General features: G+C 39.2%; 2 protein-coding genes across 2 annotated transcripts; one reads left to right on the top strand and one right to left on the bottom strand.

Moving 5' to 3' along the window:
- Window positions 1-19997: 19997 nt before the first annotated feature.
- Window positions 19998-51012, bottom strand: gabra6b (gamma-aminobutyric acid type A receptor subunit alpha6b). The gene is made up of 10 exons (XM_080483940.1): window positions 50783-51012; window positions 50466-50590; window positions 49989-50056; window positions 48820-49040; window positions 47091-47173; window positions 45710-45853; window positions 45221-45373; window positions 41692-41969; window positions 30534-30790; window positions 19998-21518 (listed from the first exon to the last, which is right to left on the bottom strand). The coding sequence occupies exons 1-10, from the start codon at window positions 50869-50871 to the stop codon at window positions 21506-21508; spliced, it is 1431 nt and encodes a 476-aa protein (XP_080340066.1). The 5' UTR covers window positions 50872-51012; the 3' UTR covers window positions 19998-21505.
- A 14273-nt stretch (window positions 51013-65285) lies between these two features.
- Window positions 65286-128574, top strand: gabrb2b (gamma-aminobutyric acid type A receptor subunit beta2b). The gene is made up of 10 exons (XM_080483718.1): window positions 65286-65760; window positions 65905-66002; window positions 66622-66689; window positions 95281-95501; window positions 106943-107025; window positions 120191-120328; window positions 123492-123644; window positions 125193-125437; window positions 126086-126226; window positions 127606-128574. Exons 1-10 carry the CDS (start codon window positions 65678-65680, stop codon window positions 127951-127953), a joined length of 1578 nt encoding a protein of 525 aa, XP_080339844.1. The 5' UTR covers window positions 65286-65677; the 3' UTR covers window positions 127954-128574.
- Window positions 128575-144179: the final 15605 nt, after the last annotated feature.

The raw sequence follows: 144179 nt of genomic DNA, 5'->3' as shown, positions 1-144179 counted from the left end.
TCTCTGGAGGTCCATGGATGTCAACTTCAACATACTGACATAACATAGATAGTCACTGCTCAACACAAAAGGGTAAAATTGTGCTTCAGTGCCAGGGTGCATGTATCACACATGGCTCATCAACTCCGGTGTGTGGCTTAGTGTGGGACTTGAACCTCACACACAAATGATAAAAGTTAACAGCCAGTGTAAATGGCAGTTTATACGGTAACATTTCCATGAATAATCGTAGAACTGACTTCATCCGTCTCAACACCACTTGAAAGAGTAACCAACATTAACCTTAAAAGACATTTATCAAGTGGCAATATATGCCACCACAGCCTTAAGAAAATAAATAAACAAGGCTGACAAAGAATGAATCTATTGTTCCTTTAACATGTATGTGCAGAGATAAAGCTGCACAATTAATAGAATGTCATTAGAATGTGGATATTGTGACATTTTACTTCGTCGCTTTGAACATCAATTTATTCTCTGCTGCTTTTCTATTAATTATTGCAGCTGGAGCTCGCCTCACTTTCTGACACTGGACCACAGATTTTGGAGATATCATCGCTATTGCTTATCTTTTGTCTGAGATAGCCAATATATCACAGTGTGTAGCCGACTTCAAGCTAAACAAAATGAATGAATAGGCCTGTGACTTTGTGGGGGCAATAGGGAGCCTCTACACTTCCCCTGGTTGGTGCATCCCCCTTTTTGCTAAATTGTTTTCCTAGGATGGTTAAAATATTGTAATTTAAGCTAGTGCATGAACAAATAATTGGGGTGGGGATAAAACTAATATATCAAGAGGGATGTAAGCCCCCATTTACACAATGTTTCAAGTGAAAATACATAATTTTTGCATTTTCATTTCAGAAAAGTTTCACATGTGCACAGCAATATTTTCAAAGTCATGTCAGAATTGCTGAAAACAATGTAGTTTTCATGTTGGGCCACTGGTGGGCGCTGTCAATTTTCTGACACACATGTATGCAGAGAACAGATGCTAGAAACATTGACAATGGTGACAACAGTTACATTCGTATGATCAAACAACAAATTTGGATCGCTATTACGGGTGTTTCTTAACTGTAAAAGACCCAAGACAGGACTGGATATGGACTGGGAGTCATGTGACTCTGGAGGCTGCCATTGTTGTTATTGTCCATCTCCTTGCACATGTGCAGAATAACTATTTACTACAGCTGTGTTGAGCATGGACAGTAGCAGCATTTCAGAGGAGTTGTGTTGCCCCCCAAAAACATGGAGACAGAGCCACAGAATTTTCAAAAAGTTCCATCTTGGGAGCCATTTTCAAAAAGCTCTATTTCTGGTCACTGTCACCCAAAATACAACAAAAGGTTTGCGTTTCCACTCGAAAATGTTGTCATTTAAACTGGGCCTAACTCTACTAACTGGACAATCATACAGTGGGATAGATGATGGGGGACTTTTTTAAGAATACATCTGTCAAAAACTGTTGTCAACAGCTGTGCGGAATCGATAACATTTGTGGAGCCTACAGTTTAGAGGCTTTTACTTCAAAAGAGGCAGTCAGGTGGGTAAGTGCTTGCATATAGCATTGCAACTATCGCACCTGTGAAGTTTATTTTGTCATTTCAATTTGTCTTTATCACTTTTACTCAGTATTTACTATTAGATTTAAAAAAAATCCATATTAGTTTTAAATTCTAATATTTTTTGTCATGATTTCTTCTAGAAAATGTATCAGAAAATGTGCAAAACGCTGCCTCTCACACCTCGCTCACCCTCCTGTCACCATTCTGGTTACCGCAAAATCTCAGCACTAATATGAAGTAATAATAGTCATGGATCATTTACTTTCACTGGCAAGTGAATTTTCAGCACTAAAAAGTAACCCCACTGTGTTTAAAAGAATAACTACATTTATTCACTTTAAAAAAAAAAAAAAAAAAAGATCTGTCCTAATAATACTATCTACACATCAGCTGTGGTAAAGATGATTATAATTAGATATTGAGGCTGAATCTTTGACTAAAGAAAGAAAACATGCCAAATTTCAGAATTTGTCAATTTGATGAGTGGCTGTTGTTAGATTAATTTAAAAAAGTATCACCTCTGAGCCGAATGTATTCACTTAAATTGTCATGTACTTGTCTTGTGATAGGAAAAAAATAGCAAAGCAAACACAGGAGCCTTTTGGGTAGAGTGCCTCTGTCAAATTACTTGGGAGAAATGATTTTATAGGTACCTATTGTTGCCTGAGGTTTTTTTGGGATGACAGCCAGGCTTCGGATGGCTACGGAAAGTGTGCTGTTTGCTTTCGTTTGGCCTGAAAGTCAAGCCTAAAACGACATATGCTGATGTGAAATATGTCAACCTAACAATGGCTTGAAGGTCCCCCTTGGAGAAGGTTTATTTACTCGAGCACCGTCAGCATATTGGACGAGGCTGTAAATTGGTTGATGTGGAATACAGCTGCACAAATCCTAATGTGCTTTTCTGTGGGAACCAATCTCTGACAAGCAGACTGTGAGACCAGAGAAAAGTGGAGGTTGGACCTCGTGAGGCTTTATGCCATTGCCATCATCATCATCATCATCATTATCATTGATGTTAGCCATAGTCTTTTTTGTAATGCATAACAACTTTGACTCATTTCTGTGATTTTATTTCCTTTCTCATATTTCTGCTGATCAGCTGTGTTCAGATGTAACTGGTCTAATTCATTTTTTTTGTTTGTTTTTCATGGCACTTCTTTTCATTTACAGTCTTCTTCTGTTCATGTACCCTTCAGACATCACTCATCCATCCTGTTATTCAGCCATAAACATATATCTACCCATCCCGTTATACCTCCAACCCTGATTCTTTCTCCCACAGTGTCCATTACATTAGGCTCCCATCCCTTATCCTGAGTTCACCTGTCCGGTTGCATGTCTCTCATCCCTTTTGCTTCCTCCTTCAACCCCTGGGCTAATTCATCTTCTTCCAATTCACTCTCAGCTCACCCCTCTCCCACACTAAATTACTCTGGGTCTGTTATTTGTTTCCTATCCATTCCTCGTGTCTTCTTCACACATTTTTCAGTCTTTTCCTGCTCTTTTTTTTTTTTTTTCATTTCACAGAAAATGAATTTCTCTTTGTTTCATCTCCCGACAAAAAGATAGATTTCCTTTCTCTGGCTCCGTTTTGGTCTTTTGTGCTTTTCTGGTTCCCCGTCCCTCATCCGCAATTCCATATCCACTTTTACTGCAGGCTTACCACTCCTGTTTGGATCTTCCCATTTCATTGCCCCACTGCAAGTTTGAATTTGCATTTTTCTTCCATTTTCCCATCTGCTACCTGTGCATCCTTCTATTTGATCTTATATTTAATGCACATGTTACCCCTATTGTCCACTCGTCTTAGCTGTTCTTCCATCTTTAACATTTTCCCAAATAATATTATCAACAGTCAGCATCACTGAGGACATGTCCGCCTATCTTTTTTTTTTTCCAAGACTTTGCTAGCCTCTCCTTTTTCTTTAAATGGACCTTGTACCTCTTCCTCATGCCTGATTTTCTTCTCATTTATTCCAACACGCCCGCTAGCGTGCATTATATTGTGTCATTCAGATTTAATTTCTTTAGAGATTGCATTACCTTGTAGTAAAAATGGCATGGTCATCATAAAATAACTCTACTTTGAGACTGATTCATTAGAAAGCTTAAGAGAAACGGGTGTAGAAGATTTCATAAACATTGTGACAAAAAAATTCTCTGGTTGTGCCTGCATAAAGCCAGGTTGCACTCAGGCCTGTATCACAGTCGAAAAAGAATATGACGCGGGCAATAAATTGCCAGGAAAAAGCTGTTTAATTAATGTGGGGGGCAGAAAAAAAATCAATCGTACTCATACTGTAAGCTCAACAGGGATTATTTAGGTTTTGCTTTCGGCTTGGTCATGCAAAACTGCCCACCAGTGGGGGACGCACAGCTGCTCAGCCTGCAACACATTATTAGAAATCCCTGTTCCTTGAACCACATTTCAACAGTCTTTATTTACTGATGGTAAATGATCTATATGTGGTACTTAAAGGAGGAACACGTTTTCTTTTGCTAATAAATTGTGGGTAACAGTGTTACAGTAGCTTTATAATGTGATTTTTCAATATAAAGCTGAATGGTAAATCATTAAAATTGCTATATGTATTTTTAAACCGTTTTTGAAGAATAAATACTTAAGTGGGGTTCATACAGTGCGACGTTAGGGTTTTGCAAATATTAATACCAATGACAGAAGTTCAGGGTTTTCACTCCATAAATAAATTAATGTGAACTTTTTTTCCCCTCTTTCTCTTTTCCCTTTGTTTTTACTTTTCTTTCCTTAACTTCAGTTCTTTCTTTTTCTTATATCTCCTATTTCTGTCGTGTTATGTTAACTTCAGTTACATTTGTTCAGGATAAACTGCTCTGTTCAGTCTGTTTATGTTGAAAAAAAATTGAAAAATCAATAAAAACTAAAGTGGGAAAAAAGAAAATATATAAACAATCTCACATGAAAGTAAAGAAGAAAGAAATAATTTAGACTGACATTTTTGTCTTAAAACTAACAAGAGACTTTTAAGGAAATCAACCAAACTTTGTAGTTCAAATGGCACAACAACAACACACCTGGAGCTAATCTAAACTTGAAAACAATATTTGTCATTACTCATATGTACAACACCTAACTGGCTGATGTTTTAAAGAAAAAATCATTTGGGTTTTCATACTCATCTGTCCAAACAGATAGCATCCGTTGAACTTTGTACATAATTAATTCTGACTTCTAAGGCTTAGGGGTGTTTTTTTCATTAACATGCACTGTCAGCACACTGAGTTTTCCTTCCAATGCTTTACATATAATTTTCACTGCACTGCTTGATTATTCTTGAGGCAAAGGTCATATACAGTATATACATATATACGTTCCTGAGATAAGTGCAGTTCAGTTTCTATCATCGTCACTGTGCTATTGCTGAATTACCAGATAAGTGTCTCATTTTTTCTTCTTCTTATAATTTTTTTACTTTTTTTGTACCCTAAAGAAAGACTTATGGGGGCTAAACCAAAATGGGGCATTACTAGTTTGGATTCGGATTATATGCCAAATTACAGTGTGGTAGTGGTTAGGTTTCCAGCCTTACAATGAGAACGTCCTTGTCTCAATTCTGAACCTTTGGTCCTGCATATTATCCTTGTTCATGCATGGATTTTCTCTCGGGAGTAATGTTTTATTAACCACGTCGTAAACGCATTCACTTGGGGTTAATTGGTGTCTCCATTACCCATAGGTGTAAATGTGCGTGTGCGTGTGCATGTAAATGTGCGTGTATAGCTGGACATCACCAGTCCATCACGTATACTGTATTTGTCCATTGTCCGCTCGGATTGATCCAGGTCACACGACTCTAAAAAAGAAGATTAAGGAAAACTGAAAAAAGATTTTGCAACCTCTAAATTCTGATTGTATCTACCAACAAGTGTCTTGCTTCACATTTCTCCCACCATTTTTATTGCAATGCGTTCATTAACTGTTGCAGGACTCTGTTTTTTAGCTTTTCTTAAATTCTCATTTAGATTTATGCCTGCTGGTCAACCAATCCACTTGCACCTACATGGTTTATCTAGAGCCGTGTATAAAGAAAATCTCACCATTGTAAGAGACAAACAACCACGTCTGGGCAATTTGTAGATTCATTCGTCAATCTGCAAGGAATTCATATGAAAAAAATGCAACTTTAGTATGATTGTGATAGCACAAACAGGCTCCCCTCAACCTGTCCTGGCATTTTGATTGTCAAAACTACAAACATCTGTAAAGTTCAACTGCTCATCCTCCAATATATCCAAGCAGCTGCATCAAAGCTTGCTATTTCTTTTAGGGTTTCTTTTTTTTCTGTTCCTCCCTGTTCTCTCTTTCTCTCGCTGTCTCTCTTGCTAGCTCTTTTCTAAAGACCCTCCATGTTATGAATGCCCTGCACCACTGAGCTGTGAGGTTTTTCCCCAGACATCCTGACAAGGAGAGTCAACCTTGGCAGAAGACTTTATGTAAGCAATTCATTAGCTTCTTGGTTCTGGACCCCTGACACTCATATGATAATCAGAGCAGCTTCCATGGTGAGAAATTGCCCAGAAAATAACAATTTCACATACAGACTGGAATCACTCTAGCTGGACATGTCACATGGCTGTGACCGGATCCCTCAGCATTGCGGGACTGAAAACATTGCAGGGGACAAAAAGTCAGCCTATTTCTTTCAAAGAAAAAGTTAAAACAACTTTATATATTTTGCTGTTTTGAATTGTCTTAGAGGAACTCCACAAGTCACTCTGCATTTGATGTTGAAAATGTCATATTGATGCCACTCTTTAGAAGTCTAACACATCATCTGTGCTGGGCAACACCATAATAGATCCACAGCAGGGGTGCCAAACATAAGGCTGGTGGGCCAAAACCAGCCAGCAGGAAGCTGGAATCCGGTCCACCACAGGACTAAGCAAATTGTAAAAATAAAAAAAACATTGATTTTTAAGACATTCCACAAGAGTAGCAGACACAACACAACACAAAGAACTGAGCTGAGAAATCGGTGATGTTGCTATGAATGCTAGCTATCTCACAGCGAACTAGCATTAGCCTCAATGACCTACTGTCTGAGGGAGTTTGTAGAAAGATGCCTAACGCGACAGCTATAGGAGACGTATTTTGGACATCTAGCTGTATATTGCACCAGATATATCATTAAAATGGGCTTTAAGTCAAAAATATAGACATTTTCATCATGTATGCTCAACATGTCTTAGTTTTATTTTTTTCTTTTATAAGTCTTGTTTGGGGTACTTCAAAATCTGGGGCATTTGCTACTCAGGTGCTATGTTGAACGCGTTGTACTAAAATCCAATGCAAAGTTCCTGTAGTCTACAAGTTTTTTGAGGTTCTTTCACTTTCCCATGCGGGTTAAAGGATGGTCTGTCGAGATTATTGATGCTCCAAGTCATGGTACATCCAGAGACATCATGGGGGAAAGTCTACTTACGTGTTTTGGGAAGTTCTTAAAGGAGTCACACCTCTCATCTGAGAGGTTTCTTCACTTCTGACTCTTAACTGAGTAGAACTGACTTGTAGAAAAGAAAAGTCAAAGGTAAAACTTCTTCCAGAACTCCAAGCAAGTCCAGCTTTCTTTGTCATCAGAAAAAATAAATATTACATTCATTCAAACAAGCCAACATCAGTTTCATGTCGAAAACAAATAGTCTCTTCCCAGCTGATTGTATTGTCTTCGAGATGTTCAGTTTACCCTGGCCTCCTACTGAGATTTTGTCTCTTTTTTTTAGCAATGCCAACTTCTCATAATCTGTGTCATTGTTGTAAGGTAGAATTGTAAATACAGGTTATTTCACAAGCTTCAGTAATCGCCTTTTGTTTTTCATTTTTGGCATCAAATCTGGCATCAAAAAATATGAAGTCAAGTCAAAATTTCATTGCAACGTCAGTGCCTACTTCCACTTTGTGTTGCAATGTCCTTGAGTAAAACAAAGACCTCCAAGTTCCTCCAGTTTAGATACCACCCCAATGAAACCATATTATGAAAGTGCACTTTTATTAACTGAACAAAAAACAAACCGATATTTTATTTTTGCTCCCATGTCGCGCCTTGATCCCTGTAACATGTCAGACAACCTTCTTTTCTGTAAAACTAAAAAAAAACAGTTGTTGATCTGTTTCAAGTGTTGCTCTTTTCGTATCTTCCGAAATACATTACTCACAGCTTAATCCAGTGAAACTGCGCAGGGTTTTGCTGCTTGAGCAAACACGCGGATCCTCCACGACTATAACAACAGCAGCTGCTATGAGGTGTGGGAGAAGCGACTCAAAGTTAGCAGAGGAACAGATGGACCAGCTGGTCTCTTCTGGTGGGTTACCATGGTAATGTAGATTTGACCTTATTTGCGACGAATATTTCTGCTGCCCCCACCACAACCACACCAAATCCATTTTTAAGATAGGAGTAGATCTACGTTTATATATACCAGTACCCACATGGATATCCTCATGCAGCAACCGCTCACCTACCAAGAAAAGAGGCGCACGTTTGAAAACCGTTTGCCCACACATTTCAGCAGATTGAGGTGGTACCCGCTGTGCTTAGAGTCACCGTTGCCTATTCTCGGTCAACTTGTTTTCTAAACCCAAGGGACGTCTTCTATGTTCCTCATTAGCATAGGTTCTGTCCACAGAATGGAGCTTGTCATCAATCTTCCACCTAAAGTATGCGCTGGAAAAAGAGAGAGAGAGAGAGACAGAGAGCAAGAGAGAGAGAAAGAGAGGATTTGTAAAAAGAAATTTTTTTAATGTTTATATATTGTTGTCAGAGTAGACCTGTGTTCTTTGTTCATTCTCATACATTTTAAATATCTATTTTATATTTGATAACCATACAGAAAAGAGCCAATGGAAAATTGATTGCGGTGTTGCTTCCGTCCAGGTAGCCAGAATATTTATTACCAAAATGCATGCTAATGGGTCATAAAGTTCTAAAGGTTACATGAAATCCTTTTTTTTATGATTTTCTACTCTCCTCCCCACGACCAAGGATTTAATGTGACATTGTGAAAGTATTTACATAACAAGCAGTCTGCCACTTCATATTTAACTTCCCACCGCCAACTTAACCATCGCTTTCTTTCAGTTAGATTTTTTTCTCTTTTTAACTTGCCTTTTTGATGGTTTACACTAACCCCCCCCTCCGAAAATTAGACACTTAGATGCACTGACAGCAGTGATGATTTGTGCTTTATAAGGCAGGCTTTCCTGCCAAGACAACTTAGGTGCATGGAGCCAGGAAGCCCATTTGATGTATAGAGATGCTTCAATGCAAAAATTATGGCACCTAATATGCTCTCACATCCTAAAAATTGCTTATATAAATGTTTCCACAACGAAAGTGCTGCAATATGTGTGTGAATTAGCATATTATACTTATTTCACATTTAACTCTTTATTTAATTTTTCAATAACAATAACAAAACAACACAACACAACACAACACATGCATACATAAATAATAAAGAACAAATTAACCCCTCAGGATCCTAGTATTGATGAGACATAGCAAGAAAAAATAAGTAACAGGACGATATTGAGAGGAAAAACATAAATTTATAGAAACGAGGTAAGGAGCTCAGTCCACAAATATAAGGCCAGGGAGGATGACACTTTTTCTTATTGTTGAGAGTCGAGCAGAGTCCAAACGTTATCCCACGAGGTGGTGCCCTCTTCTGTATTTCCTTCTAGTCTGTTAAGCAAAGATTCATAGGATGCCGTCTCAATCATTATATTTGTCCATTCTTAGCATATTATACTCCTGTAGTTATGTATGTTAGTTTGCTCTCACCATCATGAGTTTTACAATAGCTGTTATTTGAAAAATGTGTAAATATATTGCATTTAATCCATCATTTTTGTTTCATGTTAAATAGATTGATGCCAACTGCATACCCTGCACTTTGCATCTGGAGTATAATCTAGATGTTGAGCTCACACCAAGCTGCTTAATAGCAATGGTTCTCCTGTAAGTACAGATCGGATTTTCCCATCACCCAGTTGTAGCTCTCGCTCGCTTGCTCTCTCTCTCTCTCTCTCTCTCTCTCTCTCTCTCTCTCTCTCTTTCGCTCTCTTTCTCTCTCTTTCTCTCTCTCTCTCTTCCTCTCTCTTCCTATCTCTCTCTCGCTCTGTCTCTCTCTCTCTCTCCCCTGCTCTCTCCCCTGCTCTCTCCCTTTCTCTCGCACACACACACAGGGACATACACAGGGACATGCACATGCACATGCACACACACACACACACACACACACACACACACACACACACACACACACACACACACACACACACACACACACACACACACACACACACACACACACACACTCTCTCTCAACTGCTGTAATCCTCACAATGACTGTCCTTTCCTTAAATTGCAGTGCCAGGAGTAACACTATGCTTCACACTCTCGATGAATGTGGGATTTAGGTACACGTTTGTGGGTGGGAGCAGGGTTAAACCGTACATTACTGGACAGATGAGCAACCAGCAGAGCTGTTAAGTGCATTTGTCAATAATGTTTAACTACAAGCCAGCCGTTCAGAGCGATCAGTGAATAAGTGGTTGCCAATCATGAGCACCTAAACACAGTCCTGTGTAGTAGATGTGCAACACTCTCCTCATTAAGACCACACTCTGAAATTCTTTTTGATCTTGTGGTTTATAAAAAAAAAAAAACGAAAGCACCTGCTGCACTAACTATAGCCTGATGTTATTGAGCTAGCAATGTTAAATAAAGCATCTCAAGATTATTTGGTCTTCAGAACAGCTTTCCTCGCTTTGATATCCTGAAAGGGATCAGATGAATAAGTGAAATTTATATTTGAATAGTCATTTTGATGAAGGGACTGCCTGGTGGTGAATTCGCACTTTCGTCCCACTGTGAGAATAAGGACTCGTTTACGTTTAAGTTTTGATCACGTTTTGTTCTCGACTGTGATCGGTGTCACTGAAAAGGCAACTTTTTGAAAAGTTCCACGGTAGATGGAGGAAACACTGCTACTGTGCATGTGCACCACAATTGTAGTTGACAGTTCTTCTGCACATACGCAAATAGATGAACAGTCCCAACAGTGGCAACCTCCAGAGTGTCATGACTCCCAGTCCATATTATCTTGGGTCTTGGTAGTTTTAGAGTTGAGAGTCCCATTGTTAATGTTTATAGCATATTGTTATGAGTCCGCATGTGTGTGTCGTTACACTACAAAAGCAACAGCGTCCGCTAATGGTCCATATAACATTTATCTGACATAAAGACGACATTGTTACATATAAACGAACATCATTTTCAAAACGTTGCCAAGTAAATACAACGCGTTTCTGAAACAAAAATGCAGTTTCACAAGTTTTCACTGGAAAGTTTGTCACATTTTTTAGCCTGTCAGTCTCACAAAATGCATTTCAGAGCTATTACAAAGGGAGACAAATTTTTTCACACTTTTAAGAGGATCCTTTTATTTTGAAATTTCATTAGCACTATCTGCAGATACAATTCATATGAAAATTTAATCCACGAGAATTTTGAATGCTTTGTTTACTGAAGAAGAGCTAAGATTGTGTGTAGATGTATTAATTTGACTTAAAGAGCAGAATTATTGGTGATGCCCTGTTTGAATGAAATGGTTTGGATTACAAGCGGGGAGTTGCCCAGACCACTCAATTACAACCATGACCCCCACCCCCCCCCTCTAAAAGAAAACACTCTGTGTAGACTGCACAGGCTTTGTCATTAAATCGCTGCCATCAACTCAGATTTATTCACTGCAGTGTGTGACCAAATGGTATTTCGTTACACTGTATGCATGAGCTATTTATAAGAATTCATGTTTAATTAACTGTCATCGGAACTTGATAAACTGATATTTGCAACTAATAAAATTCATATCACTGTGAGTAAAAGAAAAAAAGAATGATGATCATTTTCTTTCGAGTAGTACCATAAGAATGGGAGCCAGCAAAAAAAAAAAGTAGTCTCATAACTAATAAAGACACAGTTGTATACACATGACTACTTTGTTGGAGGAAAGTAGGAATTACAAGAGTTGCAATGTAACCTTTCACCTGTCAGCGTGGGAGACTCAGCCGTTGGTTCCTTGCAGTGTTTCCTACAAGCTCCTTGTGATCTCTTTCAATATATAAATAAAAACTTGGTTGCTATGGTATCAGGATGATTTTTTAAGATATGCTTGGTGTTGCTATGTTGTGGCTTTACAGGAAGCGGTTTAATGCTGCCGGTGAAGGCACTGTCTCATGTCAACAGCGCCAGCAGGTTATTTGACCCGCCAAAGGTGATCAGAGCAGCACTTTGTTTTAAATGGAGCCCACGTGATGGTGCATGTTGCTTTTCTATTCTCCACGGAAATCACTCAATATGCCATGCACGTAAAACACAATGGCTATCAACACAACCAGGGTTTATAATTGAATGCATCTAAAATAAATAAAATCATTCTGATTCTATGTATATGTGCGTCGTCTGAATACCTCATCAACATTTGTGACGAACGTGCAGGTTTTATCTTTGTTTTCAGTGTGTCTGTGGTGTGCAAATGAGCAAACTGAGAACATTTCTGTAACTCAGCAACCATTACGGGGACTTTCAAATAGCCACGGAGGAACTATTCATTCAAAGTATACATTCACAACAATTAATTACCAATCATTTGTTTCATACTGGTAATATGTTTGATTGGGGATGATCTGACAGTGCAGTGGTTTGCTCAGCTGCCGAACAGAAACATTACCTGTTTTAATTCCTCACTGAAGCAAACGTTTGCTTGCACGACTCTTAGAACCTGGTTCGTCTCACAAACCATGCCTGATGTATTAATTAGTGATTCTGAATTGGCAGTAGATCTGCGTATGTCTTATCTATGTGCTTGACATATAACCTGTTGTATTGTGCCTTTTTCCAAAATGTTGATGTTCTTTTTGTTTTTTGTGAAGGCCAAAAGGCTTTAATTTTCCTTTTGTGAATGACGGTTTTTAATGAAAACACCATTTATGGAGTTGTATGCTACTTCTGTTTTTTCTTTGTTGTTGTGGACTTATGCTAGACCAGTGAATCTACACACTCATCCACAGCAAATACACTTGTTCAGAATTTGTGAACAAAAGTGCATTGGTGTTGCAGTACTGTCTGAAGGCAACAACAGATTAGTCATTATTTGACTATTTGCAGGAGTTGAAGTTGTGCTTATTGCTTGCAGTAATTTGTGCAATTTCAGGGTTTTTTTAATAGTTGTTGCAGATTATCTGTGCACATCAGACAAAACTTTTATATTTTGTTTATAGAGAGGTCTATTGTCATCAATGTTATTTTTAATTCATATTTGATCTTTTCATCAGATAAATTCCCAGTCAACTGTAATTTTTTTCCAATCCTTTTCCAGGAGAAAAAAGATGTACAAACAAGACACCATGTTTTTGATTTTATATTAAAATCCTCATTGAAGCTCCTCTAATGCCTGGCGGGACGTCTCCACTCTGAGAAGGTGTGGAGCACCGAAGTGTATCGAAGGAGGTCGTTTGTCACTGATTCTGTGGTTATTTTTAACCGTCCCCCATGTGCAGGTCTAATCAGAACAGGATGTTCCTCATCAAATTAACCAGGAAATATATTTTCATGAAATGAGACTGGGTCGGAACATATACCCCTCGATGATGTACATGGCAGCAGACAGAGGCCAATTACACGGGAGGATTACACGGCTCAGATCAGGGCTGACTATGCACTTCACTGATTATAAACTGACAGCATCATATTTGAAATCATTAAATACCTATCTCTATACTGTTCTCTTTTCCTCTCATGTTTTTTTTTTTTTATTATATGTTCCTATTGTTTGTATTAGTACTGCTGCTACTATGATTAAAATAACAAATCATACTGTGGCAATTGCAATATTCAGATATCAGATCGAAAACACAAATTGAATGTATTACTTTAGGGCATTTTAAATATCCATAAAGGATTTCTTTTCATAACCAAAATTGAATTGTAAAGCACAAACTTTGCCATTTAACAAATGTTCATATGTCGAGTGTAGCTTGAGATAATATTGATTTTAAGACACGTTTCTGCGTTTATATAAATAGCTGACTGCATGTATGACCAAGGGAACTTCACTTACCTACATTTCGGAGTCACGGACTCAACTGTGTGGAGAAAAGCAGCCTTTAATTAAGAATAAATAAATGAATTACAAATAGCGATAATTGTTAGTTCAGTATTATCTTCTGCATCAGGGGTGTCAAACACATTTTAGTTCACTGGTCACATATGGCCCAATTTCATCTTGAGTGGGCCAAAAAGGTAAAATAGTGTCATATTAACATTTAAATTTAAACTATAAAGATTTTCTTTGTTCCGTGATGAAAATGGAAAATTGTTTTGCAAGACCAAACAATTACTCTTGGAAAACACTACAATCTCAACATAAAGTAAATTTTAATGATACCATCTGGTGCAAAATATGGTGAAATGCCAAAAAGAAGCGTTCAAGCTGATATCTCAGCGGCTCTCAGTGTTGCGTTCCCTGTTACTCTTCAGAAATTTGTTAAAATAAAATCAATGTTTTCTTTGAAATTTTCACAATTCACTTGGTAGTTTAGTGGGCCAGATTGGAGCCTCCCATGGCTTCACCCACGGGCCTTATGTTTGACACCTACGATCTACGTTTTAGGAATAAGAGATAGATGGCAACAGTATGATGCAAACTTATTTTACCATTTTGCTTTGTCTTCCACATAACTTCATCCAATCAATCAATCAATCTTTAGTCACACACTCATATGAGGGGCACCAATTACCTCCGGCTTGTGTTTTCTGGACTGTGGGGGAAGCTGCGCTGCCAGCAGAGGGAGAACATGAACAGAAACGCCCCATCTCAAACTCAAACCGGGGAGATTCTCACTGTGGGCGAAGGTGCCTCCCCTGCAGTCTCTCTTATGGCTGTAGTGTAAGACAATTAATTAATTTTCCCATCTTCAAGAAAAGAACAGGTAAACGTCTCATCATCACCCTAACAAGCTATCGCTCCTTGTTAGAAATGATTTCGCTACAAGTGACAGTTAGAAAGTCGTTCCAGCTGTGATGTGCCTCTCCAGATCTCATTTACATTTTTCACAGTGACACACTGCATAATATCACTAAACAGTGAGAATTTTCTCCTTCAGTTGATAAGAGATACAGTGAATGAGGGCCACGGGAGCCTTACTGGATCACTGCTCTTAGAAACACTTCAGGCCCATATATTTCCATATTTTTAACGACAAGTGTGATATGCCCGATGATTCAAGGTCCATTCAACATCAACTGCACAGAGTGAAACCTCCTCAGCATTGTTTCATGTACTCCACTGCCACCGAGCAGCAAATAGTATTGGGGATCTTTGTGCATGACGCTACGTTACATCCTGAAGAGGAAAAGGAGACAGAATGAAATGAAACGAGATTAAGTCAGCACCTCCGCATAAAACACCGCTGCCGATGTGACCATGGCTCTGTCACAGAAGGAAGGATGGAAAGAAAGAGCCGGGGTCTATTTCCCACTGTGACACCTTGAGTTCCCTGATTATCGGCCGGTTTGTGCCACCATCCTCTAGACTACCCCCGTCAAGCACTTTGATTCTGCTTCTTTTTTTTATCTATTCATTTATCTTTTTATAAATTTTTTTTTATCTTATTAGCTGTCACTCCAACTGGTTCTCTCCATTATCAGTCTCACTTCAACCCCGACTTTCCTCTCTCCTCACCATCCCTGCATGTTACTATTCACTATCCGCAATGCCTCTCTTCTGCTTTCTCCTCCGGTCTATCTTCTTCCTTCTTGGGTTGACAGTGTGGAAAGTTGATGAATCAGAATGCATGTGACAGCCCGGCATTTGAGTGAATCTGATGTGGTTAATATGGTGCCTGCTGACAGCGCTGTGGAAGCAGTTCACACTGGAGGAGCACTATGACACAATTTTGGCCCAACTTTTACTCACACACTGTGCCGAGTTTCCCTGCGTAGGGGGGAGCATGTGTTTAGATGCATTCTTGTCTACTTAAACATCTCTCCCCGATGGTCAGAGGTCAGCAGAATGAGCCGCCTTCCCCGATTTACCGCCTACACGTATCATCCTTCTGTTCGTTTGAGAGTTCACATCGACATGAAACTTCAAAGTCCTACAGCTTTCCTGGATATTTAGTGATACTCACATGCATAAGGTGATGTTACGTTATCCAGCCTGAGGTAAATAAAACGAGCAGGTTTAAACTTTATCCATATCTGTCTGAAGCTGTGCACAGTGTATTTGTGTCTGTATAAGCATCTGTGGGCACGCTCACATGATAATAGAAACCCACTAATATATTCCTACTTGTCAATATTTGTGTGATTGCAGCGTGTGCTCACACTGTGATTTTTCTCTGTGCGCGTGTAAAAACATATGGTGAGACAGTGTGTAGGAGTTGTGCGCCACTGTGTCTGCGGGAGGAGGGCGAGCGGGTAGGTGGTGATGGAGCGGAGGAGAGAGAGGATGCAGGTTGCGCACCAATAGATGGCACTCTACCCTTTAGTGATTGGCTATGGTGACCCAGACTGAAACAGTTCTGGCCACACACTTGTTTGAGTCCAACATAAAAAATAAATAAAGAAAGAAAAAAAGGGAGTGGGATTATATAAAGTATTTTACTTTCTTCCTGCTTACCGGTGGCTGTTACAGACAAAGAAAGCCAAATGAAAGGAGACTGTGATGAGAGCGGAGCTTCCTTTGGCTGCAAGGAGAGAAACAATTGTTAGCAGCTATTAAATAACGCTGTTCCCTGAGGATTAAATACATGCCTTCGCAGTGTTTTCAAATAAAAGGAAAGGAAAAGAAAAAAGGGTTGAGAGCTGTCATGAATTCATTTCCTAAGTCGCTATTGAACCATGCATGAGATATATTTTCATATATATTACATGCACATCCTTGTTTTGGACTGAATTTGCTGTGCACTGCAAGCACATCCAATACTAAATGCAACACACTCTGGTTTATTGTAATGTGTTTCAGTCACAGAGAAAAGCAGAGGGAGACTGCATTACATAAATGTGTGAGTCACTGACCAAACCATAGCTCCACTGTTGTCTCATGACATCTCATATCACTTCATTACTTTGATCACTGGGAGCAGTAAAGGAGACACATTTGGTTTACAGCTGCATCCATGTGTGAAATGGAAATCATCAGCTTCATACAGCATGATTAAAAGATACAAATGAAACCTGGAAAGTTAAACCAGGGCTGCATGTTGTCGTTAGGCCCTGACTGGCCAGAATATCACCCATGTGACTCCAGCTTCTTTCTGTGTGCAGCTTGCATGTTCTTCACATACATGTGTGTTTTTTTTCCCCTTTCAGATTTCCCTCCACAGTCCCAAAATATATGATTTAATTGATAAAAAAGAACCCATGATCATCAGTTTCTCTATTTGCACTATGATGGACCCCCCCAAACAGTTCTTTCAGTGCAATGGTGACATTTATAACCACTCTACGCACTGTTGCTTAACAATATTATAAAGAAAAATATAATTTCGCAAAAATGTAATGCTCACATCAGAACACATAAAATGCGCTCTGATATGAGCGCATGGGTCCATTAGGGAAGGAATTCCCCCACAGGGAATTGATACTCTCGATGAAAATTCTCTCATGACGTAAGTTATCTCAAATTATTTCTGCCTCAATGTTGATCAAGTTTGGAAACAACGGACAATCCTTTTCTGGTAGCTGCTTCGGGTGGGAGGGGACAAGTAGGAACTCAGGGTTTACTCTACAAAACCAGCCAGGGAGCAGGTTATGTTCACAGAGTCTGTTACCATGGTGACTGACCCAGAGTGTAATTTAGCCCTCATTCCATGGTTAAAATACTCAGAGTTTTCACATAACCCCCTCTCTGGAATACCCCCCTGAGTAGAGATATCCGGGATGTTGACTTGAAAGTTACCTTATTGCTACCAAACTAGCCTCAAAGCCACGCTGTCAGGGTGAATTAGTAAAAACATGCATAACGCAACAGATATTGGAGACGTTTTTAGTATATTTCACTGTATTTTACACCAGAATCATTAAAATTGGCTTTATGTTGAGAATGTAGTATTTTTTTTAAGAAAATATACACATTTCCATCGCATATACTCTGCGCCACAACAAAGGATAACTTTAAGCTTAAATTCTAAGGGTATTATGGCACTATTTTACTAAGTCGGCCTAATCGAGATGAGAGTGGGCTGCATGTGCCCCCTGAGCTAAAATGTGTTTGACACCCTTGATGTAAACAATGATTTTTACAATGTGAAACGCTGAACGTTACTTAACACAACTCCATTTTCTCATTCACTGAATGGTAATAGTAATACACAGTTTGACGGTGGGCATGAGTAAAGAATGATTTATTAACAAGGGACAAAAGAACTAATTAGGCAAATATTATTTTCTGTCACTCTGTTTCTATAAAAAAAAAAAAAATGTTCAACATAAATAGAAAATAAAAAATAAAAAACAATGATCGTAAGGAGCATTTGGAGGAACTTCTCTCCGAGAAAGTGACAGATGTTAACCATCATTCTAACCTGTTAATGCAGCTGATCATCAAGCAGAGTGATACAGGAAGGATACAAATAGCAACATAGAGAAGTACTTACTCATATTCACAAAATATACACATGATACCATTGTAGAGCATTCATTGTCTTCTATGTAAATTGTGGCCACAATTTCTAGGCAAATGACAGTGTTGAAAAAAACAAAAACAAATAACACTGACTAAAATAAAATGTAAAAAAAAATTTAAATATTTGTAATAATAATAATAACATGCCTGTGAAAGAGATCAAAATGACTAGGGGGCAGTTTTTGGCCACTGTCACCATAGCAATAGAGATTTGTATTTTATGGAGTTCACAACCTTCTACATTCAACAACCCTAACAAACACATAAATGGTCAGAGGTCATGCAAGTGTAGTTCTTTTGGTGGTGTGATGGAGCTGAGCAGCTCGGCTGCGGTCACAGGGCAGCTCAGTCGGGGCGTGGATGAAAGCAAGAAACAAAAAAAAAAAAAGAAGGAAAACTCACTCACTCACTGATTCATTCACTCACACAAACAAACACAAACCTACACTCATTGTTTATTTGACGATTCAATCTAAGTTTACTCTGAAGAAAAGCACTCCGTCACTGCAGGAGGTCAAAGGTCGTCTGTGCTCCGAGGCTTCGTTGGTGTTGAGCCAGCAGTTCTGTGGCGGTCCCGAGTTCATTGGCAGTTCCCACAATATATCCTGACAGGGCAATAAAGGTTGAAATGCCCCATCTTTTCTGCCTCTGCCTCAAGGACAGAGGGGAAGATGGGAATAAATGAAGTACAGGAAATTGAAAGATACAAAGACAGTTCATACAGGCTGACGCCACAACGGTTGTAGTCCTTTTGTGTGCATGTGAGATTAAAAACCCCAAAACAAAACAAAACAAAAAAACGATATACTTCCTCACATTTATAACATAACGCACAATACTTGGCCAGAATATTATTCTAGCTCAGTGTCAGCTAAACTTCACTTTGGTTACACTGCAAATGTTATGCAGATATTTTGTAGTAAGCAACCATCCTTGGCAGTGGACATAATTCATGAGTCCAAATTTAATCTTCTTCAGTTACATCTAGTTCATAATAGCTTTGCAACATCAAGATATGTCAGATATGTCATATTTTCCGAACACACGGATCTCAACCTTTCGGCGAACCCAGAGTCTATACATGTTGCATTTCATAGTTGCATTGCATATATTCACTTTGTTGCACTTTTGCATTACAGATTTATTGTTATTGAACTGAGCTCTACCGTGCTGGTGTAATCACATATAAAGCAAAACTCTCATACAAAACAAATAATCACAGACAGCATGTGACTTTCTTCCCTCAAAATATATCACAGAGCAGGAAAATCAGGTAACAATTTTTTTAGAAAGCTCTATAAATATACTCCTTGCTATCTTTGAAACTGAACAATTTCCATTTAATGAGAAGTTTGTGTTTGTGTTTTTTAAATCTTAAGTAGCAAACAAATAGATTTTTAAGACAACAATAATCTTTTCGGGGAGTGTTCTACTTTTTAACTTCAAAAGGAGCCAGAGTTAACAAGAGAAAGATAGTTCATGAGAACATCTTCCTGCATGATTGATGTCATGAGGAAATAAACACACAAGCGTATACTTAGACACCGCATGGCTTTAACATGTTCCCCTCACTACTTAATTGGAAATGGCGCATAATCGTATGCAAATCCTGTCAAGTGGATTATTAATGAATATGTTGTGGCATTTTGTATAATTGATGACGATAGGTTTCACTTTCTATTTTTTGCTGTTTTTAATGAAAAACCAGGAGCAACGGCTGTCATCTCCAGAAGCAGTTGGCAACCGCTGCGGGAATCTTTGAACTTCAATTGAAATGAGTACAATACACCAGAACAACGAGGGAGGAAATGTAAACAATGTTAGCATATAAAGACCTAAATCTTCTCAGTGGAGGAGCCATGTTTCTGAGCTTTGCTGTACGGCAGGGTATCAAGTGATGTTAATATGAAGAAATGGAATTAGTCTATTACTGTATAAAAATATTCCTTATTCTCAGAAATAAAGATGAGACTCATGCCACGTCACACATTTGGGACAATACTCTTGAGGTGTGTTGCATCTCATATAGTATTTTGCAGATCTAAGCTATTATTCTGCTGACCTTTGATAATCCGAGAAGCCCGACAGTTGTTCTTCCCCTTGTAGCTTTTGGACATACAGGAAGAATTTGTTCTCAAGATAGTTGATACAAAGTTACAAAGTGTAACCAAGTAGCATGTGTGCATGTTTATTCAAATGTGGAAGCGTGATGGTAATAGGTAACTCTCGCTTGATGGACTGATGACCTCTCTCTGTGGTGTCCCTGACTTTTTGCTCACTGGAATAAACTCCTGCCAGTTGGTTGGGTGGATGGATGCATGTTTTCTCTCACATGTGCATTGAACAAGAAATCCACAACCCAGTCGATATATCAGTGAAACACGCCATATAAACCCTTTGAAGATGTTGCGTTACATCCTCTATATCCCATCAGCAGAGGGAAATTAGGTCAATGAACCAAAAACAAATAAAAAATCTTGTGAGGAGAGTACAGTGTGGAAATAAGCTGAAAGTAAGAAAGTGTCTGCAAGTCAGTCCCAACAGATTCAGACAGGATGATACATACATTTCCTTGTGTTTTCTAAATATCAAGGATCTGAATGTGTCACTTCAGACACACATGCAAAGTCACTTTATTGTCTGGGAATGCATGCATGTTGCACTTACATAGAAAAATAAATACATACAACAAGATAGCTGTATTTCTGTCTCTGCAGCCCAGCTGGCTTTAGGTCTTCTTCTCATCCACTTTCGCAAGGGACACAAGCCTTGACATGTAACTTAAAAAACAAACAACAAAAAAAAAGAAAGAAAAAAAAAAACACCAGGGAAGCAAAATAAATAAATGAGAGTGGTAGAGAGATGCAGTACCTACTTGAAATTGTTCCAGCGCCTGGGGCCCACATGGCTTTGAGCTCCCTGGTCAAGTTGGCAATAGGAGTCGGTGTTTCTGCTCTCAAAAGACTCACTCTCCTTGTGACTACTTGAAAAGAAATACAATGCACTACGGTGGCATAAAAGAGTGCTTGGCAAATGTCTGTCATCCCTCACGTCATGAAATTATCATCTGAGAAAAAAAACAAAAAACGTTGCATGTGTGTTTATATACATGTGTGTGCGTGTGTGGGTGCGTGTGCGTGTGCGTGTGTGTGTGTGTGTGTGTGTGTGTGTGTGTACAGTTTCCAGGAAGACAAACTCTGGGCCTAGACAGTGTCCCTGTAAGACAAAAAAAAAAAAAAGACAATGAAAGAGACAATTTGTAAAAGACTCGGATTTAGAACACATTCTGTCATATTCAAATATACTAATATATGCATGCAGACACCTACACATGCACACCCACTCAGTTCCACATCCGTCCACATCTGCCTGCACACAAGAACAGATGCACGCTGGTATGATGTAACTGCTCGCCCCGGTTCGGTCTTGCTGTGAAGGCTGGCAACCATTCCAGGATGGATTTCAAATCTGAATCCATTCAGTCCCTCGCTGCCAATATTGTCTGCAAAGACCTCCGGAAACTCATCTGGGAACCTCAGCCAGGTAGTTCACACCTCCACCTCCTCTGCTTGATGTGTTAAAGCAGGAGACACTTTTGACAGCACTGAGAGGTTTTTTTTTCTTTCTTTTTTTTTCTAGCCAGAGAACTTTTATACCTGGTGGCAAAAGAATATTAGTTTTCTGTGAGATTTGTTATGTTGGCTGAAAGATGTGGAGATATACTGTGGTCATGTATACACGTGCATTAAATGCATTCAATTTCAATTACATTTTGGAAATCAAGAACTTTTATTTAGAAGATGCATGTATGTGTTGTGCAGATTGTGTAGCATGAACAATAATATGACTTCATATGTGTAGAAACATATACCCCCTTAAGCTGCACTTCAGTGAGAACTAATAACAGTTTTATCAAATAGCTGTTTGGCATGTAATAACAACTATTTCACTCCTATCCTGTCACAGCTGACAAGATATCAATATGCATAATTCTCTTAACGATATCTCCTACCAGTTATGATATCTAGAGGATCCAGAAGTACCACTAAAGAAAGGACTAGGATTCCGTGTTCATATTAAAGTAATTACAGCGGACCTACACATTGTGACCAATCACAGGAAAAAGGGCACACGTTTCTCAGTACCATCAAAAACACAGTAATATTGAATGATTTGCAAATGTTGAAAGTTTAAGTTATCCTGGGAGAAGGGGGAGAAGGCCATTGTACATGTTGTCACAAGACTATAGTCATAAAATGGAGATAAATGCTATAGCGTAGTAAAAGGGTTGAAGTGCAGGCAAAAGATCATCAAAAAATGACAATCAACATTGTATAGCCTCTGGTCACGCTGTGGTGTTGGCACTGCCCCGTCGGCTCAGGCCGGGGAATCTTTCTGTGTGGAGTTTACCTGATGAGCCTGTGCATGCTCGATTTTCTGTGGGAAAACTGATTCTCACCTACAGACCCCAAAACATGCGTTTCAGGTTAAATGGTGACTCTTCACTGTTCCAAGGTGTGAATGTGAGTAAGTATTTTCCCTACGTGCTCACAGGATGCCATTTCTTCATCAATTATTTGCTATAAATTAGATGAAGCGGTATCGACCATATCTGGATTTTTATAGATTATATCTATCTATTCCTGTATTTTGAGAGATAAACATCCCTGTGCTGTTGGAAAAGCATGATTTCGACACGAATAAGCAATAAATACATAAATAATAAATATTATTGTTTTTATGAATAATTTTATTTCAAAACACATGAAGAAACAAGTGTTGTCAATGTATTATACTGAATTATTTGACTGTGTCACATAATGGGTCCCATGTACTAAATCAGGGGTGTCAAACATATTTTAGTTCAGCGGCCACAAACAGCCACAGACCTTTTATCTTGAGTTAAATTTTAACTTTTAAGTTATGAATTTCGTGATGAAATTTTTTTATTTTTTTTTTCTTCACAAAACTAAATAATTATGACCGAAAATAATGGCAATCTCACCATTTCTTTTTTTTTTTTTGCTTGTGGGGGCTCAATGCTCCCCCTGATCAGTCCATGGTGAATGCAAGCAAAGGAACATCAAAGCGATCCCCTTCCCAGCAGATCGTTGGGATAGTGCACATGAAAACCTCATCTGAATACTCTTTGCAGGTGGTGTCACGCAAGGTGTTCATGAGCATACAGTTCAACATGTTCTGACCAATCGAAAATGTATGTTTTTAAGAAGAAGAAAAAAGAAATAACCCATAATTGTATTCAATGTGAATTAAAATGAGCCATTTGTCCTGCTCTGGGCGCCACTAACAGGTCACATAACCCACATATTGGCCTGTATTGACTCATATAGAGGGCAAACAAGTGTTACCCTCTTGGTAATAGTACTATTTTACTTTAAACAAGGTTGCACTGCTGCATTGAGTTTATTCCTTGGAATAATCAGACAATTAATATGCAACCATAGAGTTGCTAATGATAAGACACTAGTGCAGTGTTACTGCTTATTCTTCTTGTGGCTGGGTGACTGATGCTGAGCAGAGGAGGAAGAGGAAGAGGGATACCCCTTGTTTTAACCACCTTAGTCTCCAAGAGGAGGCAGAGTGCATGCGGTGTGTCATGGTGAAGAGAAGTGGAGGGCAGGGGGATATTGAGACAAACAGTTGCTCGCTGAGAGAGGGAGAGAGTGTTTTTGAAAGAGTGGCACTGATAAAAACCAAGAAGTCAAAAAAGCACTTCCGTTCAAGGGATGTTAGGCGAGGGAGACAGAGCTAGAATCTTAGAGGAGCAAATCAGGGACAGGGAGCAATTTACAGAATTTTTGGTCATATTTCTCCCCATGGTGGCACATACAGACTTCCATCTACACTCACACAGATGTGTGTGACATACATTCATGTAGGCACTCACAAACTAGGGGACAAAGGCTGATTTAACAATTCCCACAAGGCCCAGGAGAGAAATATGATAGATAGTGGATCATTGTTTATATCTGTCTTCTTCGCTCCCTGTCTGAGTGGCCAGTAATTGAATGATCATTACACAAAAGTTATGGCTACGGCCCCGCAGTCAAAAATAGGAATTGAGTTGGAAACAGCATTTAGTGGTTTTGATTTATGAGCAACAATAGGGAAGTTGTTTTTCAAGCCTGGCACTCTGATGGCCAATAAAGAGGAGCAAGGCTTATCGCCTGCTGTACCCGCTCTGACACACATACACCAGTCAGCCAGCCAGCCAGCTAGCCAGCAACCAGTCAGCCAACCAGCTGAGGCCCTTCATGGAAGGAAGTGTTTTCAGCAAATTTGTTTCCTTCATGTCTCACCCTGAATAGAGCTATTCATTAAAATAGCCTGCAGTTGGTAGGCACTGCTGCCATGGCACATTTATACACTTGTACGGCTGTATCCTCTCAGAAGTACACACACACACACACACACGCGCACACACACACCTGCACGTACGTTCTCACAAACAGAAAATCTTTTTCTTCTGGTCTAGCTCATCTTTGCAGGAGGGCCCTCTATTATAAAAGGGAAAATACAAAGAGAAAAAAGACGAGTATTTTCCACGCACTGCTATCGGCTTTCAGTTTGGGCCACTGGAGCTGTATATTTATTTCTCGGGAGTGAAATGAACCAACAACTTTCATTTTAATGGATGCTAAATTTGGATAAAGGTAAAAGTAATCAGAATCAAAGGGCCACTTTATATATATGAAGGTTATTATGCCACTATTCTAACCACTCAAGGTGAAATTGTTCTGTATGTGGCCCCTGAAATTAAATGTGTTTGACACTCTTGGCTGTATTTGTTGCAATATATTTCTCCAAAGCTTACCAGTTTCATATCAAGTTACTTAACTTTAGAAACCATATCAATAACATGAATCGGTCCACTTTAATATTAATACATTTATATAGTGCTTTTCTTGACACTCAAAGATGCTTTACATTGCATTATTCATTCACACCACAGTGGATGGTGGTAAACTACGCATGTAGCCACTGCTGCCCTGGGGCAGACTGACGGAGGGACGCGAGGCTCACAATCTGTGCCATCGGCCCCTTCCAACCACAGCAGGTTGGGGTTCAGTGTCTTGCCCAAGAACACTGTATGCAGGCAGGCAGAGATGGTAATTGAACCTGCAACCTTCCAATTGGGAGACGACCACTCTACCAACCCAGCCATGCCGCCCTTTCACACCTGCACCATCTACAGCTGATACCCACCTTTAGATCTCCACCATTCTGGCTTAAAGTCTTGTCCCCTCCCAGCTTGTTTACCGCAACTACTTTCAGATCTTCCCGAGAAAATCCTCCATATCACCACCAGGACCTCATTCACCTGACATATTCCTCCCATCGTACGAAGCTCCCCATCACCTACTGTGTCCAACACGAGACTTCTTCTCAACTGAAAGGCCCTCCGTACTTCTCTGACTTCCTTTCCATCGACATACCTGCCCACACCCTCAAATCTTCCTTTTCTATTCACCTTGCCTTCTCGTCTGTTCGTTTTCACACAATAAACTCTGGAGGTCACTACCCCTGATGTCCACAACATAGATTCACCCCCTCACTTCAAAACAAAACTAAAATATCATGTGTTGTTCTGTCCGCTCCTTCTTCTCCCTTTTTTGTTCTTTTATTGCATGGTGGTCTGAAAGGTGCCCATAAACACAACAACAACAACAATAATAATAATAATAATAATAATAATAATAATAATAATAATAATAATAATAATAATAATAATAAAAATAACCATAATCGTCATCATCATGATAATAATGATGATGATGATGATGATGATGATGATGATGATGATGATGATGATGATAGTAAGATGCTATTTGTTCTAATTGCCTGCCACTGTAGAGAAATGGCATGACTCATTGGCGAAATGAAAGGAAAAAAATCCTACTTCTGCATATAGTTTCTGTCATGTTGTGCTATCCAAGCTGCACTCATGGAATACGAACCACGTAATATCTACTCTTCGAAAGGCAACTAGACTTGTTTGAAGTTTTAAAGGTTTTCATCTGTTCAGAAGTGAAAAAGCCGCTTAGATGAGATGGATGATACCATCAGGTAATGAAAATGCACACAACATCAGCAACATTCATTGTCAGCCTTATCAATTTCCTGTTTCCTGTTTCTATTGTTATCCTTTCTGTCTGACATACTGTGAAGATGTGGCCAGGCAGAGAACTTTTCTTAATTTTTTTCTAGTTACCAGGACAACGAGTCCCCCTCTCCATCTGATGTCTGATTGGCTGTCTCAAAAAGAGTGTTAGTGATGGCAGCTATGCCTTCATGAAAACTTCAGAGATTTCCAACCAGAAACACTATGAAAGCCCACACACAAAATTCATAGAGCGTTCATAAAAAAGGATACCCGATGCACTAACCATGGACACAGGCACGCACGCACGCACACACGCACACACGCACACACGCACACACGAAAGCTCTTTCCTGATTCCCAACAATTGCAAAATGATTCAGATGTTCAGAGTGAAACTCATGAAATAAATAACTTAATGTGATTTGGTTACAAGTGCTGAATGTGCTGAACTTGGATGTTGAAACAGGACACACTCAGTACTGAGAAAGACCGTGAACCTTTTTGGGAACAAGTGATATACTGAGGTAAAATGAACCCAACTGTAAATTCTGCAACACCGCCTGCAGCTCTTGTGTTTGATGACAGTTGTAGTCGATATTAAGACATCTTGACTCATACATTTAGCATGATGTAACCACAATCGATGGGAGTGACAACCTCTGGTTAGGCTTGTTCTTTACACTACCTGCCTCTAATACTACTGGGATTTGCACTTATCGGCCCTGTAACACTAGGTGTTGTTTCACCTGCTTTTTTTCCTTTTATCAGCCCCCCACTCACTTCACATCCTCAGTCACACTTGTAAGTGCTGTATGTAAAAAAAAGAAAAGAAAGAAGAAACATGTGTTTGGTATAAACAATCACATCACCTATAGACATAAACGTGCATACCTACATAATTTCAAATCACTGTGTTTTCTATAGCTAAAACACCACCAGTCTGCTTCCTCACTAGCAGTTTGTCAAGATCTGCCTTCAAGCTTAAAGTCCCTATCAATTATTAGAAACAGTTAAGAGAGTGTCACTAAGAGGGTTAGTCACACAGAGCTATTCTGATGCCTGCCAACACTGTCATGTCATCTGAGTTGTCTCGGCTCATGCCTTGAGGGCTTTTCCCTTTTTAGAGAAAGAGCAAGGCTTGGAATGAAAGGAGCTGAATCCTCACAGTTAAAAAGCCCGGGAGTCAGGAGTGGTGATGCACATCGATAGTGTGCACATAAATGTACGAGCGGGCCGGGCATACACATCTGTTTATGCATATGGCTGGGACAAGTCAAACACACAAACGTGCAAGTACACAGTGTAGGTTTAGCTGTAAATCCCCCAGGGCTCTGTTAGAATGTCATACCCATGATCTATTGAGGTGATGTAGAGGAGAAACTCCATCAAAACCCTGTAAAATTATTCAATCTGTTCTACAACGCTTTTTATCAAACCTGAATCCAGATTAGAACTTCTAATCTGTATTTAGAATTTTTTTTTTCTCTTTTTTATTACTAAAATTGCTGAATTAGCATGGAACAAAGAATTTGATGATTTTGTAGAGCAGGGATGTCAAACACATTTTAGTACAGGCGCTACATACATCGGCTGGACTAATAAAATAGTAACAAAACCTTTTTTTTTTCTCCTCAAAAACCAAATAATCACTACATAAAATCACTATAATCTCAACATAAAGCCATTGACTGACTGATGCTTTCTGGTATACGATACAGTGTAATGTCAAAAAGCCATCTCCTATATTTAATACTGCATGGATCATCGACTACCTCAGCAACAGACCGCAGTATGTGAGGCTTCACGGCTGCGGCGCAGTTGTGGTAGTTTGCAGTACAGGCGTTCCTCAGGGCACTGTGCTTTCTCCGTTCCTCTTCTCCCTCTACACTTTTGACTTCCGCCACAAAATGGACAGCTGCCACCTCCAGAAGTTCTTTGATGATTCAGCCATTGTTGGCCGTGTATCAAGGGGGAACGATCGGGAGTATAAGGCGGTCATCGCCAACTTCGTGGACTGGTGTGGTCAGAACCATTTCCAGATCATGGCTAGTAAGACAAAGGAAATGGTGACAGACTTCCATAGTAAGGTGCCGATACACACTCCAGTGAACATCCACAGTTTGGACGTAGAGACAGTGGACTCCTACAAATACATGGGTGTTCACCTCAACAATAATCTCACCTGGGCTACCATCATAGACACCCTGTACTAGAAGGTCCAAAGCCGACTCTCCCTGCTGAGGAGGCTGAGGTCCTTCAGAGTCTGCAGGACCTTGTTAAAGACATTTTATGACACTGTGGGAGCATCAGCTATTCTTGATGCAGTAGTCTGCTGGTACTTCTCTGCTACAGTCAAGGACAGGAGCAGACTGAACAGACTGGTTAGGAGGGCTGGTTCTGTCCTAGAGACCCTGCTACAGACCACTGATGAGGTGGGTGAGCAGAAGATTCTGGCAAAGCCGGATTCCATCATGGACAACACCTCTCATTCCCTCCATGACACAGTGGTAGCTCCTTCAGTAGCAGACTGCTGCAGCAACCATCCAGGTCATTCATGCCTGCTGCTGCGAGTCAGTTTATTACTCAGGAACTGAGTAATAAACTGTTTAAATGGTACTTACACTGCAAATATTGTATTTTTCCCTATACCCCACCCCCGTATTTCCATGTGTATAGATGTATATATATTTATATAATTATCTATTTATATATACATAGTCTATTCTCCTGTGTGCAACTATCTTGTCTGTCTCTAAGTATTTGTGTAACGTTGAGCTGCTGTGATGACTGAATTTCGCCGTGTGGCATTAATAAAGTCAATGTTTTCTGTTTTTGATGATATCATGTCATGGGCCGGATTGGATCCTTATGGGTGCCAGTTTTGGCCCCAAGCCTTATGTTTGTCAACATACGGCACGCACGCACGCATGCACACACACATGCCCAGCCGTGCTTGCATTGCTCCAAAGGACTTTAAACTCACTTCAATTTAGTCATAATTAAAATTACCACCATATCCATAACTATAAGTCATACTTATCAAACCCTAATATAATCCTGAAATGATTTATATGACTAGGATTTAATTGTTGTCTCCATTTTGCGGGTTATTCCAATATTATTAAGTGTTTTGACTAATTAACTTACTCACAGTTAGGTAAAACACTCCTAAAGACAAGGCCATACACGTTCAATTTCACATAAAAGTCCATATCCTCCTTTTCAGTGTTGGGGGAAAAGAAAAAAAATCTAGATGGAAATGCTGCAGGAGTCCCAACAAATAATGAGATATCAGGCGTGCTGTATTCTGCTCTTTCAATATGTGTTCTGAAAAAGCTCCTATTGTCTCTTTCAGGTGGATTTTGTTGCACTTAGAGTTACTCTTAGGAGTAATAAAGAAAACACTAACTTAAAAGACAACACAAGACTATTTCAGCAGTAAGGTCTTTGTTATGTAGTCACATTATGTTACTGTGTGTGTGTGTGTGTGTGTGTGTGTGTGTGTGTGTGTGTGTGTGTGTGTGTGTGTGTGTGTGTGTGTGTGTGTGTGTGTGTGTGTGTGTGTGTGTGTGTGTGTGTGTGTGTGTGTGTGTGTACATAAGTAGGAGAGCCCTACCCACATGCACACACTCTGATACAGAAAGCAGAGGAGAGGAGACAAAAGCGAGGCAAAAATCACCACTCAGGACCAAGTTTGGAGTGCTATCCCTCTTGCATGATCTTGAATATGCTGATGACGGCTTTTAGTTGAAACTTTTGCATTTCTGCCCACAAAGAACAGAAGACTATTCATCACTGAGAGTCAGTATTGTGTTTGTTATGAATATTGCCAGACGACTCAATCTTCAACATTGAAAGCTGCGCATGCTCTGCATCACTTGATGTAATCATCAGCTCAAGATTCATTCAGCAATAAACATAACACAATGTTCCTCCTGATTGGCCGCTAATTTAATCCATCCTATATATTGTTCATCTTTCATGCTAACTAACCTGCAATTATCATATTGTCTTTAGTGAAGACAACAAACAGTCCCACCGTCACTGATCAGTGTGCTACAAAACAAATGCTGGAGTTATCTGTGAGAGCCATGCCATCTGCTCACCTGGACATCTCCATGGTGTCCTTCGTGAGATAGACAATCCAGTAGACCAGATTGAAGGCGCCAAATGAAAGGGGGAAGAGGATGCGTGAGTACTTGTCGATGATGCTGGTGCCAGTAAGGACATTGTTGGCTGGTACAGCTGAACCCTGCTGCAGGAACGCTTGGGCATTGACTGGTGGGTTGGGGAATGTTTTGGCAGGCCGATCAAACAGCGGGGCAGAGTTCATCCTCTTCTTCAGCACGCTGCTGGCATCCATCTATGAGAGGCAATGAGGAAAAACATGAAGGCTGTAAGAGGAAATCTGCATTACAGCAAAGTTTGGACAGTGTCGTATGGAGTTATTAATAATAAAGGTGTTGCTGTTCCATTGTTCCCAGACAGTCATAAAATCTTGTGTTCTGAGGCTTATAATGCTGCAGAAGAAACTGAGTTTGCTTATATAAGGGAAACATACAATAGCACTTCTTAATAATACCCGTGCCTTTCACAAAATCAAGTAAAACATAGGGCAGGAGATCAACCACACTCAGGTTAATGCCACGTCTACTTGTGTGTGTGTGCGTGCGTGCATGCGATCGCGCCTGAAGGATTACATCTAGAATACCAATGAGCACCACAGTAATTACGCTCAACAAAGGAAATCAATGCTGTTTTGTTTTTGATTGAATGTGATTTCAATCAACCCATTCCATCAAGATTGATGTAGTTGTGGGAAGCAAACAAAACATATTAAACAAAAGCGCCCCAGCATATTGACACATGGTTATCGTATGCCTCATCAGCTTTCAGCAAACTAGTGTGATCTCAACACATGCTCCCTGCTCCAATGCTTGTAAATCAGATACAGTACACGTACAGAGAGGAAAGGAGAGTACGTCTGGGAAATGGGTCAAGGAACACCGTGCTGCCTGAATGTAAATCCAATGGGACAGTAAAACCCAGAGAGATTGCAATTCTCAATTCAGCGGCAAAAAGTAAACACAGTTGATCAGAATATTAATAGTGTCTGTATTTTGAAGTTACTGAAGAAGCGCAAAGCAACACAATCATAACGCAATGGTCATGTTAACCTAAAATAACATGAATGTAATTTAATGTTCCTTTTCAACATTGTTGCGTAACAGACCGGTGGCTAATGTTGTCACTTCACTGTAAAAAGGGTTCTTGTTTGCCAACTGTGTGTTTGTGTTCTCCCCATGCCCCTATGAGTGGGTTTTCTCTGCACAGTCACGCTTCCTCCTACAATCCAAACATGCTTGTTACAATAACTGGTTACTCTAAAATTGATGTAGTCGGCACATGTTGATTATTTTGGGACGCAGTATGTTAGCGCTGCCATGAACTGATGGCTATTTTACTTAAGGTAAACTGCATAGATTGTCATGCAAATATGAAAATTTAGCATGGAATATTCTGACACATGGTGGAAACCAGCAAAATAAACGTATCACCCTCAGCATACCCACAAAGACAAAAAAGAATTATGTCCACTTGACAGGTTCTTATCAAAAATGACTATTTTCAAGCACTTCATCGAAAATGTCACTGACCCATTTGTATTGAAAAAAATTCCAAGTTTACAAGCTTCAATTTAAGCTCAAGATGAGCTTCCTATCTGGAAAATTACCCTTGCTGTGGCCAACCTTCTTCACTGTACCTCAAATCAGAGAAAACTGAATTCTCAATCACTACCCTTCCACGCTAGGGTTGTATAGACTGTAGGTGTTTGCCACTTTAAGACTTTATCTACTAAAGCTTTGCACATATGCCAATGAAGCTGATCTACTGATACACTGAAGATCAAGTCTAATAGACACGCAATGTAACTTACACTACAAATTTGATTCGCGATGTCATTTGATTCGGTCCGACAAATTTGGTGCGAATGCACTCAGTCTTTAGCAGAGATGCTACTTTTAATGTAAGCTGGCAAACTGACTTTGTGACTGATCATCTCCCGATTTTTGTATTGTAATGATCTGATGTTTTTGAACTTATTTTAAACTGTGGTCATGGTGTTGTTGCTGAGAAAATGAAAGGGAAATCTGTTTGTGTTAGCATATAATTTAGAATGCTCCAGACAGCATTTTTGTAAATCAGGTTCTTAATCTGGATAAATTGGCTAAACGTGTTTAAAAGGATGCCTTGTTTCTTATGAGGCTCTGTCTTTGCTCGTGTTGTCATATCAGTTTTTTTTTTATTGTATTATAAATACAAACTGAAGAATCAGAAGTCATGCTGATCACAAAACAAAAACATATATATCTGAAGCCTGCTACCATTTTAAATGAGAATATCCATCATAGTGCTGTGCCAATGTTCCCCACCACAGAGCCCGGCCTCTGACTGTCAGGATTATTCCATTCAATGTGCGGATACTTTTTTTTTTTTCTTTTTGCCAGACAGTCTTGGAACAAAACCTGAACTTGTGAGATTTAGGACGGATTTGTAAGGCTACAGGATTACACATTCCTCTACAGGTTGATCATTTACGACACTGTTACAACCGTCTGGCTTAGGGGAACCCTTCCAAACATCCATGGTAGCTTACCTCAAAATATTACTAGATTAGACCTTGAGCTCTAAAGTTTCACAAAGCCTTATGCATAATGCACATAATAAAGTGTAGAATATGTCGTTGCTTGATGTGCATTAACATTGACGTTTTGTCTACTAAACTGAAGCGTATGGAAAGTTTAAAGTTTGGACCTCTTCGTGTATATATTATTTTGGCTTTTCAAATATTGTGTGTTGTGTCTCCGCGTACTATAACAGTATAAAGGACACTAACATTATAAATGAGAACAATAAGGAAAGAGAAAGAAAGAAAGGAGGGTGATGCAATATATACTTCTATTCTTTTCAGGCATCATTATTGTGTGGCATTTATTGGATGGCCAAATTGCTTTTGTCAGCCTTTCACTGTTTATACGGATTATGTTAAACATATAATCGATGTTGGGAAAGGAGAATAAAAGGAGAGAGGTGCAAAAAGAAATAAAACAAACAAACAAACAAAAAAAAGATTTGTGAAACCTTATAGAAACAAGACACCAGTGAAAGGTTTGGGAAGTGATCTACAGTAACAAGTCATCTCAGCAGTGCGTTCACTCATCATTGTATAACAATGAATACACCGGTCGGTGAGTGAGGTATCGCATGCTTCACAGCACCAGGCATAGCTTGAAATGTCAGCCACCTATCACTATAATGATCCATTTTGCATAAGGTCCTGCAGTGAGAACATGCTGCATCTTTATGTCTGTATTTGTGTCTACGTATCTGCAGCTGATCTGAACGACATGCTACTTTTGATGATGAGAGCAGGCTTGTTTTGCTTCTTCCTAGTGAAGTCCCGGAGGGATCAGCCCCTCTTCCCTTTATCCAGTGTTCCAGATTTCAACAGACCCACTTTGATGCAGGGAGGATGGGCACTGACTAATGATGGATGATTTGGTCATGTTTGGGGTGTGGGCATCCATGCAAAGGGGTGGGTGGGACACACGGTCATGACTGCATTTCATATCGCATGTGTAGGTGTGTGTATAAAATAAGGTTATGCTAACTGTGTGCTACCAATATGGTACAGCATTAAGTACTTAGAGGTTCATTTCTGTGGGTGGTGAGTAGGTGTGTGCTTATGGATGGATATTACAAGGTGCAAGAGATGGATAGGTGTATGTAAATGAACCTTCTCAATGAGCATATTTACAGCTATGCAAAATGTATCCTGACTATATCAACTATGACACTGACAACAAGTCAGCCAAAGCGATGCAGTCATATCAAAAAATAATAAAGCTGACGAGTAAAGATAGATCATCCACCGCAAATACAAGGTAATTTTACAGACCATTATATTATTGTACTGCTTTTAGTTCTTCAGACTGGGAACATTATCATGTTTAGGTTTCAGGTTTGCAAGTGTAAAAAGGGAGGAATTTGTAAATTACATGCAAGCACATGTGGAAGCTGATCTAATGGGCCGCAGTGATGATTCTGTCTGACAGACAAGCAAAGAAACATGCAGTTGATTTACTGGGATCCTAAATAAGGCATGCAAAATTGCATTCCCACGCACATAGATTGCTTGCGGTTTGCATGCATTTTGTGGGTGATCAACCAAAAATAATACCAGGAGTGACATCACATGCAAACAAAAAGTATTGAACTGGAGGTTTTGCATGCATTATCACTTGTTTGCCATGGGATGATTGGATGTAGCGCTGAGCCCCCACCCGCACAAAATGAAATGTGATACCTTGGATTTTGATGTATGGGTTGGCAAAAGAAGCTGCCAAAAAATGCAAAAGCATGCTGCAAATATATCTACAATGTGACCTGTCACAAAGTCAAAGATTTAGGAAATACAAAAGTAACTGCAGAGATTCAGAAAATATCAGATGACTTAAGCATGGGTACAAACACAAAAAAAAACAATCTACATATGAAAGTCATGGGCAGCCAGCGGGGGAAATGCCTTTCGTAACAATATCAGCAGCAATCTTTTCAAACGCATTAAACAACACAATAGCAAAAACAATCATGGACAACCCACATGCTTTCAAACGTTGTAAATCACATTGCCTGTTGTAAATGAATCTAGTTGTACATATTTCTCCCTGTATTTAGTGCAATCTGATATACACATGAGATATCCTGTATGCACGAACACAAATGCACTTAGTTGATTGTGCCTATCATTTATCAGTGCGTCCCCATAGTACATCAATTTCCACATGTTTGTGCCCATTTTCCAAGCACGGACTCATGAGCAGAGTCATCGGGCATCAATGTGATCCCAGCTGACTATGATTGAAAGGCACACACATTTTATTCACACTTAAGGGGCAATTTAGAGTCACAATTAACCTGACATGCATGTTTTTGGACTGCGGGAGGAAAACGGGCTATGCAGAGTAAGCAAACACACATTGGGCGAATGTGCAAACTCCACACAGACAAACCTGGCTGGTATAAATGCAGAAAACTCACAGATGCACATGTAGACACTAAAATTCTGCACATAAAGGTCTACAAGCTTACTGATAGGTGTGAATGTGATGTGGACTCTTCTGTAATTCAATATATGCCAAAGCATTTCAGTGAAGGCAAACATTGCTGGACACACTTATTCTCAAGGTAAAAGAAACAAGTATATTTCAAGGTCTGCTCCACTTTCTTGAAAGTGTGTTATTATGGTTTACGGTTTGCATGTGCTTTGATTAAGTCACACCATGGAAATAATCTGAATATGGCATGAAAAACAGAAAATATTCATTCTTTTCAGAGTCCACAACTAAAAGTCATGGGAAGCCTTCAGGCTCACACTTGGCCATAATGATGGAACTAAATCCAATGACTTATTGATGTCCCCACAGAGTGAATAATGCAAGATACAAAACAAAATGTTAATTTTGTTTGCTGGACTTAGAATACAATGACCTTATTTCAAGTTTTTTCCTTACAATCTTAAAATGATAATTTTCCTGAAATCTCCCCTGAATTGATATGGTTTCATTTCGAACAAGCATGACTGATTCTGTGCCTGCATGCACCTACAGATCCCATCCTCTTTTTGCCCTTTGATCTTTTCCTTCTTTTATTCAGAATTCAAATCAGATTTTTTTTCTCTAACTCTACCTCGTACTGCACCACCTACTCAAACACACATACACACTTTATAGTGTATTCCCTCTTTATTAACTCACAAACAGACCTAGTGTCCTGTTATGTTTACAGTTGTGTATTAGATGTATCAAATGAAACATTTACTAATGCTGTTATGTGGTTTTCATTGCTGTTTGGTATTATTGTTACAGTCATAACAGGCCGTAGTCTTTTAAATCGTGACTGGTGGATGGTTATTTCTATTCCCAGTGATACACCATTGTTTTTTTCAGCTTTTTTTCCTGTTCTCTGTGTAATGAAGAGTCCTCCCTCCTACATATTTGGTGAAAGCAGTCATTTTCCATGATGCATCCCTCCCACTACCTCTTTTTGTCAGTGTAACTCTCTCTCTCAGACATGCACGCGTACTCGCACTCGCACACGCATGCGCGTGCGCACACACACACACACACACACACACACACACACACACACACACACACACACACACACACACACACACACACACACACACACACACACACACACACACAAACACAAACACAAAAACAAACTACACTTGCCCCTCACAACCACCTCTCCATCTTGTGCCTTCAAAATGGACCAGCCAACTGTCTCACCCCCCACCACTCTGCTTCATTGTGGTGGCTGCCCTCCTTCTTGTGAGCCTGCAGTGATCTGCTGGATATTCCCTTAATCTATGGCTCTTACATAATCTGCTGCAACATCGTTCACAGAGCCACTGGCTGTCTCCTCGTGTCACTCTCAGTGGTTATCACATAGTTACAAGGACAAATCGAGTACTGGGAAAGAGGGATGGATGGATGATCTACTGTAGATAGATGGACGTATAAGACATTGTGTGATATGTGAATTGTGGAATTGTGTGGCTATAAGGGGCAAGGTTTGCCGCAGATTACGTGTCTGCATATATATATATATATATATATATATATATATATATACACACACACAAACACAGGCCTGTATATGCATTAGAGGCTACATTGCAGATTATTTGTGGATGTGTATTTTCTAGGGACAAGCATGGATGAAGGGGAGACTGGGATGTCAGTGTGTAAATGTGGACATGATGCTCAAGCAAAGTGAAAGGGCAAAAGAGAGGTGGTCAAGAGACGTGCATGTGTAAGTGAGACTACAAGGTACATAATAAGTGCACAGCTGGGAAAAAGAGGATAATCTTATGTCTAGGACATAGCGTGTGTGTGTGTGTGTGTGTGTGTGTGTGTGTGTGTGTGTGTGTGTGTGTGTGTGTGTGTGTGTGTGTGTGTGTGTGTGTGTGTGTGTGTGTGTGTGTGTGTGTGCCTGTGTGCGTGCCTGTATGCGTGCCTGTGTGCGTGTGTGTGTACTTAACTTAAAAGGAGGAGTGGATAAAGATGTCAATGAGTTGTGAGAAAGACAATTTCCTTTTTGGAGAAAAGACGGACAATGAAAGAGAGATTGTGTATGCGGTACATTGTTTCCATTGTACTTCCTCCAACAAATGGATGTACAGGGAGAATAAATTCTGCAGAAAGCACATCGGAACAATTCAGGAAGTGAAAAAAAGAACATTTACCCTCTTTGGGCAGATTATCGGGAGCTTTTCTAAAACAACCTCAAAACTTTGTGGAAAGTTTGTTGAAAACATTTCTTTAAAACGTGGCTGTTGTTGAATTGTTTGCATCGTCTATTTTCTGCATGTTTGTCAGCTATGCTTTCATATTGTCAATCTTCCGTTCCATCACCTCCTAAACATGAAAAGCGTTGTGTTTTGTGAAAATCTGTCAAACAGGAAGGCGACTGCTCTAAACAGAAGTCATCGTCATGTTGAGTCATTTTAATATGACTTCAAGGAATGCCAAATAGTAAATGGACTTCACTTAAATGGCACATTTCACAGCTTCAGCAGTCTCCAACTGCTTGATATCATCAGTCATATGCATTCATTCCCAGAGACAATACACACCAAATGCCCGCACACTGGGGAGCGGCTCTGGGTTCAATGTCTTGCCCCAGGACAGATGGACACACGAACAGATCAAGAAGGGGAATTGAACCTTTGGAACACAAACTGCTCTACAAACTAAGCCACAGCCACTCGATGCAATATAATGTGGTGCTGTTTCCATAGAAACTACCAGTTAAGTTATGATTGTTAAACCAACACTAAGTACTATTTACATGCTTGAAATGTGTTGAGAAAAAAATCCATCACCATTAAACCAACACTGGAACTATTCTGGGATTTTCCCACAAAGCAAGTTGAGTCGATAGGTTTCATTATGTCAATGTTTGCAGGGAGAGCTCCGCACGTCTTCTATGAACATGATCATATAAAAAGCATTGCACCTATGACATTTGTGAATATACCTGCACCTTCACACTGTTAATGCCAAATTCTGACCTTATCATCTTCAGCATGCCTCAGTTAAGATTAAGCTTAATTACCGAAGGCTCTATCTATCCTGTCTTTAAGTACACACTCTCAGTGAACCCGAGCCCACTACAGCTTTAAATATCTGTTTGTGTCAACCGGATTTGAGCATCTGCTCTTTTGGAGCACGTTAAAATTATTTTTAAATTTGGTTTATATCTGGCTTTTCAGGTCATCGCATTCACAAGGTTTATTTATTAGTGTTACTGTAGCCATTTGGTCAGTACAGACCAGCAGGAGTATTCTTTTATTGTTGTCTTATCTTCATTTCAGGTGATCTCCACTTTCAAGCATAATTTAACCATCCCGTCTGGTTCCAAAAACCTTTCCATAGATTTATTTCACAGCATTGGTTCATGTAAGCATTCAGAAATTACAGTCCTATAACATTATCTGCAAGATTTTATGCACTATTCTGTGTCCATAGTTGACTGAGACACCGATAGCATGGAAAATTAGAAGTAAAATATTCAGTCAATAAAGGATTAAATACAAAAGTAAATATATGAACTAACTTAACTAAACTACCGCAACCATCCAAATACAGACAAGATTCACCAGCACATTATAAATTTGTAACATGAGGAGCTCATTAATATGGCCAAAAACACATAGTACTATTTAATACTGAATATTAAACTTATTTCGAAAAAGGGGGGGACAAACATTTACTTATTGCACATTTCAGACCATGCTCAAGTACTAAAATCAAAGCAAATACAATTGATCTAGTGGTAAAAGCATTAATAATTAAACCAAGTCGTGTAGCTGCTACAAGAAAAAAAACCCTGATAAACAAGAAATAACCCAACCTGTCAACCATCCATCTGTCTTCAACATTATATAAATTACATCGTGGAAGAAAAAAGGGAGAACATATGTACTCTTTGACACTTCCGTATTTGTGCAGTTGATCACATGCACATACGTGTGCTGTTTTCTGATGATTATTGCTCTCTTAGCACCAGCTTTTAATATAATTACACCCCCCCCCCTCCCCCCTCAGAAAACTATTTTTCTCTATAAGCTTTTGTAACACAGCTGTGCCTACATGTAATATGAATAAAGCAAACGGAAGCTAAAATGAAAAATAAAACCCCCAAAAAACAAAGGACTTTCTATATAAAGGCAATGAGCTAAGGATGGATTTAGACAGACAAACAGAACAAGACAGACTTGGAGAAATAAGAGATAAGCTTTGAAAAATCTAAACTAAGAGGATATAAAAAGCACAATGTTTATGAAAGACAACTAGAAGCACAGTGGTGAGGGGTGAGTTATAGGTCACGCATGTAGATCTGGAAGAATACTTTTGCTATAATATACTGTATATACAATATTTTATATATATATATATATAGAGAGAGAGAGAGAGAGAGAGAGAGAGAGAGAGAGAGAGAGAGAGAGAGAGAGAGAGAGAGAGAGATATACATCTTCTCAGCTGGACCCACATGACTTTTATCTGCTGAGTTTATCCTAAAAAATGTCTGTGTTTTACCCTCTCTCTTGTAACCCTCTTTCGGGATCCTTTTTGTTGCTCCCTGAGATATGCTTAACAACTTCCCCCACAACAACTTCCAACTCCATGGCTCCACATTTCTTGCAAATTGCTATCCTGTAAATCCTTAATTTGCATATTGCGGCGTTCACATGATGTCACTAATGGTGTTATTTCTATTACTCAAAATAGCAAAACAAAAAGCATAATCTGTTGAGCATGCTTTATACAGGATCTTGGTAAATCAGGCTCACTGTATTTTACTAATGTTTCAACGAAACCACATACCATGTACAATGCAGAATGAAATTGATTTACTTTTCAAATGTCAACTTAATGAATCAGTACATATTTGTCAAACAATACATACAAACTATCTGTCTTTGACCTGTGATGGACTGACAACCTGTCCAGAGCTCATGGTGAGCTGGGATTAGCTTATCTCCCCACAAGCCTGGACAGGATAAAAAGAATATGGATGGATATATAAACGGACAAAACACACAGTACAAGAATAGCAGTTTGACTTTAAAAAAAAATAGAAAAAGAAAAGAAAGAATGGCTGAAATGTCAGCTACCGTCAGCTTTAGCCAGTATGCAGAGTTTAGCAACTAATGTTTTGTGAAAGAAGAGGCACACATCAGTGGAGTTTGATAAAGACGTGTAATGAGGCTAGGAGTAGTCTTTTTTGTGTAGCATCAGCTCATCATTCTTTATAACAGCAACTCAGCAGTTTAGAGGCTCTATGTGTGTACATTTCACCAGTAAACCAAACAACCTGGCTTTGATTTTTTATTATTATTATCTTTTATTTTTTTTAATAAAGCAGGAGTGGACTTCAATTAGACTTCAAACCTTCAACTGAAGTCAATTCTGCTCAATGTTAATACATCTCTTGCTAAGAACTGGTATGCTGCATGGTTTTCTTAAGGCGTAGTTTTTTTTTTTACTCTTAGATTTTGTCCCATAGGAGCAAGTTAAGCTGTAATCCTCAAGCACAGCAATCTCATCTCCACAATCTCAGCATATTGTTGGACTTTTGATTCCTGTCAATAACTACTTACATGACAATTCTTTGTTGCACATTTGGATATATGATTAAATCATTGTGTTTTTACAAGGATCCAAAAGGTAAACGATTATTGGGCCAACGGACGGGTGAAAGTACACCGACAAGCACAACTACATCCAGATTGATAGATAGATAGATAGATAGATAGATAGATAGATAGATAGATAGATAGATAGATAGATAGATAGATAGATAGATAGATAGATAGATAGATAGATAGATAGATAGATAGATAGATAGATAGATAGATAGATAGATAGATAGATAGATTGATCCAAAGCAGTTGTATTCCACATATAAACAAGAGTGACTTTCTTTTGATTCAGTACTTCTCATTAACATCATATAACAGGGAACAACCGAAGCCACAGACATTATAATCCCCAAGTTTCAATGATAGAGCAAATACTGAACTCCCAGATGCCACACTCAATATCTGAAAGTATGAACTTCACCCAGATGGATTCCACCATTCATCATCACCTGGTTCATATTAGGTATAAATGAATTCAGACTTACTGAGGAAACCTCTCCGTCGTTCCCTGTGGCCGCAGCCGGAGCTGCTGCTGCAGCTGCAGCCTCTTGAGCCGCCACCTTCATGGCCGCTGCTTTCCGCAGCTCCCTATTGGCCTGCAGCGTGGAGAAGTAGTTGACGGCCGCAAACTCTATCAGGGCGGAGAAAACGAAGGCAAAGCAAACGGCGATGAACCAGTCCATGGCTGTGGCGTAGGAGACTTTGGGGAGGGAGTGGCGGGCGCTGATACTGAGCGTGGTCATTGTCAAAACAGTGGTGATACCTGCATAGAGCAAGACAAAAGAGTTCAGAACATGTTTGCGATTCAATATACTTTGCTTTCACTTTTGTTTGACGATATTTGGTTTTAGAGGAGTTTTTATTCTTTTATTACTGACAAGAGGTAGAATTTTCTTTTGCTGTTGGAGAGATTCGAATGTGGAAACATTTCGATTGGAAAATAAATGGCAGGCTAACCAATAACTGAACCAGTAAGAAGCGATTTATTTTTTCATATTGTCACCAAACAGAGGTATGCACTATCTGCGTGCCTTATTGTTTAAACCTGTGTACAGCCCTTGCAGTATTAATACTACTGGAAAGAAAAGTGTGCTTGGCTCAGTTTTCATGCTGAGTGCAGGAAATTAAACGCAACTGTTCCTTTTGTCTCATTTTCTTAAAAAAGTAGGTGTTTCTTCTAAATGTCAAACTATTACTTCAAATGTATACATTCCTTTCTGTGACCTCAAAAGAAAGCGTACAGGAAATAAATGTACAATGAATTTGTGAATCATGTTTTTTTTTTTTTTTTTATTGATAGATAAATTAATCAGTCTTTTTCAAACATGAAACAAGATCTTCATATTAGGAAATCCCTGGTTCAATTCCTCATACATGGTTATTAGGATTTTTTTTCCCACCCACACACATATATTGAAATCAATAATACATTGCTGCGGGTACCAGATATACTGGACACATGGTTGAAGGTCTGCGTCATGGCAAACAACAGGAACGTCAGTCCATTTGGCATTTCGGCACATTGAGCTCTGCCAAAACGTCACTTGAGGGAGTGCTGATTTGATGATCTGACCATATGCAGACAAACCCCCGCATTGGCAAGATAGTCAAAAAGAATCCACATTCTGGATCTGTAAACATTTGAGAGAAAGCTTTTGGGTTCGAAGTCTACGTAGAAGAAAAGACATTAGGTGATAATAGTAGACAGAGAACCAACATCCAATGATGGATCCACCCCCCCCCAAGTTCCTAAAAACATTTTCTTTACAGAATTTCTGAAGCAAGAAAAGCTATTTTTTCAATTTAAAAAGATCACTCTATACATTGGAGGCTTTTCACATGCTTTCTTGGATGTTTTGGGGACCAAGTTGGACACTAAAGTCCTTGAAGGATGAATCCAATCCCACTTTTGAAGCTCAGCGTTCAAGATTAAATAAACAAATTTAAAAAACATTTTTGTATATTAAAAGAATGCTTTCTAAACATTAGAAAAATACTTTTTCTCTGTCTTGATTCCACCCTTATTAAGTCAGATAAAGATGCTGACAATGAACATCTCCTTTAATGGCCCATTAACAAAGTACACATCTAATTCACTTTCATCAAGCTAAAGCAAGCAGGGAAAAGGGGCCATTGAACACCGCTGTCCGTGCTTTTACCAAATGTGCGCTGTAGTTGTGCACATTTCATTAGCAGTGTAGGATCTTATGGGGGATTTAATGCACCTGATATTGCCTCAAAAAAAAAAAAAAAAAAACATTTTCTGCTCAGCACTACCGTGGTGAAAGCTACCAACTCTCAAAGATAACCTCATCCAACAGTCAACCGACGCCGACTGTCTCAATCTCAAGCACAATTTAAACGATCTCAAACGGGAGGAACATGGAACGAAAGCCTGTCAGGGTAGGAGGAAGACGCAGGAGAAAGAAAAAGAAAAGAAGAAGTGTAGGAGGGAGGGGGTGAAGTATAAAGACAGGATAGAAATGAAATGCTTGGGGCATTTATGTGCTTTTATAGGAAAGAAGCAAGGTACAAATTAGGCCACACTCAATTAAGTCTGTAAGACTTGTGCTCAAGGGACTTTCAGCTCTTAGAGAGGTTGTTGACAATCCACAACACAGCATATGTCTTAATGTACTGTCAGGGTGGAGCTCGTCCATACAGAAATATATCGTCTTCCTCTCTTCTCTTCTCTTCTCTTCTCTTCTCTTCTCTTCTCTTCTCCTCTCTCCTTCTCTTCTCTTCTTGCAGCATCCACAATATTAATGAAACTTATGTTTACAACCATTACTTATGTAGTTTCCTTTGCTGAGTAAACCCAAGAGTTATAGGAACTTATTAGCAAGCCACAAAATAAAGTGACGCATAGCATTTTTTTTTCTTTTTCTAATTATATCCCCAATATTAGATGAAATGAGAACAGCAGGCTGAGAGGGGTTAATGAGCTGCCACGGATGCACTTTCTGCACCAGGCTTCAACTTCCATGCAAACACTGGTGATTGGGATCTATTCTCTGAAGTTGAGTGCAGGCTTGTTGGAGTGCTGGCTCACTTCCAGCAGGAACGCAGACCACAGAGCCACAATCTACAGTGGCCAGCAGTTTTACTCCGCTCAGCTGCAGCTTGTTGAATTTTAACACAAGGAGGAATTAAACAGAACGTGATAGTGATTTCTGTGTACTTTCACACACTTTGCCGATTTTCGTTTCCTTCCCTGCTTTGTCTCTGCCGTTCCTATCTCTGCCTTTGTTCAGCGGCTCTCACCCTCTCTGCTCCTGAGGCTAGAGCTTGGTGGCAACTGTAGCGTAATGTAATGTGAGCAAGCGGAACCTGTGAGTGCTCGGAAAAGGGCCAAGTAAACATCCTCTCCCTCTCGGCCCTTTGCATGACCAATTTCAAAAAGGACATTTATTCCCAATTAATTCAACCCCACCATGGTGGAAAAGAAATAGACATAATGAAGAAAGGTTAACACAGATGATGAAGACTCTGTTTGTCTTTCTTGTCTGTGATGTTAAAGAACAGCCCGTAGAGTATTTATCAACCAGAGAGCAATAGATGTTAAAAAGTATGGTGGCTTAAAGTTTGAAGACTTCCAGATTCACATCGAGGTCAGTCTGTGGGTGGCGAGTCAATAAGTTGAGACGATTTCTGTTGGGTTTCGGATACTTGAGAAAACTAGAAGTTTACTTTTGAGAGATTGAACTATCGCAAGAACAAAAAGTTCTCGCAAAAGCTTTTGCAACATCCATTTAATGATGATGCAATGAGAGAAAAACACTTATTTGTTCAGTTTCAATGATTTCACATTTCCTGCATAACGTTCGTCAAATTATGCAAAACTGTGAGAAAATTACAACATCCTGCAAGATCATTTTGCTGCCGTTATTAGCAGCTAGAATGAGGCTGCGATTGATGGTGTTTCAAAATGACTTAATCGTCATAGCAATTGAAAATATATTTGAAAACTTCCGAGAATAATTCATTAAATGTATAGATTTGAAGAAGCCTTACCAAACACAGTTCGAGCTGGAACCGATTCCTTATTAATCCAGAAAGACACTTGGGCCAGGATCACGGTCATGATACAAGGAATGTAGGTTTGAATCAAGAAGAAGCCCATTTTTCTTTGGAGGTGGAAGTGGACGGTCATGATGACGTATTCACCTGGCAGCAGACACGTGAAAGAGGAAAACAAAAAATCAAATAAGCATGCTACTGTCTTTAAATCCTTCCAAGATGTTAAATGGGTACTTCGAACACACACAATTTGGGTGATAATTACTGTTTTGTTAGTCTTCTCTTTGCTATTTCTAAATTGGATCGTGTCTTTTTAAAGATTACCTCTCATTTACCGTACTGAGAAACCCTAATTAAAATATGTGACACATAATCTCAGAGCTGTGAAATTGCTGAAAACACACAAAGAAGACAGTGAACAGGAAGAAGTCAGATCTCAAAACAACACAGTTCTGAACATAGTGTTTGAACATATTTTCCCACCTGTATTGGACTTTAGCCGTTCGCTTGACACAGTCTGACCAATCAGGTCGTACTGCAGTAAACTGGATGATTCTTGTGGCACCTCGACAGAAGACAAAGGACCTTTCTTCCATGTATACACAATCTCACTAATGGGGTAAGCATCTGGATAGGATTAATGAAAAAAATAAAAAGAAAAAAGAAGCTTTGTTAGTAACTTTGCTCCTCCAAAATACACATTTTTTATGGATGCAAATGTATTCAATGCTTTATTTGATTACATGGAAAACATATCAGATGTTGAAAATATTTTGAAATTATATCGCTTGAGGGATGTTGTCACCTTAAAGTGCAAGTTCTTCTACGACAGACTTTCCATTTTATAAAGAGTCAAATGTTCTCTCCTGGTTAAAGGTCTAGACTGGGACTCTTCTGCTGCAGAGCCATGCAGCTGGGATGACTTCAATATGTGGGAAAGTGGTGTCTCACATGCAAGAATTCCTTTGAGAGGGAGGTTATCTGGATGGAACCATATGCTGTTGTAAAACCTCTCCATACTTTTGAGCACTAATAATGTCTTTCCAGATGTGTAAGCTGCCCATGCCATAAGCACTAATGCAGCCTTATACCATCAGACCTGCTGGCTTTTAAACTGTGCGCTGATAACAAACCTCTCTAGTCTGCAGGATGAAGCATCTGTGATCTACAAGAATAACTTTATATTTTCATTTGACCAAAGAACATTTCTTTTTTTCTTTCTTTCTTTTTTTTTTTTTTTCTATTTTGCCTCAGTTCATTTTAAATGAGCTTTGGCCCGGAGAAGATTAATTAGATCGGTTTCACATATGTCTTCTTTTCTGCATGATGGTTTGTGTTCACGCACTGCGCTGTGAACTGTGTCCTCAGATTATGAATTCTGGAAATTTTTTCCTGAAGTAATGCAATGTTTTATAGTACATAATCGTGTCTTTTCTTAATGTTCACCCAGACTCTTCAAATTATTTTGACATTCTTGTTTTTCTGGAGGTGAACCTCTGCCCATCTGATGTTTTCTTACTGACCTGGTAACAAAAGTGCCCTCTTAGCTAGGGTTTGATATGTTTCGCAATTACACTTGCTTAGCTGTGTCTTCCCCCGTTCAAACTTTCTTCTAATGCCATCAACATTCTAAAGAGCTAAAATATCTCACTTTCAGCATCTGATTAATTGCCTGTATTCTATTGTGAATAAGATAAATGTTTATGCGATTTGCAAATCTTATTTTTTACTCATGTTACATAAGAGACATTTCTAATTGAAATCTTTGAAGCCATCTTGTCACTCAGTTACTCAGAGACAGAGTGATCATTTGAGAGTGACGCCATCTGTCACACCAGTGGGGCTTAACAAAAGACAAACTCACAACTGCCAAACTTGAGTGGGCAAGCGTGGCCATCCATCGGGAAGTTCATCAGACGCATGGGACACTCGGCATTTATAGTTAATCTGTCAGTGAATAAAAGAGATGACAATACTGTGTGATTTGTGCCCTGATACCAGCAAGGCAATAGTTGTTGTTTTCATCTCGTCAGCATGTTGCCATGCTGTGCAGGCAAATCTGTAAGCCATCATTCCAACAAACGCACAACAACTTTTATAAACCATGGACATACTGAATTCGTATGTTCCATAACCAACACTCATATCAATATTCCTAAGTAGAATGAGCCAGCAAAAATGACAATCATGGTTTATGATTGATTATTATCAATATTGTGAAATGGTCATATGAACCAAAATATTTGGTTAAGTTCAAGAAAAAAATGCTGGATTTTGGGTGGTGCTTTCACCAGGATACGTATAAACAATGGTCTCCTGTGTAAAGGTCTGCTGGATTTTCATTCAGCTACCTCCCAATGATACAATAACAGTACTGTATTACTCTTTGTACTTCATTAACACATTTCTCTCATTGTTCACACTGTTACCATTATTATAGCCTTCTGGCCAACTAATGGGCTCAATAGGAACAAATAGTGATAATGGCATTGGAACATTCACAATAAACACATTCATGGTTTTGAAAAAGGAATAATGCCAACATGGTGGACACTAGCCTTACATCAAACATGTCCTCTAAAGATAATGTATTTTATTAATTTGTTAATGAAATTATTTAAAATCATTACTTGCTTTTTCTTTTGAAACTACATAATATATGCTTGTTCACTGAATGTGTTCATAATGGTCTGAACACATTCTCTCAACATTAAGAAGTTTCAACATAACAATTCAAATCTCAATGCAAATATATTAATCAGTTTCCCAGTGTGAAACAGTATACTGTACTTGGACGTTTTCTCCTGATAAATCAAATGTGAACACATATTGGTTGAAAAACTATACAGAATGAAAGCCTTCATTCCTACAAAGAGATCTTTTAAGCAGAGAGATGAAAGAACATTAATATATCCGATGTGAACTACCCTGACGTGAGCTACATATATAAAGAAAAAAAAACCCTAATGTACAAAATAATGGCTCCGTTGTGGCTCGTTGTCATGGGGCATCAGTGTGTACTCTCATTACAATCATTACAGTACTATTTGACTGGCTGAAGAGAGACAGATAGCTATTTTTAGAAATCAAATAATCCATATTATTTCACCTATTACAAGCTATAGATAGATAGATAGATAGATAGATAGATAGATAGATAGATAGATAGATAGATAGATAGATAGATAGATAGATAGATAGATAGATAGATAGATAGATAGATAGATAGATATTCTTCTTTTTTTAAGTTGGGTGAAGTTGAGTTCACTTAGATGATATAATTACTTAAACAACAAGTTGTTTCCACGCCATCATTGACTCTAGGGGCATTTATTATCATGATGATTTTTTTTTTTTCTTTCCCATGCCACATTTTCTGTTTTGAACAAAGCTGGAGTCATGTTTGTTTAAATCGCTTTCCAGGCTTGTTTTCACTATCAGATGGCACATATCTTGCTTTTGGAATGGCAGTCTTCGTTTCTTTTCATGTCTGTGTATATTCTTGGATGCCTGCTTATTAGATTTGCTTTCCAGGTCTGTGCTCTATTCCGGTTTTGGCTGAGCTTGGAATCTCACTGTCCAGCAAATGTTACCTCATGGTGTAGAGGATAGTTCCGTTCTGCATGATGCGAAACAGCTTGTTGGGGGTGGTCATGTTGTGAGAGATCGACCTCTTGCCATTCCGGAAAAAAGTGTCCGGTGTCCAGATCTTGCTGACCATCAGGTTGTTGAGCCGCAGGATCTCGATGGGGCCCTCGAATTTTAGTCTTTCATCAATCCAAGTCTGACGAAAGAACACATCCATGGTGTATTCCTGGATGAGGGTTAAAAGTGTGGGTTAGATATTTATTCACTACAACCAGCAAACCCACTGTTGGTGCAGCTTCTGCTTCAGCATCTACTATCGCCTGCCGTCATTGTATACTACCCCCGGAGAGAATGGCAGATGGGTTTGTTAGCCGTGGTTTTGAAGGAACCTGCTGGCTAGAGTATTGGCAGTGCAATGAGTTGTTTTCTCTCAGCATTTTTTTCTCTTTTTGGACTATTCTACGATTGCTCCCAGTACTAATAAAAAATTTAAAGTTACCATCCATAAATAGCTCCAGAAAATAAAGTATTTTTGCTCTACGATGATGATTTTGATTGTATATATTTATTGAACTATGATGTCTGAAAATGATGTGAACACAGCAATAAATGAAAACACTTTATTTTATCCGTGAGATCAGCATGAAGTCTGAAGCACAAGTTTATCCTGTTTATGGATCAAATGGAAGACCTTGCTGCTTTTCTGAAGAGCTGTTTACATGCCTCTCAGCAGCACTACCATCAGCATAAGACATGGCAGTTCAAGTAGGCTTTAGAGACAGTGAACCAGTCTCTAAAGCCTAAAGCCTAAACAGTGTTGAGTACAACAGACATACATCACTCGACCTATCCCATGATAGGAGTAACCAGCCCATCCTATCCCAACATCAGCCACATCACTATCTGCCTCTCTGGCAGGGGGATTGTCAACCAGATTAAAGTCCTAAGCTGCACTAATGACATCCAGCCCAAATGCTACAATAATGAAGGATAGGAGAGCCATGGGTTGAGGTTATATGTGCAGAGTTCATATGGAAAGATATACATCTGTGTTTTTAAATATATTTGCATAGACTCATTTATGTAGTTAACTACTGATTAAACATCACAGATGAAGGACAGTTTGCAAGTGCATACAATGGCAGCATGTTAGTGGTCAGTATGGTGTACATACCATCTCAACATCTGAAACAGGTCCAAAGCTGGTGACAAAGATGTCTGTTTTGACCTCTGTAACTGGACCTAGAGCAGAGGTTAAAGTAGTTGCTTCGATGCAGACAAAACCTTTAAAACAGACATTTGGATATTCTCCTAAATGAATGCTAAACATAATTTAGAAATTCAGCTTTGCGTAATACGCAAAGCATCACATAGGAAAATATCTGCTGAAGATAGAAGTCACTCAAAAAATGATGTGCTATTAGTAACTAACTCTTAAACTCGGTTTCCAGTAGTTATCTAGTCAGTTTATCAGATTAGAAATAAAAAGTAAGAGTAAAACATGAGTGTTGCAACGCAGAAACTAAAATAAGGCACCTATGACTATGCAAGTAAAACTTTGGGATCTAAAAAAAATAGAATTGTCGCTATAACTGTGCGGCTGTATTGCATCAAAAAAAAAAAAAGCAAAATGATAAGGTTATTAGCATACCTCCAAATCCAGGTCGCAGCCTGTTGTCATAGCCATCCAGTAATCTATCCAATATACGCGTGATGTTGTCCAAATAGATACTGGTCTCACTGTGCTGATTTCCCCAAACACTGCTCGCACTGTAACTAAAGTACACACACACACACACACACACATACACACACACACACACACACACACACACACACAAAATGAAAGCTTACCTCAGTACATAAGAGAACAGCTGAATATAAGGAGTTTTTCATATGCTCATTCATCCACAGTGTCCGTGCGTAAAAGTCCGGGGAACACGCAGGGGAAAGAGTTGCCATACTCACCAAGACAGAAATAAGCAAGTTAAAAGGAAAGCCATGCCTCGCAAACACCCGACAACTAGAAATCCCAGGTCAACTTTTAAAATCAACATATTCCATCATTTAAACAGCACGATCACATGCGGGTCAGGTTCTCCTTTTCCTTTTTGTAAACCGTGCGCGGATATCGCGCCAGTCCAGCACGACTTGACTTCCCTCTAGTGCGGTTGCGCCCGCCTCAGCCTGAATCGCTCAGCTGGAAAAACCTAAAGAGTTTTTGAAGAGAGTGAAGAGGAGGGACGAGGGGGACTTTATCACACACCGAACAAAGCATAATTTTTTTTAATTCTTTTTTTTTTGAAACACCGAATTCATTGGTTTCGAATGCAACGAAAGGCTTCAGTTTGATGGAAATAATGACGGCGACTGTGCGTTTTGGTAAAGAAGGCTGAAGGGACAAAAAGAGCGATGGAGAGACAGGCAGAGGAGGGAGAAGTGGAGGAAGAGCTTGCACAAATCCAGTACCATTGTATCAATAAAGCACATATACCCAGGGAGCATTTAAATGCAGCATTTCTTTTATTTTTCATTAAAAAAAAATATTTTACTTTTTTGGGCTGACGCCTCTCAGTGTTACCTGGAAGTGTGTGTGTGTGCGCGCCTGTAACACCACAGGGCTTGGTCATGTAAAAACATAAAATTGCTACTAGAGATAAAGCATGATTCATATACTGCTTGGGTGGTTGAGTGGAGTGGGTGGTAGGTACATTTAGTGCACCTTCAAACTCTGTAAACCAAGAACAAGGGGGGAGATACCACACTGTAAAAACTCAGTTATTCTTACCGAGCTGACATAAGTTTATTTCTGTTACAAAAGACACATTCAGTAAATTGCATCATATTCAATGGTGAATTCTGCAGTAGGTCCAGTTGTGTCTTTAGTTTAAGAATAAATTAAAACCAACAATAAACTGAATTCAACCTTGCAAGCCACAAGCAGAACGGATTTGCTTAGTTTATTTATTGATCTATAGATTTGCTGAACAGAGAGGTGAAGCAAACACTGTGTGGGAGGAATAGTTACTGCACTGCCACTATTCTGGCAAAATGCTAATTATAACTCATGCACCAAGCACCAAGTTGAAACTAAAAGTGGAAAAAGAAAAAGAAAAAGGACAGGATACAATATCTGAATCCGATTTTTTAAAAAAGTCCAATGTTTTTTGACCAACATTAGCAAGTTGTCTACACGGTTATGTCTTCATTGATCAGTGAGTGGAAATATTTTCTGTCAGCACCGCATTACTTTTTCATTATAAGTGGTATCATAGTCATTCTATCAATAATTGATGTAAGAGAAAAAAAATATAGGATATTCTTCTGACAGAATTAAAATATGAAGACTGATTATGCAACATAATCCTTCAACTCTGGTCCCTTTGTACTCAGAACACAAGTTATATAATAATATCAAAATATGATTCAAATCATATGCAAACAACAGATTACCAGATCACTTTCCAGATGAAGGGAATCCGGAGCTGGTACTTTTAAAGTAGATTATAAATTATTATATTTGACGAATGGACATATTCCCTTTGGTTTCTGATGAAAACTTCGAGTTAGCTGTGGTGGATTTAGTCATCGTGAAAGTTGTGCATTATAGAAGGATTTCAGGTTTGCATGAGGTTAGTGTCACAACAGATTTTCACAACATGTTTTTTTTTTTTTATTAAAAAATTCCCAGGGAAGCAGCCTCTTGTGCTGAAACACTCTACTTGAATCTTGTGGTGCAATGTTCAGGACATAAAACATGCTTTGCTGCAGCCACTGGGGATCAAAACTACTATATTTGATATTTTCTTCTTCATCCTTGCCAGTCAATTTTCTTGGAGTTGCAGTTGAAGACAGCAGGAGTCTCAATAGAAGTATGAATGACGTTTGCTTAGTGTTACACAGTCAGCATTAGAAATAACAGAAATGCATCAGGTGTATCAATGATATACATCGGGGTTGTAACGCATTAGCAGTGTTCTTGGAGGAATTTTGGTTTCACTGTCGGCTTGCTGGTCGGCAATGTGAACTGACCTTAATGCCATGATCAAGTTGATCTCATCAACCGTGAGGTCAACTTATCTGATAAACCACAGCCTTTCAACCATGAAGTACTTCTGACCTGCTTTAGCTTGCTGGCGTGGTCTGAAGTTGTGGATGAGCCAAGACAAAAGGTTATTTCTTCTTTTCCTCAATGGAAGAGAAGAAATTAAACTATAAATTGAGGTGTTCTATATGCTGGAGACTAGCCTGCAATGTTATACAAGAAGCATAAATGCACAGACACACACACACACACACACACACACACACACACACACACACACACACACACACACACACAGACACACACACACACACACACGCAATTTCTCTATCATGTGACACAGACAAGCATCATTTTTCTTTAATTTACCTTCATAGCAAGTAGCTGAGTATCACGAGACACACCCACACAGATTATTCCCTGCTTTTTTAGGAATGTCACCCATCATAAAATCTAGTTTGCACTCACACAAAGTTAGCAGTGCATAATGCTGAATGAAGATGGATATGTAGCTTGACAGTCTTACTCAAATTGGAGAAATTCGAGATGATTGCCATCGCCCGGGTACAGTACAATGTGTGAACTCGCATGTGTGTACTTACATATATCTATGACATATCCAGTTAGTTGGCTTGCATGATTCCCCTATCATGAAATCAAATATATATAAATCAAATCAAATATAATCAAATATATATACAATATAGTATATATACACGTATATATATATATATATATATATATATATATATATATATATATATATATATATATATATATATATATATATATATATATATATATATATATATATAGTATATATACACGTAGTATATATACACGTATATATATATATATATATATATATATATATATATATATATATATATATATATATATATATACTGTATATAAATAAAATAAAATAGAAATTAATGTTTGGCTGAAAATTTGATTGATACACTGCCTAAATAGCTGAATGACTAACCGAGAGACTTATAGAGAGCTATTACAATGCCTGTCTTCCTGATTGGATCACTGCCTGCCTGGATATTACATCTAGCTGCATGCTCTGTCAGTCACCCAGTCAAACAGCCACAATCAGTGGTGCAGGCAGTACAGAAGCAGATGGTGAGACTGGCTAAATTGGGAGCTATGTTAAATGCAAAACGCCAGAAGAAGCAGATTTAAATCCTACAACCCAAACGTTAATACGGATAACAGGCAGCTCTGTTAAACGCTTCACCTGGCTTATTGATGATCCTGCCACAACCACCGTGTTCTGACATTTCACTCTTAGCTTCATGTGGCCTATTTCACACCTTCTTTGTAATTGGTCATTAAGTTTTAAAGCCCATGTCAAGTGAACAATTTCGTATAATGGAAGGTCATTATATCTAATAGACAATATTTCCACCAAATATAATCACTGTACCATTCATTAGACTTAAGTCTTGAATTGAGATGAAAAAGACATAGTGATTATGATGGATTGCAATTAGGTATGCCTCGTTCCATGAGAACAATACACCTCGTATGCCAGGGTGGTAGCAATTCAATTATGTCAATTTAGAAAGTACAATTACTTTGGGAAGATAAGGGGACATACTTCGAAATCCAACGTGTTTTGATGAAGGAGGGGAAAAAGCTTCAGTAGGAGTTTGTTAATGAGTTCATTATTCAACAAAATAGGATTTAATTAAACATGTCAAGATATACACTCTGCGCTTGATTCCTCATAACACATATAGCACCCTCTCAAGGAGCTGGGTGCAGAGCTTGCAGAATGTTGCCTGAAACTTTCCAAAGCGTTGTGACCTCTCCTCGGGAAGAAGCAGAATGCATATCTCTAGATTTCTTTTTGTTAAACTGCACGCACATTGATATTAATTTCATGCACAAAAACGCACAGTAAGCAAAAGTAAAGGCAAAAAACAGTTGTAAGAATTAAAGACAGAAGAAAGAGCCTTATCTCTTACACAGAATTTAATATTTTTAATGCTTAAATGAAACATGGAGAGTTCCTCTTCTACTACAAACACATGTGGTAGACAGCTGATAGTCAAAGGCACCGTGAACATTAGCGGCACAGGACCCAGTCTCTCCTGCATACTGCACCACTTCAGTGCTTGTTAATAGTCAAAAAGTGCATTGTCTAAACTCATTCCTGGCCACACCACAGTGCTTCTATAAATACATGATTTCTCCCACGTGAGATGGACCCACTGTACTTCATGAGCTTCACCATGTGGTATCTATGGCAACCACTTACAGTAGAAGAAACAGGGCATGTGTGTTGAAATGTGAGTGTGTGTTTTGAGACTAAATATGTTCACGGCAGTAGAGAGGTGAGGAAAATCGGATCGCAGATTCTAAAAGTAGCTCGAACACAGACAACGCTTCGTTTCCTTTGTTTGGTCTGGGGACATTCAGGTTTAGTTCAAGATAAGTCAGGTTTAGAATGGTGTTGAGAGGACGAGATGACTAGTAATGCTTATCTTTACAGGTTAACATTCAATACGAACGCTGTTGAGAACATTACATTACCATTCTTATTAGACAAACACATTTTTATTTTATCAATACCAATGTTGCAATGACTGACTTTTCCATGAGGGTCTTACTCATTCAGTAAAACGGCTTTCTTTTTCTGTCCTGTGCATTATGTTGGCTGTTAGTTAGGGTTACTATTTTGGTAAACTGCTGTGTAGTGGTTTTAAGTGCACCACATTATTCCTGAATTAAAAACTGTTCTTCTGGCAGCAACATGAATATTGTCTGACTGAAGGTTTCAGGTGCCACCATTTATTCACAGTTCATTTAATGTATTTGTGGACATGAATATCAGTTTCATAAAAGCTGTTCACTGTTTATCTCTGCTGTTTCCCATGCCTTTCACAAACTTTTAATATCCAGGTTATCTAAATTTATTCTCCCCAGAACTGATGTATTTCAGGTTAACTTATTGGGCCAACAAAAAAACGGTAGATGTACATTTATGAAACAGGTCAAACTCTTTTTTTCTTTTTTTTTTCTTTCAGTAACTCAGAAAAAGACCCGACCAGTAATGCAGTAATCAATAATCAAGAACTGCATTTGTGTTTCGGTAGTGAAAAACCCGCATTTCACACCCATCAGTTAAAGGTCAAAGCATTCTTTTTTTTCATTGTGAGAGCATCAATTTTCCCGGCTTGGAGACCATTCAAGTACGGAAACTGAATGGTCTCTCTACGCATGTATGTGTTTTCACCCACAGCCCCAAAACATGCATTTGAGTTTAATCTGTGATTTAAATTTCCCCTCAAATGTCTGTCTCTTTATGTTTGCCGTGCGATGCACGTTGACCTGTCCAGGAAGTACCCTGCCTTCAGCCATAGTCAGCTGGGATCGCCTCTAACACTTCTAACTGTTTCAGTTAGTGGGTAGGTGTGTGTGTGTAGGTAGTGCTGCTTCATCAGTAATCCTAATAAACCTACACTGTAACTTTCTTCTCTGAAAGTCTTTCAAGTCTGCATTTCCCCCCCACGTCTCTCTCATCCCTCATAGTCACACATCCACAAAAGCTTTGAGAGAGAGAAGTTCTTTTCAAACCTCTTCTCCCATCTCTTCTCCTCAGACATGATGTGCTGCACCACCACCTCCACTGGAATCAACGTTGGGAAAGAAAAAAAAAACAAAAAAAATCCCCTGCAGTTTCCATGGAGACCGAGCCATATCATAGTAAGATAAGATGTTGATATTGAGAAAACAGTTGTCCTCGCTGCCTCGACTGACCTCTTGCCAGGCTGCAGCCAAAATCTTCACAGTAAATATTGCTGGACGACAGCCAACTGCTTGCAGGAGAAATATAATCTATTATTATATATTCTCAAGAATATGTATTCCTATTTATTGTGGCAAGTAATATATCATATAATTCATTAAGTGGTACATTGAAAAATATACATATAGTAAGATGATTATATGAATAGCTTTGAAACCCTCAGAGTACAAAACAAATGCAATTTAATTGGCACGGTTGTACATACCAGAATAACAGGTCAACTTTTAACTGATCTATTGGGATTTTTCTACATGACTATGACCATGATTTACAGAGGTTAGTCAGAAAAAGAGAGAACATGCAATGGGTAATTGTTTCCTGGATTAAGATTTCTTGTTGTTGCTAGACATCATTGGTGAGTTATGAAATTGGGAATAAAAAACAAAATAATTAATAAAACTGATAAAACTTACTACAGTTCCAGGTCAGAGTTTCCACAGCGTCACAGCAATTAGACGGTTGTGGATTGACAGAATGTTGCCTGATCTGCTCAGTATCCATTTGTTCTATTTCATTATTTGAATGATGATATCAGATGAGACTGAGAGCATTTCTCAACAATCCAGGTTGGTGGCGTAATGGTGTTTGTGGCTTCAATGAAATAATTGGACATCAAATAAAAGAAATGGCCACAAGTGTAAAGTTATTTGTAATTTGTTCATTTTATTAAATTTTTATTTATTTTTTTTATTTTTTTTAAGAAAAACATCAAGAAATGTATCTGGATCATGAGAAACTTTGTCAAATTTCACATTCAGTTTTATTTTTTATTTTTTCCCCCCACATCTCCTCCAAGGCTGTATACTAACAGAGCATGTTGTTTACAAGCTACAGCCTCCCTGAGTAAACAAAAGGAGCTATACAGAAAAACAATGACTTTTTTTAAGAGACACGTACATGTCTGTATTTGCCTGTCATATTGAATTACCTTGTCATGAAACTTTAAGGCATTCAACCAGAAGCATTTGCATGAATGTTTTCTATTCCACTGTCACGTCTCAAAAAAATCTGAATTATGTGCATTGCTCTCATCTGTCAGAATGTTTCATTGCGATAGACACTATAAATTATGAAGATAAATTTTCACAAACAATAAGATCTGCACATGATTTGATCAATATAGTTTTGTTGTTTGATCAATTTAATTATAAATTATGAGGAAAGAGTATTATTTATATTGACATCACTGATGTCAGTACCACAGGTCCACACTGAATTACACCTATGTAAATAATATATACAGTCATATGTCAATAATTCTTCACAGACCACCATATGTTTTATTGATGCTTGTTTCTGATAAAATAAGAATCTGTTCGCTGATGCTAAAATTATCCTGATATTTTTAAACCGTGCTGCTGAAGTGATTTTCTTCCCTTCGCAGATGTTAGAATAGAAAGTTAGTATTCAGTCTCTATGGTTACCGCGTTCAGAAAGAAAGAAAAAAAAGCCAATGTCAAACTAAAGTCAGGGAGGCTATAAGAGGTGGAACTTGGCTTACTTTGCAGAGCTGCGTCTTCACACTGAGAGTTGATACGATTAAACTTGACCTGGTCAACGTTGCTGGTTGTTTGCCAAGGGTATTCAAAGCAAAGTTTTTGTTCTATGTTTTAAATAACTTTAAAATGCATCTGAGAGAACATGCAGAGACGCTTGATCTTTATAGTCTCCAGGTGGCAAGGTGGAAAATGAAGGAACCAACCACTGCGCAATCATTCCATGTGTCACAGTCTAAGTCATCATTTCTACCGCCAAGACACCGAAAGAGGAGCTTTTGGCCAAAGCTCTCAAATAATCCTCCCAACCACCCCTCCCCTTCCACCACTCCCTCCATCTTTCCACCCACTCGACTGTGGCTAAAGCTGACACTGACCCTGGACTCCTGTCAGCAGTTTTGGCAGCGATGGCTAGCGTATGTCAGGGTTAGAGAGTAGGATCAAAAAAAAGCGGAAGAGAGAGAGAGAGAACGATAGAGAGTAGAGGAAGGCACGGATTTGGCCAACTATCCACTGTTTTGGTGCTGGTTGGCAATGCAGGGAAGGACACCATAACCTTCAAGTAGTAGCAGGTGGCGCCTCCTCTGGTGGAGGGGAAGTCATGAGGCGTGCAGGCTGGCTGATGGGCTCAGCGCATTTGACTTATTAACACTTCAGACGTTGAAACCACCATTTTGGCATTTTGTTTGGGATAGGTGGAGTTCCTGGCCAGGTGCAGCTCAAGACATATCCACCGACATCTCTAAATAATGCTGGTGTCCATCTGCTTAAGCCATAAAATGATTGTGTTCTGTGCAATTATTCCAAAGTTTAGACCTTCCAACATGTATTACATTCATGAGCTGCTCCATCTGTGGTTATAAATAGATGGAGCAAGGCTAGAAAAATATGGTTATTTGAAGCTTTTTAAAGATGTTGCCAGCACCATGAATCAAATCTGATCATTAGCAGAACAGCACTCATGATAATAACCCAAAACATTTTACCATACAACAAAAACATGAGGATTTGGAACCTTGCTTTCAGTGGCTTCAGTTTGAAATTCATCCAATCATCTTTGTATTATGACTAACAGCTTCATGTAAGTTTAAATAACTAACAAAGGTCTAAACCAGGTGTGTTAAACACAAGACCCGTTTGCTCGAACCGGCCAGCAAGAGACTTTGATTCGACCTGCCACATCACAAAGACAGTTATTAACATTTCAAAGAAAACATTGTTGTTGTTTGTTTTAACAGATTGCTTAAGTGCTGTGGACACAACACAACACTGAGACCCAAGCTGAGATGAAAATACATATATTTTTAAACCAAATTATTAAAAGTAGCAGGCACAACACAACACTTGAGACCTGAGTTACTCGTAAACTAGCTTCAAAGTCATGCTGTCAGGGTGTGTTTGTAAAAACATGCATAATGCAACAGCTATAAAAGAGGTTTTTTGGACATGTCACTGTATTTTGCACCAGAAGTTTTCATTAAAATTAGCTCTGTGCTGAGATTGTGGTCATCATCGGTTGGAATCGTTTGGCTTTGCGAATAGACAGACATTTTTATTACGTATACTCTGCGCCACAACAAAGAAAACCTTTGAAAGTCTCACAGTTTAAATGTAAAGGTTATTATGGCACTATTTTACCAGTCTGCACCGCTCAAGCTGAAATTGAGCCCTATATGGCCCCTGAGCTAAAATGTGTTTTACACCGCTGCTATATATCGACTCAAAACCCAGAAATATACAATGTAATTAAATTTTTTGCTCAAATCTGACAGATCCATCAGTGCGACATACCGTCTCTTCCACTAAATACTTTTTTCTTTCAAGGTACAGCCGGGGGAACATTTTATATTGCAACCAGACACAACTTAAGAATTCCTTACAAATTAATGAAAATATATCAAGACAAAATAGCATAGTTGTTGCTTAATAATAGAGAAGCTTGACAGTCAAACAGTGAGAGGTGTATATGCTAATGCTTTCTATGTCCAAAAATCCTATTTTTCACAGTTGTATGACCTGAATACTTGTCAATAATTAGATAGTTGTGATTTAAATGTGCCTTCTCAGGCCCTCTAATGAAGCTCTCCTGTCGTGTTAAGGAGCTCTAATCAGTAGTGTCAATGCTGTAATTTCAATACACATAAGAGAGAAATACAGAGAGGTGTTTTAATTACAGGGGAAGGCAGAGTGCAATTTTCATCTCTGGGTGACAAATTGTGTTTGATTATAGCATAAATGTGATGTATATAACTGGTGAGTTGTATGTTGTTTAGTCATTTCTGATCCAACAGCCACCGCACCTTTGTGACATAAATGGTTGAAAAGCCAGCAAGTGGATGAAAGTATGCCACTTCATTTTCCCCCATGTGCTTTGACAAACTGGCATATGGCTGCTCCATCTCAGGAGCATTGGATGGATATCAGATAGTCAACTCATGGGAGGCGTTACCTGCTGAGAGCAGACCAGGTGCAAACTCCACAGCAAGACCACAAGCTGTAGAGGTACATTATGCACGGCAGAGTAATCCACCTTCTTTTCTTGCCACCTTCCTTCTGCACCTGCTGGGAAATTGTGAATACATAACAGATGACTACACTGGCTTAATTAGTTTGCTAATATTAGGTGAGGTTTTCACAATAGCATTAGAGAGATTTAATTCTTGAAACACTCGTGAATAAGATAAAAATTTAGAGAATTCAGATCACAATAAATACGAAATTGTATTTGTAAACTATTACTTGTAAAAATCCCAAACATTATCCAAACAAAAGGAGGACAAAAAGCTTCACGCCTCGTAAAAACCATTAGAGAAACAATAAATTTAATTTATGTTTAATTTTATAGCTCTGTTTTGGGTATCTATTTTCACTTATTATGAGGACAAAATGTGTACACGTGAAAAGATCAGTACAATTCTAATAGCAAAGATTGTGATCATGTAAACAGATTTTCACGTGACTATTTTACTCCCTTTTTTTTAAATTGTTGCAAAGGTAAAAGTCAATGTCATGGCAAGTTGCTTAACTGAGATCTGATATATGTGTGTGTACTCAAGCAAACTGTCTCGGTCAAACACGCATGCACCAAACAAGATCACAAGCTTTTTCAAACATATTCATATTTTCCATCATCTTGCCAAGATGCCAGCAAACAAACTCTTGTTTACTGACATGAAACAACACAAATAGCTTTTTTCCAGACGTCGGGGACATTCTTTCTTTCATCACCACATGACAACCTCAATATTGCTCTGGCGGAAATGCATGATGTTTTATTGAGGGACAAAGAAAACCAGTTATTGTATTCCCCTCAGCGCAAAGATGGAGAAAGACAGAGAAGGAGAGAGAAAAGAGGGAAAAAAAAGCAAAAGCCCTTTTGGGAATGTTAAACAATCAAGCAAATCAGGCATTAAGAACAGCACAGCAGGTCAAAGTAGTTAGTTTTGTGTGTGTGGGTGTGTGTGTGTGTGTGTGTGTGTGCGTGTTTGTTTATTTTGTTTTGTGTTGTTTTCTTGCCTTAGTCCCAGTTTAAAGTGATGTCAACATCGACACAGTTTTGGATTATGATACAACTTGGTTCTCTTTCATTTGAACAGTTCCAAAAAGGAACTCTCCATACTCGTATATAAAACAAACTTTTTGTTTTTTTTTAACAAGCAAACAAACTGAGATATGAAATTCACTGATATATTTGATATGGTCATTTGCGTGAAATAAAAACTATCGATTATTTGAATGTACTTCCTGTCCTGTCCTCCCAAAAATGTCCAACGATGAACAGACTTGAGGTTCAGCATAAACTTCTCCAGATTCTACTCTGAGACAAAAGGTGAAAGGATGAATGTGGGTAGCATTCTGGTGAAGTGGTGAGCACTCTCTTCTCACAGAATCAAAATTTGTTTTTGAGCTTGAGCCTTTCTGTGTGGAGTTTCCATGTTCTACCTCTGCTTGGGTGGATCTTCCGTGGTTATTTGGCTTTCTTCCATAATTCCGAATAATTTTTGCCAAGTTAATTAATTAGTCTGAATTGATTGTCCGTGTGACTGTGACGGATGAACTTCCTTGCTGGATGGATGGACGGATGGATGGAGGGATGGACAAAGACACGGACAGATGGATGGACGAGCAGATAATAGGGGTGCAATCTACTGTATTCTGCTCATTTGATTGCATACCTCTAAACAAAAGCAAGAACTTGCTGAGAAACACACCAGGTTTTTGATGTTTCCACAAGCAGGTGACCAAATATAAGAGCAAACGGTTGGCAGACCTGCTCTTTTTAACCACCCTCATTTCTGCTAAGATTATCCCATCTGTACCATCCACTCTTTGTTTTTTTTTGTCATTCTTTCGGGATGCTGCCATGCTTTTGGAAGCAGGAAGCAGCTGAAAGAATGACTTTATTGTGTTGTGAGTTATTGTATTCCTGTCTTATCAAATCTGTCTGATGATTCAGGCTTCAAGACATTCTGACTCTGAGTCTTTGTGAATGCTTTCTCCTTGTCTGTCATTGAAGCTGTCCTTTTATAAGAGGTCTGCAGAAGCTACATAATGGAGAAAATGCATCCACTGTATTTTGCTATTGGCAAAATAATCACTTATAATTTTGTTGCTCGAGTCGTGAAAACAAAACAAAATGAGTTTAGCTGAAGAAATGAATTCCCAATAGTTAGAAACAGTCGTAAAAGAGATCTTATAAAGTGATGAGGCCCAAATCCTTCAACAACAGCAGACCTTGTCTGTCTTTTTTAGATCATCTTCATTTCATGCGTGGGAATAAAATGCTAAAATATTCAAAAATGAATAAATAAAAACACAATCTATTAAATAAACTGAACTCAAACACTTTTGAAAATATATTTTCCAAACAATATAGCCAATTATTAAAACATGTGCCTGAAATGGAATGAGAAAAAACTAGATAAATGTTGTGCTTGGACATTATCACTATGTTTAAGTCACGAGATCAAGAAAGAAAAAAAAAGCAGAAGAAAAAGAAAACACCAACAGGTACAAGGCAATCTCTTTCAGTGAAAATGACACAACTGCTAATACATGCCATAATTATTGAGAATAAAGTTTTCACACACCCTTTCAAACGGTCAGATATGTTTACTTAGTTTGATGTGTTCTTCTATCTTGTTCTACAAAATCACCTCACGATGTGGCAAAGATAATCTTTTAAGATTGTTGCAGATTGTTCTTGCAAAATGATAGTAATCTATAAACACAGCCACGTCTCTAAAGAGTGTCCATGGTGATTGTAGGTTGGGGGTATTGACAAATCTTTCTACAATTATTAAGATAAGGAAATACATGTGTGCAATATAGTGCATACAGTGTTTTAATGGCCAAAATGCATCTGGTTCTTCCTCGCTTCCTGAGTTTTGTGCTACTTTTGCACTCACATATTGCATATGTGGTTTCCTGCAAACCTTATGGTCTAATATTACACCCAGAAATGTTTTTTTACATTAACAACAATTTTCATTCTATTAACTTGTTTGCTAATTGGATGGTATCCTCACTTATTTGAATCCCACCATGTTCTAAATGTGCTCATTTTGGTTATGTATACCTAGTGTAAACCATGGGTGTCAAACAAAAGGCGCGTGGGCCAAAACCTGTCCACAAGAGACTCCAACTGGGCCTGCCAAACCACCAAGGAAATTATGAAAATCATGATGATGCTATGCTTTGACTATTCAGAGTCACAGTCACATCCATGGGCAAAATGAGAGACATTAGTCAATTGCATCTTTGAGGACTGTGGGAAGAACATACTCAGATGATTCAGAAAAATGCACGGGGAGAAGATGCAAACTCCACAAAGAGGGCGCTTAAGCAAAATTGGACTCCAATAAGGGACTTTTTCTCTGAGGAGGTAACAGTGATACACTTATTAATTATAGCAATGTGGGGACTTATTTAGGAATACGTATAAATAAACACTCAAACAGCTGCTGTTGACTAGATGTTTCTTTTTCTTTTAACTCTCAATACATGAGCTATTCATTAACTCATTCTTTAGTCATCCGTTCATTCATTTATTCAAATGTTTATTTGTTGAGTTTACATTCCGATTCCAGTTATATCGCCCCCATCAGGTCACAATAGGCAAAAGTTGTGGTTGATATGACTACAATTGGTTTTATCTTTACGCGATCCTAATGATAGGAAAACATTGGAGACATTCTGATGGGGAGTTGGGTATCTTTCTGGTTCCCCTTCTTTTCTCTAGGACTCCTACACGCCGCGCACTGCTCCAGCATCCGCCTCTGAATCCCACCATATCCATGACGCGGCGTGTCAGAGTTTACACAGCGGCGCACATCCTGCTTACCAGTGCGTGGAGGCACAGGCGTGCAGGACTGTGCGAGAGCTGTGCTGAGTGTAGGCTTCAGTGCATACTGCTCTCTGCTCCATGCAACCCGCTTCCAACCCTGAGGCGCTGCATTGGCACCGCGCCTCTCCGGGTAGAAAGACACGCTTCTCGTTTTCGTCAGAGGCCCGAATGCGTTGGGATCAATGCATGAGCAAGTGATCGAGCATGGGTGCATGAATAACAGCACGAACCCCTCCACCTCCAACCCCCCCACCCCCGGAGAGGAAAAGACTTTCATGGATTGTGTCAGCAAGACATGCTCATTGAAGTAACTGTTTTCAGAACCATGGACAGAGACACATTTTGTTTTTTGAATAAACTACAAACAGAGCAATTTTGTCTACCTTGTGTAGTATTTATAGCTTATATGTGTGGTTTAAAATCACAAAAAGTTCAAAAAATATGTTTCCCTATTAGTTTTTCTACTTCAGTATAATTGTGAGATCAATGCACGACTGAATGCAACAAGAGTACCTCACAAATCTTTTTTTGTTAAAATACGAGTTTCCACATTTTCATTTCACTTCTTCTGGGGAAAGTTTTGCATGCCTATCAAACTAAAGTGTATTAATTTGCTCCAGTACTTTTCTGCTTCGTGCGTAAAAAAAAAAAAAAAAAAAAAAGTTATATTTGAGGTTTTAAATAGGACCTATGGCGCGCAGAGCTCAGCTGGGAGCCCCCGAGTAGTTGTGCCGGAGCAGCGAGGTTAAGTGCCTTGCTCAGGGACAACAAGACGAGCTGTCTGACGAGCGTCTCTGGAGCGAGTGGAAAGACACAACCCCACCCACATCTCCGCTTCTCCCGGGTGGTTTCGAACTACCGACTGCACCCCCGTCACAGTTGCCCAACCTCTCCCCTCTCCAACGGCCACACTGCGCGTAAAATCAAACCAGGGGAGACCCTGGTGTGCACATGAGTAAGTTGAAGTCTCGATTCTCCTTTAAATTTCCTCCGTGTCTGGACTGCCACTACCATCAGCAGCAGCGGCGCCGCTTCGTTGTTGTGGTCGGGAATACGCATGCGCCCGGCATTGGAATTACTGCACTGGCAAGAATAAGTTGGACCTCGTCAGTCTTCACTCAAAGAAAAATATACATACTTCACATTTTTAAGTATGGTAGTGTTCAGAATAAGAAAAATGAGGTGTCTCTGCGTGTGGCTGCTGCCCTTCACAGTGGCTGTGGTGTGCGCCCAAAGGTAAGTGAGAGGGTCGGGGGATGCTCCATACATTTTCACTAAGTGTGACTGTGCTACAGACGGAGTGGAATATACTCCTGTGATCCAATATATCGTTTTCATAGCTGCTTCTCTGTCTTTTTTTCTGTCTCCTTTCCTCCATAGTGTCGGTGTCAATGACCCTAGCAATATGTCTTTGGTCAAGGAAACGGTGGATAGACTGTTAAAAGGTTATGATATACGATTGAGGCCAGACTTCGGAGGTAAATGAAATAACTCTGTGTGAGTTTTGTGCTCGTTTGCTTTTTGTGCAATTGCTGGAGTAATCGCCCGATATCTAAACTCGATCTGAGCCTCCTGGAAAAGTATAATAAATGATTCTTCTCGGCTTCTACATGAGACACATTTTTTTTTTAGGATACAGCGCAGGTGGAATCGTTCAAAACACACCGTGATAATGGTGATAACACCGGGTGATGTGGTTCGAGCATGATTTCGGCGATAGATTACACCAGCTTTCTCAATGAAACATTCCTTTCAACCGCCCCAAAAAGTGCTCCTCTGTCTCAAATTCAGACAATTACGAACGCATTATTCTGCTGGTTCGGATGTTGAATGCGGAATGACGACTGTATCGGCTGTATGATTTCATGTCAACAACTTTTCGGGGGAATACCAGCACTTTCATCACACCACCCAGCCTCTCGAAATGAACACTGTAAACTATCATTCAGGCACAAAACAAGTGCTAATCAATGCTCCCGTCACGTACTTATCGTTGGATGCCTTGTGAAAAAAAAAAAAAAGAAGAATAAGAATGTGACAATGAATCACTCGGGTGGCATTTTGATGTACAGTGTCTCTTTTGCTTGTCTGTCTCAGGTGCCCCGGTTGGAGTTGGGATGAATATAGACATAGCCAGCATAGACATGGTATCAGAAGTCAATATGGTAAGTGGACTTTTATTGCATTTACTTTAGACTTTGTGTGACCATTTTGATTTAGTGATCAATATTAAACCATCCGAGGGAACCACCCTCAGCCCCCACCATCCTTCTGCAGACAAAAAAAAAAGAAAGCACGGGGAAACCCCTCTCGATTTAGGACTCTGTAAATGTGGTTTTCCTCCGATCACTCTTATCGACTTGTGGGTTTGAGACTTCCAAGACAATAATCGTTACGTGTCAGGCTCGATGGTGGCATTTAATCCTCACAAGGTGTCGGACTTAGAGGTTTCTAAGAAATGACTGACATTTGATCTTGTGATTTCCTCTCAAAATCAATGTTGTAGTTTGTATAGATAGATAGGTAAATAAACAAATAAACAAATTTAAAATTTCAAAAAAAATAAAGTAACTTGATCATGTTCTAAGCTCTCTATTAAGAAATTCATAGTGTACTTTGTGGTGTCAATCCCGACACGATTTCCCATTTATCGAGGTTGTTCAAGCAACTTCATTAAACATTTTTGTTTGGTCATATCTGCTTTTAGAACGCTTTGCTGAAAATATAGTGACAGAATGTCAGAGCAGTGAATCTAGGGAGAAGTGGAGATTAAGTTTCATACAAGTGCACCTCTTAGTGATGAGATGGCAGAACTGCACCTCACTTTCCGGAGGAAACACAAAGGCTGCTCTCACTCTATCAATGTAGGAAAGCCACTGTTGATAATTATGAGTCAGTGCACAAGGTGGGAAAAGCATATATCTATGTTAAAATACACAACAAGTTCTTCGTGGTGTGTATTTGATTTGTTTGGAACACTGTGTCTTTCTGACCTCCACTGTGGAAGCTGGCACATTTTCAGCTTTAACTTCTCCATAATCTGTACCAATGTGTCCTGCTTCTATAGCTGTTTTGCTGTTACTTGCTGAGATATGAGTCATGTTTGAATATACACAAGGATATCTTTGGCAGCTGTACCCAAATGCTATTGCTGATGTTGGTATATTTGTGGTCCTGGTAGAATATGCTGTTGATATGCAGAAAGGAGATGAGAAAACAAATGATGCTATGTCTATTCGCATGGTTTTACCCCACTATCACACCAGCTCATGCATACACAATGCCCATCTACAGAGTCCTTCACGCTGATCTTGATGACTTAATTAAAGGCACATTGTCCTGGAGAATGGGAACCACTTTGTATGCATTCATGTTAGTAGAATGTGTATACTGTCCACGTGGAAATGGTTCTCATTTCTAAATATAATGTTTATGTATGATGTTCTTTAGCCTCTCTGTCCCAATTGACTCAAATGTAACAACAGTTATATTGAATCCAAACAGCTTTCCTGGAACAAAATATCAGGAAGTTGGTTATTCATTATGGTAAATATAACTCCCAAAAGTGTTGCAGGCAGAAAATGTTGAATGTTAAATAGTGTAGAGCACAGTGGAAACCAAAAGGGAATATGAAACTGAAAAGAGAGCCCCATACATGATGCATACAGAATTGTGTCATTTAGATTGGGACAATGGTACAGTTGAGCACATGTAAAACTGTTGGCTGACAGTCCTTCAGAAAGAACTTTTATTATATACAAAAACAAACAAAAAAACCTGAGTACATGGGAGCATCATTACCCTTTCCCAAAAGTACGCCATCACTGAGCTTTATATTCACACAGGCCCACACAGTCCAAAAAAAAGAAAAGAAAATCCCACTTTTCATCCAAACAGAGAGCCACTGCCACACCATCTCTTTGATCATCTGATTCTTTTGTTGGGTCCGGCCTACTAAATACCCTCTAATGTGAAAGGGGAGTCATTACCACCTGACCCACTGTAGTTTCATGAAAAGAAGAGGCCACATGTGTGTGTAATGGTCTCAGCATCTTTGATCTGCTCTCTTTCCTATAAATGTAACCACTTTTCAGGATAGCAGCTGGTGTAGAAGCGCTTTCCTTTCTTCCATTTCCTCTCCCCCATCTGGTTCTCTGTCTGCCACTTATTTTGGTGCTGGGATACAACCATCCTCTGTACTTTCTTTGGTGAAAAGAGAAGTCACAGGGTTGTTGGATAATGGATACATGTCACACAGGGATGTATGCAACAGTGTCCTATTAAGCATTATGGCCAGGCAGGACATCCATGCTTTGGTAGAATGATCCATTACTCAACATTTCTTTTGGTTGTTGGCTTATGCGTGCACACACGTACATTTTAAAGAAGGGCCATTAGAATATTGAACTGCAAGAGGTTTGTCTTAAACCATCTGTTTTAGCACCGTGTTACCAATGTCAGAGCAGAAGCCCATTTAGAAACAACATAGGCCTCTGGCTCACTTTAGATGAGTCACAAAGCTAAGTATGCAAGCCTTCAAGCATGAGTGGCCCAGAGGACATGTCCTCACTCGTGTTTGTCACACAAGCATTTCGACTGTCCAAATGCAATGTCTTGACTCAAGCAAGATACAAGGCTATACCCACCAAACACTACCCCAGCTTTTCCTAAGTTGACAGTTATGGCACGATAAGAAAAATTATCATAAAGAAAAAGAAAAAAAACAACAACTTGAAAAGACAGGGATGTGCAGATATTTTGATAATAAAACAGAGCACCTGTGATATAACTGACATAACATGCATGCAGACAACTACATTACATAGGATTTTGGCCTGGAGCATGATATGAAGTGAAGAGATTGTAGCTGGTATTTATTACATCGCCATGAAAGGTCACTTGTTCCCCGGGTGTCAGAGCTAGACTTGAAGACCCAGAAGGGTGAAAAGGGATAGGATATTATGGTGCGAGACCTACGGGTCAAATTTTTCACCCATGAATATGTGGCACAAAGAGACAGAGAGGCAGAGATGGACAGATAGATGGACGAGAGAGCTCTGGTATTAACAAGTTACTTGTGGAGAGCCAGCAGCAGTGCTGGTGTTGAAGGGAAGGTCATGTACCTTGTGCGGCTGGGGGTTCATTCTGCATGACTCAGAGGTGGACATACAGAGAGGGACACACACGCTGAATACCAATGTCATGATAGACATTTGACCTAAGGCAAGTGGTTTCGCAAACCTTAATTCATGTAATGGAAGAATGGGGATTATGTAGCCACTGAGAAGCGTTGGTAGATGTTATTGTTTTTGTTTCATTTCTTTCAGCAATTCAGTTTTTGCACATTCTCAACTGCCATTAAGTTTTTATTATTTGCTTTTGGTTGAGCTCCGGACTACTTGAGTCCTAAGCCAGCAGTTTTCACAGGGAAATACTCTCGTCTGAGGAGGAACTGAAGTTCTTATCTTGCTCCAAAAGGCAGAAATACCATTATTGATGCACATAAAGGTCAAGAGGATCTTATTGATTGTTGGAGGACTTTGAATTTCCGAGCCCCCATTTTAGTACCCTGATATTTCCACCTTTCGGTATGTCTGCTGTAAATGCATAAAGATTGCACCGAATACTAGGCCTATACTATAAATATCTATATGTTATACAGATGTAATTTATCATAATGGATGTGGCTGAAAAAAAAAAAAAAAAACAGGAGATTACTGCTTACCATATGATAATAAAAAGGAAGAAAGATTGTAGATGCACTTATGCAGTATTGCATAATATCTCATCCAGCCCTAAGAGCGTTAAAATGATATTAAGTCTGCATCTATGGTTTGGTCTAAATCCATTTCACATCCAACTTCAACATTATATTGCTGATGTGCACAGAGAAAGTTGATGAGCTGTTGACTTTGGCCAATGAGTTCACGGAAGTTAAAGTTGATTTAATTAGTTCCAATTCTAGGGAATACATTATCGCCAGTAAATGGTGTCAAAGATTAGGAAAACATCGTCTTATTCTGGCTGGAAGAGTGAATGATGCATCTGTTTTGTTTCGTGAATAATATTTCAAGATTATAATTGTAGCCCAGTTTATTCTTATATGTTGTCCAGATTAATACGATTTTTGATTTCTTGTCACATCAAATATTTTTCAGTCTTGGTGGGGTTTAGCAAAAGTGTTCAAAAAATAAATCGCGATCACAACATTCTTTGCTCACAATAGTTGAATTCTACTTTTGTCAAAACAGGAAGAAGATACAAAATAGCCCATCATCCAAGTGTGGAGGGACACAAATGCAAATACAATACATGCACACCAGCTAGCTTGTCCGGCTGTAAAATTAAGTATTAAAACAATCTCCAGTCTACAGTATGTTTAAAACTCACAGCAAGCTAATGAGCAAATGGGAATTGACCTCAGTTCCCAGATGTAATCTCGGGTGATAAAGTATATATTAGCCAAGTGTACGATATTAATATAACATTTGTTTAGTTTGGCTATTGTTCAGCACATGGAAAAGCACCAATTAAATAATAGTGAAGAAATGGTGCATATTTTAAAGATATCATATAGTTGTAATTGACGTGATCAAATTCTTGAGGAGGCTATAAATGTTTACAATTCCACAACAATTGCATTAAAAGTTTTACTTCCTCAAAGTGCTTTGGTGCACCTCATTTAATGGAAGTGTCTCTTTTTTATTCTCAGTCTATATTAAACCAGAAAGCATATAGGGCAGACATGGACATACTTGCACACTTAGGGTGTCTCCAGTGAGAACATGTCTCTGCAACTCTTTCATGAACATACACACATTAACCAATTCTAATCCCCTGCTAGTCTGCAGTCATGTTGTTCCGCAAACTAGTATGTTATGGAAGCCTCCAGGAAAGTAGTGATTTGAATTATGTAACAGCCAGAAGACAAAAAAAAGAAAAAGAAAAAGAGGTAGCTTAAAGTGTCTTTTAAGAGTCTGTTTTGCCAGAACAAGAAGGAGAAGTGAACAAAAAATAACAAAGCTGCTGGCCCAAAGCCCAAACAATAAACTGAAAGACACTTAAAAGCTTTATAAAGCTGGAAGTAAGTGAAAACGTCATTGTTCATTGTAAGAAATAACCCCTTTCACAGATCTATTGCGTTTATAGAGATGCATCCCATATAGATTGTATACTGTGTGTTGTGTTACCCGAAGGCATCATTAGATCATAGTCAGGTGTATAACGGGAGCTTAGCATTTTAGATGAAAGCCGACTGCAGCGTCTTGCCAAACGACAAACTGTACACGAGGCAAAGTCTCAATATTTAAGGATTAATTAGCGATATTACACAGCCCAGTAAATTCACCGGGAATAATTAATTTAGCAGGGCAAACAAGTGCTATGTTGTCATTAATAAACTATCACCAATGGTGCAGTGGTTAGTGCTCTTACCTCATGACGATAATGACTGTGGGTCCAAACCCCGGCCGGGTCTTTCTGTGTGGAGCTTTCATGTTCTCCCCATGCATGGTTTTTGTTCCAGACATGCATGTGAGGTTAATGGATGACACTAATTTGCCCATTGATGCGAATGCCAGTGTGACGATCCTGAACCTGACAAAGGGGTAAGGAATATGGACAGATATAAACTATATCCATCAATCCACAATACCATCTTCATCCAACTTAAAGTAATAGAGCTAAACAATGTGCATTATATCTAATAGTGTATAATTATATGTACCCAATTGTAAGTGACGCATTTTCCTGTATTACATCCAATAAAAAAATAAGCTCTATGAGAACTATTTGATCATTGTACTGTAATTGTCCTCTATGATGTTAAGGTTCTGTGAAATTCATATATATATGAACTATAAAAGTTGTTGAGCTGACCTGGACGTCCTTCAAGCAAATATAGACTTGAAGGACCTCAAGGCCACTCAGTGACGAGTGTTGTTTCATAGCGAGAAAACACTGGTTCGATACTTGGGTCGGGACTTTCATTGTGGAGTTTGCATGTTCTCCCTGTGCATGCTTTTTTTTCAATTGTCTACCACAAGCCAAAAAACATCCATTTAGGATTCATCTTCGACTTAAAACTTGTCCATGAGTAAATGTGTGTTGCTGGTGTAAAGTATGAGGAGATCAAACATTCAGATAACTATATTTTGTAGTATCTTTTATAGGGTTTGTTTGTTCTTATTTCTGTTCTTTCCTTTTTAATCTATGACGTATGTTGCCCTAGAGGAGTACAAATTTACTTAACCTAACCTTTCGCAGCCCCTTTTAACTCCTGGCGTTTACTTTTTGTGAGCAAATACATAGGGATAGGGACAACACTCAACACAACCTACTTTGCAACTTGCATTGTACTTCCACTTGAATGTACTGATAGAGCACATATTACATGTGTTTTTTTTATATTATATTATATATATTTTTATATATATTATTTATATTGACGCATGGATTTTTACATAAATGATATCAACACATAACATATGAATGTTTGCACTTTGGGAGAACCAGTTAGTGCAGTGTATGATGAAGAGGAAGATAGCATGCCTCGCATGAACTTCACCAAGAGATAATACGGTACAACGGTACATTTCTGAGCGGGTCAATTAATTATAGTAAAGGCATTCAGTGTGCATGAAGTCATAAGGCTTTGTTTTGGGGGTATTTTACCAGTTTTGTCTATTTGAATTTTAACGTGAGTTCAGTATTTTAAAATGTCAGTGAACAAGGATGATGCAAAGCATGACGCAGGAAATGCTTCAGCCTCTGAGTCAGACAGTTTTGTGTTTTGTGTTATTATCAAAGCAACACATGGAGTCAACACTGCCTGGCTTAGATATTCCCACATACTTCACATCCTGTAGCCATGACACAGAAGGATTCTTTCAGTTAAAGCCCATCAAATGTTCATAGGTTTTACTTCAGGTGAGTTCATTACAGTCATTACAATAAACCTGGTCTGGTGCAGTTGGAAGTCTGAAGTGAGTTGCATGGTGGAAGGTCAAATGTGCTTTTGCTTTTCTGACTGCAAAAACAATACAGACAGCAGACACATGGCAACTATAATAATGATCAGCTAAGCATTCACACAGTTTCTATTGCAAATTTGCTCTACAAAAGGTCTGAGCAAAATAGACATTCTGGCGCAAACACAATGCAGCATTATAAAGAAATAATGGAAGAATTTCAACATTGGGAAATTGACAACCTAAACTCTCTCATGAACAAAGTATTTGCTTCGTCAATAGGCGGGCTGTGGGGTTAGAAACAAAGTCAATCAGATAGGGTAAACAAATGCAAATGACAGAGGGTAACAGGCAGTTAATCAAAAGGCAGGCAGATGGTTTTAGAAACAGGAACAGAAAGAGAAGAGAATGGAGCCTGTAATTATTAGGGGGGAAACAACATGGCAGAGCTGCTATAAGCTGGTTGTGTCCTATCTTTATATTTAATGGAGTTAATTGCAGATGGAGAACTGCGTAAACAGGTAATTTGGATACACGTCAACCAAGAGCTTTGACGAACAATGATTGGTAGGCTAGTAAAAAATGGCAAAAGTGTAATGGAGATGATAGTATTCACAGCAAAGCAAGGAGTGAGGAAGTCGAGGCAGAGGAGGGAGGAGAGGTAGATGGAGCAGCTGCCACCATGACAAGATTACCACAGGGCTTTTTTTTTGTTGTTTTTTTGTGCAGTCAAAATCTCATAAGGTCTGTGTACAAAGGTGTCTGGGTAAATGGTGACTGGAGTATCACACTGGACTTATTTCCAGGCTCACTGCACATATCTCTTTAAATCTAATCTGTGGTCTTTACATCAGTTTCCCTCAGTCCACTACTTAGAGCTTTCTTTTCTTGAATCTCTTTTTTTCTTCAATGTTTTTCTTTTTTTTCTTTTTTTTTTACCTGCCTACTGGCAATCCGATTGCCTCTGTTTCACCTTTTGGTGCTACCACAGATTATAGCAAATGCCCACATAACCCTAATTTACACAAGGCATGGCTGTGCAGTGGCACAATTTAGATACATACCATAGGCTTCATACTTTGCCTTGTAAACGATAAGTGTAAGCTTCTGCTGTGTGATATCAGGTGCACTTTCAATATGTATTGCAATGATGAGATTATATGTAATAGAGACAAACACCTAAGTGAATTGTGTTAAAGTGTTTGAACTTCTAAACGAATGGGCTCGTTCTCTTGCCTCAGATTCACACCAGCTGTGACTAGGTGGTGTCTTTCAGTATTATTTTTCCTTTTTTGTTCATCTCATCTCATCTCAATGTGTTCACATTTAAAATTTTGTAAATTAACTGCAAATAAAGTGCAAATGTCACTTTTCTTTCATACTTCAAATTCATTCCATTTAAATTTGCAGAGTAGGAATCCCTAGGGCACAAAAACTTCTCACAGCGCAGTCAGTCATTTGCAAGATATATCTTGCACATGTTAATATTGCAATATATATATTCGAACAGAAGCTGCATCAAGTTGTGAAGAGAATATCAAGCCAGACAGGAAGTTCCCTCATGAAAATGTGGTCATTTTTGTTTTGAGTTCATTTTAAATTATGAAGCCAAAGTGGTTCCCATGATATATGTAAGTTATTCCAACCAGATGGCATCAGGTAATGGTAAACTTTTCTTAATCTGATCAGGGGCAAGTTTGCCCAACTCTCTGTCAGAGTAATCAGTGTATAGTAAAATGCCAGATATTGGTATGTGTCTAGTACATTGACACGGAAAATGGCACAAACATTCAGAGTTCCCAGATTAAAAAATCCTGTTATTTCAGCAACATGATTTTCTTCCTTGAGCGTCAAGAGCCACACATTTTTGGCTCTGAGCAACATCTTGACAAGTAATTCATGGCTTAATATTAAAGCACATAAAACTATCCTAATCTGGGTGCTTTGCAATAACTATATTGATCCTCCCATGTTTTGCTTTCCTCAAAAAGCAATACTTTGCTTGAATACATATATTTAAAATGAATAAACCGATATTAAAAGGAAATACAGCTATCACATGTCCACGCTAACCCTGTGGTCCTAAAGGGAAAAAGGAAAAAAAAAAAAAAGAAGCTCTTTCTCGGTTCTCGTTTACAAAACAAGCTCTTTAAACCTTTCAAAGCTGGTTCCATTAAGTCATACTAAGAGCCCTGTGGCAATGCTTTGTTGTGTGTGAAGAAATTCTTCAATTGTTTGACCACTATTATCACTTTCGGAGGCTCGCTACGCAGCTCAAATCTGCTTATCCTCAACACTTAATCTACAGAAAGTAACGTGGAGAAGTGGAGCCACATATTGCCATCATACTACACTGACAGTACACACCGGGGATGTTCTGTTTAGATCGTTATTAATGTTACAGCCACAGCTTATTGTACAATTAGTACCACAGCTCTAAATGTCAGGGGAAGGAAGGCGTGTAATCAATTCCCCCAGGTGAAACAAGCTCACTAGTTAGGCATCTGATTCACTGCTGCCTGTGACAGTGAATGATGGGGTGGATGTTCAGACAACGGGCCCTTCCCCACAGCAGTTGGCCTAACAGCATCTTGTTTTCTTGTCAGTAGGCAGAGCATGGGGAATTAACAGCATATTGCCACAGTGCTACTTGTTTATTGCAGGGTAATAATTTCCCCACCTGTCCTGTATCTCTCTTCAGTTACATTACTTGTCCTCTGTTTTCCGTCCTCCTCGCAACAATGCTCCCACTGTCATTTTCGTGTTATTCCAGCCTGTTTGATAATGACGCAAAGCCGAGGCCCCGGCTTTAGGAAAGGGGGGAGTTGAGACAGTTACAAATCGAAGTGGGTTAATCGGCTGGCCTTCCATTTCAAGCTACATCTCTCAGTTTATTGACCACACCGGTCAATTTATTTGTGTGCGCCTGCTCAAACTCCCCTTGTGCAAATCTTTGTTCATTTAAAAAAAAAAAAAAAATGATAATAATAATGATAATCACTTCACCCTCCCTTTTAACTTTTCATAGACTTCAATTTCCACTCATCTTCAAAATGGTTTATTGTACTTACTGCTCTTGGGAAAACTGCCCCAATTATTGATCTACTATTTGAAGATGCATATATGTGATCAAGGTTCGGTTTTAGATGCAGAATGATGAACAGAAAGGCACAATCAGTCTCACACTTAGAAGGTACGCATAGGGTGTAAATGAAACATGCGCAGCTATCTCAGCACTCGACAAATCTATTTTTAAGTTTTTAGTGACCAATACGTTTGTTACCATATTCATGAAAAACAGGCATATTGCCACAGATACTACTTCTAAGCCAATCTGGCTATTGTGGTCAACCGTAATAAGATAATGAGATCTATAAATAGCCATCCTGTACTATATATGAGCCCTTAAGAGAAAGATGTTCAATCCATGTAAAACGGGATTGTCAAACATAAGGCCCTTGGACCAAATCCGGCCTGCAAGAGGCTCCAATCTGACAGTTTTTTTTAACAACTTTCTTAAGAGTAATGGACAAAACACAAAACTGAGGCCCGAAAGGAAATATCGGTGATGCTACCATGTAAGCTTGCTACAGCATTGCTTTCAAATTAGGCTGAAGGGCATGCTGTCAGGGCGAGTTTCTAAGAACATGCATCATGCAACATCTATAGAAGTTTTATGGACATTTCAGGGTATTTTGCACCATAAGGTTTCATGAAAATTGGCTTTAAATTGAGATTGTAGTCATAGACGCTAAGAATTGTTTGGTTTTGCAAAAATGTGAACATTTCCATAGTTTATACTCGGCACCACAACAAAGAAAACATTTAAAGTTAAAATTTTTAGGTTATTGTGATACAATCTTACTGATCTGGCCCACTCACGATGAAATTGTGCTGAACTAAAATGTGTTTGACACCCCTGATGTAAAAAATATTTAACGGGCGTGAGTGCTAACCACAGCGCCACCGGGCGGCCCTCAAGATCGACTGAAATGAATCAGTGGTACAGACCAACTTAATAGCATTTAACACTGAACCATCCTTCAGTATTTACCTTAAATGTTTAACGTGGAAGACATCATACTGTGATAATGCTGAACTTGCAGAAGTCTGCCATCGCTGTGTCCATATGACCCAATGATATTTAAATGAGGAGTGGATTATCATAATAAAATCTGACTTGTAATCAACCGATACACACAGCATCCAAAAATATTGCCATTTCAGATAGTCCGAATATAATACAAGCACTGTCCTATGTAAACAAAAATGTGTATGATCTTTTATTTGGTGTGGGAAAAGAGATCAAGCAGGCTAGGCATTTGATTGACACAGGATTTATGTCAAGCAACAGTCTAAACTGAAGCCACATTGTCAACGTGATCAACTAAAATCCTCAATGTGGATCAGTGTTAAATGTTCACTGACAGCAACCTCCCGTCAGTAAGTGTCCCCTGCTCAATGCTTAGTCATATGCTGACAGAACGTAAGAACAATGGCTCTTGAACTGATCCTTGTACTGTTGGTCTTGTGCACTCTTTCCCCAAAGGAAGACGTCTATGCATTTTTTATGGCTATTTCATATATCTGTGCCATTGAAGAGGCTCCCAGAGTCAGAGAAAAACAAAGCTACTTGTTCACGAGTTGAATTCAGGTTGATTTTGTTATTTTTAAAGCCAAATATGAGTGTGTAGGCATCACCGAAGAGTGTTGTGAACAGGGGATAACACTCATCACTGTGTGGGAACTATTTTTAGATTGTTAATCAAGGTAACATGTTTAGACTGACAGACTCAGTATGATATCCCATAAAGTGTGAGTAGACTGAGATTGCTTCATTTCAGCTCATCCGCCTGCAGTGACCTAACGGAGGTCAAAATGGTGTGTGTGTGTTGGGGGGGGCAGAGAGAGAGAGAGAGAGAGAGAGAGAGAGAGATTACGTTCAACTTTTTTTTCAGCGTCCGGTTTTAAACAATAAAATAGTGCCTGTGGGTCCTGATGACGAGATGCCAGGCTACATACTTTTATCTACCTTATAAAAGAGTACATAGTTTCAATCCTGCATGGGGGTTTACCCCCTAACAGAAAGCCAATAATTGAAACAGAATCAAAATGAAAAAGATTAAATCACTGCATTGCAGTATCTTTCGCTAAAATCTCCATTTTGAAATGACAAAAGCACACACACACACGCACACACACACACACACACACACACACATATATATATATATATATATATATATATATATATATATATATATCTTCAGAAATGTCTACAGGTTCGTCTCCAACAACTTTTATCGTTGGATCAGTGAGGTTTCTCAGTCACTCCTCGGCTGCCAAATCCAAGTTTCTTGTTTAAAAAAAAAAGTGGGGACACAGTTACATTTTTATAGATAAAACAACTTTTAAATCTTTACTTTAATCATACTTAGTCATATGATGGAGGGTTATTATTTGATTATAAAGTCTGTTGCAGAACTCAAAATGTCACAATGGTTCGTTTGCATGGATTCAGAAGTATGACTGAGAGACACGTGTGTTTTCTTTGCCAGTGCTTAGTTATTCCCCGACACTCAAAAGCATGTGGCTGATATCAATTGGTAACCATGGCAATGTCAGTAGATATGAATGTACAATATGTATGTGGGTCTGTCTGTCTCACTATGTTTTTCCTATGATGCACTGGTGACCTGTCTTGTGATTCTTAAAAGAAAAACTGACCAAACTGGTTCATTACACAAAATCAATAAGGATGAGATGAAATGGATAAAGTACTTATAAAATACATTTACATGAAAATGCAGATAACTCCAAAGGAGAACTTTTTCAACCCATTTTTCAGAAAAATAAATTGTAAAAGATTCATCACTCTACCTCAGGAGGAAAGCGCAAAAAGCATAGAACCAGTCAATAGAACACTCTATATCACAGTACTACACACATGCAGAACATGCTTACATAATCATAAGAGTGCACTTATTTCACTGCTCACATTCATTATTACAACAGGCTGAAAAATTATGTAAGAAGGGAAAGGAATTGCAGTAACTCGAGTGAAAGCACTTCAAAATACGTGCGCGATGACTGACCTCAAGCCTTCCTTTTTCTCTATCTCGAGCATTTTCCTTTAATATACGGCCAACAATTCTGGCTGAATCTTTTGAAAGGATGCTGTTGATTGAGGCTATAATCTTCAGCATAAACTACCATAATGTTAGTGCAATACATGAGAGCAACATTTATTGTCAACTTCAACCACATCAATTCATAACATCAAAATTAAAATAAAAAAATATGTAAACCTCCTTTATCTCCAAATATATTTTAACTCTTTATTTGAACTTGTAAATGTACACTTTACTGGAAAATATCTAAAGCTTGAAAACAATTCAAACTCTGTCACCACATATTCGTCAATAACACACTGTATTACAGTACCACAAGTGTGTGCAAGTGCATTTGTAAAACACAGCACATACATCATTACTACAAGCTGAACGCCCATTATATAAAAGAAAGAAACCACAGTCATTAAAATGAAAGCACTTTGAAATACATACATGCTCGATAGCTAACCTCAAGCCCTCGTTTTTTTTATTTTATTTTATTTTTTTATTCTGCATTTCCTTTAATGCACAGTTAACAGTTCAGGCTGACTAATTTCAAAGGATGCCTTGGTTGACGTTAAACCCTGAGTTTAAACTAACATCAATAATAAAACAGATAACAGGAGTGTTTTTTCCAGCAGAATCAATTCGACCAAGAAGCAAGCAGAGGCAAAAGAACAAAAGCCTGTATAAATCACAGATCAATACGTTTTCTATGACTATATATTTTTGCCCTCCTAATTTTGGCGTTGTGAAAGAAAGAAAATTACAAAAACACAACTTCAATTTACACTATGGAGTGGAAAATTATGAGCGTTCCAGCGCAGTTCAATAAACCATGGCAGTCTCAAGAGCGAAAGCACGACTCAACCCTAGCAATCGCTGTGTTATGCTTCTCAACACTCTCCCATTAACAGATCTCAGTGTCATGTTCAACTGCTGTGAAAACCAATCCACACCTGCTGCCGCTCCTGTTTGGCCATTATCAGCTTCTTGTATTGTGAGAAGCTGTGATAAAGCTGCTTCTAGTCCTGAGCTCCATTGACAGCTGGCAGTATGAGCTTACACGTGCTGTGAAACTGGTGAGTTTGTGGCAGACATGAAACAAATTATAGTGACCCACAAGACCAATTATAAAGCTGTGATGGCAAGTCAGAATATTAGAGCACTGTGAATAAAACTTTCAGCCGAAAGAGCCACATGTCACCAATTCATAATTACAAAAACGCATTCATATGATCTTTTCTATTGCGCCACTTCTGTGACTTTTCTGGCTTTTTGTGTACATGGCTTCAGAATGTTCTGGCAAAACTGACAGGTCCATCCATCTTCTATAATCCCAGGGCAGGACAGGTCACCAATACATCACAGGGCAAAGACATGCAGACAAACATTTATGCACACTCATATTCCCACCTCTGGGGCATATGAGTGCCTTCAAGTGAAAATGCAAAACGTTTGCGCTCTGGATGCTCGTTTGTATGACAACGATAGTCGGAGTCACAAAAAACAGAACTTTTTGAAAACGCTGCTACTGCGCACGTGCACCACAGCTGTAGTCAATAATTCTTCATCACATGCGTGAATTCGATGGACAATAACAACAATGGAGGCTGTCATGACTCCCAGTCCATATTTTCCTTGGAAGGTTTATAGTTGAGAGTCACTGTATGAGCAATCCAACTTCATTGTCTGTCCATACAAACGTCTGTTTACAGTGTATTGTCTTCTGCACACTTACACACAAAAATGATGCGTTTTCAATTGGAACATTGTTGAGTGAACAGGAACTTATATTAACATAAAACGTTTAGACTCACCGGTTAATGCATGTTTCTGGACTGTCGGAAAAAACCTGAGTACCCAGAGAAAACCCATGGGAACACGCAAACTCCACACCGAAATGCTACCTGGACTTCAACCAAGCATACTCCTCTTATCAGGTGAGGGTTCCAATTGTTACGCTCCCAAAAATGTTGTGAAAAGTTCCGACATGAACATAGCAGAGATCTGTGAATACAATATTTGTAGTCATATAACGACAGTATTTCAACGCTTTTTGGAAGTGCTTAATAATGTAACGATAAAAAACATATTTGCAGTTCATAAAAAGGACCATGCTGACATCTGTCATGTGTTGAAATATGTCAGAAGGCTAATGGCTGGTGCCTGCAGGGCTTTGGAAGTAATATTGCACTTAGGATATTCACCACTTGCCTGTCTAAAATACATCAAAAATTTCCCAGAAAATGTGCAGCCAGCTAACTCCATGAGCATGGATGAAATTGCCCCTGGAAGATATACAGAATCTCAAAGTAACAGCTAAAGGCATATCATGAAAATATTACCCCAAAGGTGACTTTGTGCATTGCTGCATTTGGAACGGCGCATCCTATACAGTATTTTACAGGATTTAGTCTGGGTGGCTGTCCTCAAGCTGAAACTGAACCAAAGCTGAGTGATGAAGCCAGACAATAAATGTAAGCAGTGGCATAAATCTACCAAAGCATTACTTCAACCTAACAAAATTCCCCTTTTGGATTTCAGCCCAGGTTCTTTTGAATGACCTTACGTGCACTATCTACACCAGAATCTCTCCAAACGTTCCCCACTTCTGAGCTACATGACATATTGACAGCTAATTCTGATCAAAGTTTCAAAATTTGTGTTTGTGTTAGTGTTATTTGAATACTTTATGCAGGCTATGTTTGAGTATAGCTCTTGCCTTTAAGGGGGCTCAAATTTGATTTTTACAGTAAATCCACGAAAAAATTGACAAAAAATATTTACAATGAATTGAAAAACAAACCTGCGATCTTCCTCTCTCTCACTTGCCAGTTAAAGAGGTCAGCCGGGGCTAACTGAGGAGAGGAACAAGTCCCTGGAAAAACAAATAACATTGTGAGGATTAGTTCTGATCAGGATGTCATGTGTATGATTGTGTGAGACGCCGTTTTATTCCGGAGTACAAGGAGTATTAAGGCTTCTTGATGCTCACATCAAGTTGTTATTATTGTTGATGCGCAATATGAAATTTCTATTTTTCCCCAAGTGGCACGACATTTCGTTTCAGTCTCTAAAGTAGGGCAGAGAGATGAAAATGCTATTGTCTTTATGAAAGAAGTCAAAGTGATGATTGTTTTGAACAAGAGAAAAAACAAAAACAAAGAAAGTTTAAGATAACCGACGGACAGAAGTGTCATGCAATCTGTGCAAGAGATTTTGTTAACAGTAGGAGGAATGTTCCACTTTAAAGTGCTTATTAGTGAAATTAGAAAGGTGCACTGTAAAAAATAACACGTTGACTTCAATAAAAAAAATGTATAAAAAATGTGCAAACTCATTGCATTTCAAAAATGAATTAATGTTAACTTAAATTACTTCTTGTGAGTTTGCAGTACTCAAAGTAAATTGAAGAATTTAGATTATGGTAACTTATTTTGAGTTTTCTGTACTCAACGTAACTGAAAGCTTATCTTAAGTTTTAGTCATTCATAATATTAAAGTCAACATAATAATAATAATAATAATAATAATAATAATAATAATAATAATAATAATAATAATAATAATAATAATAATAATAATAATAATATATTATATTATATAGCATGTTTCTTGACTCTCAAAGATGCTTTACATTGCATTATTCATTCACTCCATACTGGATGGTGGTAAACTAGGTATGTAGCCACAGCTGCCCTGGGGCAGACTGATGGAAGTGAGGCTGCCAGTCAGCACCATCAGCCCGTCCGACCACCATCAACCACTCTCACACTTCATACACACATGGGCAGTTCGAGGTTCAGTGTCTTGCCAAAGGACACTTCAGCTTGTGGGCAGGCAGAGATGGGATTGGAGCCTGCATTGTGAGACGACCGCTCTACCAACCGAGCCATGACCAGAGACATGTGCGGACACGTGTGGTGTAGGATGAAAGTATCTAAGCATGTCTGAAAGAATGCGCAAAGGACACTGGGGAAAATAGAAATGTTTTCCTTGGTTAATTTAACTGGGATACATCAAGTTAAGCATGTTTTCCAACCCCAAATTACTACTTCATTCTTTAAAAGTAGTGTTGTCAACAGGTTGGTTAAAAACTAAGTTTGGTTAAATTATCTTTTTCATTAATTTGTATGTTAGCATTTACAGTGTGATGTCAAACTCACTGTGGAACTCTCACAATCATTTATACCTCGGGATTGTTTAAATTTTTTTTTAAATTGATTGCCATCTGGACAATTTTGTCAATTTCCTGATCTGTTTCAGCTCTATATACAGTATTAAAAAAAGAAATACTACACTTACCAAATCCAGGGGTTTGTATTCAAACCAGTTTAAAAGAAATGTAGTCAAGTTAATGTTTGTTAGTTATCAAGTAAAACGATTGCTTGTTTGTCTTAAACGGAGAAGCAGATCTGCAGCAATCTTTCACAGCAATAAGGCTTTTCTGTTTTTGGTACGTTGACCTGCGACAATGGATCAAAAAACGAAAAAAATATTTTTTTTATGTTTTACGTCAATGCCACACACTCACACAAGCACACACACACACACACACACACACACACACACACACACACACACACACACACACACACACACACACACACACACACACACACACACACACACACACACACACATACACACACACACACACACACTGTGAAGCTGACACCCCTAAAGCACCCCTGCGTCTCTTGAAGGTCAGTCCCACTGTGAGGAGATATTGCTTCTTCAAGGGTGTCCTTGCTCAAGGAGATGCCGCATGCAGCCATCAAATCTAAATTCACACGACTCTGTACATTGACAAAGAAATACGAATGTCATCAGAAACTCTATGACGACAATCTTTTTTTTTTTTGTATTCAGGTTTTCTATGTGACATTGATCCCCAGACCTCTATACTGTGTATTGCATTATATCATTGTTGACTATGTTCACATGTAGTGTGTGCTTTTTGGTACTCAGTTTGAATAGCAAGCATTTTCTTCTTCAGTTCCCCCCCAGCTTCCATAATGCATGAGATGGGGATCTTCTCTAGTAGATCAGAGTGTTTGTATGTGCTATGTATTCGTCAGAAAACAGCTGTCTAGAGCCTCAGCAACACCAGAAAGGAGCAAATCCTGCAACCTTGTAACAACACAGGCAAACAAACACTTGCACATACTATCTAACAACACAGGGCATGCAGGACAAACACACACAAGTGCGGTCTGTTAGCATCCCGCATTTATATACACACTATTTCTTCAAGCAGGAGAAGCACTAAGTGGGACAAATGACATACACTGAGACATAGGCGACTCATTTTCGTCCCCTTGTCTCGTTGGCCAGCGAACCTTCTGTCTTGTGTGAATGACAGCTGAGATTGAAAACGCCATCATCTCGCCCCGTCTTTCTGGGGGATTCAAAAGCACCCTAATAATCTTTGTCCTGCTCTGCCTTCTCTTCCTTTTCTATAACCCCCCCACCCCCCTTTCCGTCTGAATTGCCACTCCACTCTACTCCTCTCCAGGGATGTGAAAGGGCCTGCAGATGCTCCAATCGACTCTAATAAATTGTATGTAGTCAGATAAGCTGCATGACTGCCAACTGGCAAAGCTGTGAACCTTTGCTTTGGGAAAACCGTGGAAAAAAAAAAAAGTTCCTCTAAATTTGATTCACCTTCAGGACGCTGTTTTGAAAGCTATACCCAGGCCAAAGTAAATGATAAAAGATTATAGAAGGGAAAATGGGTTGTGTAGAGAAAGAGGGGAGCAAGAGGGACAGTGAAAGAGAGTGTCATGTGATGGAAAGGCAGGCTGGACAAAGCATGAGAAAAGAAACAAGAGAGACTGGCATTTATTTAACTCTGTCGTCTGCTTTTTGACATGCCATAAACTAAGAAAATGGTTTTGAGGAAAGAAAAATACAACAGAGCACAGAGTCTAACAGCTTTAGCCAAAGTTGCAGCCTTATACAAATTCATCTAAAGACTTTGAAAACATAGAAGACAGAGCAATGCTTTTAAGATGTTCTTGTTAGTTTAACATGTGATCTATGTGAACTGTAATGTTGCGATAACAAAGTGACAAACACTCATGCAGAGGATGTTGATATCTTTGGATTTGAACTTTCAGATTTGTACTTTTAAGTATTCGTGTTTTTTTATCTTCTTTATTCAGATGCAGATTGTTTTTAAAGTTGCTCACAGTAAGAATTTTCCCAGCAAACGAAGTCCAAACTAAGCCTGTGTGTGTGTTTTCTCCCAGGCCTCCTGCCCTCTCTAACACTCTGACATGTATGCAAGACATGCATTTGGAGTTGATTTGTGACGAGGGTAGGAAATTACCACTTGCCACTGGTCAAATGTGGGTGAATTTATGAAGTGGTGGGTGAATTTTATCAGCCCACAAGCCACAGGGACGTGTGGGAAATTTAGAAAGGAGAAATCAAGAGTTCAACTGAGTTCTACATCTGATCTGTTGGGTAAAGCAACACAAGTCTCGAAGCAGTGTGAAAATTATTTAAATGTGTAGTAAATGATCAAACTGATAAGTTTATACCTCCAACTTTAGTCATTTAGTCATAAGAAAAAAAATCCATCACCATTTGTTTACGTGTTTTCAGACTGTATCAAATTCACTGAGTTTGCTGGATAAATGGAAGAAGTGTTTTCATGAGTCACAGTCGCTGTTTGATGAATGAAATTAGAATGAAAGAGTTTTACAGAAAACACTGAATAGAACTGACAAACAGCACAGTTCCAAAAACATATGTGAGAGGCACGTTAATGTATTTGACCAATAATTAAATTTTTTGTCATAAGATAAGTAAAAATGACAGCCATTGATAAGGACGGACCTCGGTTTGGACCGGCTCTTCCTCTCTTAGGGTTTTTTCACCAAAAAGAACCAGGTGCTCGTTCAGGGCCGGTTCTATAGCCAGTTATTAAATGTGCATCGTCAAAGAACCGGTTGTTTTTACATTGTCAACGAGCCAAGTGAGAGCCACGACATTGCGTCACTCGAAAACGTTGTACGTCACTGATTTTCAACTATGTTGCGCCGGCAGCGCACATACAGGTACGAGGAGACAGACTGTATACGTCGGTTTAGTCCAGGTCGCTTAATCTAATTTGGCCGAGAAAAAATTGTCTCCTCGTCACTCCATTTTTGTTTTTTCACCTCCCTTCTTGCTTTAATACGGAGCCCCGGAGTGGCCATAGAAAAAAAACAAAAAAAAAGAATAATAATGTGTGAATGAGCATGGCGCTTATTTTTCAACATTTCGGCATTACATTGTGAGTTTCTGCTCCTTTCTCTTTATTTCTGGATGTGTCTGACTGAAATGCTTCAACATCAGGGAGGAATGGAGGGGTAGAATGATGGAACACAGAGCTAAAGCCATTTTAAATGGCATCCTACCTAAACACACGCTGATGGACAACAAAAGTTATTCAGACCTCAGCCTGTGATCATAAAGCGATACGAGATCTGGAAGGGACGTTAGTTACAATGATGTTACGATAAACAACGTGAAATAAACGGCAACTGAAAACTGCTTATAAACTCCAACGAAGCTGACTTTGTGTGACAGCGCAGGAGCTTTACAGCACAACAGTTTGAGAGCCACGGCTCCGCGATCGCAGATTAAATTATCTCGTACCCTGGCATTATTAACTTGAGGTAGTGACTTATTATCTCGTTCCCACGCCAGGTCGCGTGGGATTATTAACTTGAGGTAGTGACTTATTATCTCGTTCCCATGCGTTATTATTATTTTGTCTACAGCCACTCCGGGGCTTCGTGTTCGCTGTAGATTTCAGAATGCCGGTACAGCGTCTCTTCAGGTAGCAATAACTCCGCCCCCAGCTTTTGATATGTCAGGCCCCACTCTGAAACCGCTCTGGCCCAGCAACGATGTGGGGCCAGCTTAACACCCGTTTAGACCCTGATAGGCCGGGGCTTTGGCGTTGGAAAGACAAAGAACTAGCTGCTAAATCTGACCCTGGCCTCAACTAGCACCTGGTTCTTTCTGGTGGAAAATCCCCCTCTGAGACCACCTGCACAGAGTCCATCTCCACCCCCACAACTTCACTACCCTGTCTGATTAATTTGTAGAGCCTGTTGGTGTCAGCCACCCTCAGCCTGCTGCCCCAGCATGCAACAGCATAGAGCCAGCCTGGGCATCATAAGGCCTGAGGGCCATATGTGGCCCTTTAGCTCAGCTTGACCGGCCTTCAGGGTGTCACGATGAGGTCCTGAATCAGTCCAGAATCCTGAATGAAAAACTTTGTGTATGATGCATCCATTGCTGGCAAATGTATATTTCCTATTACTCACCGAACGTCTTCAGCATTGTGCAGCAGCCATCAGCCATTCAGCCATCTCAGAAAATACAAACGGCTTTGGCCCTTCCTGCAAAGGGCTTCAGTGTTTCTCACTCAGTCCAATTTGTGGTCGATGCATATCCAACGATATTATAGTCCACTACAATGTCCACCCAGGCTCCCTGGATGGAATCAGGGGTCATCTTTAGTGTGTGAATGAGTGGAGTTTATTCCCAATTTGAGCTCTGCTATCAAATATATTTAGAACCATGCATGGAAATTTTAATGACATTTACATATCAATTACATTTCAAGATACAACAGTGAATACAATGTGTACTGAGTCAAATAGTTTCCAGATTAGATTTTTACTTTTTTAGAATGTTTGCATATGTGTGTCTAATCCATCAGCTTGTAACAATCAGGCCAAACAATCCCCTGCAGCAGCCTCTGTATGCTTTCCTGTTGTCGATTTACTACATGCAGTGCACAAGCTGTTCCAGATACAGAGCTGAGTCCTAAGGACTCTATATACAGGCCCCCACTGACTGGGTAATATGTGTCACTCTGCTCCATAGGGATAGGCATGTTTATTATTAGGCCTCTTTGGAAATGCTGGGCCCTTTGTCAGATTTCTTGTACCCTTCCGCTGATGGCATGAGAACAATGTGAGATAGGAAATTGAAAGCCACTTGTTGTGAGAGGGCTTTTTTTTTGGGGGGGGGGGGGGGGGGGGGGGGGGGAGTGAAGTGAAGTGGGATGATGGACTTTGGTATGGACATATGGCTGAGAGGTGGCAGGATCACATTTCATCTCCACTAAAGAGGCGAAGAGATTAAAGACGGAGGCAGACCCATAGAAGATAGAGCGAAGGGACGCTTCATAGTCAGACTACTTTAGGATTCTGCCCCACTCCTCAAGGTCAGTACACCATAGAAATCACTTAAAGCAACATAGACCTCTTTCCCCAACAACCAAAACAATTATCCAAGATTGAAATCTTACCATCATCGAAAGGTGTCACAATCTGCAAATGAAGTATGTTTGTTTAGTCGAGTGTCCATTTACCTGAAGGCAATGACCTGAAGAGGAAATATTGAAATGTTAATGAGGGCCCTTACAGTCAATTTAAATTCTCAGAGGCTGATCCACCACATGTCAAGCTCTCCACACAACACCCACAGGTATGTCTGTTTAGTGGTAACGATCCATGTCATTTGCAGTGACCTCCAATGTATTCCCCATCTCCCCTAACTGCATGCAAATACATGCAACAGGAGCTCCCCTGAGGGCGAGTGAGATGGATAGTTGGGGAGGGAATATAGGGATGGTGTAGGGACGATTGTTTAAGATTCATATATAGAAGTGAAAGAGTGAGAATGGAAGACAAGTCGGAGAAATGAATAAGATGAAAGAAAAAAGGAATGGATGAAAGAGAAGTGAAAATGTAGCAGAGGGAGGTCACTGCCGGTGATGAAATCAGAGACTGGAAGTGAAGAGCTGTGAGAATAAAAATAATTTGCATCACTGCTCCACTGAGCTTTCCAATGCCTTTCATTTACCCCACCTCCCCATACACACCACCCTACATGACCCCCCCCTCCCTCGAAGCAAACATACCATACCATCCCATATCTGTCGAATGGAAAACAGGGTTTTTTTCCCACTTCAAGGGTAGTGGGAAAAATCAGTATTCACTATTTAGTCATCCTTAATGCACATCCTGTCTTTTCTCCTTTTCTGTAGACTTAAGCCTCCACTCCACTTTGTCTAACCTCATCCTCCGACAATTGAAACAAATCATCCACCAACTTTTTTCTGCTTTAACAATCTCAGGGTCAATTCCTCTTATACTCCCTCTAATATTGTAAAAATATATGCCAACACAAACCCAAACAGGGTGTAGCATGTAGAAGGTGTGACGGTGTGTTGCATTCAATCCAAGCATAGCCATGTGGTGTGGGGGTGGGGGTGAGATGTGAGGGGTTAGTGAGCAGGGCAGCTCGTACGATGAGTGAGGTTGACAAGGTCAGAGTAGACAGCTGGAACATCTTTCTTTTGTTTTGATTTTCTATTTTTCTGCTCGGCACATGTTCATAAGTGCGAATCTATTTGGAATACATGCCAGAAGGGGAGTCAGACTATACTACTGAGAAAAATCTCCATAGATGCTAGGATAGCTTGCTGTAGGGTGTATGGCACAGGCAAGTCTTGACGGGAGCAAATTACATGAACTTCTATTTATTGAAGTAATGAGGACTGACGACTGGTACTTTGGGCAATTTGAAATGTCGACAACTTTGCTGGCGTAATTTGTGACGCATTCACTATACTCCCATACACAATGACCCTGTCAGTGAAGAAACTCAGGCTTGGGATGTACAGGCCTGCCTTTGGGGGCACGTGATCCGGATTGGACTATAGACTGCCTGAACTGGGTGATGTCACCGATTATGTGTTCAGATAAGAAAAAAATACATATGTACAGCAATATGAACTAATGTGGGCCTTGCAGATGTGGTGATTATCAGATTACCAGAGTGCCAACCCCTATGCACCATAAGATAGAGTGGTCACTTTGAACTTTGTAATACCCACCTCTTAACATCTGTTGGATGGTGAGATAAAAGTATCAAGAGTCCATATTTTGGTTCTTTGCTTACTAAAGCTGTAGAACAGACTTAGATCAATCAAGTTAAGCAAAATGGGAAAAAAAATACTCTTTAAAACAGGACATTTTCAACTAGACAGGCCATATTAAGACTAAAAGTAGTTCTTAACAATGGAATCAGATCCATTAGCTGCGGCAAATACCTGAGTTAAATAACTCCAAGGTTATGTGTTTCCAGATATAGATTACATTTGCCATTACTATTTGATAGTGTGGTACTCTCCTTCTGCGTTGCAGTGTTAGGGTGCCTAAAGCAGCTTCGACTCAGCATCGTGTTAAAGTTGTGTATTTGTCAGACCCCCCACATTTCAACTATTTTCTAATCAGTTACACACTTCTATTCATCACAAACTGCTCCCACGCCAGAGGGCACCCTGCTTATTGCAGCTACTCAAGGCTCGGGGTAAGAAGGGGTTAGATGATGAGCAGGTCAAAGGATTTAAATGGCAAATAATTATAGCCGTCTAATTTGCATCTTGCTTGCTGAGATTGCTACAACCTGCTGCAGAATGGTGATGACAGTACCTCTTTCAGCATGCCAGTGTTCGTAGACAGCGGGAAAGGTAAGCAGAGTCAGCACACCGTATATAAAATGTCTTACAGCATGTTTCTCCCCTGGTAGTGGAGCACATCCGTTCAGGGTTTTGATGATGGTGATATGATGTGATCTGCAGCAGCCCATGCATCAGTGTGCTGAGTGCTGAGAGTACTGAAATGTTTGTTTTGTACCTTTTTTTTGGCATGTTTTAGTGAAATTATATTAACACAGAGATGGAAACAGTGCTAAGTAGTTATACTACTCTACCATGACTGGTCTCTAAACTGTACCAATTTCCACTGCAGCACCCTGTGGTCATAGGATCCATACAGGAGTATATAAAAAAGAGGCATCAAACTTTGTTTCTGTATGAATGAACCACATATTTTTATATTTAAACTTATGAAGCTTTTCTGTTTGTTTGTTTTTTGGGTATTTTTCGGGACAGATTAAGCAGTGAATGACAAATTATTGATGTAGTTTGAGATGACTACCCAAGTCATCTCAAACTACATCAATAATTTGTTCATTATATTGTCACCAGCAGGGAATCAAATTCACCTCCAATAAATATATACATTCAAAGCACATTTCAGATAAAGAATAAAGTACTTGAAATTACAAAAATGCAGTTTTCATAATATTTGAAACTGTGGAGATATTTAGCTGATTATTAATAGATTACAGGGCACGCGCTCTATTTTACTGCATCAGTAAATACTTAAAAAAAGTTCCAAAACAAATTACTTAATAACATCAAAGTGAGTATTCATAATTTCTTATTTTCACCCTAGATTAAGACACATCACTTTCAAAACTTATTTATGAGGATGGATCTATCAGTTATTTGAAACAAACAAAAAAAGAAAGACAAACAAACAAAAATAAAGATAATTTGAGAATTTGACAGCCTGGTCCTTTTGTGAGGATATTTTATTCTTAATATCAAACAGTATTTATGATTAATTCCTCAAAATCAGCAAACACAATGGGACGTTTGATGTGTAACTGGATATCAGTTGTTCGTCTTGATGGCGTCTGTAGTAGCCTTCAGTGTGAGGATTTAATGATCACTTTGTATTGTCCTGTCCTTGGCAGCTAAAAAGCACAACATATTCTGCTCTTATAAATTCTTCCTGCATCACTCTCTGTCTCTTTTCGATTTCTCTCCCGCCCTCCTCCCCCCTGCAGCATACTTTATGTACTGATGCTTATTATGACTGTTGTTATGACAGTCTCCCTTGCACTTACATGCACACACCCGCTGCAGTTATTGTGGTGATTTACAACCCCCCCTTCTCCCACGGAGAGACACAGTAAGAGAGACACATGGAAGTTGTCTGTGAGGAAAGCTTTATGTCCACTGTAAACTAGCCACAGTGGCAACTCCACAGGGCCCGTCCCGCAAAGCAAAGCACAACCCCCTTAAGTCCATAGGTCTGCGATAATAACCTCTCAGGGATGAGAACTGAAACATTCACTCGGTTTAATAACTACACCCCATGTCACTTAACAAAAATAGGGAAAATAAACATGTAAACGACTGTTAACAGCTATTTGGGTAAATTGCGCGTATGCTACATGCTATAGGATTCTGTATTAATACAATTGAAAGAATTGTCAGTGCTGAGGTTGTACAACTGCACTGTTTCCTTCTATTGCTGTTTAATTGGACCTGTAATCAATGAAGTGCAACAAACAATCCCACATAGGATAAATCGCATAGAAAACGCACCTGTACACATGCGTGTTCGTGTACAGAGGACAGGTGCAGCATTTCCATGTATAGTTCAGCGTCTGCATCTCCAACATGACTCTGTGTGCATGTGCGCATTCATATGAGCCCCTGATGTTTCACATATCACAGAAAACCCTCCTCTTTGATGATGTGCATTGATGAGTGTGCAAAGGGAGCCAGTTTAGGAATTCGACATGGCAACAAGCATCTCTTCAGCCACACGTGCTGCGGTGCACAGTGTGCCAGAAAGAGCAGAGTGAGCCGTTACATAAGCAGTGGCTGGAGATGGAAGTGTTGGTAAGAGAGCACGTGCAGTCGAGGATCTGTTAGTGGAAGTCTAAGCCTACAAAAATATAAAAACTCTGTCATGTGTTTTAAAATCAGAAAAGTAAAAGCTTTAAGCAATTTGCAAAAGAAGCTTCCAGTATAATATGTAGGCAATACTTATTGAAATGTTTCTCTGTATACAACCATGGACGTATAGAATAATTCTGTTTTTTTGATTTTTATGGTAAAAAGGCTGTAACCCAAACAGAGGTTTTCGTAACGCCATCTAGCAAAGTCATTTTAGTCAAGCACGTACATCAGTGAACATGCTTGACTTGCCACTTCACTATTTATGTCTTCTGAGAAACCCCTGCTTAAACCCGTGCTTGTCAGCACCCAAAGCCAAATAAGGTACAAACAACAACAACATGACAAAACCTATTTAAATCAGACGAGGACTTCACTGAAAAAAAGCTGCTCCCATTTCCCAAACTCCATCCAGTCGATATCCAAACCTTCAGTTCCCAAGGTGCTGTGGGATGTCAGATCTGTAGCCAACAGGCATATTCAAAAATGCATGTTCAGCCTCTTTGCCAGGAAGTGGATGTGCCAGTCATGACAAAAAAGTTCCCTGAGACAGCAAGTTTATTTAACTTAGTTTTTCATGGATGATTGGTAGGCTTCTTACTTCAGTGAGCCACACCAGCATCCCACTGCTGGCTTGACTGTTTTTAATGTGTCCTAGATTTGCCATCAGGGAATGTTACTGCAATTTATCAAACTTCCTCGATTCGATGATGAATTATTAAACTGTTGTATGGGTTTCAGGTTTTGTCTGTGCATGAGTATGAGCAAATGTATCCACTGATATCGATGCACTGTGAATTTAATCTCATTCAAAGCTCTCAAGGTTTTATTTTTTCTCAGGATCAGTGAGTTTATGAGGTTACGTATCACATTTTTCATCACTTCTTGTTGCGATTTAATATTTTCTTTTTAGCTGTGACCTGTTTTTTCCCTTTCTTTTCCTTATAGCAGTACACATTTTTGCATACCATCAATTTCTTACCAGTGATATTGCATGAAACCTGGAATTCCCATTGCATCACAAACCTCCTTGTAAAACTTTTCAGAACGTGAATGTATATTTGTGAAGCGTGTCAAAAATGTCAAAACAGAGCATTGCTCTGTATTAAAAGTAACAATAATAACAATAATAAAACTTTGTAGATCACTTTAGTCTTTATGTTTACATGCTTGCCACAGTAATTCAAAATATAGAAAAGTACAGTATATCATACATTTGGATGTACAAATGCATGTTATTTCTGCCATTTTAAAGAGTCATGCATTTTGAATTTAGTTGTCTGAGTCTGCTCTGTAAGGAATGCATACAGAGCCCCCTCAAAGGAAATATGCTATTTTTTGATGCGATTTGAGGCGGTGGCCTTGCGTTCCAGTTCTGGGAAATAAAGAACACAAGAAATTGTTATGCAATTGAGCCCAACACACAAACTGCTCTCAATCCCAGACAGACTGTCGCGGCAAATAGAGCATACAAAGGGGTATTTTCTTCAACTGAATTTTAAGGCTGGAACATGTGGTCATGTTTCTGTATGTTAACGCTCCGTAAGACACGATCCCATACAATAAAGCAGGTGAATAAGTCTCACACATATGCTATACCCATCCTATCCTATATCAACTGACTAAAACTGACGCTCACACGCACACACACACACAAAAAAACTTCAACCATCTGTCCCCCCGTCCTTCTCTCTCTGACACATACACACTCTTTCACACAGTCTGTCTTAACCTCATGTTTCTATGAACAGAAGGAATTCCCCGTTGCTTTGTACTGAGAGTTTTTTTGACCTGCACTGCTGCCATTCCATTTGCTTTAGAGTGAACCTCATCCAATATTGAAGCCCAGTCAGGTTTAATCTGAGAGCTTGCAGTGGGGAAAGTGTTACACAGCTGTGCAAAATGCTTGCTTTTTTTGGAGTAACCGTCTGTTCTCCCTCCACCTCTCCTCTCTTTCACCTGTCTTTCTCCCCACCCCACCCCCACTCTATCCTTCTCTTTTCTCTATCCCACTTTCCCTCGCTGTCCTTCTTTGCCCCTGTCTGTGCACTTACAGGACTACACATTGACAATGTACTTCCAGCAGGCCTGGCGAGACAAGCGGCTGTCCTACACCGAGATCCCCCTCAATCTGACCCTAGATAACCGGGTGGCTGATCAGCTCTGGGTCCCTGACACCTATTTCCTCAATGACAAGAAATCATTTGTCCACGGTGTCACAGTGAAAAACAGAATGATTCGACTGCACCCAGATGGCACAGTGTTGTACGGTTTAAGGTGAGATTCTTTTATATCTGAAGACAGCACTTTTGATAACAGAAGAACAACTAGTCATTGTTGAAATGGATTTTCTTTTATCAGTTAATGTTAAACCATGCAGCAAAAATTACATTAATTTCCAATTACTGTTGCTACGCTATCCAAACGTAATCCGATCCTTTCTATATTCTGCATCACGCAAACAACCTGGCTTTAAAAAAAAAATAGAAAAAAAAATCTTGCAGCTTTAATGTAACAATGAGACAAAGATTGCTGCATTGGACTTAAGTCAGTAATTAGCTCATTAGAGGCAGATGAAGAAAACTACTGATGTGAGGTGCAATGTTGCCCCAGAGTGAACATTTTAATGTTGATGAAGTGACCTACTTGCGTCCTCATTTACAGGACATGTGCACATCACCAAGTAAAAGGCACTAAATTCAAGTCTTTTGCAAAGCCTATGCATAATTTACCTTAGCCCCCCCCCCCCCCCAAAAAAAAAAAAAAGCTCATGTATTTAGAGGAGGTGTAGGTGTAAAGCCTTGAAGTTTGACTGAAATGAAATTACTTTTTAGGTTGTTTTTTTTCCCCACATCCACCAGGGATGTGCACTGTTAACGTCAGTTCACAAGTTAATTAGCTGGTCAACTGCTGAATATTGAACTGCTTAGAAACTTTCCACTAAATGTCATCACACTTAGCTGTGGTTCTTTCACTGCTTCAGTACAGCTGCAAACAAAAGACTTTCAGTCTGGTCAGCATTACACTTCTCAACACACATTTGTTTATGTTTTCACCCCAATGTCGCTCAGCTCATGGACTCTATGCCAATCAAATACCCACATCTGCACCCTCCTTCAGGGGCTAAAGGAAAATGTTTTGTTTCTTGTCCCGGGTTAGAGGCTTGTAAAAGGGGGTGGCGGTGGCCAAGAAGATAGAGAAGCGGCTTTGGGATTGGAAGTTCACATTTCAGCTCCCACAGTGGACAGGTCACCACTGTGGGTGCCTGAGCATGACCCTTGACCTCCACCAGCTCCCGGGAGCGCCCTAATGCAGCTGCCCACCACATCTTATAAATAGGATGGGTAAATGTGGAAAAAGGGAATTCCCCCAATGGGATTAATACAATATGATATATGAGTTATTTAAATGATTTCAGTACTGACTTGATTTTACCTGCAAAACAGAAAACATGAATCAATTCTCCCAGACTTTGGGCAAGACGGTGAATCCCAGCTTCTACTAGGAAAAGGGAAAGGTACAACCTCACCAAGCATAAAGGAGGATCACTAATTAAATAATTAATCAATAGCTATAAATGTGATATTCGAATTGTGTCACTGAAAAAAATCATTCCACCTTAGGAAAAACACAATTAAAGCACATATGTTGGTAATTTTCTGAGAATTTATCCATGAATGGAAATTTTTAAAACAGATTGACACATGAATAATTGCAACCTTAATTTGAAAAAAATAAAACAGAAAAAAAAAAAGTGGGTGGGAAAGTGTTAAATATTGCAAAATTCTCTCCAAGGTGATAGATTTCATACATATCCATTATGTTCACATGATACACCCAGCTGTTTTCCAGATGCTGGAAACCAAACCCTCATTGTACCATAGAAATCCCTTTGAGTATTAACCCCTGAAAGTTAACATGTTGACAGTGCACTTCTCATCGCTCACCAATTTCGCCTCATCAGTTCATTTTGCAAATAGGTCTCCAAAGCCCAAACTCTATAAAAAGTTATTGAGAATCATAACTTCTTAATGACCATCATGGCAGCAAATTGGCACTGCTGTGAGAAGGGAAATTAAATAGAGAGATTGAGAGACAACAAGACAGAGTGAGAGAGTGTGAGGTGTATTAGCGTGGATTAGGAGTGAATCTCACTATTATTGTTCTCTCTGGTTTTTGGTTTTGTCTGTTTTGATTTCTCACCCACTGCCCGGGTATAGTGTTCATCATGTTATGACACAAGTACAGCACAAGGTCATTTGATTTGACTTTTTTATCATTTCACTACAGTTGAATGACAAGAAAAGGCATGGCAACTATTGAAAATACATGCTGATATATAAAAATACATGTATAATGTTAAAAATGGGAACTTTTTCACTTCTTAGAAAAGGAGACAAAAGTCCATTGTTTCTGCTGTTATTGTGACAGGAAGCTTTTCCTCAGTTGGCCCCCTACAACTTTTATTTGTACATATTCTTATAACTATGTCCTCTGTTGTACCCTATTTAGGCCTTGCAATATTTTTTTTAATCTCTTCATTTGTTCTTCTTTTTTCCATAGCTTTCACTTTGTGACAGATCATTTTCCATATTGTGTGTTCCTTTTTCTTCATTTTGTCAAATCCAGATTTAGTTGGTGCAATGCGTTCGGCAAGCCAGCACACTAACATGGAAATAATACCATTATGAGCTGATTGCTTTCATGTAGACTCAGACAAATGCAGGAAAACACCTCAATGAAATTTCCATGTGCGCATGATGTTACTCAGGATACTATATGATGCAAAACACACATAAACCGAGTGCAATTTAGATGAATGAGCATGCAATTTAGCATGCAGGAATTTAGTAAATCGGGCTCCATGTGTCTCAATTTATACCAAGGTGACTGTAGCTCCTCACAGACCACCATCCACTGAAGTGAAATTGTCCACTGAAGTTATCATTAATCAAAGTCTCACGCTTCACTGTTTAGCAGCTGATCACGGATGGAGAGTTGTGGCATCTCCACTGTTTGTGTGGGAGTTTTTCAGCTGTAGCGGCTCTGTTCACTGACCTTTAAAGCAGCTTTTGGAAGTCATTACACTTCTTGACTTTTTCGTTTTGCTTCTCATGGTCACACAACAAAATGTAAACAATATCCATGAAGTACTTATAATAGCTTGTGGCCTGACACATTTTTGTTATTTTAACAAGGGGTTATTTGCATAATCGTAGTAATGTGTTCATGTTTTTACAAAATGTGAAGAAATGAAATCAAACGGTTAAAATCCAAATATTATCACAGCAGCATCAGAGCAACATAACCTAGTAGAGTTTCTGTTACTGATTAAATATGAATGGTGCTTCATCATCGTATTCATGTGTGTCTCTCTTGCTTCAAAGCCAATGCTTTCATTGTCAGAAACATCAAAAGTGGACAAAACCAAACAGAAGGAAGCTGGAGGCAGTAGCAGCTTGTGAGAGCCAGATTATCTTGAATAGAACTCCCAATGTACACATTATTTTGGTGTGTAAAGGCATTTGTGTTACAGTGAATGACCTCCCGTATCAGCCCATCCATTGAATCCAATATGCAAATAACAAATCTATAATCACTTAAAATATGGGTTTGAAGATTCCCCCACTGCAGTGCAGAACTTGTGACACAAAGTCAGTGCAAATATTACTTTGGATGAAGTGGGATTAGTGTAAAACTGGGAGAAGAAATCCATCACCCTTGACACTCAATATCATGTAAGTAGGATGACCAGATTTTTGCAAATCCTGAATTGGGTCATGAAATCTTGTGCATGGCACTGTGTGCTCATAAATCCACACAGTACATGCAGATACAGCATATTACTGTCTCCTTAAAGCCTAATAAATAATGTGCAGATATTTAATTTGTCATGCAAATACAGTATTTTAGATTGGACAACATAAAACATTAATAGTCCCTGTGTTAATGATTTGTCCATTGTCGAGGAAACTATGATCCATACATGGGCCAAAAGAACAAGAATTAATTATAATGGGCTTCTCAAATCTATATCACTGATTCATAGCGTATAAAAAAAAATAAACATAAGTATTAAAATGATGGAATAATAATGCACATTTCGTATGGAAGCTCACAGACAGAGTCATTGTTAATTGTCTGATTAATTAATGCGACTTTAGGAAAATGTCTCGTACGTTTGAACTTTTCAAAGACTTCCCAACACCAACTTTGTGGAAACAGAGGAAAACATTTTAGAATCTGTTTTTTTTAAAGGTTGCCAGTAGTTCATATCAGCAGTATAATGAGACCTTTTTGCCATGACAAGCATCATGCAGCTTTTCCTGTTTTAAGAGGCTTTTCTTCCCTGACAGTCTTGTGGAACTCATGCATGCATAAGTGCAAGATCATTTCTTTCACAAAGTATCGACAGCACTTAAACCTTTTAATCAGAAAGAATCATCAATGGAAAGTAAAAAAAATAAAAAATAAAAGTTTATTTGGAATGTATCATCTATACACAATGATATGAAGAGGGCCGCACAAAGACATGTACGAACAGTTGATGAATATTTGTACATGCAGTAACTGTATGCATTGAACTGCCAGTTCATCCCAGAAACCCATTACGACGACTCAAAGGGAAACAAAACCAAGCCTTTCGTGGGATAATATACATTAATTTGCACAAATCTGTTCATATGCAAACTACAGTCTATTTTCTCCTCCTCCCCACAAATCAAATATCACGCTTTCATTGATCTTGAGAAAAGAATTCTAAAAAAAAAAAAAAAAAAAAAGCCCACCACTTCCCAGTTGTTCCTTTATTTACAAGGAAACAAGAGGAAAAATATGAATTGGCCTTTACAAGAATAACAATATGCCTCGCTGTATTTTTTAAATAGGTATGGGCTGGGGGAAAAAATAAATAAATAAATAAATACAGCCTTGAGGTCTTGTCTTTGTTCTTTGTTGGTGTTAGTTTGCTGCCCGATAGGAAAAAGAATTCTTTGATGAACTGACTCAAAAGAATGCAGCTGGAAGAAAAAACATTTAAAAAAAAAATAAAAAACTATATCAAAACATTCAGCCTTCTCAACCATTAAGGAGGGAGATTAGATTTATTCACTGGTGATTAATTAAGCATTCACGTTAATTTACAAGAAAACAATCAGATTTTGTCTTCCAACATTAAATATCAACCATTTTTCGATGAACATCCCAGTGTCTATGTTTTCATGGTAGGTTGTGGGTGGGAAGCAGCTGAGTATGGGGGATGACTGCTCTCTGAAAGCGGTCATTAAATATCAAATAATGTGTCTCTGGCACGCCGCTCATCGTTTTGTATCTGGAAGAAACCCATCAGGCAATGCCATTTAGGATATGTTTGACAACAAATTATCAACAGCTAACCAATGGGAAATAATGCATTACATGTACAGGCTATGCCTCTGAAGCAGATGTAGTTTATCAATGAAAAATGCATAAAGTGTCCCAACTAAACAGTTACCTTTTTTGCATGTTCGTGTGAGATCGAAGCATTTATTCTTAACAGTAGTGGTCTCAAAGTTGGAGGAGCGAATTTGGGATCTGATGTTCACTGGTTTGATTCCCATAATCAGTGGTTCACCATTCTGGCTCTCTGAGCAAGACCCCTGACCCAAATCAATAAAGTATGTTTAGTTCAGTTTTGTCTAAATGCCCCTATGTTAGAGTTCTCAGATTTTTTTTAATCAACTGTGTAAAAGTAAAATATACTATATTGATTTTATTCACTAAATGAAAAAGTCACATGGTGTGAAAATTGCAGGTTATTAAGGAAAGTGCAAGTATCGAAAAACTCCTTTTTTCAAATAAAAAAAGCACCATTTTTGTCCCACCCGCAGTTGCAGCCCTCTTCACCACGCACAGTCAGTCACAATGGCAGTGTAATTACTACTTAATGGCTCGCGTTTTCTCTACATGACCAACATGTCACTTCCACTGACTGACAAGGAAACCTGCAAAATTAACTTTAAACATTTACAGTCTCACTCCTCTGCTACAGCAGCCGGGACAAACCTTTATCAAACTGATATTGTTTATATGCAACTAATCTTAAAGCTTGGAGACCCCAAGAGCACAAAATGAAAGGTATCACAACAAACAAATCTTAATCTGACAAAAAAAGAAAAGAAAATCACAACCCTTGTGTTTGTGCCCTGCTAGTCGATCAGCTGCCACATGTGTGCATTTTACAAGGAGGATTTTACTCCGAGACATGCTACATGCTACATGCGAATGAGTTTTGTGGCTGACACACCAGCAATGCTACATGCTAAACATGAATAAAGTATGACTTATACACTCATTACCAGCGAGCGAGAGCATGTCAACTCAAGTCCCTCAAGCTAAAGTCTACAGTACGCGACGCTACGTACTGCCCCATGAGTACCGTAGACTGCAAGGCGGTTGGAGGTATGCTTATCATCGACGGAGATGCTTTCCGAAGGTGGTTTGCGGCAACACATAGCCTTCATGTATTGTTATCGTATGGAGTACATATTAGGCTTAATGACATTTAATAAGTACTTGTATCGGTACTCGGTATTAGCAAGTAGCTAAAGGTTAGCACTTTAAAAAAGTAGTATCGGTGCATCCCTACTGACTGTTTTGAAAAGTTTTTTTTTTAGAGAATATATTCAGGCAAGCCGTATTGTTGTAAGCAAAACATTATTGTTTAAACTGCTTAGAAAATTACTATTACATGTGCTGCAGCATTTGAAACGTGGCAAAACACAGAGAAGTCAACACATTTGTTTGGCCTGAATCTCCGTGACGGTTGGAAACCCTGAATTGACCTCTCAAGTTTTATTCAGAATCCTTGAGCACAGTCTGGTAAATATGGAGGGGTCAAGGAAGGTAATGCAACATATGGTGCTCAGTTGGTGTGACTGGCAGTATTTTCAGGCTGTAGCCAAGCAACCGCGGACTAAACTAAGACTGAATGTGAAATGTGGCTGCGTTGTGGACCACTTAATGGATTGGAGGAGCTGGAATGTATGTGAAAGTGAATGGAAGGACATGCAGCTGCAAACACAATCAGCCACTTAGAGGCAAACACATCCGTTGACTGACAGGCAACACAACAAACAAGAATGCACACACATTGGTCCAACAGAAACATGCACAGCCTTTACCTTTCCCGCACTCCCTTCAAAAACTCTGCCAAGGGCTCTTGCTCCGAGTTCTACACCACTGACTCCATCTTGACACAGAGATCAGAAAGTTGCTAGAAAGTAAGCGGCAATTTACTCCTTGGTTAAACACTTGGAAGTCACAGAACCCCATCACCAGCAGCAAATCCATCAGAAAGAAAGAAATGCTGACAAAGACAGAGGACAAGACAAAAAAGGAGAATCCATCGAAACCTCTTAGGCTCAAACAACCTCACCGTTACACTCACAGGGGTGGAAATCCCCGAGGTGTGTAATATAAAGCGTCATGTTAATGCTGCAATTCTTCCTTTTGAACTTCTTTACTGGTATTAAACAGGAACGGTATGATAGCAACATCCCTTTACTGTCCCACCTGACATCCCCTGTCCTAAAATATTCTCTCATCTCCTGCCTTTCATCTTTTCACTCCTGTGGTCTCATATGCCTTGCTGCACTCTCATGAAATTAATTCAGAGAATTGTGTATCTCCAGTAAATAACACCATTGGCTGTTTTTCAGCAAAAAATAAGAAAAAAAATTTATACATTGGACTTCGGTTATTGTTTGCTTGGGGAAAAGACAATCATTCAAAGTTATGCTTTGTGTTCCTGAGTCTACAGAGGATAGAGCTGATTAGTCAGAAATATATCCAATTTTTAATTTACATTACACAATAGGAATATTTCTGGCCATTCCTTTCCTGCTGTATCACATTTTCTAGCATTTCATGAACTCTCGATTTTGCATACATTTAATGTAACAGCAATCGAATCAATGTGGTTAAGTTAAAACTGCACTTTTTCAAACACCTTGCACAACCCAACTAATCATAGAGGTAAAGATGTGCATAGAAATAATAGTAAATAAAGGTCAAAAAGAAAAAAAAAAGTAAAGAACAATAAAGATCATGTTTTTCATACAGATGTATAATTGTCATACATAGATGTATAATGAAATCAATACTAGCTCAGATAAGTAATACAGCATACATAACCTTTGATGCCCAAGCAATTCTGAGGCAGTAGTTTAATCATGGTCGATTGAACCAGCTATGTACAAAGTACTTGTGCGTTTGGGGATGATCTACTAAAGGTTTGCGTGTATAAAAATGGGTGCAAACATTTTGCATCGCACCTGATGGACCCGCAAAATAACTTAATACCCATTTAGCACATTAGCCTTTATTAATATGGCATACGAGGCATGTCTCCCCATATTGCACAAGATACTGTGAGGAGTATATGATGAATGATTAATGTGAATAATGTACACTGCGTTATGTGATTTGCTACCTCTGAAAACATTTACATTGTTTTATTGTTTAAAAAGAACATGCAAATCATCCTTAAGGAGAGATTCTGCAATTATTGGGAATATACACTAGCTGAATCTCCATGACGTTTATTCACAGGCGTAATTAAAAGATAATTTCTGTTTTGTAAGTGTGCAATTGAGCACTTTTTTGCTGAATCCTTGTAAATCAGGTCCCACGTTATTGTGTGATTCATCAAGACTAAAGTTTATGTTTTGAGCTGAAAAAATGTTTCTTTGGGTAAATAAGATTGCTAAATAAACTGAGAATATATTATACGCCATGATATTTTGAAGAAATGGGTTTTCAATTTGATTGGTAATTTTTTTTGTCCCACCGGTCCACCGTATGCTGTATGTGGTGAGCTTGGTTTCTCAGACGCACACACACACAATGGGAGGCCTCTCACTGACAACAAGGGCTTCATGACGTTACTGTGGCAACACTGCATCAAGTCGTTGCTTACAAACAGTTTGACGTTAACTGTTTTGTGTCGCTGTTCAGGACGAAATGACGCCAATCTGGGAAATGTTGAAATTTGGAATACAAATGCACTGAAATCGCTGTGGCTATTTCAATGGCGCGATAGTCAAAGATACTGAAGAGACGGTAAAGAACATAAGAGGGGCCGAGAAGCACAAAGACACACAGGGGTGATTATCTCTGCTGTGTAACAGAGGCTTGGTCTCAAGATGAGCCTCTCCACTGGCACAAATTTATCTATGTTGTCAGGTGTGCCTAGACGATTACCCACCATGCTGTGCAGCTCTGTAGCAACCGCCTCAGTGGGAGTCAAGTTCCCACACAAGACCAGAGCCAGGAAAAGAATGGCAGCCTATTACTCACAGCCTCGTCCTTATGTTCACTTCACAAAGTCTGATGGACAGCATTACCTTATCTATTGACTCATGGTTGGCAGCTGTTATTATCCCTTATTATCCTACCATGTCTACTTGTTTTGATAGTCGCTGGAAGGTTAAATACTTTCATGTCGACACGTACGGAGAATGTAATCGGATAGGAGCAGTAGAGCAGAAGGGGGCTGCACCTTGGCTAGAGCGGTGTGAACCCGGGGTAAAACTAGTTATCACTGTGGGTTTCATTCGCAGTTCATTCATTACAATCCCAACAATCAAGTTCTTTTGATCAACCCCTTTCATCAATGGCTTTTTGCCTGTTTTGCTCATACAACTCATCATTTAATATTCAAAACATTTGAAACTAATTCTTAAATGGTTTTCTTGTTAGAGAAATAACAGTCGAAAACAAATTGATTAAAATGTTTGTTGTGATTGCCTCTCATCACTGACTGTTTTAAAATCACAACATGTTCTTGTGTCATGATTCGATTTTGCTCGTAAATTAGTTTGACCCAACAGATCAGTGTCTTTTTTCTTTTTTTTTCTTTCTCAAACCTCTTGTATCTTGTCAACACAATCTCCCTTGAGGCCATCCTAGCTGAAATGAAGATGATAATCTCCCACTGTATTGATCTTTTTTTTTTTTTCTCAACAGAGTCAGGCAGTGTTGATTTGTGACACCTCAGGTGCTAGATATGAAAGCTCGGTGTCATTTCAACTTATGATGTACATTACTCAATGGACATACTTCCTTCGACACTTCTTGGGCTCTGCACAATGTTGAAAGGACTATTGAAAGACTTTTATATCTGTTTGATTAAGGTTATTTGTTGTGGTTCTAAGGTCATTTATTTCCATTGGTGGTAAAGGAGATAACTTTATCTGCGTAAATATTAACATTTAGAATGAATTTTTTTTTTCCCGAGCAGCATTGGGCTAGTGCTTTGTATACATTTCTCTCTCAAGTGACACTTAATGGGTAGAAAAAAATTCCAATGCTTTGATTTTAAGTGGAGGCAAACATAAATAAATAAATAAACAACATCCTCCCACTCTTTCTTTTATTCTTGTTTATTTGCGCACTGTTCACTCTCAACAACAATGTTCACAAAGCAAAGCACTGTGATTTAAAACAAGAGAGACAGGGCTGGACAAAATGCGACAGGATATGCGCTCACAACAAAGCATTTTCAATTAACATACCTAGAACAAAATCTCTTGGAAACATTAAATGAAAGGGAAGTAACACATTATTATATCAGAAGATTGTAAGATATTTTCACTTGATGGATTGATCCAAAGATAAAAACTACAGAAGCATCACTTGTATTTGTCATTTTTAAAGTTTTTTTGGTTTAGCTTTTAATTAGTTGATCATTTAACTTTTTATTTTTCTTATTTTTCTGACGTAACCAATGTTTTAGTTCAATTTGTTTTATTTTATTTATCGATTAATTTTATAAGCTCTTATTTATTTTACCTTAGGCTGTGGCATCTCTCAATGATCTTTGATCTTGGTATTATTTTGTTTTTTTAAAGCTTGTAAAGCACTTTGTGGAACATAATGTATGAAAAGTGCTATAGAAATAAAGTTTAATTTGATTCTTAGTCTGTCCATGCCAGTTGCATTTCCAGCCTATTGTACCACTGTACACATAAACACAGGCTGTAGGTGAATACACAGAGATTTATGTTTTAGTGATTCTTCAGTAAAAATCATCATCCGTTGGCTGTATTCAACTCCTTCAATAAACTGCAATGACTTCTCTGCATCATCAAATGTTGTATCGGCAATAAAAGTGTATTTTAATACACATAATTATCTTCACTTGACGACTTGCCATTGCATCCTACATATTGTATGACAATACCATACAGTTATCAGAGCACAAACACGACTACAGCCATCGCTGGTCCTCTCCCTGCCATTGCTCTCCCACAGAGTTTGGTCCCTGCAGTGGCTCACATCTCAGGTGGGGCCTCACAGAGGACCTGCAGGATTATCCAAACAATGTTAAAACTGGGACATAAGGATTAGCTATGGCCATGTAATCCCCAGTGGTGTTTCCACCAACCCCTTTTTCCTCTCAACAGCATTTACCTGTGCATTTTTCTTTTATTATTATTTATTTTCTTTTGCTATGAACAGGTAAATCATCTGTTCACAGCTCACAAAGTCACTAAAACAGTAAATCTGATAAAACCTGAGTTATGTAATGTTGTGCAATTCAATCCTGTGGGGTTTTATTGTCACACACCTAGCAGTTTATATACATATTTATAGTCTGTTAGAGTATATAATTCTTGACCAATCTTTAAAGTCTGATCTCAGTATTCTGAACATGCATGTGTCTTATGTCTTCACAGGATCACCACGACTGCTGCGTGCATGATGGACCTCAGGCGGTATCCACTGGATGAGCAGAACTGCACGCTTGAGATAGAGAGTTGTACGTTTTTTCATCTACTTTTTACCTTTTTTCAATCGTCTAATGTTCATCATAACTTGTTCCTTGTCCGTGCAGATTATAAGGAGTCATTTAGTTAGTTTATAATCTAAAAACTGGTAAGATATGTCCAGCTTTTCAAATATATTTCATTCAGACTGTTGCATTTATAGACCAGCGGGACGTCAGCTTTGTTTGGGCAGCTGTGTGTTACTGGGCTTTCACTGGGTCCCAACAAATTATGCTGTACTGTAATACAAGGATTTACTCAGAAGTTTAATATTTTCCAAATAATCCATCCCATCCTATTCATAGTGTTTCCCTAGTAAAAGTAGAAGCTTTTTTTTCCTCCTAAATATATCCTCAGCTTAGTTTGTCCTTGTCATAGAGAAATAATTGTATTAGTTTGAATCATAAAGAAATGCTTATGATTTAAGTCAAATTGGTCATTTTTTTTATTTTTTATTCATTTTTAAGCACAGAGACTGTTTTAAAAAAAAAAAAAAAAAAGTGGGAATTGGACTAAATGGTTTTAATTTACCTAATTTGCATTTGGTCATTTCATCATGGTTCAATGATCCTTGATTAACACCAGATACCCGCATCAAATGAGCTACTCATCACAGCTCAAGTGCCTCAACCTTCTCTCGAGCTGTGCACGACTTTGTGTCATGTGCTCTGTCCATGGTGCTGAAGTGATAAATAAGAGCCGCAAACAGTGCTGTTGAAAGCTTGCAGGTGTAGCCCAGTTTCAAATGACTACAATCTGCAACAAGTACGTCATTACAGGTGCCATCGGGGTGCCGCGACACCTCTAAGCTATTATGATAGACACGGTTTTGACATTTAGACTTTTTTCTTTCCTTTGCTTCAATCAGTTTATTTTAGTGTCAGTCGATCGGTTTGTGGTGGCCTAAAGGTTCGAGAAGCAAGCTTGTGACTGAATAACTGAGTGTAATGGCTCAAATTAAAATAAATCCCATTCAAACAGCACTTTTATTTATTTATTTATGTATTTATTTATTTATTGTATGGCATAGTATCTACACACCTACAAGCTTGGGTGTAAAGTCCTCCTGCATTACCTAAATCCTTATAGCTTAAGCTGCTGGCACACCACAGAGAGATAAAAGAAACAGCGGTGAGGAAGAAGAGGTGACCTTGACAATCCACTACGATCATGAGGAAAAGTTATGCCTGCCAAAAAAAGTTTTAACTTGTAACATTAAACCAATTCCACATAATATACCGAGCTGGTTAAACAGTGCTATATTTAACAGTGCAACTGAGCTCGAAGGCCCACAGCTGGTGTTGTACTAAGGGAATTGGAGCATAATGGAACTAAAAAGGAAGTTTTTGAAAAATCTAGAGCATATGATGTACGTTAAACAAGATTTATTAGACAGGCAGTTGCTTTTATTGCGATAAATTAAACTTTCTGGATACAAGGTCTAAGAGTGCACACACACACACTGCTCCATACCACTAAACGGTTCTGTCCTAAAACGCAGACCATTTGTTCAGCCACAGCTCTGTGAGAGTGGAGTTACAGTGATGCATTGCAGCATTTGATTATGGCAGCAAGCTAATGGAGTAAATATGTTTTGCTTGGTGGTTGATGGACACCGAAGCCTCCCTAAATGCATTATAGATCGCATCTAATTCTATATCGATATGGAGTACATTTCCCTTGAAACAGGTGGTTAAGCTGACAGCTATATGTGCAAAGAAATATTTAAAGAAAATCCAGTGACGATGGAACAGTGTCCAGGGCAGAGACTAAAACCAAAGTGCAGGTGAAAGATTCTGCCTAAATAATAAGAATGAGTTGTACAGCATCATATAGTTTAATGAATATGGCCGTCTGTTAATTAGCTTCTTTTTTTTTTAAAACCCTTTCTGCCCCGCTCAGGCTTTTCATTACTGCCACTCAATTGGGTCTACTGGAAGAAGCCTGAAAGCATTGGAGATATTCTAATGAAGATTCAAATTCCAACTTGCTATGAAGTAGTAAGATGATAATTTGCAGACAGGTCACTATATGAGGGCTCAATGGTGAGGATGTATGTGGCACACTCACACATAGTGACAGTGTTCCTGGTTTGAGTCAAGATTGGGCTTAGAAGCATCTCTGTGTGGTGTTGAGGTACTCTGGTACTCCGGTCTGACATTCTGGTCTTTTGCCATTTTACAATATTTTGCACCAGAAGATATCATTAAAATTGGCTTTATGGTAAGATTAAAGTAATTTTCAGTCATAATTATTTAATTATAGACATTTTCATTATATATACTCTACACAATCACTCACCACAAAAACTTTAAAGTTTAAAATGAAAAGTTATTATGGCATTATTTTATCAGTCCCACTCGAGATGAAATTCGGCTGTATGTGGCCCCTGAACTAAAATGTGTTTGACACCCCTGCTGTAAATGGACTGGCTGTGTGTCCTGGATGTACCCTGCTTTCACTCAGTGTCAGCTGGGATCAGGTCTACTGCCGCATGGCCCTCGTTTGAACAAAGCAATATACTGTAGAAGATGGATAGGTGGATGGACAGTCATTATGTTTTCTGTGGATTATAATACAGTTGATAGTGCAGTGGAGCAGAGTGGCTCGAGTAGGGCTTTGTACAAATACTGCTTTTTTGCTTATGAAGTGATCTGCTGCCAAAAAATTACGAACAGAAACAATGACCTTTGTAAACCCCATAATGGAACTGTGTAGTTGCACGCCACACTTTAGATTGTTATCTGTGACTCACAGTGATAAGTTAACTTGGTTGCAGCACAGTGGTGAGAATCATTTTTGGGGGGGCTTTTTTCTTTTTAAATATTGTTTTTCTTCTTATTGAACAAATATCTTCTCCACCAGAAGAAAAGGACATCTGTATTTTGACCTTTTCATCTGGCAGAAGAAAAAAGAAAGCATACATATGTGTCTTATTAAGAGAAGAATGACCTTCATGTGGACTCCACTGTTCACACTATTGTTAGTTTATTATTTATAGTTTCTCTCACAAAGGAAGTTCACAAGCAAAAATGCCTCAACCCCAACTAAAAGCGAAACTGGTATGTCCCTGGTAAGATACTGTAGAGTTTGTTACCGTTACCACATGCTGTGCAGTGTCCACTTAAGCTGCTTGTTTGAACATAGTTCAGAGAGTGATGGTGAGCAAGTGCGGGGGAGACAGAGAGGGACACTGGCTGTTTACAAATGAGCGCTCCTCAGAACAGAGCTAGTCATCTGTACCCCAAGCACATATCCTTCTCGTTTAATTTGGTGACAGGCTTTTTCCCACCAAGCTTAAAAGACACTGGCTGGGGAGTACTAACTGTGGCTGTGTGCATGCACAGATAGATGTGGGTGTAAATATGTGTGTAGATCACCGCCACTTGAAATTGCACTGTGCCCAGTAGAACATAAAAACAAACACACACACACACACACACACACACACACACACAAACACACACACAGTACTTTTTCTTTTGTTTTATCTTTGCCCTGGGAGATGAGGCCTCACAGAGCAGAAGTCTGAAGGCAACCTCTGTCTGGACTCTTTTAGACGTAATGTTCCCTCCGATGAATCCACCCATTAGCTGAAAGAGTTGAATTTCTATGCAAATTTCCCATCCATATTTTCCTTTGTTTTCATTGTTCTGATCATCACCCACACATCTGTCGCTCAATAGCTTCTTTGCACCTCTTATTTTTCTCTTTCACCGATTTGACAAGGTCATCATTTTATATTCTGCTCTTTTGTTTTCTTTCTTTCTTTTTGCTCGACAGAAGGCTCCACTGTTACAACACCACCTCATCTCCCTGGCATTGAGCCGTTGAGTGTTGCTTGTGAATTAAAAGCTTTGACATATTGGATTTAATATCTAGAAACTCCCATTGACGGATTTGTCGTTAATCCCCTTATGTTTACCTTCTGTAATTATTTACAACAATAATCAGATCCTTATTGTGTTTTTGTTACTAACTTGTAATGACATAATAGCAAAAAGAAATATGTTTTTAATTGAGTACAAAGTTAAATAAAAGGACTATACTGATGTTTATATAAGAAAATAAGATGTCCTTTATCCCAATCATTCGTGGCACAGAGAGTGAGGATAGGAACAACAAAAAGCCTAAAAAACCCATTTCTTATTGGTTAGTAAAGGTGTATTTTTCTGTCCATGTTCATGGCTCTACAAATTCCTCACCAATATTTTGTACAGAGAACAACTAAAAAAGAAAATCATAAACATACAGCAGTCACAATGAGAACAGAAGCATTACTTTAATGTTAAATATATTTAACCATTTCACCATAAAGCAGGTAAATTCATTGGACCCACATTAGAACGAACGTTTTACTGAAACAGCAAAGTAGGTTTTAGTATACATTTTCAATAACAAGTAGGCACGTTTTCCTTTTTTCTGGATTGAGGAGAATCTTCAGAATTGTTCCAAAAAGTCTGACCTGCTTGAAGTAACATTTAAAACGGCAGACACAGTTTCAACCAGTTAATTAATAAAGTAGAGCGCTATCGAGAATCGAAAGCAGACTAGAGGCACTGCTACTATTTTTTTAAAGAGGATCCTTCTTTTGAAAGAATGGAAGTCGGTATATCCACGAGCATTTGTCAAATACTGTTATTATTGCATCGAAAATTGTCACATTTTTCCAGTTATTGTTCGTTATTACATTACTGGTTGGGGCGAGCATCTTGGCTAGCAGACCAGGCAATTGTTTTCTTGCAAAAATAGAGTTTCAGAGTGGAAAAAAAGATGGTCAAGGAAAAATAGTAGTTCTTATATACTGAGCTTAAAATTTTAAAAAGTTTAATGATTCATTTCCAGACAAAGACTGGGACTCGGAGAAAAAGTGACAGCGTAACAGTCGCTCATAAAAATCATATTAAAAACAGCTTTTTATCGGGAGATCATTCATAGTGAGGAAATCACAAGTCAACGTATGTCTCGGCCCTCGATAGTAGTGCTAATTTTTAATGTGCCCCATTGGGGAAATTACCCACTGAATTAGCCCCCCCCCCCCCAAAAAAAAAAAAATTATAAATCAGAAAAGAATAAAATGAAGTACAGATGGAGCTTAACTTTAATACTACACAACCTCGTGATGAGAAACCGTGGGTAACGGCTGGGTTTATCACCTTGCAAGCAAAGTCGTGTCACCCTGCATTAGTGTTGCCGCTCTCTGCATGTGTAATCTCGCACTTCAGCTTCCATCACAGGCTGCGCAAAGATATTACCTTGGTGTGAACAAATACCATTGGCTGCATTATTCAATATGGTTAAACCGCTCCTGTTCCGGGTCACTGTTACAGTAATGCAGTTTACAGTGTAAAGTGTGTATGTTGCTGTTGAGTAGCTTTACCTTCGGAGGACGCCGATTCTAGTAATACATGTAGCACTGACTTCAAAAGAACAGCAGCTGTGCCGCTTCTCAATAAATCATCAGATGAAGAGAACCAGTCAGTTATTAAACACTCAACACCACACGGGAGGATGTTTTGGCCTGATTAGATTCTTTAGCATGTGTGAACGTGAATGGCCCTTCAGCTGGAAACAAATGTGGGGATTTGAAGGAAGCTGAAGAGTGGCAGAAAATAAGCAGCGCGAATTGGTGAAATAAAAAATGGCCTTTACGAAACCTCCCACATGCATACCAAATCAGGACATATATCTCCTTATTTTCTATATACTGACAAAGACGTAAACGGCACAATACAGATGATATTGCACTGACAATAAAACATTTTATTACTACATTTCTCTCAAGTAATAGTTATATTTTCTGCACCAGTGAAGCACACTTCCACTCTCTATCTCTCTGTTGCTATCCCTGCTCATCGGAGTCCATTTTTAGAAACTGCAGACATCTTCCAGGGTGTGAATGGCTCCTACACTTGCATGCATGGCTTATTTATTTATTTTATCTTCAGATGTTCCTGTGAGGCATGCAGTCAGTTGCAGCGAGATGTGCACCGCAAAGGTCTAAAGACATTTTTAATTACGACACCAGGAATAACATTAAAGTCGCTTTGAACTTCATGGGATCAAAAATTCATCTGAGACATATTTAAGAGTGAAGTGGCCTTCCGAGCACATCGGGGAGGACAAGAACCCGCTTCGCTAGTCAGGGGGCCTAGATTTCCCCATTTTCGCGCGCGCGTGTGTGTGTGTGTGTGTGTGTGTGTGTGTGTGTGTGTGTGTGTGTGTGTGTGTGTGTGTGTGTGTGTGTGTGTGTGTGTGTGTGTGTGTGTGTGTGCAAGATGTAAAAAGAAAAAAATTCTTAAGCGTAGCGGACACAACACAACACTGAGACCCGAGCTGAGGTATTGGTGATGCCGCCATGAAAGATCGCTACCGCGATTGTAAAAACATGCATGATAACGCACCACCTATAGGATCGTTTTCTTTTTGGACATTTCACTGCATTTTCCACTGGGAGGTTCAGTATCGTTAAAATTGGCTCCATGTTGCAATTGTTGTCATTTTCCAAATTAATTGTTTGGTTTTGTAAACATACCGACGTTTTCATCATGTATACTCTAACTTTAAACTTAATCAATATCTTCCAGGATCGTTACAGTGAAATTTCTGTAATGACATTTCATTGTCTTACTTTGTTTGTGTGTGTGTTTTCTCCAGGTACTCTGATTTCCTCCCAAAATATGCATTTGAAGTTATTTTGAGACACTGAATGTCCCTGTTTCAATCCATGGGCCCTCTTTTGGGCCAGTGTTGGTCCCCTTTCCAGGTGTTTGACTCCCCTGGCGTGTTTGACAAAGGATGTGGTCAAAATAGCAGATTTCAGGTGACGCTAGCTCTCCGAAACCATTATTTTAATCCTCAAAGACGTCATTACTCTGATTTGTGTAATTAAGCCTTTAGTGGACACAACAGCATATATAGATGTATAATTTAGATAAATCCAGTTATTTACAATAAATCCCCAAGCTGCTTCTGTTTTCTCTGCTAAAAATAAATTTAATATATGATGAATGAATATAGAAATTGTGGCAGATTTAAAATTTTACATTTTGATTTTTGATGTTTGAAGACATTTTGTATCAATCGTGTGCTAAAAATCTGTCAAAAGGATTGTTTGGGGTATTTGTCACTATGATGGGGTCTTTATTACACTCTATGAACAGTAGGTTTTTCCACAATGTTTCATTAAATATACAAGGTGTTCCATGTCACCATTTGTAAGTTAAAAAAAAGTTGAATTGATAGAGAAAAACAATGTTATCCCTGATTATGTTTTGCCCAGAGCAATATGAAAGCCAATGTTTTATCTCCCGCTCGAATCCTTCTTTGCCCATTAAAACAAATCAACTGAGACATTATTTCATAAGCTTGAAAAAAAAAAAAAGCCCGGAGTCAGATTTGGTCAGGGAGATATGCCAGAGTCTCAGTTAAATAGCTTTCGTATTGTATAGCTATCTCCTCTGATGTTATCATGAACTATTCCATTTATTTTTGGCCTGGCATTGCTCTCAGACTTTAGAATACAGAAGCAAAACCTTTGTGTCACTGTAAAATACATATTGTCATGCTCACTTTTTTTTTTCTTTTTCTCTCTGAGAAAATTAATGAAATGTTTAAGCCTGCTTTTCCGCCAACATCCCCTCGTCTCTGAAAGATCAAAGATATACCAATTAGTGGCAGACACTGTGGCAAAATAAGGGAGGTAAAATGACAAAGTCGCATAGAAACAGTAGGATGGAAACAAATGATTTTGTGTGGAATTCACAAACCGGAAGACTTCCAGTGAAATAACTTATTCCCTATAAGAACCCATACAGATCTGAGTTTACTTGTTGTCTAGTGTCAATTTCCTGTAACAACAAACTATAACTGTAAGCCCATGTGAGCTTTAGAAGTCATATCCTTCACACCGTGTAATACATGTTTGCTGGTGTGTTTTGTTGCATGTTATGATTAGAATGTAAAGGTTGTGCCGAGGAGCTGAGGCGAAAGACGTGAAGACTTTAAAATCCAAAGGATTTATCCTGCTGGGATCATCGCTCGCGTGCTTTGTAGATCCTGGGATTAATCGGAAGTTGAATCTTATGGTTTAAACCGTATATGCATGGGTTGAGAAAATTGAGAGGTTAATTTATTAAAATAGAATGATTTTTAAAAACATTGCAATTGTTATTTGAGTGGAAACAAGCTTAAAGTTTGTGCTGGTGGTAGCTTAGGAATAGATTAGGGGTCATTAATAAAAGGGCAAGTTTATCCTCTGCTGATGATTCACGAGGGCGACACTCATCATCAATCATCAATCCACCCATATTCTTAATTCTTGTTAATCCTGAGAGGCTTTGCACCGTTGTTGTTTAGCACTCCACACATTCTAGCGTTTCACATTCACCAAGCAATGTTTTGAAGACGAAATGCTGAAAATGATGTAGTTAGCAATATGCAGAGCGATATGCTAAAAACATTAACAACTGTGACTAAACAGATTCAACTATAAAAGTGTCACGTCCCAAGAGAGTCTGGACCGGGAGTCATGACTCTCTGGAAGCCGCCAATGTTGTTATTGCCCGTCTACTCGAGCATGTGTGGAAGAACTATTCACCACAGTCGTGCTGCGCATGCACAGTAGCGACATTTTCAAAAAGTTCCACATTAGGAACTGTTTTCAAAATGTTACATTTTCAGTGGCTCTGAGGACCGTTGTCATGATAACTGACAAAAATTCAGTGGAAGTTTGTGGGTTTTATTTTGAAAAAGGTTGTCGTGTAAAGGGTCAAACTTCGTCAAACCTTTTCACCCTCTGCTTTTATAGCTTGACTTTTTAATCACCTGCATTTAGTTCAGAATGCAAAGTTTTATCGGAACCAACAGATAGGAACGCATTAATCTTATAATTTCCGCCGTGCTTTTAAGCAATGTCTTCATTACGACATGCATTTTAGTATGGATCACTAAGTCAACACCTCAAAATAGTATGAGTGTGGAAGTTTTGAAAATGCATTATTTCTCTGATCCACAACTCCACTTTGATCCAGAGGAACAAGGCAGAGGGTTGAAGGCTGTCGAAAACGTTCCCTGACAAGTCTATGTTGTGAATGCTCAGTGGCTAAATGGATGGCAGTTAATCGAGAAGAGCAGGAGATGAGAAGGGTGAGGAAGAGGTGAGTGAAAGCACAATGGCTGGACAGTCATAAGAGGAATGTCAGTGACAATGAAAACGCAGGAATAATACAATATTTTGTTGAAATGTTGACGACGATGTTACTTTCTTTATGCATTGAACTTTGCCTTTTTAAATAACTCTGCTCTCATACACATGTGGCTTGTCACAGTCTATATATCGATATATTATTTTGTCAAATGTATTGCACAAGTTGATATTGCATTGAAAATACATTTGTGATATAGTGCGTAGCTTGAGAAAACCGAGTGTAATCAAATGGGGAAAAAATGGTGGGAAAAGAAGAATAAAAAACTGAATAGTGAATGAAATGTGAGGCAAAACCAGAGGAGGGAGAGGAGGGGAGAAAGGAGGTGGCGTATAACGTTCTTTTCTTTATGCATTAATCAATGAGCCAGCGTGGGAGTTCCCTTAAATTGTTCTGTCAAGCATGATTTCATATGTCATCCCGACCAGCCCCTGTCTCTCTTGTCATCCCCCCACACACGTCCTGTTCGTACTCATGCAAATCAAACAAGTCCATTCTCTTTCATTGTCTAAATCCCCCCCCTTCACCGCCGCGTAACAAAAGTACTGATCACACATGGAATAATGAAAGAAAGGGAGAGCCAGCGACCAAGCCTGCAATCAAATATATAGTACAATAATCATTCGGGGAAAACTTGCATGCAAAGCTTTGTTTCTTTTTTTTTTTTTTTTTTTTTTTTTTTTTTTTTTTTTTTTTTTTTTTTTGCCCTTGTCCTGTTCGGCAGCTTGGGCCAACAATATGATGTGATTGAGAGCCTTCGGAGTCAGAACAGTTTTTGGTCTTGCAACAGGGAGAGACCTGGAGTCTCCTCCTGTTGCCTTCTCCGTCAGAAGCTGGCATGGCTGCCGTACACGACCGGGGGGGAACGCACAAAGAGAGAGAGAAGAGAAGAGAGAGAAGAAAGTCGAGGGGGGAGGGGGGAGGGGGGGTGGGGGGAGGGGGGTGGGGGGAAGGGGATAACATACAATGTCCTTGTTGTGCTACATATATTATTTGCAATAATCACACTCATCCAAATACTTTCCAACTGTTATTAGATTGAACCAGCCTGAGCAGCTCTATCTAGACAGTAACGTGAAGCAGGAACATGAAATAACAAAGAGGCAACAACAAAAGAGGAACATGATTTTTAAAGTTTGAGCAAATGATGACAGACAACAAGCAACTTCAGAAGCACCTTTCGTGAGGAGTGAAAGTGTGTGTGTGTGTGTGTGCGTGTATGTGAGTGTGTGTGGCTTGTCCACTGGGTGTGGCCGGAACTGTTGTGGGGGGACCCGTGGTGACACCCCGGGGTCCGAGGCCACCGCGCCCGGACACCGCCACCCCGGCAGACAGAAGCCCCCCAGGCCCGGGGAGACCCCAGCGAACCACCCCAGAGAGCCCCGCCCCCGCCCAAAAAGCACCCGACGGAGAATGCAGAGAGGAATCCCCCCCAGGCAAGAGGGGCCCACAAGAGAAGGACAAAGGGCACAGGGCCCCAGGCCCCGACCCAAGCCGCCAAGCCGAGAAAAGGCCGGAGCAGGGCCCCCGGGCCGAGCGGGCCGAGAGCCCCCCCAACCCCGGCGGCGAGTCCCACCGCACCCCCGGGAACAGGCCCACCCACCGCCCCCCCCCAACCCGGTAAGGCAGAGACGGCCCCAGCCGCCGCGCCCCGGACCAGCCCCGCCCCCAGACCCAGGAAAGCGAAGCCCGGCGCAGGCCCCGGTCGGAGAACAGTCAACTCTACACCCCCAGGAGCCTCATAATCCACCCGCCCCATAACCCCTCCCCCCGGGTCTTGATTGGGAAACCCAACCCATGACCCACCCCGCACACACACACACACCCACACACCCACACACCCACACACCCACACACCCACACACACACACACACACACACACACACACACACACACACACGGAACGGGGGGGGGAGTGATGACTCTCGCACCCTCAGGCCGCCGGCCGGGCCCCCTCCCGGCCACCGCGGTATCCCAACCTCCACCAATCCAACAGCAAGTGGAGAAGGAGCACCGCACCCCAGCCCCCCCACAAGCGCCGCGCCCGAGGGAGCGCGCCCCCCGTACTCCAGCCGCACTCACCCCGGGCCGGGGCGGGACCCCAGCGGGAGGTGCTGGGGGGAGCCACGTCTCCCGCCCTTCCCCTGCCCTATATGTGTGTTGGATGTATGTAAGGGTGTGTTTTTGTGTTTTGAAAAGGTGGATGCGATGTGTGTGTCTATGGTGCGGTTTAAAATTGGGGGGTAGCGGGGCCCGGGCGTTCTACCGCTGACAAGCGGCAGAACCCCGAAACAAAGCTTTGTTTCAACTGACGTGCAGTGTTGTCAACTGTGGCAGCCATTATCACTGATTATTATGTTGCATGTTGAGATATAAAAAAAAAAGAAAAAAAAAAAAGCCATCGTTGTTGAAATAATCCACCTAAAACAAAAACAATTACAAGTGGGAGACCGTCCCTGTGGCAGTACAAATGCATGCCGAGAGAGACTGGACATTTTTTTATCAGCTCAAAACAACATATTGTGATGAGCTAAAGCAAACAAACGATTTAGCAATGTAAAAGGTAGCTCTGTGTGACTTTTCAATTCAATTCATCCCCTCAGTATGTGGGGCAGATAAGCAAAAACCCAGACTTTTTTCTTCATAATGGCATTCAGCCATAGTTAACAGAAGGAGGTCTCAAAACATTTTTTTTTTTTTTTTTGGGGGGGGGGGGGGGGTAATTTTAGTCTTGTTCTGCTGGTGAATCACTCTTCTAAAAAAAATAAGAGCAGCTCCAACTGTCTCTTGTCTCTTCATCTTACTCTTTCTCTCTGTTTGAGAGCATTGCTCTTATGCCCTCAAGTCAGCAGACGTGACGACTGCAACGCAGCAGACAGTAGGCAGCGGTTTATGCACGAGCCGAGTTTCACGGTCTAATGGAAATTTTCAGCATCTTTTCTCTTCCCTTTAGTTCGAACCACAGAGTCTGATGTTCCTCAATCATGTTTCGCGTCTGCCCACCGACCACTTTGCTCTCATTCCGCCCCAATCAGTGGAGCCCTGGGCAGCACAGACAGAGCAGCTTTTGTACAGATTAGTATTTATGGACATGTTTTTTTCTTCTCAAGAAAGAAGAATATATATGTACTTAACGTGTTTAATGAACACCTTTAACAAGTGTTAAACAGTTTTATTCACATTAATGTGGCCGTTACTCCTCCTTCAGCCCAGCGACAAACTTAACTTGTTGGCAGTTGTCGGCTTGGTCACAATCGTACTCTTTTGTTACTTAAAACCATTCAGCAAAAAGTGTTTCTGAAAACATTTAAGGTGAGAAATAAGCTGCGCAGTTGCTTTGCTTCCAGTACAGCTAGTGTAGACGTTTCACAAAAGTTTTGCAATACGTCGGGCAGCCATTCCCCGCGCCTCATCTGCACAAAGCTGTCTGGATTCTACTTGGGTTGAAGCGCTGCAACGCAGCTTGAAACAAACCACTCTGTCCCCAGCATGGACTGCGTTTCACATCCACAATCGATGGGAAGTGGGAAGTTTACGGAATGTAGCTTCATTCTGCACTGCGGATGGGTTAATTGCGTTAAGATTTCTAATCGGATTAAATATGATGATGGAATAATCTGCGTTAACGCATCATTCGGCCGACAGCAGCAGAACATCCATCACTGTGTCTGCTGCTGTCTTCTGTCATAAGAATGTGAAATGAAGAAAATGCTGACATGATTGTGTTATTATGTCAGGTAATTAATTGACAAGACTTAATGACATCCAGATGGGACTCGTAATACACCCACACACACACACACACACACACACACACACACACACACACACACACACACACACACACACACACACACACACACACACACACACACACACACACACACACACACACACACACAGATTGAGAGGATCCGGTCAATAATTCCTGTTCTTTGTACCCTCTGTTAGATGGATACACCACAGATGACATTGAATTCTACTGGCGAGGCGGCGATAATGCTGTGACAGGGGTGGACAAGATTGAACTGCCACAGTTCTCCATCGTGGATCATAAACTCATCTCCAAGAATGTTGTCTTCTCCACAGGTAACATTGACCGACACCGCCACCAAAAAAGGCCCAAGATATCTTTCTTTATATGCATGCATGATTTTTCTCTTGCTCTATAAATGTCATTCTCTGGCTTTTTCATTTCATTGTTACTGCAAAATCAGGTAGCGTGTTAATTCATGAGCATTGATCGAGATCACTGTTAGAACTTATTGATGTAAAATGAGAAAATAAATGGCACCCACTAATTTCCAGAATAGCAAATCCACATACACAGATTCAAATCATTGAATAAAGCCCCACTCTGTGAGACAGAAAACACCATGACTTATTTAATAGCAATAAACAAAAAGAATGCTGTCTGATACAATGAAATATTCATCTCCACAGCATTTTCATATTTATGACTTTGCCATGCAAGAAACCATTTGTAATGAGAGACAGTGTTTCCGCTGAATATAGTTTTTGGGGGAGCTTGTGAATTGAATGGGAGCATAACAATAACGCAATAGCAATGGACAGACTAAACCAATGCAAGCTTGTTTTGTGTGCCAGGCTCACATATTCCACACCAGTGAGGCTATTAATAACATAATGCCTCCTGCTGAATGCATAGTATCTGGATATATCCGTGTAAATACAGCATTGTGTTTGTATTCCATTAACATACAAGTACGTTTACCCAAGTTGATCCCTGTATTGTTCCTGAATGTATACACTTATAGAAATGCACACTCTTAAATGGGGAAATCCCTTTTAGGCCCCGGTCTGTTGCGATAAGGACAGACCAAATTGGGGGTCACCCAGATATGCAAACATCAGCAAAATTGACTGGGCACCTATCCAATCCCAGTGTCATATTTCAGTTCAAGGATAAGCAGTGTCATTGTTGCCCATGAATTATACATGTTTGGCATTGAATTTCCTCTCTTGACCATTCAAATGCAAAGTGCGTCGCCATTTTATTGAAAAATAATTCAGAGATCACATCAGTGTCTCATCTTAACATTAGTAAATTACAATAATACATTTAATTATCCTTCATCTTACACCCCTCCTCTGGTTCTGCTTGACTTTCCCATAAAACATGAAACAAAACATATTCTAGCTGTTCTTGAGGTGCCATCCTCCACATACAGTAGCTGTAATTCAGTAAAGCAGCTGAAACTGGAAATGTAGTTGCTTTCCTGAGAAATGTGTGCGGATACAATTTACCTATAACGAAACCCTGCTGTGTGCATATTTGAAATAGGGCAGAGATAAGCAAAAAAAGGCAATTCTCATAGGAACCATCATGCCTCAGCGATTATACATATGAACGTGGGGCACCTTAAAGCCACTCAGTTCATAGAAACAACACATAAAGCCTGTGGCTGAGTCGTTTGACAATGGACAAGATGTTTTAGTGTATATATATATATATATCTATATATATATATATATATATATAGATATATATATAGATATATATAGATATATATAGATAGATATATATATCTATCTATATATACATAATTTTTTTTCATATTAATTGGAAGAAAAATGAGCAGTCAACAATGCAGTATATATTTACAAATACCTGAAGCATTAGCTTTCCAGATTATGCAAAATTGCTACCAGAATTGAAGTAAAAATACCAAATAACTTGAAAAATGTAAAACTCCAGCTATGGGTATGTGCTGAGCCAAAAGCTAAACGTTTTATCTTTCTAGATTGATCACCAAGATATTAAATGTCTTTCATGTAGCTGAAAAATGGTTGAACATTTTTTTTCAAAAAATTCCAAATGTAAAACTCCAAGAAGCAGAAAAGGGGATTTATCAGCATCCGTCATCTGGGAAACATGGATGTGCATACCATATTGTGTGAAAGTCCTTTGGATAGATGTTGAGATATTTCATGACAAGTGACAACTCTGAGCCGTGCTCGCACAAGACGAAGAATGACAAGAGTTCACCACAGTCATTAGGATTCATCCTCTTCCTCCTCATCTGCCAAAACCCCAAAATGGAAATTTTTCATCCTGAACTATAGTGAATGACAGCCCGGCATTACCATTTTTAAAGCCACACCACTAAGACGACTAAAAATAGAAACGCTATATGAGTTTTGTGTTGTGTACAGCAGAGAAGCGTAAAATAAACTGTGACAGATTTTCAGCAATTAATCTTTTGAAGCTTATTCTGGGGTGTCTGCCTTTGGTACAGTGTAACCTCTCTTAGCAGTGTAAAGGGGTGCACTAGTTACAAGGCAGCCAGATGAAGGTAAAAGAACCAAAATTGTATGGACAACAGTTGCACAGTTGTAACATCAAACTCTAACGTGGTTGAATTATCAGCAGATAAATTCATAAAATTGCACAAGCGCCACGGCACATTTTCAGAAAAAACATCAGTGCCCAGCTGTGTTATAGGATTGAACATCTGTATCCTTCATGTGGCACAGCAAACCAGCGGTTAATCTCCAGTCTTCGGAATGATGTGTTAAAACCAAGCGCTTATCATTAATACCACTACTCCAGGCAGTAAATGATTAGAGGTATGCAGTCATGTGCTATGTGTTACTATTACAAACGTTTCTGTGAGCTTATTACTTTAGACTAACCTGAAAACAGTCGATGAGCCTTAGAGTAGCTGTCTCTCTCTCTCTCTCTCTCTCTTTCTGCTCTGCACTAGTTATAGGTTACATTAACTTTGTAACATTGTGTCGAGAGTAAACGTAATACACTTATGGCTCCAAAAGGAGGTTTTTGCCCATTCCTTTGTCTCTCCTGTTTTATTGCTAGTACCTTACGTTATTATCAGTTTCTTACCATTATTGGCCGTTAAAATGTCACACACAGGTGTTAAAAGCACAGCTAAAGTGTCACACAACATTATAATATAACTGTGTGATAATTATTGGGACAGACAGCAATAATGAAAACAAATGTCAGTGTTACTGTCAGCCGTATATACTTGTTTTCATTTATAGCAACCAGGTCATTTTCAGTAACTTGTGAAAAAGTGTTTATAACAAAGTGTAAACTGCTAAATGAATTATTAAGTCAATTTGACCCCAACTCACAAGCAAAGCAGACATTTGTTAACATTCTAACATCATCTCACCCTACACAAATTACAATAAAGATAAGATAAAGTATTGCTTTCACCAACATACCATGATCCGTGCACATAATACCCTCTGCTCCTTTCTCCAGGTGCTTACCCTCGTCTTTCTCTGAGTTTTAAGCTGAAGAGAAACATTGGATACTTCATTTTGCAAACATACATGCCTTCTATCCTCATCACTATCCTCTCCTGGGTCTCCTTCTGGATCAACTATGATGCCTCTGCAGCCAGGGTGGCTCTAGGTGAGGTGCACAGAACAGTGAATGTAATAACCAAAGTGGGGAAGTGTTAGATTGTTGAAACCCGTGTTTTAAAAAAATGCAGCGCATAGTATATTGATATTATAATGATGTCATAGTATTAACCGAGGGAAATAGCCATCAAGTGTTACTTTCATCCTCAGACGTATTATGATTGATGACTCGGCTGATTTGGTTTCACTCTGATTTCAGAGCCTATGTGCTTCTCTGGTAATCACAATTTCCCCTCAGTCATTCTCGATTATGTAAACCCCATGTGGCCTTTGAGGTTCGTATCAAGCCTCTCTGTGTTCATCACAAGATGGCTGTCTTCTATTAACCCAACCCCATCCACGCAGCTTCATCCATCCTTCTGCCCATCCCTGGCTTTAGTCGACAAGGCAATTTCACTGATTGACGACTGAGCTGCATTTAGTGATCCAGGGGGAAGGCATGCATGGGATTTAATGAAAAAAAAAAGAAAAAAGAAAAAAAGAAAAAAAAAAGGTAATGCTTTGTAATGGAGGCAGGTCAACAGAGTTGGGAAATGTTTTGTCACCACCCTTTCTACATTGGATTCGGGAACCACTTTACTCTGACCTGGATTCAAGCATTAAAATGGACCTGCAATGGCTGCATCACATGTCCACTTTCTGCAGAAATCCTTTGTTTTCATTGTTAAGCTCTTGCAGCGACAGCTTGGGAAAATTGCCTGAATCCTATTTTGAGCGGTGGTCACCTGACAGTTTTGTGACAGCTGTATAATAATTTCGTAATTGTTTACGGGGGCTGTGAATAGAAATTGCCTTAAATAATGATGATGCTGTGTGCTTTCCAAACGCAATGTACATGTGCAGGATTCATGAGCACTGTGGGAACAATGGACATGATTATTTAGGCTTTAGAATCAGGCTTCTCATGCCATTTGTGAGTCCAGGATATGGATAAACACGCTACTGAAAACACGCCACAACCAGGAGCCTTTGCTTTATTAAATACTAAATTACATTACCCCTGGCAAGAGCTGATGTGCCAGTCATACTAAACACACTGTCAACACATTGATATGCACGGTCAATCTGCCAGTATCTATTGCCACAGCCTGCCGGGCGAGCCTTTAGAAAACCATCTACAACTTTTCCCAGGAAGTGTTTTCTGCTAATGAACAAGATCAAGGTTGACATTTAAATTAAAAATTACTGCACCACTTCAGGTGCGCAACTACTACTTTGTTTCCCAAAGCATGTTTTAAAGTCACAGGGCTAATCCACCTTGGTTTCATTGATTCCGACAGCCTTAATCAATTACAGAAATCATATCAAGTTGCCGGCAATAGATTTCTTCCAGTCAGGATGATTAAAAATGTCAAACATTCCATCAGAATTGCACAGGAACTCAGGGGTTTTAGGGTGACTTGCTGTTATTGAGTTTGATTGAAAAGAAAAATGGATTTTGTGCACATTCCTCTCGTGTTGTTAGCACACAAAACATGTTGCACTTTAGTCCAGCTAATTCAATTTCTCATGTTATGATATGACCTCCATCCACCAGGGATTACCACGGTGCTAACCATGACTACCATCAACACCCACTTGAGAGAAACGCTCCCCAAAATCCCATACGTCAAGGCCATAGACATGTACCTCATGGGATGCTTCGTCTTTGTCTTCCTGGCTCTGCTGGAGTACGCACTGGTAAACTACATCTTCTTCGGCCGAGGCCCTCAGCGTCAGAAAAGGGCAGCTGAAAAGCTCATGACAGCCAACAATGAAAAGTTAAGGATGGATCCAAACAAGGTAATTATTTCAGTATTGAGTATTCATACAAACAAAGTACAAATTCAACATAAACTTCCCAAGTGCTTACATGTTTCAGTCAAATGAGTTGTCATTGTTCTCAATTCTTGGCATCACATTTCCTCTACTTTGCGGCACAGTGTTAATTTGATTACTAATAAAGCTGTTTAAGGAGCTTAGAATAATTAGTAGCTAAGGAAGGAAACGTCACCACTTCAAATAGAGGGTTGACCTAATGTTTCCTGCCTTCGCTGTACCAAGTAAAGTCAGCCTAATAGGCTGTACTGTCCCTGCTTGAAAGCCAAATCTGCTATGTTACCAGCTGAAACACTGATAGAGAAAAGGGTCTTGGAGCCACTTGACCAAAACCCATGGCTTACTAGCAGAGATCCAAATGGCCACTACAGTAAGGTTGTAAATGAACAGCAAATATGCCTTCATTGCAAAATTGTACAAAACAATCCGGCAGATACATTGCTGTATATACTGTACATCAGGTGACACTGAGAAACGGGACAGACTTTGGTTTATCCAAGAAGAATACGAAAGATCTATTATGGGATTTTTCCCCCATAAAACGTTTTGCACATGTAAACGCAAAACAACAACAACAAAAAAAAAAACATTTCTGTTTAATTCTGTTTGCAGTGGCTGGTGGGAAATGTTGTTGGCAGAGATGACACTTTGTATGCACGAATGAAGCAACGGGATCTTGATGGCCATGACTCAATGTGGGAACCAATCTTTGTCGACGATGCTGCAATTGGACTTGGTGATCAAAAGAACAAGGTAGTACAAAAAACCCTTTGATTTGTTTTGTTTTTTTTCCATGAATGATAATTGTAATGACACCATGCTGAAACCATCCACAGAAAGAAATACTATTTGTTGGTTTGGTACTGGACCTCTTTCATAGAGCACAATCAATCTATTCATGTTCTCTATGCCTTCAACCAATCCTTCAGACACATCGCCAGTCCATCACAGGGTCAAAACAGAGAGACACAAAATCACATTCATCCCAACAGGCATTTTTTTGGGACTAATTAAGTTCAAGGATATTCGTTGGACTGTGGAAGGAAACTAGAGAGAAAATTCAAACTCATGAACTCAGACCTTGCACAGAATTTGCATAATCTTTGACTTGAACCAGTTAATTCCTCACTATGATGTGACCGTAACACCAAAATATTTGTTATAGCCACATTTATGTATGTTAAACTATAATTTCCAACCTACATCAACTGGAAAATTAATGGGATTGTTTGATTCTTAAAAATAACATTAACTAGGGGCCAATAGGTGGTGTATTGATCAGCACTGTTGTCTCGGAGCACAAATATCCCTCGGTTTGAATTACTCTGTGGGCTTTTTCATTTGGAGTTTTGTATGTTATTGATGCATGTCCTTGGGTTTTATTCAGGTACTTTAGTTTTCGCTCACAGCCCAAAACTCGCTCACTCAGTCACTCAACCTCTTCATCCCGTTGGGAACATAACACCAACTCGGTCCTGACTTTTTGTTTGCGCTTCTCCTGCACAATAGACCCAACTCTTCTCGCTCTTTCATGACAGTCAGAGTGGGTTTTGGGCCTGGTCCAAGTTGTAGTTCTGCATTTCCTCAATGACCTGAGCTATTTTAAAGGTTCCAGACATGGTGTGGACATTCCATGCTCCAAGACGGATGGTTGTTTAGGGCCCCAGAAAACTCAGGTTCAGACTTAGGACTTCCTGAGGTGGGCTTTCATCCGTAGTTGTCATGGTGCCACTGGTTTGTCTTGAGTTTCCTATTGGCCCCAGGATTTCTGTGAATAGTGTTGTTGCAATTTCGGTAACAACTTGTTGGCTTCCAGGAGGAGGTTACCCCCTAACCTGGAGAACCTGGTGCCGCTTTTAGTCTGTCGTCTCGCCTGTAACCTGCCAAAACCTTGCACTCAAAAGTAACTGGCAACTTTGAAACATGGTGAATAGGAGTGTGAGTGATTGTCTTTTGTTTGACCATTGATGGACTGGCGATCTGTCTTGGGCATACTGTGCTTTCACTTACGAGCACTGTGAATAGCTCCAGTCCTGGGAACCCTAAACTGAATGTAGTAATGAAGGACGATAGATAGCCAAGGAAGAGTATTACTAAAGTTGAACTTTTTGTTGTTGTTGTGCTTTGGACAGATGGACACCCATGAAAACATCCTTTTGGGCACCTTGGACATCAAGAATGACATGGGTGTTACAGAGTTGGCCCTGGGTCTCAATGACCCACGAAATACCATGCTGACATACGACAGCTCATCGCTACAATATCGTAAAGCTGGATTGGCAAGGCACAACTTTGGCCGAAATGCACTGGAGCGCCACATGACTCAAAAGAAGAGCCGGTTACGGAGGCGCGCCTCACAGCTGAAGATCACAATTCCCGACTTGACTGATGTGAACTCGATTGACAAATGGTCGAGGATGATCTTCCCAACCGTTTTTTCCTTTTTCAACATTGTTTACTGGCTTTACTATGTCAATTAGAAGCAACACAATGGACATCACTGGGGAGGGCAAACAGCAAAATATGTTGCTCATTTCTTCTTCATATCTAGTTTGTTTGATATTTATATGATCTTACAACACTGTATACAGAAGTGAAACTATTGTATCTTGTTTGCTGGCTAACAAGTGATTCAGAAAAGATACAACAGTCATGAGGTGCCTGTTCCAGAGTAATCCTTTATAATTTGACCATTTTATGAATTGTTTATTTAAATTTTATTTTTTAATGTTTTTAATATGTTTGGTTTACAGTATACATAATTTATTAACAAACAATACTCTAATGGGTTTTTTGTTTGTTGGTTTGTTTGTTTTTTCTTTCATCATCATTTATATTCATAGGCACTGGTAAAGTTTCAGGTTGACACATTTTTGGATGAATTGTGTTTTTTTTTCCACAATATTATAAAGGTAGGAAACAGGGCCTAAAATGTGTAATTCATAAAACCCATTATTGTTAAATACAGGACATATTTACTTTTTCTTTATGATTCTAATCTCATGGGGCCACTATACCGTTTATGTCCAAAACATTTTTTTAATAATAAAGCTATTTCAAATAAGAGACAATGAGTTATATCACATGACAGAGTTTGAGACAAAAGAAAGAAAAAAAAAAGAAAAAGAATTTGGTCGACTCATGTAGCCTAATAAATCCTATTATGTAAGGTTTACAGCCAATCTGGATTGTCAGTATTTTGATATATTTAACTACTGTATATTTTCTATTCACTTTGTCAAACTGCTCCAAAAAAACAAAAATCACAAAAAGGAACTGACCATGTGTGTAAGAACGTTGCTAATGTTCTCTTTGAATGGAAACATAATCTGAATTAAGTAGTTTAGTCTTGAAGCAACAATCTATGTAAGTATCATATGTATAGTATTTAATAATGATTATATGTCATTCAAAATTCCCTTTGTAACTCTCTTTTCCAACTTTATGAGACAGATATTTACAGACTAACCTTAACTGCAAGTCTTTAATAGGCAATGTATTAGTTTAATTGTTGTTTATTTTCATAATGTAAAAATAATTTAAATACAGATGGAGAATCAGAGGGACCCTAACAAGCCACACAGAGAACACAATGCACAGAAGCACAAAAAACATCAGACATTGTCATTATCATTTCAAAATTTGCTTGTTGTGAACATATATATATATATATATATATATATATTTTTTTTTTTTTACACTAATGGGTCTTTATACTCTCTGCCTCCCAAGTCAGATTTTTAGTTTTTTTATTTCTCACTGGTTGAAATTTGTGTGGTTATTCACTATTCACACATTCCCCCCAAAAATTTTAAATATTGGTTGATTCACAAATGACATAGCCAGCAATCAAAAACAGTTCATATAAGTTAATACAATGATTTATAATCAATGCTGTGCTTTTGACTTTATGGTCACAAAATAGATTTTCTAAGTGTTTTTTGCACACAAGGTTCCTAAAAGCCATAGAGGCTCAACAACAGTTCTTATAATACCTGGTGCTTTTGGAGGTTGTCTTAAGAGGAACTTTGGTAATATTCTCACATTTTGTTTCTGTTACAAGGTTGAATTCTGAAGTAAACTTAGGGCTGCGACTCATCACGGTGTCATCCCAACATAGATGGGACACAAACAGAGAAATCCATTATCAAAAAAAAAGAAAAAAAGATGACTAGCACAAGTGTAAGAAATGCTGATGAGAATTTGCACCCATTAAATATATGGAATGAATGGTAAGGTACAAATAGAAATGATAAAAGACAAGAAAGCTTTATATAACTCAAAGAAGTCACACTAAATACCTTACAGATAACTGGAAGATTGGCCTCCTTTAACTGACACACACGTAGTGCATTTCTTCTGGTGATCTTTTTTAACTGTGTGGGTATGAGTGAAGACTCCAACACAAATATCATATTGTTAATTTAAAATATAGCTGCATACAGTTATGACTTGTTGCATGCTCTGTACAGTAGAAACTTCCTCACCTGATCTTTTTAACCACTTTCCAATTTCTCACTCTTGTGCTCTTCGTGTTTATTGGACCTCAGGAGAGAACACACAGACAACAAGCACTGCCCAACATATGACAATACATTTGGAGCACAATTAGCGACAGTATGGTTTGAATCTCACATAACTATTTTCTATTTATTTTTTTTTTTTACATTCAAATTAGTCCATTTAACATCATATTTATTGTGAATAAAATAAATTGCACCATCTAAGTGAACTTGATAGTTTTGGTGATTATGCCACTGACTTATTTTTTGTAAACCTTTCCTTTTAAATGGATTCTTTTGGAAGTAAGTTTTTAACATGTTAAGTAATCCCAGCATTACTTTTTTCAAAGAATGAGAATGACGTGAACCCAAATTTGAGAAACAAAATGTTCTAATACATATTTCCCTATGTATATATCAGATATTCTAATAGTAATCATAAATTGGAAAATATTAATGTAAATAAATATATATTATGTTCCCAGAAAAAACAATATGACATTTCCGATATGGTTTATTCAGTGAGTTTATGAGAACACAAAGCCTGATGTGAAACGATGTAAATAGTCTACTTTACAATGTCACTGGATTTGTTTATTTTTGCTCTGGTCATCAGAGCATATGTCTTTGGGGTTTTTGTTCGTTTTTTTGCCAAACTGTAAACACGTATTCATGAATGTAGTTGATATTCTTTTGCAGCATGTATTTGCTGTGACGTGTCAGCAAAAGTATAACAATTTATTGTACCAATGATAAACTAAATACAGCTCAATGTAACCACGTTTTAAACACATGCACGTGCACACACACGTGCGCACACACACACACACGCACACACACACACACACACACACACACACACACACACACACACACACACGGTCAAGTTATATAGAAGCATGTGATGCCTTTATATCAAGCCCAAAATGTACCCATCTCAGGTCAGCACAATTCACACAACGAACAACACTTCAAACACAAACTTCAAACTCAATAATTGTACTTGAGAAAAAGTAGCTTAAAGAGCTTGTTCTAGGTGTTGTTTCTCTATTTTCTTTGTTTTCTCTTTGCCACAAAGCCCATGATACACCACCCAGTACAGATCTGCAGTCCTAGCAGGCAGGAGTTTACCACCTGAAATGTTTTAGCATTCATTTGAGTACTAAATCCAACAAAGCCATAGACATATCTCAAACTACCCGACTTAAGAACTTTTCAAAATAATACTGCATGTGGTATGTGTGTATGACGTGAGTGAAAGAGTGTACAATTGATATGGCCGGAAAGTTGTGTGTGTTTCCAGAACACTCTGGCAAGACAGCTCTGCTTCATAAGTTCTACATTTTTGAAATGTGTTTGTATTTCACAACGCTTTTTTGTTTCATATATTTTTATACTTCTATATTCCGGTGTAAAAAAAAGCAAAACAAAAAAAAACAACCTAAAAACACTATTGTTTGGCAAAGCCTTGTAAATCCAGTTTTAGCAGTTTTCATATTTGTACTATACAGAATGATTACATTGTTCACTACAGATACTGGAAACCTAATGGTATGTATGCTAATGAAATCCTTTATAAGAGAGAAATAATTTGACTTTTTTTTTTCTTTCTTTTTTTTGTGGAAAGCGGAGGGTTTTGGAAGTGGAAGATTTTCAGCAGAATCTTCTCTGAAGAGTAAGGATAGACAGACATCATCCTAAAAGCCTAAATGACACATCTTGGTGACAGTGTATGTTTGCACACACTCACAGAAGAAGCCTTAGCCTCCTGCTGCCCTGGGCTTCACTCCGAGCGGCATCAATCCTTCTTACCCACTTAACACCCTCCACCTTGAAAAATCCTTGTATGTGCCACTCACAAGAACATTCCCAGAGACCCGTCTCAAAGATAAGCCCTGTAAAAGTCAGTGTCTGTCTTTATTATGAAAAACCAATGGAAATTATTACCTTGTCAATAAATATTGTATACTGTTCTAAATCTGTGTGTTGTTTTGGGTTTTTTTTTGGTACTAGTGGAGTAGAGTAGGTACTAGTAGAAAAGTACCATAAGTTAAAACTGGTTTAGATGATGTTAAAATGTGCATCCCGATGTTAACAGCCAGGTAAAACCATCATGCTGGACGGATGGAATGAGATTCTTGAATATAACTTCACAGGCTTTTGGTCTTCCAGTCATTTATCCTGATCTCTGAGCTCAAAGTTCAAATAGTCATCAAGGTTGCTGATCAGTTTTAATCCCTTGAAGTTACCGAAGCTCTCCGCAGTCCTTGGTTTACTACAGCAACAGAGTCATCATTCATACCAATTGCCTTTGCACAAAGTAGGTTATAGAAAAATAGCGCTCGGCATAATTACCACGTCAAAGGAGCAGTGGAGCTTTAGGCACAATATTGATTCAAGTTTTCAAGAAGAATATTCGACAGATTTCCATTGGACTTTAAGTAACTTTGTCGCGCAGCCTGATTTTGTTTACTTGTGAGGAATATGGTAGCTTTCATTTCAAGGTCTAAAGAAGCTGCAAGGATTTACAGTTTCGATTAGAAATGCCCTTTATCATTATTATTTAACCAAACAAGAATGACTTATCGTGCCTATTTTCTCACTTGAGTCAAACTAAAATTTACGAAAATAATCTTAAATATTGTGAAACTGATCGTTTATCAGTTTTCCATTGCAAATTGAGATCTCACGAGATCGAGTGTGGAAACGGGATCTTGCCTCGGGAATCAGGAAAAATGTCCACAAACCTACGGATGTTCCACAAAACTTAAATACTGGAACTACATGTTTTTATGAGTATAATGACAAATTTCATTCAGAAAGGGTGTTGACAACGTATGAGAGATGTACAACTAAAACTGGGTCCTAAATTTTTCACTTTTCCCGTGTGGATTCTGGGTTATCGTTTAGAGTTATGAAGAGATTATGATTAAGGTTGAGAAGCACCTCTCAGCTTCTGCTGTGGTCATGGGTGTGGTGATGATGATCTTTAAAAGAGTTACAGTTTCTGAAAAGACCTCTTCAACATTGTTCTCCACGAAGAGGTGAGATAGGTCCATAGCAGCACAACAGGCTCTGAACTCTTCTTTGCTGTAGACGAGACCAAGTTCTGTCTTCAGCTTGCTTCCATTCAGCATTGGGTAGGCCTTCAAAGTGCAGTGCAGTGCAGCTTCAGGAAATTATCTGTGATGTTCCTCAAACCTGCTCCCCCTGCAACAAGGTTGCACAGACAAGATGGTCTGTAAAGTAGAAGTGCTCCCTGGTGTGTCCCAGAATGGTGTTTCAGACCTACACAGAGAGAACAAATTAATACGTAATTAATCTAGGCAATTATGGTGACACTGTTACCCTCTGTTGCTGTATGATTTTGGAAAAAAAATATATCTTGCTGTCATTTTGACTACTGCAATTTATATAATTTTGAATAATTTTCATTGTCATTAAAAAAAGAAAAAACAGAAAAAATTGTGGTGATTGGGTGATAGGCTGTAACATCTCTGCAAAATGACAATGATATATTTAAAATGGTATATCAAAGCACATTTCTCCTCTAACAAATATTACAACCTCCAATGAAACATGGGCTATGACAGATTTCTACAACATAGACTAACCTCTTGTGCAACCCTTTGACGATTATCTGAACTGAGTACCCGACGTCTCTTTGCTGGCAGAGAGCCACTGCTTTCCTCACCCATGGAATGGAGAGAATTTCTGTGAAGGATAAGGATAAGTCATAATTACAATCAAAAAGGGGAAAATAGATCATTCAAATAGTGATAATCAGATTACTAACAGGAATACTTATCACCTGATGTTTTGTATGTCCTGTTCAAACTGCTAGATGCTCCCTTTGATGTGGACAGAATCTATGTTCTTCTTCTGGAGCTCGGCATAGAGGATGATGTGGTGAAAAAGTTCCAGAAAGAACTTAAAGTCCTGATGTTGCAGCAGCATGGCCATGGCTCCCGCCTCTCTGATGGCAATGGTGTCAAAGTCACCTGAGTCTCGTATGTTCTCAAAACACTGAGTGAGATCCTCTCTGTGCTCAAACAAAGTGTTGATGGCTGAGCTGTGAAAGTTTCATCTGACGTTGCTGGATCTTGGCAGTCTAGGGGCCACCATTTTATCAAGAACAGCTATACGCTTGGGTGATCTGGAAAAGAAGCTGGCAAATTCACCCAGGTCAGAAAAATTGGGCATTTGGATACTCATCTTTTTCTCTGAACACCTGCAGTGGCACCCCTCAAATAAACACTCTTTTGAGCTTCTTTGATTATTTGCTCCCTTGTTACAGACAGCATACAGCCCAGGAGCTTATTTTGTACAGTTTTTGAAGTACCCTTAAAGATAGTGGCGGTATCAAGGTGCTCTCTCAAGTCTCCATCCAGAGAGGCAACAAAATCCATCAACCCACGGAATATTCCAGGGTTAACAGAGCTCTCACTCTCATCATGGCCGCGTAAAGTCAACTCAAAGGCCCCACAAAATTTCAAAGTATGTGATGATTCTTTGTGACCTCTTCATTATGCCTTCTGATGCCAACGCTACGGCCCTCATCTAATAGTTCAGCAATGATAACTCTGCTGAAAAACTGTAGCTTCACGCTATTGTCAAGACGGCTACAGCTACTTTCATGCCGTTTGCATTTTTCAGAGAGATGTTTCAGGTCTCTTACCCCCGTTGTTGTCGACAAAACTCCAGTGCTTAGAAAAAGCAGACAGGGAGAGTAATAAAAAGCATTGCTAACTTCACATCCAGCATCAAAAATGCGAGAGAAGCCCCTGGATGTAACTCCGTCCACGGTCACCTGTCTGCTGCTGGATCTTTAACTCTGGTTGGTCTGGTCCAACCTCCTTTATCTGCTTTTTGTCCTCCAGCGAACACCTTGTAAAAGGGTTTTTTTGTAAGTTAGTCACTGAATTTTCTTTTTCCGCCGCCACCGTCTCTGTCCGATTCTTCAGTTTGCGTCCGTATGTTTGAGTCGCTCAAGCATGTTTACGTTGACTGTGTCTATACCTTTTTCCTGCAATTGTGATGGTGGCGGCGCCCTGGCGCCACCTATTAACAAGCCGCCACTGAGCAGCAGTAAACATTTTTGTTCTTTATAACAGACGACATTTTAGGAAAGGAACAACATAACATTTAGAGAAGTGCCAGAATAGCCAGTTAAACAATTTACATCTGCTGTCCTGCTAGTAAGTGCCACATATATTAGTCAGTTAGTGTTTTAATTGTGTTCAAGGTCGTTTAACTGCCATGCAGCTGCCTGCCATGAGTTGGAGGTACAGAGCCTTCAGAAAGTAACGGACTCCCAAAATGCAACACAGGTTTTACGGTCTCACTTGTCGTTGTTTTAATCGGAGCCTTAGATGTTGAAGTTTGTGATCAAAGATTTCAAAAGGCACTTCACACACACACACATTATGCTTAATGTTAAAGATATAATATAAAAAGAGTGCTTTCCTTTACCCGGACAAGTCTACAAGTCATTTCAAACTTTTGTTCAGTGGACAGAGAATTTTATTCACTCTGAGTATTTCTAAAGCAACTGTGAAATGTTTAGTTTGTGGTGACTTCACTGACTTCAAGATAGAGCCACCAAGCAGTAAGCAAGGGCAATTCTTAACATTTAGCAGCTAGAGTGGTCAGTGTTACAAAACATCCTTGCGAGTGTAATATTTCATGTATTGATGTTGAAGAGCACATTGACGTTGTTGTTGTTCACGTACACCTTTACCTGCAGGCCAATCCTTATTAAACCTGTTTTCGGCTTGTTACGGAGTGTAACCTAAACAAATGAAGAGAAAACCGGTATCCCATGGCAACAAAGATCTCTTCGCATTGCAGTTTTCTAACCAACCGTCTGCAAAGCTGAGATCTGAAACAGAGCCACGGTGGTATAGAAATAGAGCTCTGGTGGCTCTGGATAGGAGGACATGAGTCATGACACAGAATTGTGGGTAGGCCTGGCATCACAACAAAGACATTAGAGTCTAATGCATAATGTTCCTTTTCATCCTTCACCCACAACAGCCTTTCTGGTGATCACCCACAGTGTTCATTTTCAGCACGAACTGACAAAGGGAAGCGGGGTTTGTACAGCCAAGATATCATAGCAGCATTATGGTAAGGGGTGACTCACTGGTAAATGAAATCTGTGACATAAAGACGTGATTTTGTGATAAAATGCATCACACCGGAACACCGGAAATGCGTATTTGTTTACTCATATGAAAGCCTGATTTCCTCTATACTGAATTGAGTTTAACTCCTCAAACTTGCTCTAGGAAGTGAGCTTAAAGAGACACCAACAAATGAATATGTAGCATGACCAGCTTGTTAGCAGCAGCATGTTAGTGTCAGATAAGCCTCAAACATTGCCCCCACCACATACCCTTCTGTGCTGATAGACACACTTATACTGTGGTGAGGTAAAAGTAACTGCAAACAATTTTCCTTTGACAACTATTGACTTGCATCATGTACAACAATGATACAAAATTCAGTTTCTCGGCTTGCTTTTGCCTGGTCTGGTATGACTCAATAGAATACCCCAGATCACTGAACAACAAAGAAAGGAAGTGTGGTCACTTTGAATTGTAGAGAAAGCATATAAGCCTCTACAATTACTATTGTCCCACAGTTGGGCCTGCTGTACTGAAAAATACAAATGGGAGTTTGTCCTCAGGTGGGATCCCTGTCATGTTTAAACATGCGGTTGTGTAGTTTCCAATTAAAAAAACAAAAAACAAAACACTTTGGATACAGTCATACAGTTTTAGCTCATTTTAGCCCTATTTCAAAACTCCCTTTTTTATTCAAATGGATTCTAAAGTGAACAGACAGCTGGTGGAGTGAGGCTAAAACAAGTAAATTGTGCTCATGCTTATAGTTGCCAGTTCAAAGACATGCAACAGCATTTTGGACAAGCTGAAGTCAAGCGACAGATGTCCCACTAACTCCAACATAAAATTCATCGTCATAATCAAGCCGTGTGATAACAAAAGTGTGCATTACTGCTTCAAAGTGCTGCCTTTCAACAACTGGCTTTGCCTCAGTTGAGAAAAACCTTGTGCTCGATCTGACAAGTAAGATCTCTACCATTACATCGCCATGTCCTTGAGCCTGACCTCATATCCTGATCCACTGTGTCAAATGCAGCAGTTGAATCTTATATCACCAAGATAACATAGTTGTTAGACTCAGTAACTAAAATAATGTCATTAAAATCTCTTACATGTGCTCATTCTGAGCTGTGCAAAGATTTAAAACCAAATTGAAAAATCTCAAAAATGTTCTTTTCATTTCAAATGCCCATGAGTTGGCAGTGAACTATATTTTGAGGACTTTAAAGACTTACATCTTACATAATTCAGCTTTATCTTGTTGCCTTAAAGTGGTTTTGAGCTGTTATTAGCGTCTCTCTGTGTTACCCATTCTTAACATTTCAAACAAATGAGAAATGTATATTCTGTGATGCATTTTGGCTCCATTTTTGAGACATTCAGACTGCTTCAAATTAATTTACTACACTGAAGCAAATTTAGATATTAAATCACAATAGATGTTAAGTCGCGGTTAGATTATTTAATGTAAAATGTGATGGGTTTCGAGTGCTGTGCTTATTTGTGCCTTTTTCTCCTTATTGTTATAGATGTTCATAAAGAAATGACTGAAAGTGTGTCGCTTCCGTTTTGTAAGACATTCCCATAACATTTGTCAGTCGCATTTGATTTGTGCATGTGTACAGATGGTGAACTTGTATGCTTTATTGAATATTCAAATACGACCTTCTATTTTCTCCACTTGGTTAAATCTGCTGACCACCGACTTCCCTTATTTTTCAGTTTCATTGAATGCATTTTTCAAAAAAAGGTATTCCGCAACATCACATGCCTGAATCCAATGGTCACAGACATGAAAACTACGAGCTGCTTTACTGGTTAAAAGCTGGTTTTTTTGTGGATTTTATTTTTTATTTTTTAAATCCACAATGGCCTGCAACGTCTCTTCTTCCAAAAAGCTTTGGAGGTCAGCTGGACTGTTTCTGTGAGGTTGACAGATTAAAGCTTCACTTCTTCAACTCTGCTTTGTTACTTTATTATTTTTTTTCATCTTATGAAATTTCAGGAAACATCTTTAATTTCTTCGTCTCTTGCTCTCTTCCCCTGTATGTGTGTGTCCCCAGTTAATTAGGAGGAATATATGTTAATGGCGCGCTGCTAGCAGACTAATTAAGATTCTGATTAGAGTGAAGATACTGTCAGCCAGTCCCAGTGTGTGTGTGTGTGTGTGTGTGTGGGTGTGTGTGTGTGTGTGTGTGTGTGTGTGTGTGTGTGTGTGTGTGTGTGTGTGTGTTGCCACTGGCTCGCTTGTCGAGGAAATCACCCCGGCTCCAACAGGCACTAGGTGAACAGATTACAGTATGCACTGTTTCTGTTCGTTCTCTCGTGAGAAAATGGCCCACAGAGAGAAATATTCGCTTCATTAGAGAATAAACACATAATTTCACTTGAGCCACTGAGTGTGGCTCTTAGATTTGTTGAGTAGGTGGTAGGAAAGGGTGTAAAGTCCCGATTTGGACATTGAGAAGACCACAAGCTGAATTCAAGTCAGGGACACAGCGAACCCTTTAATAAAGGGTTTGTTTTTGTGTGTGGGTGTGTGCATGTGTCTCTCTTTTCCCTGTGTGTTTCCATCTCTCCTTATTGTTTGTGGTTGTTCCTTTGTGTGTTTCTGCCCCTTTTTGTGTTGTAAGATGTCTCTGTGAACATTGCAGACCACACTGCAGACAAAGCAATGTGACTTCTTGTCAGAAAAACATCTCCATCCCCCAAATCAGCAGGGGGATGAAAAACAAGGGCCTTCTCTTCATTTGGGAGTGTTAATCTTTAACCTAAGCTCTATCTTGGGTTGAGGGTCGGTCTAAATGGGAAAATATAGTTGGAAACACTGTGAGCAAGCCGACACGTTGGTCCAGCCCATTTTCAATAGTCGAGGTCAGAAAAAGTTAACTTATCTTGGATTTTCCTTTTTTCTCATTGTTGTTTTGAATGTTATATCACAATTACAGAATACAGCAACAAGTTTTTATTTCTACATTTGATTAACCTAACTTTCCTAGTTGGAGTAGTAATGAGAGCAGGGGTGTCAAACACATTTCAATTCAAGGGCCAGAAACGGCTCCATTTCTTTTTGGGTCTCAGTATTGTGTTGTGTCTGCTATGCTTAAGAAATTTGTTTGAAATTAAAAATGTGTATTCTTAGATAGTTTTATGACTTCATTGGTGGCGTTGGTTTTTTTGTGGGCTGGTTTTGGCTCATGGGCTTTATGTTTGACACCCCTGAAGTAAAAGGAGAAACACAATGCTGCATGGTGTCAGACCCTTGTGGGTTTTTAGCTAAATGATGTGACAACCTCATGAAATGTGCAAAGTCAAGAAGAAGAAAAAAATAGTTTGATTGGTTTTAATTGCTCTGTCTCTGTTCTATCCTTTTCCCCTCCTCTATCCTCAAATCCTAACCAGAGCAGCAGAAAGTCTCCAGCTGTGAGTCTGGTTCTGCAGGTTAAAAGGGAGTCTTTTTCTTTTTTTCCCCCATTCCACTGTAACTTATGCTTGCTCATGTGGAATTGCCTTTTTTTTTTTTTCTCTGTAAAAATACCTTGAAATGACTGTGTAGTATTTGGCAGTATAGAAATAAAAACTGAATTGAATCATCACATGCGTCATCACAATCACTGTGATGAGAAAATCTCAGTTTTTCAGTGAAATGAATGATGATCACAATTAAAGGAGGAATTAAACTAGTGTAAAACAACAGCTGGTGATGTTAATGTGACATGTTTACCACGGTGAAATGAGAAGCACAGTATGAAACTTAAACCACATACATTGATATAAGCTCTTACCATGGGACTATTGTATTTTAGCAAGTGGAGGAATTGTAGTGATTCTTCAATAAATAAATTAGGCCGCACATACCCATTTGAATTTCATCCTGCGTACGGAAATATCAGCGATTCTCAAAGAGGATCATAGAAGACAACTCATATTCAGATCACATTGACCGCTTTACCTAATAGGAGACAAACATTTTACTACTCATGTTTTTTTGGGCCCCCTTTTATTAAATTTTTCCCTATTTGAGCTTCGCTGTCTGTTGCCATTTTTTTTTTCCGGGTATTAATTTCACTAACCCGTTTCTTTTTCTTTCCATCTCTCCCTTCCAGCTTCCTTGCAGCGCTATTTTTTTTAAAATAGATTTTCTCAAGTTTCCCATCTCAAGCATTGGCCACATGCTGTGCCGAGCGTCTCGGAAGGCTGCAGAGTGGATCCAGTATGTAGGTTGGGAGAAAAAGTGACACTTTTCTTGTGCACAGTGCTTCTTTGGCTCATCTAAAGAGAGTCAGTATTCACAAAGGACACACTTCATAGAATATTCACACCATGACTGATGTGAGCAGTGATGTGTGCAGTGAAGAATGTACTGTAAAGATGTGATTGATTATCAACTCTTTCTTATGGTGCTTTGATTGGATTCAATAACTTGAAGGAGAAGGGGGTGGGGGGGATGAATGGATGGATCAAGGTGAAAGTGAGGTTAAAAAATTAGGACTGAAATTAATTCAGAATGTGCCCATTGTGCATGTTTCAGACTAAAAAAAAAAAAGTTAAATTAAATACTATGCAAAGTATGAAGAGAATGCAGAGGACCCTACAACTTGTGATCACATAGTACATCATTTATTCAAAATGGACTTTCAGCACAGACGTTTGAATAAAAGCAAGATTTCGCAGCAAATCTCTGAAAGATTGCCAGAAACAAAGCAGCATCTATAAATCCATGCATAAGTACAGTGACAATAAAGAAGATGGATTTTTTAAATATAGGAATATATTACATGCATGTGCATGCATACGCGTGCATTGATGTTTGAAAAATGGCCCGGATTAAATGAAATAGATTATCCAAGTGCGCAGTGGGGGGGGGGGGGGGGGGGGGGGGCATTAGTCATGATAGAACATTTCAAAAGCAAGTGCCTTGACAGATTGGTGGACGAAAGACATTCCATCATCAAAGTTATTCATAAAATGTGCCAGAGATGATTCATAAACTCGTGAAATGCACTGTAACATAATATTACAGAATACAGATTAATAAAGGGCTATGTCTTTGTTTGGAGTATGATTCATTCAATGGGAAGCTTTATATTAGCGAGGTCCATAGTATACCAAACCTCTGAACAAGAGCTGGAGCGTATCCCAGCTGGCATCAGGCTAAAGGCAGCGAACAGACTGCATGTATCAACACTCTATCAAAATATAGAAAGACACATAATTAGCACATTCACACTTCGAGTCAGTTCAGAATCACCAATTAGCCTGAATAGACATGTTTGTAGATTGTTGGGATAAAGCTAGGATACCTGGATGAAGAAAACAAACTGAGAGAACTAGCGAGGTTACCAAAGAAAGACTCCAGCCCAGATTCCAATGATGGTGTCTTCTAGTTCTGAGAAGACAGACATAATACATCTTCTTCTTTCTTTGTGGCTTTATTCAACTTAGGGACGTGATGTGCCAGGGCTGAACCCAAATTACTACTTTCCAAGGCAAGATACAACATGGCCTGGTCACCAGTCCATCTCAGGGCAAACAAAGAGAGAGAGACAACCACACACACACACACTCACATTTAGAGTCACCATTTAAAGCCTATCATTTGGAGGAGGAAAATCTTCTGACAAAATCCATGCACACAAGTGCAGAACATGCTAAGCCCGCAAGGAATGGGTTCCAACTGGATTCCGAGCGGGCGCTTTCTTGTTGTGAGGCATCAGAGCAAACCATTCCCAAAGGAAATATTATTACCAGGACATCAGTGTTATTCAACACTGATGTAAAAGCTTTTACTGATTTGATGTAAATCAAACTTACACCCACTTACACCTACCACCTCGAAGAAACCTTCATTTATTTAATGACGCTTCAACATATTAATATGAAGCTATAAAGTGTTCCGGCACAAATTCATGGCCTGTATACCACGGGCAACGTAGAAACGGAAGAACCCAATGAATCATTGATAAATTGAAAAAAGACAACATGTATGATGAACTATCAAGATTAAAATTAGCTGTCAATTGGTAACAACAGTAAAAAATATTCATAATTTTACTCATTCATCTAACAATCACATGAGCTGACATCTAGATTGACTGGAATCGTCTGTGATTTAAGAGATGACGAAATGATGACTTTCAATATTTGGCAGTTCTTCAGCATCATTGAGACACTTTGGCCATGTTTGCATTTTCTAGACAGCCTAAAAGGTCTGACCCAGGGGAGTCAAAGATGTGGCCTGGTGCCAAAACCCACCCACAAGAGGGTTTATTTCACCCTGCAAACTGTAAAAATCAAGGAGACATGCACCAAAATGTTCCAATTAAAAAGTCGCTCTTCCTCATTGGTCCTTTGGGGGCTGCACAGTTTCACTAAGAGTAACACTGAGACCCAAAGCGGATGGTTACGAAGCTCATAGCAGAAAGATCAGTGATGCTGCTGTGAAAGCTGTGAAATAGTATTATCAAAGCTAAATGGGAAAAACATGTATGATGAACGCTGCAGAAATCTTGTGACTCCTGTATTGCAAAAAGTACAGGCATGTGTGGGTGGTGTCATTACAAAAAACAAAAAAAAAACAACACCCACTAGTGGCCCAACATGAAAACTACATAGTTTTCAGCATTTCTGCTGTTTCCGTGGAAACGGGCATCATTTTCAAAATAATACTGTGTAAATGCAAAACTTGTCCTAAACAGAAACGCAGGAACGATTCATTTTCACTTGTCATGTGTAATCGGGGGCTAAGTGAAGGAAATGAGTAACAAATATCTCAGCAGTCGTAGCTGTCACATGCTCACATACTAACAATACCAAGTAATATGTTACTTCTGCCACATCAAGACTCAGGACTGAAGTCATGCCTTCTGTCACAGTTATTTGAAATTCCCTGCTTGTCCTTATGCCTCTCATCTTTTCCTCGTGCAGTTCTCACTTGAGGATAAGCGGAAGAATCCTCAACAGAGAAAGAAAGGAGGCCTTCAATGGATCTCAATGCCAATATATATTCCAATGAGGGTAATCTAGCCTATTCTGATGACACCAGCTTTAGCATAAGCTGAGCAGAACACAAGTTCATACATGATAAATGTGCGATTTAATATATCCTCTTATGAATAGATATTACTGTGACCAAAGCTAAATGTCTACTTATCAACAAAGCGCCAGAAGGACTACAGGGCAAAAATACATATGAACGTATGAATCAGGATACAAAACACATACATTATGGTCTTGTTCACTTCAGCATTTCTCCAGCCCGTTCCATCGGACCTTCTTTACTGTCTTGGTCATGCATATTAATTGCATGCCCTTTGATGTTAAACATTTATAGAACAACCATAAATGTAACTGCATGCTCAGTTTTATATATGTGCTGCCATCCATGCGCTAAAGATTGTTACTCACAGTTTATGTAAATAGGTCATTTCTGTTGAAGCAAAGGGAGAAGGAAGCATGTACAAAGAGGAAAAAAAACACAATAAACATTTTCTGAGGAGTGAAGCGAAGGATGTAACAGACAAACAACAGCGAAGTCCAGTGTGTTCATATTGAGAAAAATGTCAAAGAATTTGTAGCAATGTCATCTCATCTTGTGTCCTTTAAAAGGCTGAACTAATCATTCTAGAGACTGAACCTACATTTTCTGGGTTCAAAAGTGGGGCCAATTACACAAACCAGGAAATTGAACCGCATTGTTTGCCCTTCCAGTGTACACTTACAGCACAGTTTTGCCCGAATATTTGACGAGCTTCTATTTGAAACATGTCAAGGCAATTGCAATTCTTCAATCGCATTGCGACGTCTCCTGCATGAACAAATTAGAATATGTCTGTTTGAAGCATGTTATTTTCATATTTGGCAGACTTTACATTGTCTCTCTCTCACACACACACACACACATGCACCTTTATCTTTTTTTTTTTTTACAATAAAAAAGTGGCATATATTCAATTGTCTGTTATGGGGTATCAACTCCACCATTCATATTTTACCATGAAGACGAACCGTCAGGTACAGAACCACCCAGCCAAAATACGCATGAATAGCTACATGTGCTGTAAACAGTGAGATGTG

Source organism: Lipophrys pholis, assembly GCF_963383615.2.
Source record: "Lipophrys pholis genome assembly, chromosome: 16".
In the NCBI taxonomy this organism is placed as follows: domain Eukaryota; kingdom Metazoa; phylum Chordata; class Actinopteri; order Blenniiformes; family Blenniidae; genus Lipophrys; species Lipophrys pholis.
Note: the sequence above shows the minus strand (reverse complement) of the source record. Positions and strands in the feature narration are given on the sequence as shown.

Coding starts and splice junctions, on each gene's coding strand:
- gabra6b (XM_080483940.1), bottom strand. CDS start 50,871: ATGTTGATTTTAAAAGTTGACCTGGGATTTCTAGTTGTCGGGTGTTTG. Junction 49,041..49,988: donor CTGTTTCAGATGTTGAGATG/GTATGTACACCA, acceptor ACCCTCATCCAG/GAATACACCATGGATGTGTT. Junction 47,174..48,819: donor ACTATCCTCTACACCATGAG/GTAACATTTGCT, acceptor ATTCACTGACAG/ATTAACTATAAATGCCGAGT.
- gabrb2b (XM_080483718.1), top strand. CDS start 65,678: ATGGTAGTGTTCAGAATAAGAAAAATGAGGTGTCTCTGCGTGTGGCTG. Junction 95,502..106,942: donor ACAGTGTTGTACGGTTTAAG/GTGAGATTCTTT, acceptor ATGTCTTCACAG/GATCACCACGACTGCTGCGT. Junction 126,227..127,605: donor TTGGTGATCAAAAGAACAAG/GTAGTACAAAAA, acceptor TGCTTTGGACAG/ATGGACACCCATGAAAACAT.